Genomic DNA, 144,179 nt, shown 5'->3' with positions numbered 1-144,179 from the left:
AGAAATCAAGTCCAACGTCATATCCAAAGTACAAATGCAGTATGTACTCTGAAAGATCGTATTTAAGGGAAAAATTGCATATAAAACGTATAATATATGGAGATAACGCATACAACACATATAAGATATAGAGATAAAACATACGGATATAAAAATGAGTACGATTAGTGGCAAAGTGGATAAAATAGGATATAAAAGGATGACTTATAGAAATAGAAATGCACAATATATGTATACATTTTTTCCACTTTATTTTTTTCCTATTAATTAATTTATTTATTATTAATTATTTTTTTTATAATTCTCTTTTTTTTCATATCCCTTTTTTTCATTTTTTCTCGAAAACATTTGTAACAAAAATATATATAATAATAGAAAATACATAATTTTCTTTATAAGATCAGTAGAGTGTCCAGTCAGTGTGCAATACCCTTTTTGGCCTATGCTATATTGTTCTCTGTAATGAGTCGTAATCCACTATCTCATTGAGATAGCCATATTCAGAGTTCTGTAGTTTGTCATAGTGGGTCGTAGATAGCGCCGTGATGAAGTCCAGTATAAGGGGTATACTCAGGTCTTTCCTGATGTCAGCTCCACGTATAAATTTATGTGCCCTCACAAGAGACCTTAGGATCTTGTTATCTTTTGCATGTCGCTATGACTTGCGTATGCCCAGACCGTGGCTGCATATGTCATAATTGGTCGAAGTATAGATTTATATAGTATGACTTTATTCTCCAAGGAGAGACAAGCTTGAGGAAATGTCATTATGGAGAGCACGCTTAGGGCTTGGGTGGCGTTGTTCCTGATATAGTCAATCTGCGGACTAAAAGTCATTGGCCGGTCCAGAATACCGCCTAGGTATTTCACTTTTTTTTACAGGTTCCCCAGCCGCGCCACCAATGTAGATGGGAGTGTTTCCTGGGTCCGTTTTTCTCGTAAACCAAATAAATTGGCACTTGTTTTGGTTCGGTTCAATGGCGTTGATGCCACACCAATCCTCAATATCCTCTACGATTTCTTGAAGATTTTCACGGCATTTTTTAGCCTTTTTATGATTGGGAGTATGATGGCATCGTCCGCAAAATGTGCTATGATTCCTACCTGAGGATCAGGAATGTCATTAATATAAAGTATAAAGAGCTGCGTATATAGTTATATACGCAGATATAATAGATAAAATATAATAAATTAATTAAATTATAATTAGATATATTTAATAAAATAATTAATAATAATTAATTAAATTATAATTAGATATATTTAATAAAATAATTAATAATAATTAATTAAATTATAATTAGATATATTTAATAAAATAATTAATAATAATTAATTAAATTATAATTAGATATATTTAATAAAATAATTAATAATAATTAATTAATTATATAATAAAATAATTAGATAAAAATAAAATAATTAGATAAAAATAAATAATTAGATAAAAATAAAATATAAAGATAAAAATAAAATGTAAAGATAAAATATAATAAAAGATACGCAGATATAGAGATATAAATATAATGTTAGAAAATTCAGGGTTTTTTTTTCTATAAATTAATTACATTTATTATCCATTAACTGTGAATTCTGTTACTTATGCCCTTTTCGATTATGACTAATATTCAATTTTGGCTTTGTTTTTTTTTTTAACTAATTCAAAAATGAAACTAAAAAAACATTACTATTTTTTAACATCTTTTGAGATTTGGAAAAAAAAGTTTCATTGAATAGTTCTTCACTTATTGATTCCAGCTGCACCAATTATAAATTAATGTTTCTTTGACACTTTACTAAATTTTTTGCCGTTTTCCCAAAGTCATGTTCACGACAGTATCAAATCTAAGCATAACATGCTAATGACACGAAGTTCTGGACAAATGTGGATAAAATATTTCAAAACTGACATAAAAAATATAATTCTTTTCAGATGTTCATACTCTCATTAAATCGTACTTATATCCATAAGAGTATTGTAAATACTACAAAAATTTAAAAAATAAGTAAATAAACAAATGAACGTAATTTTCACTTTCGTTCAAGGGAAATTCATAGCTGTACAAAAACTATAATTAGGTATTATTTTAAATGCAATCAGGAAGCAGGAAAAGTACTTCTAAAAATTACAAACTAACATACTATATCATAAAATTTACTATTTTCCGTTTTCTTTTAACGTTTTGTAGTTTATTTTGAGAAAAACGTTCACATCACGCGACGTTTCCAAAACTTCCTTCTAATTTGAGATTGGACTGTAAATAATTATTTTTTAGTATCTTAAATCTTATCATTTTTACGATGTTTATGAACAGACGGAATAATTGGTTTTAGTTGTGAACATTTAAGGGTGAATACCGACTTATGATTATTTGACATTTTACCAGGACGATAACGTAATCTTATATAAAAGAAAAAAAGATTGCAAAATTGAACCAAAGTTTTAAAAAAGGCAATTACTAATTTTTTTTAATGAAATTGGTGATTATAGCGTCCCGTGATCTCGAAATTCTGAAATTCAATCTCTATTTAAACCTATATCTTGTGTTCTTATACGTTTTAAATTATTTGAAACGGTTTACTGTGTACGAGATACATAAAGGGATGTAAACTAATGTAAATTGATGATGCGACAGGCCCTTTCACACATATATGATAAATATTTAATTAATTTATTTTTTGTTTAATATGCAATCAATTACTACTTATAGCACGTATTTCTCTACAATATTCTGGACAAATGTGGATAAACATTGCAAAACTAACAAAAAACAATTCTTTTAGAAGCTTGGAGGGGACTTGCACAGATTTTTGGAAGCTCGGAGAAGATCCGTGTGGATTTTTCGGAAGATCGATAGAGACTCGTGTAGATTTTTAAAAGCTCGGAAGAGGCACAGGTTTATTGAAGCTCAGGGAAGAGCGCTAAAACTTTTAAAAGCTTAGAGAAAAAGCTACAATAAAACGTTTGGAAACCAATGCTTTCTAATGCTATAAATTACAGTATTCAAAAGGAATAAAATTTTTAAACTGCTTATCTTCTGTTCATTAAATTTCGTGAACAATAATATTTTTATTTTATTTAGGAAAGAAATGTAAAATCTTCATTAACTGAAATTTTTATGTTGCAAGGGGTTGTATAGTTATCAAAATAAAAATGTTGGCTTTTTATGCAGGCACCATGTTCTCAAGAACCCAATTACACAAAGTTGTTGCCCTGTCTCTCCTGATGCCAACAAAAAAATTCCACGTTTCCATTAGCAATATTTAATGAAATATTTGAATTCGAAAAAGGGAGGAAACTTAGGGAAAACAGCTCTTAATGCGGATAAAACATTTTATCCACACATTTAACCCTGTTTTTACAAACTTACCCGTGTTTTTCGAGTTCAAATATCTCAGTAAATATTTCACTTAGAAACGGGAAATGTTTTTTGTTAACATCAGGAGAGACAGGGCAATAAAATTCTAACTGGGTTTCGGAGTGCACGGGGACTGTATAAAACGTTAATTTTTATATTTCAATAATTATACAACCCTTTGAAACATGAATGACGTATTCGAGTACTACACGTTATTTGGATGCTTTTTCCTAATTGGAAGTATGCCTCTAGAATCAACGGTTCTCCAGTAAATACCATACGCCCTGTTAGCTATGCACCCTGTATATTATTTCCATGTAATATTATCACATTCGTGTATTTTGGTTTTATATCAAATCATTCTTTTGTAATAATTTTGTATGCAATATTCAAATATACACGTAGGGAATAATGATTTTTAGGATACAGGCGGTTGATCAAAAACATTTTTTTCCTTTTTTGATTTTGTGTCGGTCCCCTAAAAACTTTCGTGACCGAATCTGCATTGGAAAATGTGAGTTCAAATATTATGTTTACATGCTTGAAATTACAGAACAGTGTGTGACGCCATAACTCATCGGCCTATATTATCTGCCAGGTGATCAAAATTAAGTGGCTACTCAGTATATATGGTATAAGTAATTAATCGATATACGTATGTAAAAATAATGTACCACAATATCCCTCTAAATGTCTAAAAAAATCCTAAATTTTTATACGAACAGTAAATGATCATGGATGAAGTTCAATCATTAGCATGTGAAAAATTTTAAATTTACTCAATAAATTTACAACTTTAGCAATAAATTTTCCTATCTTCAATTACGTTCATTTAAGTTACAATTTATATTGACAGAGAAAGAGAGAGAGAGAGAGAGAGAGAGACCTCGTCAAAAATGTAATTCAGACTTCCTTTATTCAAAAGTAAAACATTTAAATTATTATGCTCAACATCCAAATATGTACGTCATTTCGAAAAAAAGGCATAGTAATCACGTGAATGATATGTACACTCAGTTCCAACTGTGTACAATAATTCCGCAATCATCATTTTTATGGCAAAGTATGTGTATTGTATGGCAAGCAAATAACGTATATTTATACAAAAATTGCCACTTTTCAAGACAAATAAATTCAATTGGTCGACGCGTTTCGGCTCTTCAATGGAGAGCCGTCATCAGGACCTCGTGGTCAGAATTCACATGAATGTGTCGTGGAGGGGTGATGTTTACGTCTGGTCGTCCGAAGAGTTCGCCTTTATTTGCTGCGTCCGAGTGGTCTTTGGATGCGAATTGGGGAGCCATCTGTTGCAAAGTGTACAGGCTTCATTAACCTCAGTCGTGACAAAACTTTCAACACTTTGCAACAGATAAGCTCCCCAATTCGCATCCAAAGACCACTCGGACTCAGCAAATACAAAGGCGAACTCTTCGGACGACCAGACGTAAACATCACCCCTCCACGACTCATTCGTGTGAATTCTGACCACGAGGTCCTGATGACGGCTCTCCATTGAAGAGCCGAAACGCGTCGACCATTCGACCAATTGAATTTATTTGTCTTAAAAACGTGGCACTTCTTGTACAAATTAAAACCAGGCAAAGTTTCTCATTTTTGTGATAAAATAACGTATATTGCAATCATCACGTACGGGAGAAACTGATGAGTGGTGGAATTCAAGTATTTCCGCACGATTTCTGCCATATACTCACCAACGTCAATCGGGAATCATGCATAATCACCGGTAAAAGTGATAAATGTAGGAAAATTTATCAAACTTACCGAGACGATTGGCGATTATGCATAATAACCAGTGATTATGGGTAGTCTCTCACCGATTTATCACATTTACCGTACCACATACACAGTACACGTAATGGATTAATTAAGTAAATGGATTCGTTAAATGGGTAAACAATATGCCGCCATGTCAGTTAAAGTCTGACAAAACAAGTACATGAACCTTTCAAATGAACGATAAATGTGAATAAAATAATCGTAAACATGAAAAAATCGTAAATTTTCTCAGACATGTTAATTTCTAAATTTTTGCGGTAAATATTCCTTTTGAAAAAGTCTCTTTTCAGAGAGCAAGAAGACCCACAACACGATATTGACATAACATGGAAATTCAAGCATTTCCATCTTTACTTCAGAAAATTAAAGACAGGTGGCAGAACAAACAGGAAATAAGCGCACATATACTCAGAACATACACGCTACATTATGGCATGTGCTGATTCGTTAGAAATTCCGTAGAGGAATGTGTACGGTTAAGTAAGTATTCCTACATTCAATTGCATATGCAGGGTGGGCAAAAAGTCCGTAAAAACTTCAAAAATGAATGAAAACTGCAAAAATAACCGAAATAAAAAACCGTTAGCAGGGTTAGCATCGCTAGGTCACGGAAATTTTGACAGGAAAAATAACAAAAACAGCCGATAGGTGGCACTGGTACGAGTGACTATACGCAACTATGACTCGGTGAAAATACGCAAATGAGACGGTTATAAGAACTTGCGCTCCTAATCCACAATCAATTCACCATTGTAAACTGTGTATGTGGACCTGCTGCACTCTGCCGTTGCTGGATTTGTGACTCGCCTGCGCAATGTGTTATCCCCTATGGTGGTGGTCATGTGGAACATATACTGCTGCAATAAACTATTTGGAAGCATTTTGTTCGTTATTTGCGTATCTTTTCTTTGACTTGTGTACGTCAGCGCCACCTATTGGCTGTTTTTGAGTTTTTTCCGGTCTTGAGAAAATTCCCGTGACCTAGCGATGCTAACTATGCAAACCGTTTTTCATGTCGGTTATCTTTCCAGTTTTTATGAGTTTTTAAAGTTCCTACAGACTTTTTGACCACCCTGTATATTCAAATCCCAATTTACATTGACAGACTCATCAAATACGATTCCGGCTTCCTCTATTTAAAAGAAAAAATTTCAATTATTATGCTTAACATCCGGCTACATTATTCCGCTGAAATGCATAGTAATCATGTTGATGATAGGTATACGTCAAGTTCCGATTCCGTTGAATATTCTCCAAGCATCATTTTTATGGCAAAATATGTGCAGTGCATTCATCATATACGAGAGAAATTGATATGTGGTTGGATTTACGTGACATTTGCGCCTGATTATTACCATATTTATCGTACTTATCAACTTCATTCGGGAATTATGCTTAATCACCGTTAAAAGTGACATAAATGTATGAAAATTTAATCAAACTCACTGAGACAATTAGAGATTATGTATAATAACTGGCGATTATGGGTATAGTCACCGATTTATTGCATTTATACCGTACCATATACAGTATATATATAACAGATTAATAAATGGCCATAAAATATGCCGACATGGGGTGTCAGTAAATGTGTGAAAAAAAACTATCAAACCATAAACTATTAACTATAAACTAAATTACTATAAATTTTCATAATAACGGTAAATGTGGTCATGAATAATATATTCATTGGCAAAAAAAAAAAAAATTGCAAATGTTCTCAAGAACATTTAATTTTAAAATTATTCCATTAAATATTCCCAATTACACTCATTCAAATTACAATTTCCATTCACAGAGAGACTTGTCAAATATAATTTTGCTTGATATAGTCAAATAGATATTTCTGCCATATTTATCCATACTTACCAACTTCATCCGGAAATTATACACAATCACCGGTAAGAGTGAGAAACATAGGAAAATTTATCAAACTTTTACCGAGGCGATTTCTGATTATGCATAAAAACCGATGATTATACATAATCACCGATTTACCACTTTTACCGTAGCGTACGCAGAATACGTAGTAAATAAATAAACGGGAAAAAAATGTGCCACCAAAAAAAAAATGTATATAAATTTTCATACGGACGGTAAATATGGTCATGAATAATATAATCATTAACATAAAAAAAAAACAATTCTGAATTTTAAAAAAAAGATCTCTCTCGAGAATATTAAATTTAAAAATTGGGGATATAAATACTCCTATAATCGAATTGCATAATCCAAATTACAATTGACTTTGACAGACTCATCATCAAATGTAATTCAAACTTCCTCTGTTCAAAAAGAGTTTCAGTTATATAACATTATGTCCTACATCCGGATACACATCATTCCGAAAAAATGCGTAACAATCACGTGAATGATATATGTATACGCTAAGTTCCGATTCTATTGAATAATTCCACAATCATCCTCACATTTAAAATGAAATGTGAAATAGTCCGTAGAACAAACCACGAAATAACTTCCGGTGGGAACTTTCTCGCAGACTTAAGAAGAGAAAACAATAATTATGCTTTTTCTTAGGTCATCGTGGGAGAAAAAAGGAAGTGGACAATCACGAGCCAGACCACTTCCATAACAAAGAATGGACACAACCATTTACAAACCCTTCCCCCAATTTCCAAAAAACAAAAGAACAACGAAAAGAGACGAAGTCAATTGAATCGAAAACGGAAGATCCGATGATAACAAAAAAAAGGACAAAGGGGGATTTTTCACCAGAGAAATTATCCGATGGTTGAACAAATGGGTGCTTCGTCCACTGGTCACGTGTCACACACGTCACAACTTGAGGTATAAAGGCCTTACTTGTAGACAGCAAACGAGTAAATATTACTGTTTGTTCATTGATGTAGAAAACAGAATTTTTTTTTTCTGGTGAGAGAGAGAATACAAAACACGCAATAAAGAGAAGAAGGAAACATGAAAACTTTCGGTTTTTTGGTGCCGGTCATTTTGGGTAAGTTCGTTTGGTATGAAAATTTTCTATCAGAGGCGTATGATAAAAATCAGGTATTTTTAAACATTCTCTATGGTCCAGAATGTATGTTACGCTATATGTGATAAATCGGTTATTATGCATACTTACCAATCGTCTTGGTAAGTTTGATAAAATTAATCACTTTTTTACCGGGACGAATGCGCATAATAACCAAGCGTCGTCGTTTGTAAATTTGATAAATAGTAGTTGCCTTTATCTGTGATTATGCACAATGCTATAATGCAATGTGGTTCTCAACCTTTGGGAGCCCGCGGCCCGGCTGGTTTCTTTTTTTTTGAGTGGAAGGTCCGGCCTTACATACCCCCCCCCTCCCATCTCATTAGTGGATTTTAATGAAGAAAAATGAAACAGCGAATTACTCACTGTCCGATTTGACTGATGTCAGGGCCCGGCGGTTGGGAAACACTGCTCTAGTATGTAACTGGTGATTCCATAAATATGAAAAAAATTCGAAATGAGCCTAGTGTGTGTGATGAATGTAGTCGGACTCCGATATATTGATACCACATTTTACGATCGTACCCCGATATATTGATACAAGATATGTATGAATTATCGTGTATATCATATAGTACGATTTATCATGTTTACTAACGATGCGGCGCTTAGGTATTAATCATAATCACCGGTTAAAGTGATAATTTATTTGGTACTGTATATTTCACCCTTAATTAACCATTTAAGCTAATTGAGAAATCCTCTCTAATTAATTAATTTTTTCTTTCCTGTGAATTTCTGCCAAAAATTTTTTTTTGTTCTAAGAATATCACAACATGCAACATTTTTCGATATACCGAAATCAGTCGAATGATACCTATAGGAGTCTAAATACGTACAGCATTGAAAAATATAAAAAAACCAAATTTTTTTTTACCAATACAAGATTTCTAAAAAGAGCAGTCGTTTGTGATAACTTTTCACATTTAACAACTCTTAATGGAGCCGTAGTCTGTGTTCACATATAGTTATCCGGAGTACTGAATAAGTAATCCCGAGTAATTTCATCATAAATGACATTTTCTGTAAGTCATATTATCAGTTCAAATTGATTCAAGGCTCGTCATTATGCCTGTTTTGAAGACGTCATTTGGGTGTCACTTCATGACTAGATTTTTGAACGTCACAAAATTATCTTATTGACTGGCTGACTGTTTCATCATCACCGAGTCAAACCGCTGAAGCTATAAATACGAAATTTGGTCGGTAGTTTCATTTTGTAATGTTAAGACTCGCTAAGAAGGGTTTCTCAAAATTCGACACCTAAAGGTGTCATAAGAGGGTTCAAAGGTAATGTGAGGTGATCAATCATCGCTGAGCCAAAACCACACTGAAGCTATAAATATGAAATTTGGTCAGTATTATACTTTATAATCTAGAGGACTCACTAAGACGGTATTTCTGGACATTCACCCCCTCCCCCCATGGGGGGGGCCACGAGGGGTTCAAATATTATATGGGGGAAATCATCGTCGAAAAATTTTCAGATTACCAAATCCACGCCAGCGAAGCCGCGGGTAACTGTTAGTTATCTATATTTCCGCACTATAAAATCAATGTTTCTCAACGTTTCTCATAAAGTACGCTTCAAGGCCCCCCCCCCCCACAGTAAAGTTCAATGCACCGCCAACCCTCCTGTAGCGAAGGCCGATTCCAACGCACTACCCCCCCCCCCACCCCAAAATCAAAAATGTATTGTTTTTTTTAAATTTGCATATCATAAAATAAAATTGAAGCAATAAATTACAATTTACCCTGCTCTAAACTCATGAAATTAATTTATATTTGGATATGGGGGGACATAAATAATATTAATTATGCGAGCAGTAGATTAAACAGATTGCGTGAACTTTTCATTGAAATGCGCGCACATAATCCGAAAAATCTCTCATTTTTTCATGGAAAATTCATTTAGTTAATTCATTTTTATTAAATTCATTTTAGTTTAATTTTCTTGACCACTCATTCCTCGAATTCGCCGCCCTGTGCTATAACACACTTGTCCCCCCCCCCCCCGCCGCCTGTAAATATGCCCATGTCTATCAAGACCAAGTACTTCTTTTGATCACTCACATGCTTGCACACTCTTTTGATCGCTCACGTGCTTGCGTACTCTTTTCGTCAATCGCATGCTTGCACACTCTTTTGGTAACTCCACCACTCACACACCCTTCAAGTCACTCTCATGTTGTGTCTCTTTTGGTCACCCACATGCTTGCACACGCTCTAGGTCACTCTTTCAGCCCCCGAGTGGCGCAGTGGTAAGATGCTCGTTAAGCAGGCTCCATTAAGCAGGTAACCATCAAGGTCCATGGTTTCGAATCTGGGTATAAAACGTCCGAAACAAATTCTTTTCCTACTGAACCAGGGGGGACCACTGGTGGATGGAACCTTCATTTACCCCAACTCCACTGGTTGGAAATTGCCGTATGGCGATATATGACCGGAGTTGGTGTGTGGTAAAGTAGGTCACTCTTCCAGCCGCTAATATGCTTACACACACTTTGCATAGTCATTTCAGTCACTCTCTTAGCCATTCACATGCTCGCACACACTCTAAGTAATTTCACTCTTTTTGTCATTCACAGGTTTAAACACTCTTTAGGTCACTCTTTTCCTCATTTACGTGCTTGCATATTCTTTTGTTTACTCACATGCTTGAAAACTCTCTAAGCCACTCCATGACCCATAGTCTCTCGCTCTCTGGGCAGAGGCGGATTCGTGTTTATAATATTTTGCCACCCTTCTCCCATTACAATACTAACTTTCTTAGCCACTCATTCCTAAAATTTTCCGCTCCTCCGAACTTGCTGCCATGGGCTATAAGCCCGCTAAAAGCCGCTCCTCCCATAAATACGCCACTAATTATCGATATACAATGGATACAAATAGGACTGCATCCATGTTTTTTGGGGGGATTACCACAGATAATTACATGATATTACGTCATGTGAGGGACAGATAATAACACTACATTTGGATTTATTCTAAAATTTTATCACGTGCATTGTTCAGATAATTCAATTTCACGCTCCAAGTATTCTAAAAATGATCCAGTTTTTTCTTTTTTATGGAACTTTTTTTCCGCTTCCTTCAAATATTTTGTATTTCCATCTCATTTTCTTCCCAATTTCCGTGTTCCGTACAGAGAGAGAGAGAGAGAGAGAGAGAGCAAGATGCAATTATGGGGAGACAAATCCTAAAATTTATGTCCTAACAAGGTCAAATGACCATTTTTTATCATCATAACCACCAGCGCATTTATCTATTTATATATGATCCTTTTCTCCTAATTTATCTATGATGTTTCCTTTCGAGCTGAAAAAACACATGACCGGCTATTTTTTTTTTTCCGGTGTCCATATTTCACTGGAGGTGTCACGAGGAACCGTTTTGTTCCGCTCTGAATGTAAATAAGCGAGTGTGATGGTGGTTCTCATCCGGGAAAACAATAATAACCGCATAATAGGTTATTTTTGTATGATTAGGTGGGGGGGGGGGGCTATTGTGAAAATATCCGATAAATTGTAGGGAAGTCCTTGTTATCGTGTGATTATTATTGCATTGTTGGTATCTGAAGCATTACGCCTGTAAAGAGCTTTTTAGTAAATTAATTGTTGGTTATGTATGTGTAATTGAACTGTTTGAATGTAATCGTTGTCTCAACTATTATTTCTTTTCCTTCTCTAGCTTCTTGTTCTCTCCTGGTTGAATGTGTATCTATGGAAAAGGGAAATGAAAATGTGAGTATTTTTTTTTTCCTAAAAAAAATTCATCATTCCTGTGTATTTAGCCTTTTCACGGGGTTAATAATTGGTTTTCTTGCAACATTTTTCGGGGTATCAGAAAAACCTCCTTCGCATATCTAGAGGTGCCCTATCTGGCTATTACCTCCTAAAGATGATCTGGAACGTATGTCAATGGGGGGATAAACATGCCTCCTCCTCCGTATTTCTAGTGGACAAACAAGCATTCTGGGGATACAGAAGCCTCGTACATATTGCAAGGGGTACGCACGCTTCTCTGGTGAATGAGCAAGCGTTCTAGGATAAGAAACTCTACCACACGAGGGTATGAAACACTCCTACTCCATTGCAGATTTCCGACGCATTTTTAAGCATTCTAGGAGGTTGAAAGCCTCCTACACCATTGCTAAGGGGTACGCACGACTTGTACGCATGTCTGCGGAAATCAAAAAGTCTTCTACACATTTCCAGTGGATAAGCAAGCATTCTAACATATGGGGGAGAGGGAGGGAGGGGTACGTGCTCTTACGCTTTTCTAGGATTCGGCAAATCCCCTACGCATTTCTAGTGGGCAGCCAAGCATCGTACGCATTTCTAGCGGGTAAGCAACCATTCTTTTCTAAAAATGTGGAGGCTTTCGACTTATTTCATGTGGGATGAGCACATTTCAATTGACATGCATGCTTGCCTTCTACCCAGGATTAGAGATAAACCAATCCTCGTATGTATTGCTAGGAATGAGAAAGCTTCCCGCGCATTTCAAAATGCACGCAAAATGTTCATCTTCCGTTTAGGACATATTTCTAGTTTTTTTCATGCTAAATTTTCTATCAGTTTTTAGGTCATAAAAATCTAACCCGAATAATGACGAATTATTTATAGCATTGTAATTTCTACGATTTTCCATCATTTCTATAAATTCTTTCTGTGCATCTCTATAGATACATAAAGGCTCCCAAATGGAATCAACGATCCAGTCTAACATAACAGACCCATCAACGTCAATCCAAAAAAGACAAGATGCAGGATTAGGTATTTTGAGCTATCTCGTAAACGCTAAGAAACAACAGCTTCTACAGCAGCTGCAGCAACATCAAAAACCAGAACCAGCTCGCCAAATCGATTTAGGCCAAATACTCAGCAGAGTCGTGCAGTCGCAGCAGCCTACAGCTGCCAAATCGCATCAACTACAGGCTCTGCCCCAGCAGCAACTCAAAACATATCAACTTCCTCAGCAGGTGCAAGCCCAAGCTCAACAACAGAAGCCCGTCTACCGCCAAATCGCCTTAGACGAGCAGCAGCTCAAACAGCTACAACAGCTTCTACTCCAACAACAGCAGCTGAAGCAAAGGATGCAACAACAGCGCCAGCAGAGACAGTACAGCCACCCGCAACAAGCCCAGTCCAGGACGCCCGAGTCGGTAAGTTATTCGGTCTCGGACAGCAATGGCGTATACCAGGACTACAACACGTACAACCAGGCTGCACCTGAAGTTTACGGTGGAGAAATCGGTTCTGGCAGTGGTGGAAGCTACATCGTACCCGTCGGCGGTGGTTACGCTGATCCCAAAGCAGCTTCGGCGGGTATAACAATCGGCATAGGCAAGCCTGGAGGAGCTGGTATAAGGACTGGCGGAATATTCCGGCTGATCCCCAAGATAGTAAAGGTTCTGAGCGGCGGGGGCAAAGTCGTGTTTGGTGCTGAACTTGGAAATAATTTCTACTTTGGTCCGGTAGGGGCCAAGAGAGCAATGTAATCAAAATTATTGTAGATGTTTGAGAGTTTCCTCGACGGCGACAACGATGGCTTATTGTGATGGCGAGAATAATTTGATTTAGTTGTCCGCCACTTTGTGCCAAGTCGAATGCAAAGAAGCACCACCTCTGTGAGACATTTTTTGAGATTCATTCCGACAGAATTCTGAAATCGTTCATTTTGAAGTTGTAATCATCCATGGAAAGTGAATGGTCATCCTAGACCGTAGATCTTACTGTAATTTGTTATTTTCCAACGGCGAAATTTTACACGTGACATGAAAATCAGCCAGTTTTGATCGCCAAAAGATAACTTTCTCACCGTTCATGTAAATCAGATTGATATACCATAAAATTGCTACCTCCCCACCCCCTCCAAAAGAATTGAAATTTTTCCCTCTATTCAAAATTTCTAGTGGCATTCTCTTGTGGATGTGATCATTTTGTATACAACTCCTTTTATTTTCATGTACTTGTATATATACATTGTAAATACCTCAAATAAAATATATTTTAATGTATCGTATTTGTTGGAATTCTTCATTTGAAATGACCTAATGCTGGCATTTATATAACATGATCGTGCACAAGTACATTCATTCTTTTTGCCAAATGACGAAATTAAAAATATTGTACGCATTTAGATGCACAGCAAATAACGCGTATACAAGCTGGCATGCAAAACTATTTCCATCCGTTCATTGACCATCCGATTAGGACTTGATTATTCTTTCCTCGAATTCGCCACCTTGTGCTATAACCCGCTTGGCTTCCCTCCACTCCTTCGAGTACATTTGTGTTTCTGAGTTCCTCTTTTGGTCACTCTCATGCCCACACACTGCTTAAGTCACTCACATGCCTTTTTAGTCATTCACATGCTTGCATATTATTTTGGTCACTCACATGTTTACACGCGCTATAGGTCAATCTATTGATTGCTCATTGACATGGTTCGTTGCCAGGTCACTGTTTTGGTAATTTACACCTTTACACATGCTCTAGGTCATTTTTTTGTCATTCATATGCTTGCACGCACTCTTGGTCACTTTTGGTGATTCACATGCTTGCACGCGCTCTAGGTCCCTCACTCTGTAGGTCATAATTTTGGTCATTCACGTTTTTGCACGCACTCTAATTCACTGTCTTGGCCGTTTTCAAGATTGCACACTCCCTAAATCACTTTTTTGTACATTGACATGCTTTCACACTGTCTAGGCCACTATTTTGGTCATTAACAAGCTTGCACACGCTCTATGTCAGTCACTGACCTGTTTCCTCGCTCTGTAGGTCATTCCTTTTGGTCATTCACATGCTTGCTCACGTTCCACATCACTCTTTCCTCACTCATGTGCTTGCAAACGTACTAGGTCACTCACTGACCTAGTCCCTTGCTGTCTCGGCAGAGACGGATTTATTTAGGGTTATACAAATTTCACCGCCCTTTTCCCATTCTTACTAATTTTCTCGGCCACTCATTCCTCAAATTTGCCGCCCCTCTTAACTTGCTGTAGCTTGCAAAGCGTGTAAAGGTCGTTTTCATTAGACGACGTTAGACGCCCTTCAGCGTCGGATTCAATATCGGCTGTTGCCTCTCGCATAGCTTGCAGTGGCGTATTTACGGGGAGGGGGCGCGGACGCTTAGTAGGATGAAAGTTCTGGCGTCCATTCATTCATTCAGCCCACTAAGCCTCTCCCCCTCGTAAATACGCCCCTGCAACCTATGCAAGCGGCAACAGCCGATATTGAATCCGACGCTGAAGGGCGTCTAAAGAAGGGCGTAAAAAGCGTCCTTGCAGACGAATATGTTAGTTAGACGATCTTAAAAAAAATTTGAAAAACTAAAATTAGAGAAAATTTATTAAGTCAATAACTTGATGAGACACCTGGCACATATTTCAGAGAAGGTATTATTGTTATACAAATACAACGCCCCGACAGGCAAATTGCCCAACGAGGTGGCTGACTTAAGACATCATGGATCACCGAGCCATTTTTTGGAGGCCCTACCTACTATTACTACTACACCACACATGCGCCCCGCCCACACCCCCCCCCAGGAACCCCCCAACGAATCAGTACATACGGGAATGTGCGTGGACGTGTAGTGAAACCTGACGTGAAGTTTTTTTTGTTTTTTTTTTGTATCTCTGTAATGCTTGTTATGTGTAGTGCTGCCATCTGCCACTAGTTTTTCTAACTATGAGTGAAGTGTTGTGATTGAATGATTTATTGTTGTAGGACTGTTGCTCTCTGTGGCGAGACTTTTTAACGGGGAGATCGGCTCGCATTTGCGCCTTGAATTTGGGAACCACAGAAACCCAACTTCAGCCGACCACCACTGTGGGGTTTGAACCCGGATCCTCGCATCGCGAGTCCGTCACTATAACCACTCGACCACCACAGCGGCATCGGTCGCTTTCCTTAGACGACGTTAGACGCCCTTCAGCGTCGGATTCAATATCGGCTGTTGCCTCTCGCATAGCTTGCAGTGGCGTATTTACGGGGGGGGGGGGGGCGGACGCTTAGTAGGATGAAAGTTCTGGCGTCCATTCATTCATTCAGCCCACTAAGCCTCTCCCCCTCGTAAATACGCCCCTGCAACCTATGCAAGCGGCAACAGCCGATATTGAATCCGACGCTGAAGGGCGTCTAAAAGCGACTTTTACACGCTACTGAATTCGCGACGAATGTTAGTTAGACGATCTTGAAAAAAATTTGAAAAACTAAAATTAGAGAAAATTTATTAAGTCAATAACTTGATGAGACACCTGGCACAGATTTCAGCGAAGGCATTATTGTTGTAAATAAGTAAATATTTAATCGATCACTACTTACCATCACAACCCATGAATGGCAATTATCAAATTTTGAGCTTACATGATCACGCGGGGAAGGAGGGAAGGAGACTCGTCTGCACAGAGAGACCCACCGAAAAAGAAGAAAAAAAAAACCGGAGCGATGTCACAGAAAAAAGTAAACAACCATGCTCTGTATGTGCAGATAACACAATACGCGTATATTCCCAATCTAAGCGGAGTCACTCAGCACCTCCTAGAGATAGAAGGCCTCCGCAGTCTGCTTGTGACGTCAGTAAGTAGTCCATTTTCCCTCAGAATATTCAGGGGGGAAAATTCCCTGCTCGTGCCAGTTATCATCGTTGTGAGGAAAAGAACTGATCGGGCTCAGAATTGGCGATTTCTATGCCCCACATCCAATCACTATGCGGTATTTGTGAGCCAATCAGGAAGATTCTACACCAAAATAAGAAGAAACGAAATTGGTTGCTGTATTACAAAATGTGGCAAACTTGCTAGGTAATCTGAATGACGTTTATGGCAAACAGTGCAGAGGCCTTCTATCTCTAGGAGGTGCTGAGTCGCCGCGATTCCTCGCTCGTCTGCTGATGTTGCTCTCTCAAGGATTGGATGTTTGCAGTGGATGACGTTCTCTTACTTTCTATGCAATGGGAATCAGTCTTGTGAATGCGAACAACTGCCCGCGGCTGGTTTATCGGTTCAAGTCGCTGCCAGTGAACGACTGGACTCAGAATACTTGAACCTTCTTCCTCCCCCCCCCCCCCCCGCTCCATGAGTCATAAAAAAAAAATAGGTCAAAATACGGATCACATGGTATATCATATGGTCCTTCATATATATACGCAGTATTAAGTTGTTACCTTGGGTCATCTATATACCTTCCACAAGTACCACAAATCCTTGGTCAAAGAAAATTTTGAAAAGGACTTATTCGGTTTCGAACTGATGAGACCTAGGACAGTGTTTCTCAGACATTTTTTTAGCCCATTGTTTCCCCCTTAGGACTATATTTTTTATTCTTGTGCACACCCCCTCCCCCCGTCTTATCCAAGCGTGTCGTCACGTTTGCGACCGAATCGAAAAACGTAGCGTTTGCGACCGAAACCACAGGGGGCAGCTAAGGGACGATGATGGGAATCTAGGTCCTCCCATCTCTTTCCGCTCTCAGGCATTTTCGTGTTGACCTTTGACCTATAGCCATCTGCATGTTTATTGCATGTCAAAATGGCCCTTAAAAAAGTATATTTTCTTTAAAAAACCTAATTAATTAATTGGGGTCTATATCCTTACTAGGACCATTGGAGTTAGGTGCACACGTATGTGTACCTCAAGTCTTCACTTGAAAAAGAATCATTACAAACCAATTAAAACAGAGAGAACTCTTAAAACTCTGGAGTGAAAAGGTCGAATTATTGGACTAATTAACCAGAAATAATATGAGTGATGTTCTACCCTGGTATATATACTCTAGATGGGTTTCAATGTTTCAGGGTCGGGTTTCGGCCAGTGGCAAAAAAGGGACAAAAATGACACGAATGAAAGTTAAATAATGGATGATATCTAAATGATCAAATATTGGTGTCATATTCTGGTTAGTTACGATTTCCATCATAGCTTTGGTTATCTAACCGCAAATATACTGTTGAGGAAGTAACTTGCAGGTGCTTTTCGAATGGGTTGATGGTATCATGTACATATATAGCAATTCTAACGTAGTACTTTTAAGAAACTTATTTTCCAGAACAGGAAAGTTAATTTAACATCTCAAGAAAAACTTTGTGTAATTGTGCCATATATTTATACTTATCTATACTTATATATTCTTACTTATCTGAAAATTTATGAGCCACTTAAACACTAAAACGGCGGAAGCGGTCGTTTTGACCGGAAAGCTATGCGACCATGTGAATACACTAAGATTGGTTATCTATTTGAGATTTTTGCATACCTAGAATACAAATGCTCTGTGTTCCTTGGTTGGACGAAGCTCTACCTATAACAACGGTAGCGGTGAAAATGACCGCTATAGAGATTGTGTACTAATATGATTACAAAAAAAAAAAATCTGAATTAAGCAGTCTTCATAAGCGAACATTGAAATAATACTGAAAGAATAGATGTTATATCATATAGCGTGTACATTTTTCCAGTGCCCATTTCGTACCATTCAAAGGTGCACTTTTGAAGAAGCTCATTGACGTACGCTATTTGATTCATTCAGCGTTTCTATGTTATACATAGAAAAGCTGTTTTACTGTTGACGTACAGCTTTTACGTCAACAGTAAAAGCTGTTGACGCTTTTACTACGGTAGTATATAGTAAAAGTTAATTAATGTACTAGAACTATTAAAGGGAAATATCAAAGCTACTTTAAATATTTCTCTAACATGCAGGATGTGCCGTAAAGTTCACTCAAGTTTTGTGGTTCAAAAATCCTCACTCCTAGCAAAGAGAAAATTTTCCAAAAAAACAATCCATTTTTTACGACTTATTCAAATTCAAATTTATTCACCTACGTCACAAACATGCATATTCATACAGAAAAAAAAAGGTAAATTAAACATTAAAATCACTAAATGCCCATAAAGACGAGTTATATGGTCACCCTGTTGATTTCGAGATACAATCGGAATATCGCCTATTATGGCGTCTTACCGTCTCATGGAGTTGGAACCAGCGTCTGGTTTTAAAATTCAATATTAAAAAAAAAATCCAACAGATTTAAACATTGAACAAAAGAAAGGTTTGAAAAACAAAAATTGCAGAGCATGTCATTCTTAAATTCTCTTCATGATTAAAATGTTCAGTTTTTGACCGACGAGAGCTACTGGAGTTACTGCCTCTCAGTTAGTTTTTAGGTCATCCAAATGGTTTGTTCGCATGACAGTATTCCATCAAAATTCAAAATAAATAACCGCTGTAACATCGGTAACTAAAAAAAAAAATGATTTTATTTATAAGCTGTTATATCTCGAAATTCCGGAATTTTTAGGGTTTCCGTGACGTTTGATTCCGCGGTACACCAGAAGCTCTAGCGGAGTTGGAAATTTATGCCGTAGAACAGGTGTTTCCAACGTAGAAGATTTCGCGGAAACCTTGATGGGTATGAGACTTTTGCGTGGAACCCTTGATGGCACTGTTTCGCAAAGTGTGCGTTGCGGCTCCTAGGGGCGTCGCCAAACTTTGTCAGAGGCATCACGGCAAGTTGGGGATATTGGTTTCTGTCCCTATTTATGCTTTGAAGTGGTTTCTCATATGGGAAAATATCTAACAAACTAGTCTCTGGAGCCCCTTCCTCTGCCGTCCCCCCCTAGTTGCGGCTCTGTCCATGCCTACCCTGGGATAGAGTTCAATAAGCTTTACTTTTGTGGGGGTTTTATGCATGGCTGTTTCAACATTAAGGGTGACCCATCATAGGTTCCCTAGGCATAGAGATGTTATGTAGCCCCATACTTAGCTGGAAGTAACAGCTTACATATTTTTACATAAAACTCGAAAATCTGCTCGGGTCGGGGGAGATACTATTGCCGTTTTCACTGTTATTTGGTCATCTGAATTCGTTAAAATATGGGCCACTTTTTTGTCATAGTGCAAATTAAAGAACAGCGTCTGTAACAAGAACTTTTTTTATTGGCAACCTCGCCGGGTTCCAAAATATTTTAGGGATCCATGACGTTTGATTTCGCGTAAACCCAAAAACTTTCTCATGAAACTCCAGAGTTCCGCGGAACACCAGTAGGAAATCTGTGCCACGATATTTTTTGGGGTGCAAAAACATATTTCAGGGATAAAATTACATTTATTAAAAGTACAGTTACTGCAGTTATCCGGATCGCTTCGACACCACTGAAACAAGTGACGGCAACGAAACAACTGACTGAACCGATATGTTCAGGCAATGAAACATTTTAATACAGTAGGCCTACGCAAGTACAAAATGTGAACAAAATTGTTTTAATAGTCATCAAGTTACATTACATGCTAAAGCAAAATTCGTTTTTCACTAAGAAATAACATTCATTTCGTGAATTATCCAATCATCCGGATGGGGACTGGTCCCAATTCATTCGGATAATTGAGTGCTACTGTATTGATATACTGCGATTTTCAACCATTGTTCCAGGGTATTTTCGAGTACTTCCACGATCCCTTGAGATCGGATAGGAACGCTTTGAGATACGACAGTTCTGATCTAATCCCCAAGGGTGCTGCGAATGCCATAAATTCACTAATCTCTACAGCCTGATGATAATTTGAAGAATTGTTCAAAGTGACGGATCTTTCTGATGAAGTCGGTTAATACTAGTACTTAACTGTACATACACCTCGTACACATTCCTCTGCCATTTATAACGAATCGGTACATGCTGGAACGCGAGGCCAGAGTGTAAAGGCTGAAACACACTGCACTGATGTGATGTGTTTTCACGTCGTATCAGAGACGTAAATTCTGATTCGTGGAAATTCTGTGACGTGTGAATTTTACGTCATATAATTTCAACGTCGCAGAATTTCCACGAATCAGAATTCACAACGTCTCTGACGAGACATGATAATCGCGTCACGTCAGTGTAGTGTGTTTCGGCCTTAAGTGTGGCCCCTGACGTATTTATGTTGTTAGAGTTGTGCCGAACTTTTCTACTGTCATACGTAAGCATTAATGGGAAATTAATATTTGTTCTCAAACATTTCAATTTTCTTCAAAAATTAATCATTGTAGCCTTAAACACAAGACGCATTCCTATTGATAAAAAAAAACCTCTCTGACGTGTCCAATAAAACCCATTACTTAAAAAATTTTATCACTTTCCTTTTCCCTGAGAAATGCAGTAAGAATTTCTGGATGAATTTTAGGTACATTCAAAAACACGAATAAATAAACTGTCCGGCTGCTGGTATATATCTAGTACATTCACCGACATAAAAATTATGATAGAAAATTCCCTGACTTACATCATGCGTATGAGTTCGACAGCATCTGTTTTAGTCGATAAGTATTGTTAATATTCAATAATTAATGTATATTTGACATCATTAATATTTCGGCGTGTGCATGATAATTTGTCTCCTTAAACTATTAACAGTCGATAAATTGTTGTCGGTTAGTATTCCGCGAACCAGTTATCGGTCTATCATCGTAACAGGAACACATCATCGGTACTTCTGAAATTTTAATTGTCATTAATTTTTTCTCTTCGTTTGTTTGCTCAATGATATTCCATATTTTTGTTGTGTGTAGACATCATTTTTCTTTCCTTTTCTTTCAGTCATCTTTTTTCTTTCAAATTCACTTATAAGACTTTTGAATTTTATTTCCACACTGCATTTCAAACATTTATTCAAGTTTCTTTAAATGTTTATATGAAAGAGACTGTAACAAGTATCACACTTCGTTTCAAGAATTTGTCAAACTAGTGTAACCTTTTCTCTTCACGTATACTTAACGTGTAAATTACATTTACGTTTTAATTTAGTGATAGGTGTGTTGTGTGTAATCTACCTAAGGTTTATCTGAAATTAATTCACTGTGGAATTAATTTCCCCCAATAAGACACAACAAACCCCGATTTAACGGACCCAACTTCGAATTGAATGGATTGTAACCGGATATAATGCAAAATAAACTTTTTAATTTTTTTACTATCTGATCGTAATAACGCAAAAATATTAATTAAGGAGATTCCACCAGAAATAAACAAAGAATTAATGATACAAAAGATTTATACATCAAAAATAGTCTAAATATTCTATTCCGTTACTATCAATGATATTTATGAAGTTAAAGTAAAACATTGCAACTATTTAGTCTCGGAAGAGAAATCGGATTTAACGAGAAACCATACGCTGCTAGTCCGTTAAACTAAGTGTGCAATCCCTTTCCTGAGATACTTTGACACTGTTGAGCGATGTAAATCACCCCTCTTGCTACATCTTCCTTCAACTTACCCTCCCTTTGATGATCTCTTTTGGCTTCGATTGCAAATACTACGGTTTTTGTTTCAGTCGCAAATGTCCCGGTCGCAAATAAGACGGCTTCTATCCAAGCCCCCCCCCCCCCCACCTTTATCCAGGAGCGAGATCCTTTCTACTAATTAAACACTGAATTCATTCAGCATTCTGTCTGCAGGTCATTTTCACAGAGAGAGAGAGAGATTACAAGCAGAAAAAAATTATATATATTTTTTTAGAATTTACTCTAAAAAGAATTATTATTATTTATTCAATATTGTTTCTTGTACGAATTTCAAACGTTTTACAATTTATAATTCAGATAATTCTAAAAAAAAAATCACATCTAGATTAAATGTATAAAAATAACCTTTTTATGTAATCGATCAATTTAATCGACAATAACTATCATCGAGGTGGAAAAAACACATGAAGAATATTCTTTCGGAATAAAAAGTGATAAGTAAGCAGAAATGTGGTTTCTATATCTACAGAGTTTGTGTTATCTATTTTGATATGATTTAACTAACTCGGTGTTATTTTAGTTTTCGAGATTTTTAAAGATGTCTAATAATATTATGAAATAAACGAAGTATAAGAAAATTATCACGCATCTTTTTTAAATAGGTTTTCCTCATTTAAAAAAAAATAGCAAGTATATTTTTTTCTTTAGTCATATCTTTTTATCAAACTTTTCTAAGTCAGCTGAAAATCAGCTTCAATAACAAGGCTCGATGAAAATAACTCGTTTTTTTCTCTCTTCAACTTAGGCAAGTTTAAAGTCATTCAATTTTAAAAACCAACTTATGTCTCACAGCAAAGAATTAATTGACATTGGAATAATGTGAGAAGGCTGAATTCTTTATGTTTCTACAATAGAAAACTACTACGTTATCACTCGATGAAGTAACGTACAGGGTGCCTCATAAATTTGTAAATAGACTTTCAAGTTCATAAAAATTAAAGAAATTGATATATTTGAATGCGTTTTGTGCAAAAAAAGTAGTCCCAAGAAAGGTTTTTTTTTTTTTTTGCACAGAACAGAAAAATAATTGAGTTCAAATTTTTGTCAATAGATGGCGCTGCAAGAAATCAAATCTCTGCGATTAGACCTTGACCATTCTTTAATCTATACTGCGTCCGAAACGTTCGTAAGGCTTCAACCAGTGATTCGTGGTTGAATCAAAACACCTTCACTAACAGTGCTTTATCCTCAATGTCAAAATCACAAACGAAAACCTTATGTAAGTGCCAGTAACAGGAAAGTTCAAAGATGAGCTTTTAATCGTACACCCTACATTTTACAGGAATCTGATCCACATATTCACAGTTGCGTAACTTGCTTTCATGCAACGCCCTCTATCAACAGAAATGTGAACTACTTTTTCTACAGTATGAAAAATAAAAATACTTCGTGTGGAAATAACTTTTCCAATCAAACTCACTCAAATATACCAATTTCTTATGAATTCAAATGACTATTTACCAATTTATGGGACAACCTGTGCATCAGATAGGTAATTATGGTTACGAATTGAAAGTTGAATTGAAAATTTTAAATTATTATAGAAAAGTCAGGACTGTGTGTGGTAAAATTACAAGAAAATACGGTTCGTATTGTTATTCTACTTATAATCATTTCACTCATAGTGTCCGTGAATTTGTTCGACTTTCTTCACCGTCCGCAATCGCAAAAAGGTTGCAGAACACTGAGCTAAACAATATTCGGAAATTTTTACATCGCATCCTGCACAATCAGCTTTGTCACAATCGCTGTCAAAAGGAGCTACGTAAAAGAAATGTCTATATTTCCTGCTTTTCATTATTCACACCCTGTTTATATTCTGATGTATCAGGAGAAGGACCCGTTTTTCCGAAATTCGAAACTATTATATAGTTCTTATTTCTCTTTGGTAACAGAATTTCACAATAGGAAGTATTTTGAAGGCATGAAAAGCATGCTCGATTAGGAAATTTCTAGAGCATCTATAGCGATTCACGTACGGTAGTAAAAAAATTACCTTGGGTATTATTTCGAATAAAGAAAAAACTCCGTCCCAGAAGTTCTTTTTTCCAATAAACTTTCTCAAATCAGAAAAAAAAAAATTTCCACCCGGTTTCATAGATTGTTGAGGAATGAAATCAATTTACTATACGGGAAATATTCATTGTTACCACCAGACAGAATCCATTTCATCATGAAAAAAAAAAAAAATTCGTAACAATCGTAAGGAAAAGAAGAGATAAATTGATTGTTTTAAACAAAAGATTGCTTTTTGTATAAAAGATTGCTTGTCTGATTGATAGAAGATAATGCCAAATTTGAAAACATCTTGTATGCAACACTGACGATGCATTTTATTGTCAAAGAGGATGATATACTGTATGTTTTTACTTTTGTATAATTTTTTTTACAAACATAACAAAAGCATTGTTTTGAGTCTTTTGAGTGTTTCATTATGCTGTTTATGAAATTTTTCAATTTCTCAATTACGGTTCTTCAAACTTATTGCTGTGACAGTTCTAAGTTTCGCTTCCAAAATCCGCAAGCGCCTTTCCAGAGCTCTAACAATGCATAATTATCTTCTTTTTCCCTCTGAGAAGAATATGACAATATATGCAAATATTGGCATCACTGTCGCGACCACATGATTCCGTATTTTTTACATATTTCCGACTGACCAGACCTTTTTTTTATAAAAATGTCCAGTTTTTCAAAAAGTTTACTTTTTTCTATTCTCTATTCAAAATAAAGGATGAAAGTTGATGATTTCCCTTATGAATTGTGTTTTTTATGGTAATTATGGTTACGAATTGAAAGTTGAATTGAAAATTTTAAATTATTATAGAAAAGTCAGGACTGTGCTAAAATTACAAGAAAATATGGTTCATATGGTCATTCTATTTATAATCATAATTTCCAAATACAATTTACAATCACGATTTTCATAGTACGATTCATAATCGAGTCATGCCAATACAATTTACATTCATAGTCATGGCAATTTAGTTTACAGTAAATACAATTTAGTAATTATAATCACAGTACAATTTATATTTACAATTATTCATAGTACAATTTGTAATCATAATTATTTATAGCACAATTCATAATCACAATTATTCATAGTGAAATTTACAATCATAATTTTAGTTTAATTCAATATAATTCCAATTTAATTTATAATAATTTTATTTTCCTTTATAATAATAATAATTTGATTTGTTATAAGTTAGTTCCGATATAAGATGCATTATAATTTCAATTGATTCATTAGAGGTGAATAAATGAATTCTTTAAATTGAAATTACAATGAATCAAACTCGAACTAACCTCTAATGAATCAATTTAAATTATAATGAATCTCGTAGTGGAACTAACTTATAACAAATCCAACTATTATTGCTATAAATGGAAATAAAATTATTATAAATTAAATTGGACTAATTATATTGAATGAAAGTAATTTTCAATTAAACTAAAAATTACTTTCAATTAAAGTAAAATTGTGTGACTATAAATTATACTATGAATATTTATGATTATAAATCGTACTATAATAATTATGAGTATAAATTGTAGTGATTGTAATGACTAAATTGTATTGACCATATTGATTGTAAATTGAATTGACTATATTGATTGTAAATTGAATTGACTATATTGATTGTAAATTGAATTGACTATATTGATTGTAAATTGAATTGACTATATTGATTGTAAATTGAATTGACTATATTGATTGCAAATTGAATTGACTATATTGATTGTAAATTGAATTGCCATAATTATGAATATAAATTATATTGTCATGACTACGATGAAAATTGTACTTGAAAATTGTGATTATAAATTATATTATGGTTATCATAATCATAACTAGCACAATTATGATTATAAATGAAGTGACCATGTGACCCGTATTTTCTTGTCATTTTGGTCGCCCTGACATTTATATGAAAATTTCCATTTCATTCCGTATTTTCAATAAGAAGCCTACTTGAGAATTTTTTGTCCTTTTACTGAAATCAAGGATTAAAAATGATTTTCCTGACTTACAAATTATATATTATGATAATCGGGACTATAAATATAATTATCTCACATCTCTAAATATTTATCTCACATATCTGCCATATTCAACGTTTTTTCCGTGTAATACGTTTTAGCCCCCAGTGATTTGCGGTAAAGCTTTATTTCTCGCCATCAGTGGGTTTTCCAGTGATTTCAGCGATAGCTACTAGCAACTTCACCCACTTTTAGCATCTTTTTTCTTTCTTTTTTTTTGGGGGGGGGGGGGGGCAATTGGTGATTTTCCGTATTTTCTGGTATTTGGGATCCAAACTTTTCGTATTTTTATCAGAAAATATGGTCAGCCTGTTCATAAAGATATCGACACAACACAATACGATAACTTTTTTTATACTCCCTCAGCTAATTGCGCAGGTGGCATTATGCAAATCAACAGAAGTAGCGGTTTAGTTCATAATGAATTTACAATATCAAACAATTTCGCCAATATCAACAAATTCGCCACTGGTTATTTATTATTCTTCCGTGATTTTAACGGTAATTGGCAGCTTCGCTTACCTTTCGACAATGATTGGGAATTTACCATATTTTTTTCGAAGATATACGGTCAGCTTATAATTATAAATGCAAATATTCATCTCATATCTCGAGAGAGTTCACCCGCGCGGTTCTGTTTATCTTTTTTCCCTAAAGTATATTTCAATGCACTGCGATTTGCACAGCAGCCATTTATTTCCAACCAATCAGCAATTTTTTACCCTCAATTGGTGAATCTTCCCACGTTTGGCAACATTTTTGGCGAGGATTAACGATGTCCAGTATTCAGATTTATATCAAGCGTGATCAACCTTTTAGAGAGTGCAGGCCACTTAAGTGATCTGTAAATGTGCCGCTGATCATTAACTGCTCTGGAGCTGTACCACGGGTCACTTAAGTGCTCTGGAATCGTGCCTTGGGTCAGTTTATTGATGTGTAACGGCAATTAAAGATTAAACTTAGGACAGTAATTAGCAAATTTGTCGCAAATGCATTTTTTTGCTACAATTGGTGAGATCCCGTATTTATGGGATCGCGATTTCCTACATTTTCCTTGATGAGGTATGGTGAACCTGGTATAGAATTTTTATTTGAATCCATATGGATATTACTAATATCAGTGTGTTACAACACTCAAATAATTTTTCATTCAGTTAGAATTGAATTATCAAGTTCTTTTGTGGACCAACTAGTTTGAGAAACGCTGATTTAGATTCTTCCTTTCCCGTAATAATCTCGATGAAATATGGTCATTGTCTCAATGCACGAATGAAAAAACTTGAATATTTTTCTTTTCAAAAATTTTGCAAAAAAAAATCCTTAAATATCCCAATTTAAGATATTATCGTCGAATAAAAATAGTTTTTCTCGTTATGCTCTTATTAAATCGTAAACATGGATGAGAACACACACAAAATTAACCGGAAACTTTTTTTTTTCTTTGACGAAATAATGAAATTTTTATTTTGTAAGATTTTGTGACGGATTGTCATACACTAAATGACATGTATTTGACATGCAGTGTTTTGGAGAAGGACCTCAGCTTCCTGTAAACAGCAAGTTGGGTCCCTGAAGGAAATCACGACCATTTCCTTTCGGATGGGCGGCCATAGGTATTATTACATTAGAGTTAATTGACCGCAAAAACACAAGACCGTATTATCACGCAAACGGTTATCTTTTTCAGAGCCATAACTTTTTTCTCATGAGGAAATCCTATTTAAAGGATGCGTGATAACCATTTTCCCCATTTCGCTCATTTCATAATATTTTTCATCCGAATTTATATCTACATGATAGTAGTGTATTATGGTTGATAACATGTTCTGTATGAACCCATTTCCGCTTTTATTCCGCAGAAATATTTTGTAATTTGATTTTCTTTTCCCCTTGATGGGGATCTTCAGGATTGATTTAACTGATAAATTTATTTGAAAATTATCTTTTTAGTTCTTTTGAGGGGAAATGACGCATTTATATTTAGAAGGAATTTTTGAAGTTTATACGGAATTTATGAACAAAAGAAAAAAGAAAAAACTCCAGTAATTATAAGATAGGATCATAATTAATTTTAATTTATAAAATTTTAAATTTCGGTCAGAAAATAATGTTTGGCATTAATGATTCACAGACAAAAAAGAATTTTATGGCATTTAAATATATAATACAATGCAATTCTGTTAAACCAAGGGTGCACAACCTCCAGCCAACGGGCTAAATGTGGTCCACCAAGGGGTTTCATCCGGCCAGTGAAAGTTCTTCCAATAGAAAAGTATCGATGCACACAACACGATAAATACCTAGACTGACTATATTTCTTTCACAAAAATACGGGATATCCTACCAAACAAAAAAAATTGTCAAATCCAAGTGAAGTTGCTCTTAACAGGCAGAAAAAGTTGCGAAAGGCAAGTAAAGTTACCATTTACAGCTTAAAATTTGCCAAAGGTTATTAAGATTTTTTTGGCTATTTTTATAGTCGAAAAAATCGTCTTGAACTGCCATCTGCAGCTGAAAAATTTGTCAAAGGGAAATAAAGTTAACAGTAAAAAAATTGTCAAAGGTGAGTAAAGTTGACGACTATCGCTAAAATTGCTGATCGCGGAGAAAATTGAAAGGATCACTGTAATATACAGGGTACGTGGTATTTTACTGGCGAACCGTTGATCCTAGAGGCATACTTCCAGTTAGAAAAAGTATCCAAATAACGTGTAGTACGTTATAAAATATGTGTCATTCATAATGTAAGAGGTTGTGTATGTATTAAAATGAAAATGTTAATTTTTTTTTATACGGACACCCTGTACTCGAGAACACAATTACAAAGTTGTTGTCCTGTCTCTCCTGATGCCAGCAAAAGAAAAAAGTTCTACGTTTCTAAGTGCAATATTCACTGAGATATTCGTATTCGAAAAATGGAGGAAAGTTGGGAAAAAAACAGCATTAAGTGCGGGTAAAACGGTTTAGCCGTAAATTCTGACAACGATGAGTAAAATTTCAAAAGCACGTTTTCAAGATAAAAATGAGGAGCAAAAAATGCGATGATGAAGATTCACATGAAAGCTATTCATGCAGAAATACTGCCGATGAAAAGAATGAATGTTAATAAAATATAGGGATTAATGAAGAAATTATGAAAATTTTAGGCCGATAATTATAGAAATGAAAGCGACATAGTAGTGGTAATATAGAAAAGCTAATTATGTGAAATAAGGGAAAGATAATTGTGAAAATGAACGAAAGGTAACCATGTAAAATGAAGAAAAACTAATTACGTGAACGAAAGAAAGATAAAGTAGTTATCCGGGATGAAAGAAATATAATTATATCTGAGATGAAGGAAAGCTAATTATAAAGATGAAGGAAAGCTAATTATGTGAAATGAAGGAAAATTAATCATGTGAAATGAAAGAAATGTAACTACAGATATGCTAGAAAGCTTACTATGAAATGAAGGAAAGCTAATTATGGAAATGAAGGGATGATATTTATGTGGAATGAATGGAAGCCAATTATAAAAATGAAGGGAAGTTTATTATTAAGATAAAACGAAAGCTAATTATGCGTAAGGAAAGAAAGCTACTTATAAAGATGAAGGAAAGCTAATTATGAAGTGAAGGGGGCCAATTTCGGAAATGAAGAAGCATTATAACTTGAATACAGGAAAGCTGAAGCGGGTTATAAAGAAAAATGAAATCTAATAAAAGAAATGAAGAAAACTATAATGATGGAAACAAAAATTGTAAGAGAAATAAAATAATAGAAATAAAGTGAAAATAATGAAACTGAGTAGATCGAATCTATTGAATATTGAATATTACCAACTAGGTAATGAAACGTTACAGCAATTGGATACACGCGTGGATTTAGGTATTGCAACGAGCCGCATTCTGGATTTCACTGATCATTATCATGGCATAGTCTGCAAAGCTAATAGAATTTCATATATGTTACGTACGGCATACCGTAAGTGTGATGCGCATACGTTGTCATATGCTTTCTGTGTGTACGTTCGCCCGACTCTGGAGTTCTGTTCGCAAGTATGGAGCCCTTACAAAATCAAGGACATGAAGCTCCTCGAAAAGCCACAGAGGTCGTTTACTAAACGAATACCTGGCATGAGCGGTCTATCTTATTGCCAGAGACTTCAATTTCTGGGTTTACACTCGCTGGAATGGCGTAGAATCGCTGCAGATCTGGAGATGTGCTACAAACTAGTCCACCAAATTGTTTATCGACCATCGAGAGAGCCTTTCTTTGAGATCATAGACAGGCGAGTTAACCTACGTAGGCATCGCTTCCAAATAAGAATACCAACGGCTAGAAGGGATTGCTTTTTCCACGGATATAGATGCCGTGTGGCAAGGATATGGAACAGTCTTACATCAGAACTTGTATGTGCCTCCTACGCAAGATTTGCTTCCGCTATTGGGGATTTCGACCTGACTCCGTATGCGAAGTGCTTCCCGCTCTGACTATTAATATATATATATTTTTTCTCTCTCTTCCAGTATAAGTGCATTTCATGCCTTCTGGGGTTATTGTAAATAAATAAATAAAATAAAATGAATGAGGGCTCTCTAATTATGCAAAGCCTATGCAACAATCGTCATAATGATATCGACACAACAATACAATACCTTGGATGATACATGAAAGACTTCTTTTAATTTTAGTCACTAGCCCTAATTTCGCGTGACGTAATGCAAATCAACAAAAATCTATCGTTTATTATGCATTTACACTAGCCGTGCCTTATTATGTACTTCCTTTAGTGCCAGCGATATTTTAGTGTCACCGATCTTTCAAATAAACAATAAGCATCGGCCTATAGAGTATAAGCATTTCTACGGTCGAATATGTTAACGGAATATGAAAACGGATAAGCTGCCACTAACAAGATCCAATTTTCACATGAAATCAGGAAGTCTGAATGCTTCGTTATTCGAGAGAGAGAGAGAGAGTATTGTTATCGATACAGACCGTGTTTTTCTCAAAGCGTGCAGCGTCTCGGCTCCTAGGACCATCACCAATTTTCGACAGGGGTTGTGTGGGTGGATGAGTGAAAACGTCACTGGTTGCTCCCAATAAATGCATATCACTGAATACAAACACGAGTACGAGAGCATTGGTAACTATTTGGAGGCGCTAAATATTTTTCATTGGCACAGAATGTTCATTGCTATGAGAAAAACCTTCATTAGAAGAGAAAAAAACACCTATTTTTTAGTCAAGATTTAAGAAAATTATTGTTCGTAAAATATTGTTTCCTCTTTATCGTAACATACATCTTTTGTCTTATGTTAAAATAATTACTCATCAAGATGTTATTGGAACAAGCATTTACATTTTGTTTTTTCCTCTCAAAATGTAATATACTAATTATCTTTTCGGAAATAAAAAACTTTGGACATTCGGAATTTTTTTTTTGTTTCTCTCGATCGAGATTTTTCTATTCAAATTATCATTTTCCCAATCAAATTTGTTACTTTTAATTATTTTTTTTTTGCCATTTGTGCATAAATGAAAATCAGGGAACCATTCCTAAAGTAATAATCAACGGGGTTATTAATCAATAAATGATTGGAAAACGTTCTTTATACATTACTGCATAGCACTTTTTTAAACTCTTGGCGTGTAAACGTACAACAATTAAAAGTGTCGCAATCGAACTACTGGAACTCCAAACTAGTAATTGTTGTAAATGTCACCTTTTTTAGGCTGAGGAGTCATTCAACTATTATGTCAGCATCGATGACAGGAGGGAGGTTTCTAATTTGATGACAAGGGGATGGGGGGGGGGATGAGTAATGCTTACGTCATCAATCACTCTTTATAAAAATATGAAATATGGCATCTTACTCGGTGTGCCAAAAACTTGAAAACCTTTCCCTAGTTTGTGGGCACCTGAACTAACATCTACCTATTGATAAGTCCTCTATAGATCCACTTTAGTGTTCCGCGAATCCTTCAAGTGATCTGGAAATGTGTTTGATCCGCTTAAGTGCTCTACAAATATGACGTCGGCCACTTGAGTGCTCTGGAACTGTGCCGCAAATTACTAAAATTAAGTGCCGTTGGGAATGTGCCGTTGGTAATTTGAGTAATGTAGAACCGCACTGGAGGGGGGGGGGGCAGCTTAAAAGCTCTAAAACTGTGCTACATGCCACTCAATGGATCTCTACGTGTGCCACGGATCACTTAAGTGTTTTGGAAGTGTCGCGGGTCACTCAAGGGATATGAAAATGTGTCACGAGTCACTTAAGAGATAGATCTATAGATGTACCACTTGGTTCATTTTCAGAAAATTAGGTTTTATGTAGAGGCAGGCCACATCGGATAACCCCCAGGGCCACATTTGGTCCTCGGGATAAAGGTCTACCATGTATGGCTTAAAGGGTGGGTAGCAATGAATTTCTTAAACAGAAATTTTGAGTCTTATAGGAGTGAAATATCGGAGGCTAAGTTTCCGCAAACATTCCTTCATGGTTTTGTATTTTTTCTGTCAGTGAATGCATTTAGTTAAAATTCAGAACAGCAATAATCTCAAGTTCTTAAACGCTTAAAATTTTCTAGACCCAGCAATCAATTTAGTCGAATAAGTACAAGACAAATTATGTTGATGGTTATCAGCTATCCCTGATAACCATCCGACATCATAATGATCCTGAATTTGCTTTCCTATAGACATTAATATCGTACCTTTGATGGAATTAAGCAAACCAAAACAGTATCTGCCCTTTACATCTTAATCCAAAAAAATATCTCCATACTTCCTGTTGATATTCAGAGTTGTGATTGCTTTTAATGGGGGGGAAACAATTTTTGGATTAACCGAAATGCGTGTCGGTGCCTATAAGTAAAGAGTTTGATCAATGTTTACCGAAAGTTTTCCTGGATTCCTGCAACTTCCGCAACGAAAAATACTAAATGATAGAAATCGATGGAATTAAAAAGGCCGGAGATGATATGAATGGACAAACAAAGCTGTCATTTAAACCAAAAAATTAATGGTCGCCTTTCGTGTCTGCATCACCATCATCATAAATGTGAGAGGCATTCATCCAAAAAATTGGATGTATAGTGTACACACCAGTGAATGCAGTTGTGGATCCATTCGACGCTGAGGCGTTGGAAGTGGGGGAACCTGTGGGTGCTCAACTTGGTCTTTATATAGGAGATATTGGTTTCTTAATCAATTCTGGGAAGAGCTGAGACCGGTGCTACGAAATACCGTGGGTGTGCGCGAGCACTCATTGCATCCCCGGCGCCGACGCCACTGATTCGACGGGTCAAGGAAAAAGACTCCCTATGAATTTTAAACTATTTTCCAAGTATTCTTGGCCATGTGAAATATAAGGTCCTATACTCGTATCACACTAGCGCCTTCAGGGTAAAACCCCCACATTTTATCAAGTCAAAGCTTGCATATAGTCTTCTTTTCAATCTGTAAGAGTAGTTTTCATCATTTCGAGTTCAAATACGACTTGGAAATGCGTGATAGGTTTGTGTTCCCCACTAGAAATGCGTAAAAGGCGTGCACATACCCAGAAATGCATATGAAGAGTGCATACTGTCGTATAAATGTGTATGAGGAGTGCATACTTTCTTATAAATGCTTATAAGGTGTGCATAACAATGAAAAATGAGTGGAAGACTTGCACATACCCAGAAATACGTATGAGGCGTGCATGACCATGAAAAATGCATACAAAGTGCACTAAAAATACACGGGATGCATTCAACTCCCAGAAATGCTTAGAAAAAGTGCCACAGAAATGCGTTATGAAGCATGCCTACCTTTCTTAGAAATGCGTATGAAGCATGCATATCTTTCTTAGAAATGCGTATTAAGCATGCATATCTTTCTTAGAAATGCGTATTAAGCATGCATATCTTTCTTAGAAATGCGTATTAAGCATGCATATCTTTCTTAGAAATGCGTATTAAGCATGCAGGCCTTCTAGAAATGCTGCACATGATGTGTTCAACTCTCAGAAATGCGAGGGAAACTTGTGTTCCCCTAGAAATGTGTACAAGGCATGCTACATGCCCAGAGATGTATGAGGATATATGAGGAGTGCATAATATCTTACAAATGCGTATGAGGAGTACATACCCCCACAGAATGCTTATGAGGTGAGGCGTGCACAACCATGAGAAATGTATGGAAGTATCAGGTGTGCATGACAATGAAAAATGCGTGCAAGGTGTGCTAGAAATGCGCAAGTCGCATTCAACTCAAAAAAATGCGTGCGAAGCTTGTGTTTTCTGTGGACATTGTTAAAAGGCATTCCACATGTCCAGAAATGCTTATGAAGCGCGCATACTTCCCTTAAGAATGCTTATGAGGAGTGCATAACTCTAAAAAATCCCTACAGGTTTTGCTAGAAATGAACAAGATACGTTAAACTCCCAGATATGCATGGAAAGCTTGCATATTTCCTTATACGTTATAATTACGCCGTAAGAAATGTTTTACACATTTTATTACTTTGTTCACTTTTTCTACCATTGCTTGCACCTGAATATCCCATCACGTACTTCGAGAGGGTTCGTGCACTGGAGGGTGAAAAACAATTGATCAAGAATGGTGCTTTGAATATCGAAAAATATCTCTTCGTACATACACATAGACTGGGAATTCAGCAGTTGTCGCTTTACGTTCAGTCAAGAGATGGATCATTGAGAACACGTACATACAGGGTGCCCCATAAATTCGTAAATAGTTCATAAAAACTGAAGGAATTGTATGCATTTCTTTCCAAAGCTAGAGCACCAAATGCGATTTGCGAAAAGTTATTCTCCTGAAGGGGGATTTTTCTTTTCAGGCACACAAAAAAAGAATTTAGTTCAAATTTTTGTCGATAGAGGATGCTGTAAGAAAGCAAATCACATAATTCCATAAAATACTTTTTCTCCAATCTTTTCTGTGTCCGAAACGTTCGCAAAGCTTCAGCAGGTGATTCGTGTATGAAGGATAACCCCTTCACCAATAGCGTTTTATCCACAAATGTCAACATCACAACGAAAACCCTCGTAATAGTAGTTGCAGGAAAATTCAGAAGAAAGCTGTTATAATCGCATACCCTGCATTTTATAGGACTCTGATTTTGCATATTTTCAGTCATTTTCTTTTATGCAGCACTCCCTATCAGCAAAAGTTAGAACTAATTTTTTCTGTACTAAAAAAAAAAGAAAATCTCCCTGTGTTAGAATAATTTTTTCACAAACCTCATTTAAATCTACCAATTGTTTAAATTTTTATGAATTTATGAAATACCCTGTACTTTTTTTTTATTTTTAAAGGATTTTTTGACGTATAAAATCTAAAATTTAAAAAAAGTAGTTGGTGATCTTTATAGGATATGTATTGGGTATGAAGTTCTGAATTATATTCGGATTTTCAAAAACAAGAAAATTTCAATTTCGTGCATATCTTACGTGTAAAATGTTATAATAGATTACTATGAATATTATTAGTATTACATATATTATGCTACAAAAAGTGTTAATGGAACATGATTGGAGGAAAACTTCCGATGAAATCAGTGAAGCTTCACTTTGAAACATTCGATGTAAAAAGAATTCACACAGTTTACTTTTTTTTGCTTGAGAGAATCGTCTAAGTGGAACTAACTCCGAATCTCAACCGGGAATCTTAGACACGATTTCAGGGTCTAGAGCAAAGGTGCTCAACCTTTCGGATAGTGCGGGCCACTTAATCGGTTTTGAAAAGCTTCGCGGGCCGATTGAATTATCCGAAAATGAGCATCATCAAGCCACTTGAGTCATTGGAAAGGTGTCGCGAGTCACTCAAGTGATCGGAAAATAAGTCGTGCGCTACTTAAGTGACCTGAAAAAAGTGTCGCTGGCTACTTTAGTCATCTAGAAAAAAGTAGCCGGCCATTTGAGTAATCTGGAAATGTTACTCAACTGGGGGGGGGGGGGGGGGAGAGAGAGAGAGATTACCACCTGAAACGTGTCAGATGATCTAAAAGTATGCTTGAGGGATGTAAGAGTGTGTCAAAGGCAAATGAAGTGATCTGGCAATGTGCCAAGAGCCATTAACAGGGCCGCAACTAAGGGGAGGGGCAGGCGGGTCTTGACCTCCGGGCGATAGACCTGGAGGGGCGCATATTTCATTCTTAAACCTCTCCTTCAATATTACAATGGGGCGTCAAAATACGCACTTGCTTCGGGTGACCAAACATCTAGTTGTTTTCTGGCCACTAAAGTAAGCAATAGAAATGCCGTGGACTATTCAGTTGAACTGTAAATGTATCGCTAGCCACTTAAGTGATCTGTAAGTGTGCCACTGGCCACTTGAGTGATTTGTAAATGTGCCAGCCAGTCACCTAAGTAATCTGCAAATGTGCCACGTGAGCTGGGTGTGTTAGGTGGGGGTCCCTCAAGTGGTTAGAAATGTGCTTGGGGTCGCTCAAGTGATATGGACATGCGCCTGGGGTCGCTTAAATGATTTGGATATGCAACGTTGCAGGATTAAATGATTTGGAAATGTACCGCGAGCCACTGCAGTGATTCGATAATCTATCGTGGGCCAGTTGAAAGATTTGGTTATTTGTCCTGTGGGCCACAATCAGATGACTCCTAGGGCCAAATTTGGCAGCTGTGCATGGGTTGAGGTATGTATGGTCTAGGGCCTCGCAAATCATATCACCTGATGGAATACCGACTTTCAAACATGGAATTTAAGGGGTCTCACGACTCTTTCAGTACGAAAAAAGGAGAAAAATGTTCCCTTACTTTGAGTGGTTTTCTTAAATAGTAAATATCACTCAATCAATTCAAAAACTTTATATGTTGTTAAGAACATTTCATATATTCATAAACATTTTTTATTTGTCACTCTTGTTTGTATACTTTTTTTAAAAAAAATTTAAATTAAACAAATATTCCAGATTTTTTAAACCGCAGTATCCCACCATCCGTAAGATTGTCAATGAAAAAAATCAGATAAATTAAATTTTGTGGCACGAAATTAAACTATGTGAATGCCCAAATCGAATAGACCTCTATTGTGGCAATTGACAAAAAGGAACTATTTAAAAAAAAATTTTAAACACAAATTTTCAAAATTTACTATTTTTTTGAAAATGTATAAATTTATAAAAATTGAAAAGATTGTCGGATATCTACAACTGAGGTCTATTCTACTAGTATATGTTATATAAACATTCTTGCAAAGTTTCAGCAAATTTAGTCCAATAGTTTTCCTTTTTTCTTACGGATAAACTCCAAAAACTACATTCTGAGTAAATCGCGTTCAAAGTTTTTTTAAAGTGTAATTTGCATACTTTTTGTTTTCACTCAATCAAAAGTGCCCCTTTTGATACACCAAACCTTCTTGGTCAAGGATATGTTTATTTGCTTCACTTTCATGCATTCGTCTTGCTCTCCTGGCCTCTAATGTGGTCAAGTCAGCACGTCTTTCAGCAACTCGCACACGCTGCTGATCTGCTTTCGTAGCTGCTGTATGAAAAAAACAACCAGGCTCCATTCCTAGTGCACTCAGAACCTTTGCCCTAGCAGTTGCTCCCTCATTAAAACTTATTACAGCTTCATTGACTGCAATTTCTGCTATTTTTCGCCCACATCCTGACACTTTAGGGCAAAATTTCCAAATTAAGTTGTTTAGCGACTCATTGTTGTTTTGAGTTTTAGCTCCTAAACATCTCTTTAGAAGCTCAGGCTCTGATAAATGTATAAAAACCTTTTTGATGTGTTTTGCAATCGCTGGAGGAATAGGGTTCCTATGATGATACTGATGTACTTGACCTTTGGGTGACTGTTTATATTTTTGGTACTTACACCAGGAGTCTGAACCTTGGGGACAAAAGAAGTGCATCGGTTCAGCATCAGTTGAACAAGTATGGCAGTAAATTGCCCAGACAGCTTTCCGCATATCTTCTAACGAGTCACTGTTATTTCTTATTGCATTTCCATAATAACATGATAACTTATCGATAAGTTTGTCAGTTAGACGTCCTTTTCCACTGAGCGGTTTCCCATCTTCAAGTTTCACTCCTTTCATTTCGGTTTTTAATTTGCGAAGTCTAGTCCCCATGCGCTTTTGAACATGTCCCACACATTCTATTTTGGCGATTGGCACATCTTTTCCATAGGGGTTACATCGACTCACTTCCAGAAATGTCTTTGCATCACCATCACCAATGTGGCGTTTAAAGGGCCATTTAAAAGGACCTTTAAATTTCTTTGTTTACAATTCTTTTTTCTTAAATAGCAGAAGAAAGAAATGGCCGATCGACAAGCGGTTTTTTGCATTCGATTCCTCATGAAATGAAGAATTTTTTAAAATTATTTTTGAAAAATCGATTTTTTGAAGCGTCAAAGAGTAGTGAGACCCCTTAAAGGTTTTCTTGAAATATTCCAAAAGATTCTTCACTTACAGCTGCTGGCATTCAATCTATGCGAAAGAAATCGCAAAATAATTGAATAAAAATCACGGAAAGCAAAATGTTGATAAACTACAGAAAACCAAAAAAAAAAAATTACATACAGTATTTTTAAAAAAAAAGAAACTAAAAATGAAATAAAATTAATACAAAGTTACAGATCGGAAAAAATAATAACACTAATTTTTTTAGAATGGAAAAAAATTCAGTAAAAAAACGAATAAAAATTTTAAAAATAAATGAAAATTTGAAAAATGGAAACTAAACAATAAAATTTGGGAAATTTAATAAATTGCAGTGAATAACCAGAAATAAAAACATTTAAAAATAAAAATGGAAGAAAATTTCAAAAAAAATAAATGAATAAATCAAAAAATAAATTTAAATTTAAAATAAATTAAAAAATAAATTTAAAATAAATTAAAAAATAAATTTAAAATAAATTAAAAAATAAATTTAAAATAAATTAAAAAATAAATTTAAAATAAATTAAAAAATAAATTTAAAATAAATTAAAAAATAAATTTAAAATAAATTAAAAAATAAATTTAAAATAAATTAAAAAGAATAAAAATATATATAAATGAAAAAGAATAAAAATATATATAAATGAAAAAGAATAAGAAGAGTATAAATAAAAATTGAATGGAAAAACAAAATAATAATAAAATAAAATAATAATAAATGAATAGTGATAATAAAATAAAATAATAGAAATGAAAATAGAAGTCGACAAAAACATTAAAGAGAATAGAAAAGAATAAAAATTTCTATTGTATTTTACGGATACAAATTTAAAAGAAAATGTGTACGAGTTCAAAAAGAACCAAAACAAACGGCAATTATAGAAAATAAAATTGTAGACCAAAAATATTCATTTTTTAACCTAAAAAATAATAATTAAAACGAGAAGAGTGACAAAGCAAACACAGGAAATGACAAGAAACTAGGAAATAAGAATAAAATTTTATTAAACACTAAATTTAATCAGGATAAGTATCATAAATTTAACCATTTATGTTGTATAACCAGTCGAACGATAATTTTTGAAATTCGCATTTTAAAAAAAAGAAGAAAATACATTTTCGTAATTCGGAGATTAAAATTAAGAACGTGAATTAAATCCTGAAAACTAATTTGGTTTAGCGAGTTAAAGTCTTTAGAATTAATTGAGAACGTTAAATTTCTATGAGGTAACTTTTATTTTATTCATCTCATTTGAATCATTTTAAATTCTAATCAATACACCGATTGGTTCCTTTGAACACAAAATATTTCTGCTCGTTAAAATCATTATTTTTAATTGTCGAATCAAAATTTTGCTTCAATTGAATTATTGGTTATTCGATCAAAAATCTGTTTGCTTCGTGATATTTTCATTCGTACCGTTTTTTTGAACTTTCTGACGTTTTCGCTAACGCTTCCGCGTATTGCGTGTGCATTACCATTTTTCACTCGTTGAAACACCCATTTCGACATAAGGTGACTATTTGTCGGAAATCATCATGCGCTGATTATCGTTCCCTCACGTGCCGCGGAATCAATTGTCAGTTGCGACGATATTGTTATTATCTTCAAAATTTATGGTTCTCGTTGAAAAAAATGTTGAGTATTCATTCAGTAACAGCAGTCGTGACGCAAAACTGAAATCTCATCATTCAGTAGCGCAATTAATGCTGTCCTTTTTTTTTTTTTCTTTTCTTTTGTACAACAACATGGTTGATAAATTGATTTAGAGAAAGTCATAATTCTTAATTCATTATGTTTCTTTTTTACGACTAAATTGAATTTCTAAATTGTTGAGGAAACATGTTCATTTAACCCTTCAAGCGGTTTTTTAAATTTCTCTGATCTGCATTATAACTACTACCACAGTGGAAATCAATGAACTTTCTGTAAAAAAACTGCAGCTGTTTGAAGAAGAATATTTTTTTCCGACATTATGCAGCAGGTATGTCATCCCCCCAACACAGAGAATAATAATTAAAAAGAAAGACTATCTCTTACTTTTTTAATAAATTTTACGATTGTACCCCGATATAACGAATTCCCCATCAACAACCTCAATTTCACCCACGACGCTTGATTATCATGCATAATCACCAGTAAAAGAGATAAATTTATGAAAGTTACCGAGACGATTGGCAATTATGCATGATAACTGATTCATCACACTTACCGTAACATACGGTCAAGTACATTCATAACATACGGTTTTCTAATCCCCGATTTTCGGCTCATTCATTTCCATATATATTTATATTTTTTACCTACCCCTTACTTACACACAACGCTTAAAACATATACTGTGGATATAACATACCTGAAACAGTCTCCCAACATAGCAAATAATTCGGATACAACATACTGCAAACAAGAATCGGAAAAAAATTAACCCGAAAACTGACTCATTTGTGCAACATGTATTGTATGCAAGTGATATCTTGATTTTTTTTTCCACAAAAAGCAGTGAGAATTTTTATAATAACAAAAAAGTTACTGTCGGAAGTATTACATTAATTGTAAGTAATTACATTGTCATTGTAATAGTCTACAGCTAGAAGGTGCCACTGTTAAAACAGTTAGTTAACGTCCTTAAATTAGTGAATGTTTATTTTTCTGTAACATCTGGATCACTTTGGTAGATGGCAGTGATAAGCGAATGTTGTGATCAGTAAAAGCAGAAATCCGCACTGTTTTCAGCATCAAAAATCTCTATCTATTAAAAGACTTTGCAAAATGATGTGGATTGATGACAAGCAAAATTCACGAACATTAGTTGCTTTTTCTTTATAATTATTGTATTAATGCTGAATCAAAATCATTAGCATAAATTCGAATAATATCAGTGAAATTAATTAAATCAAAAAGAAATGTATGTGCATATATGATCTTTAGATCCTGTGTGTACTTCACAGCTCCAATAAATTTACGAAATACACGTCGGTTATAACATGCAATTCTCAAATCAACAAGGACGTATGTTATAAGTGAAATAGACCCTGCATGTATTAATAGACCCCCAAAGTAGTTGCTTTGTAAAATAATTTCCATGGGTACAATATATTTTCTTATTCTCAGCTTCTCAAATTTAAAACTGGTAGACAATCTTATGTTATCAATTTAATGATAATATAGGATGATAGCCTACTAATTTTCTATTCCTAAATTCCGGGTGCTCAGAGAAAAAAAATATATACTCATATTGTAAGTTAAATTTGAAGCGGGAATTTTTTTCATTGTTCTTGAAAGAAAAAGAATAACAGCATATTTCCGATTGTGTCGCAATGTCGCCATTCAGCAACTGGGGCGAGAAATGAAAGGTTCCCTTCTTGTTCCAGAGAAGATCTTTTTTTTTATTATTCCCATAATGATGGATAATTTACGACGTGTGTGATTCCCATTGTTCGCCATTGATATCGGTTTTTCCGCGTTGTTGTGTTTTGTGTAGCATATTGTCGATTGTAACACTCCAGATGAGAGAACAAAGTGAAAGTGTAACGTGATACGGCACAGAATTTCAAAATGAACTTCTTTAACTAACCGCTCATTGTATGGTTTATTGTGACACTGGGCACCCTGTAAATTTTCTATGCTGCATGACATTAGTCTGTGAAAAGTGGTATATCTGTATCTCTGAATTATATCTCTGATCACATATCTATGTCTCTGAATTTAAGAAAACAAATAGGGAATCTTCAAACTTTAATGAACATGGAATAATTTTTCGTGATAATTTTTTGTATGTTAAAAATTTTACCTATATACACACATTCTTAGAATGTAGAATAATCCACAGCGGAATAATCTTAGCGATTATTTCGGCAGAACATTATAAAACTTCCTCATCCCTTTCAAACCCTGTACAGCACATTCAAGTGATATGGAATAGTCGGGTAATATGAAATATACCAGGTGTTCCAATGCCTTCAGGTATGGCTTCCAAGTGGAAAACACTGATAAACAATTCCAAAATGTCCCTATGATGCTATAGAGCAGGGGTCTTCAACCTTTCTCGAGTCGCGAGCACTGCCTATACCTGTTATCAAACAAATAGCACTTCTTACGACAGTTTGACATATTAATGCCCGATATACGCATAATTGAGATTCTTGAATGCAATTTTTATAGGGTGTTTAAATGAAACTTGATCAAGTGCTCGTGAACACGAAATCGGACATGAGCATTGAGCACTCTTGGTGCCTCAAGGAGCGCACCACTGTGCTCGCGAGTAACAATTTGAAGATTTCGACGTCGTTTGATTGTCACTATCATCACGGCTGCTGTAGGAGGATATTAATTTTTTCCACTTTCAGAAATTCACTTGAGCAAGTTTTCAAAAGTGTTTATGCCTGTCAAAAGTGTTGTGTCCAATAATTTTGAATGGTTACAGCCAGGAGGTGCCTCTTTGTGCTCATAATTACCGAGTTCTTATCGACAAATAAAAATATCTTTGCTTCCCATTTGTACTAGCATCAATTCTGTATACTCTGTATCAGTTTTTGTGCAGCTGTTCTCATGGCCCCGAAGCATTGCACCTAAGTGTTATTTAGCCATATTTTGTCTCGTATCTTGTATCGTGTTGAGGAAGTGCTTGACTGCGTGGGGGGGGGGGGGTCCTCGTCCGACCAGGCTACACAATCAATAGTAGACTCTACTATACTAGTGTTTGGCCAGGTCACCGACGGGACTTTTTCCCTACACAACCACGTCCTTCGGGACACTGTGCTAAAATCACTTTGGTGACAGAGCTAGGTGATGTTAGGTTTACCCTACCTGTATACTGTTCCTGAAAATTTCCATGTTAATAAGAATTGTCTAGATCAATATATCTAGTGACTTTACGAAGACTACTAACTTTAACTCATATATAATTAATCATAAAACTAGCCTATTGGTAAATATACTTAAGCACCTACAGGATTTTTGATCTCGGATACCATAAGCGTAGATAATTAGATAAGCATAAGATAATTAAGTGATTTCCAAGATAAAATCTTTAAATTTTGATTCAGCCTTCGTCTCCGATTACCATGTATTATACTTCATCATCGTTAGTATATTAGTGCAAGTGCAAGTTATAATTTCCACCCCGGAAAAGGAAAATGTCACGTGATTGGTACTTGCCAATGATCAGTCTGGAAAGTCGGTCGAACAGACGTAATAACGCATGAAGCGTAACCACTATTATAGTACTACACACACATTCGACGGAGAAACGCAACGGGTCAGTTTCACACACAAACATACTGCCTTACAGACCTACTTTCTCCGCCGGGTATAATAGTAATAAATCCGATTCATAAATCCATCGCCTCTGGGATTTTTTCTTAAAACCGATCCGGAGATCACGATTCAAGGATGCCGATCACCATGATCTTCCTGTGTTTTGGTGAGAATTTTCCCTTTTGCTATTTCTTCTGAAGGCGTCACTAACCTCTTACTTCAACATTAATATAATTTTAAAAAATAATTTCGAATATGTTCATAAAATATTTTATGTATGTAATTGATTTATAAAAGGCTACTGCAACTGCCTTCAAAGGATTTATTTCGCCAAAATTTTTGAAATTCGTTTCATTTCGTTCATTTGAAAGTGTAGTTATTTCTAGAACCCAAAACTTTCACTTTTGTCTGCATGAGAACTAGAAGCGAAGTTGTTTTCAATTAAGTGAAATGAGTTTAATGATCTTAGTTTTAAGAATGCAATCTTTGGATGCGTTTTCTGAACGTTTGTGTTTTTTATACTTCACAAAGAACTTGATTTCTTAGGATTTTGTTTTTCAAATTCAAATAAGTTATTATTATTATCATTACTTAAATACATCAATATAAGAAAAGAGAGAAAAACTTTACCAAGGGGTCTCGAGAAAGATGACCCATTCTTATAAATGCTAGTTAAATTAGTATGGACAAAAAAATAATGAAAAGGGAAAAACATTAAAATATATAATACTGAATAAATATGAAATTTATGGCAACGGGAATGAATTCTGGTAACAAACTCACATATTGCTCAAATAAAATTTTAAACATTTAGTATGTTAGAAAACAAAAAGCAAGTAAATAAATTCAACTATTACGTTATAAAAAACAAAAACAAAACAGAGAAACGTTATAACAAATTTTCTTAACCATCAATGTTGATAATTTATTGTGAGCGATTTGTGGTGGTAATACATTGTAGAATTTTGAGATAAGTGAAGTGTTTTTTTTAATAAGTGGTCTGTAAACTAACAGTACTATAAATACACTAATTAATTAATTCGTTAAACACATTAGTTGGTGTTTCTCAAAATATCTCTATGAAACTTACGAACTTTAAACAGCTCTGGCTGTGCAATGAACTAATAACTAAACAATAAAACAATACGTTCGAAACTTTTTGATTTGCATGATTTTAAATTGATAAGGATACAATATCAAATATTTAAATTTTTTCACGTACATAACCATATCTCAAAAAGTTTATATAATATTCTAAAACTTTGAGTCCATTGCACAGAGTAATGTCAAATCAATAACGCGTGTGAAGGCCATGTTGATGCAAGCAGTAGTTTTTAGTATACAGTGTGTAGTAAAAGTACTGAAAATATGCTAATTTTACAAGTTTTGATATGTTTATGGGAAAAAAAATTACTTTCAAAGTGCCGGCTTGTCCCTTCTAGGTACTTTAAAAAAAGAGAGCCATTTTGGATAAAACGCATGTGGTTTCGGTTTGGATATAGTACAAAATGTTATTTCATGAATATTTTGACAAAAAAAAAATTATGTTGCCAATTTTATATGTAATATAATACCACTAATAGCCAACAAAATAACCACTAATTGCTGAAATTCGTCATAGATTTTTGGTCCATAAATGCCAAATGTTTTTAACGAAATAAATAACACAAATGAAGTATTCACTAAATTTTAAATATTCAACCTCTACTCTTACTACAAACCAAAAATCATCCAGCCATATATGGCTGGTAGTGATGAATTTTTTATGGTGGTTGGTAGATATATCGCATGAACAAAATCGGAGAAAACCCAGTGGAATTATGACAAAAAAAAGCACGAAGGAGATTCAAACTGTATATTATACTGCAAATTCAGACGAATAAACGAGCTTAGCACTGCCTTACTCGACAAATCAAAGTTAACGATCCATGCTGATGCCAATTGGAAAAAAATAAATTGTTCCGCTAAATTACCGTTTCGTATTTATATTATCAACCAGAGTTGCCAGACGTCTCGTATATGCACAGTTGTCCCTTTGCCCCCCCCCCCCCATTTCAAAGAAATGTTCCTGTGTCTTGAATAAGTACATAAAATTAATACGGCGAGACAGTATGGGCAATGGAGTTATAACAAAGGAGCCCAAAGGAAAGTGAACGTTAAATAGTTTGAATGCTAAAATTTTGACATTGTTTGTATGTACTATCAGCTCATATTAAATAGAATTTCACAAATTTAAGCTGTAATTTTGTTCAAATTCCGTTAATTCCTAAAGACAGAGTAAAACAGTTCAGGAATTTTCCGCCAGGTAGCATTCTGGTTACTGTTACCGTGAAGCGCATGTCCAATTTAATACATCTAAGCACTCTCTTCATTGTTCTCTTCATCCATTCAATAGTTATGACCACTTGAAAATCTTGCATAATGACACATGCGCAGTCTCTTGCAATCATTTTCAACCTCTAAGAATCATTTTGGGATGCCCGGGAGCAAAAAGGATGAATATTTTGGAGAAACAGGAAACATTGGAAATTCCGCATAGTCTCTTCAATAACTCCTGAAATATGGCAGATATAATTGTGAAAGTAACGTTTTTGCACAGCGCATATACGAGCACTCATCTAATGGTAAGAAATGTTAGAACGCCACCTGGTGGAAAATTTAAGAATTTTTTTGTGTCATCTTGAAATCTAATTAGGATAGACAAAAAAAATTCAGCACTAAGTCATATACGTGATTGTCAATGATGTTGACGAAAACCTTGAAAAAATTAGTGTACCTAAGTCAGGTGCGATCATTGCTCGGTATTTTGTTGCTTATTCGTGAGCCTCGTAAACCTTTGTAAGTTGTTGTACAAGTGCAGTTGCAGTATCGTGTGTGCGCTGTACTTTTCCCAAATCAAGTAGAGCCGTAACTGTGATTTTGGGTGGTGTTGGGGGGTGGGGGGATTTCGATTTTTCTGTCCTTATCACCGTAAAACTCAACGATTTTATACTGCTGCTTTTGTTCCTTTTTAAAATTTACCGACCCTTAAAGTTTTCCTCCCAGGGCAATTGCCCCTTTCCCCCCCCCCCCCAATTCCAGCCCTGCTTCATGTCAAGGGCTTTGGAGACGAAATGAAGCTGCCCATGGGCTAAATGATATTTTTGATCAATATATCTATTGAAGAACTCCAAAATGCTTGCAGGAAGTGGTTGGGAAAAAATGCAAAAGTAGTGCATTGATGCTGGTAGGGTGAAAAACGTGAAATTTCTCTCAATACAAATACACAGAAATTACAAAAATAAAAAAATAAATTTCATGTAGAGTCTGTGTTCGGAGAAGCACCAACAAGTGTTTTACATAAAAAAGAATCATTTCGTATTTGCCTCGTGCTTGATTCGAACATATTAAATTTACAAATAAGTTCTGCCCCCATTCAAGCACCAATATCTTTACGGAGCACCAAGAAATCCTTGGTGGAGCACAGTGTAGGAACCACTGCCTCATACAGCCAGGACTCGGTATAACGTCACCTTGGATACCGAACAAACGTGACTTCATAAGCAGGATGATTGATGAATGACGAGTAAAATCAACCTACTATTTATGCTGGCAGGAACGACATTCAAAAACTGACGTTAAAAGAAGTTGATAGTATATCTAGGTCTTACTGTATTGTAAGTTGTACAAGAGGATTTAGTTATTTTAGTTGCGCCATCTTTTTCAGACACAGGCCAGCTGATATACTAATTAAATGTCCCGACTCATCTACGTGATTATGAGAGAAAATTGAGGTGTTTCTTTAACACCAACATAAATTGTGATAATTTTCATTATCATCGGGGCAGATGACAGCACTACACATAACAAGCATTACACAGAAACAAAAAAAAACTTTACGTCAGGTTGCACTACACGTACACGCACATTCCCGCATGTACCGATTCGTTGGGGGGGGTTCCGGGGGGAGGGTGTAGCAGTAGTAGGTAGGGGCTCGGGGATCCACGATGTTCTTAAGTCAGCCACCTCGTTGGGCAATTTGCCTGTTGTGGCGTTGTATTTGTATTTGTATTTGTATTTGTATTTTTTGTTTGTTTTCAGTTATGTTTGCTGGGAAATCCATTGTTGATGCGAATACCATCCCCCTCGATGACCGACAGGTAATTCAAGTTTTTTTTTCCCCCCAACAGCTTTTTTCAACACACTTTTGAGTAACAATCTTTTTTAATATTTTTCTGAAAATAACAGTTTTTTCAAACACTCTTTTTAAGTAATAATATATTTTCGAACACCCTTTTAACCCTTTGAAGGGCGCGACATCGAAATATGAAAAATATAAAAAAATAACTTGATGTACCGATGCATATGGGTGTACATATTACGTTTTTCAAAAAAATTGAAAAAAAAAAATTGCTTTTTCATTTATATATGAGGTGGAATACCGTTTGTCCCACCGCGCACTTAGCGCTTATCAGTGCGGTTGAAAATGCTTGGCAGGGAAAGCATTACTAAGGCACATTTACAATAGTGCTTATTTCATTTTATTAGCCAGGAAAAGATTAGAATAGTTAAAGGATGTCATAATATGGAGAAATACTTCTAAATTGTATTTTAAATGTTGATGGAAGGCATAAAGTCTCAAATAATGATGTGTTAAGTATAAAATTCTATAGCAATCTCTCTGACAAATGACTCAATAAGGGTCGCACTTTATAGTTTGTCAAAAAGTTGGGGTCACCTTTCTTTAGCTGAACCGAATTATCGTTCAGGTGTAGGTGGACCAACATCCAGGTGAATCTTTTCACTGGAATTAGTTTGCTTATGAAACTATCAGCCAGAATTGGATTTGTTGACCAGTAGTCTCTGCAGATAGGGAGTTTTTTTACGCCCATTGCTAAATTTATAGCTAAAAAGCATAGAAACTCGTCTTTAGAACTGGATCAAACTTCTTTCCTTCCTGGGTTGCATAAAGATTTGTTTGGGAAACGATATGCTCAACCAGGGCTGATGTAAACAAACACAAAAAAATCGCAATAGGAGATTGTTCTTCCAGGTCCAAAATCTCATCACTTGGCCCAGTCCTTTCTCCGAATTCTGGAACAGTGTTGTGTCGTGGGGTTTTACTCAAGTTATTATATCTATTGTTGATGATCCTGGAGTCGATGTTTCATCAACAATAGATTCTTCTATGATAGTTCAATTCTTCATCCCCGATACGCGAAATTCTTCCCATTCTTGCACTTCATCATCATCAAGTTCAATTGAGGATTCTGGATCCGATAGTATTTCTTCAATCAAAGCAAGAGCTTCAGCAGCTGTTAGTCCTTTTCGAGGCATTTTGAATTTTCTTCTACTTTATAGAGGGGACCGTGTCGCAGGTTATTCAAGTGACACAGGTTATTAAAAATGTGCTGCTTGGTTCGGTTTTACAAAATTTGGTTTGAGGTCGCGTACCACATCAAATGCCTACGAGGGCCACATTTGGCCCTCGTATGGGTTGAGCATTAGTTGAGCTTATGTGATGTAAAAATTACTAAGAATATATATTTCTTTTATCTCCAGGACCTCTCACCCCAAGATGCCGCTGATATATTGTCTCAATTCATATCCCGGTCGGACATGCTACTGGCGCCTCAAACGGAGCGACCGATCATCTCACCACCACCAACCGCTGGCAATGACTTGAAGACACTCAACGACGAATTCTCCTCGTTCTTGAAAGCACTATCGGCAAGTAACAACGTGGATCCTGAACCACGTGACGTCGTCTACCCACAGGTTCAACAGCAGCAACGGAAAATAACGGATCTAACGCGGTCGGAATATGCCAAGGAGGATCGACAAGGATATTACAGCGACCCATATTACGGAAAAGACATAGGCTACCAAAAACAAATTTACGAGAATCAGATGCCTCAACAAGTCCCTGTGAAAACCGTCGGGATCAGAATCAGTCCCTTGAACATCCTCCGCTCATTACTGAACCTGTTACCAAAACCGATATTCAATCTGAACGGTAAGCTCTTCCTTGGTCTCGAACTCGGGAAGAATGTAGGTCTGGCAACAGGAACAGGACAGAAAGGGAATTCGCAAGGGAATGGAGCAAGATTCTTTGTGAAGTACTAAAAGGTTTTCAACACAGATTTCTGGCAAATATTTATCCGATAGCGTTACAGGTTCCAGTGTCAAAGCCAGTGATGTAGGGGGTTGGCGAAATGAGTCATCCATTTGTTATTCAAAAAACCTCTAGAGTAACTGTGGAATTACCATTGCAGGCTATGCCGAGATGAAATTAACCCATTTACCAGAGGCGCCGACAGGATAAAACTATTGGGGGGGGGACGAACTTTCACGAGTGTACCCCATATTACGAATTCCCATTCAACAAATTCTTCATTTAACAGATTCACGCAAAGGCAATATTCGCAAAAAAAAAAGTCGTTAAATCGGGAAATTCGTTAAATGGAAGTTCGAGATACCGCGGTCCGCCTATATTTATTAAACATACCACCGAGACTCATTCGGAAATTTCACCAATTACACCAAGCTGTTATACATAATCACCGGTAAAAAGCAATGAATTTCAAGTCATGTTTACCAAGGACGATTGGGTATGATGCATAATCGCTTCAAACTTACGATATGATTGGCGATTACGCATAATAACCGATTTAATACATTCACCGTGACATTCATACCATAATTCCATGACTGCTCCGGTAGTTAGACTACCGAAGAATTATTTAGAAAATCACCCGACGAATTATTTCGAGGGAGTTTTTTACTGTAACTTGAAGGGGGAAAAAAATACAGGGATTCATAACACACAGAGAATGGACGAATTCTCGATCATGTGATATTTGTTCGAAGATATATTTGTATATTGTGTAAATAAAATTACTTCTAATTTTGTGAATAAAAATAAGCCTTTTATAGTGTCTTTCAGTAGTTTCTGTTTCATTTTTAAAGTGTGTTGCGCTGCGTGATGCAAGAGGTGACTCGAGCTCACCTGCCGCCCCTGAACACGACCCTGCAGGCTTGCTCTCAAAATTTTTAACCCGATCTCATTTTTCTGAGACCCCTCGGGCCGTGCCGAGTGCGCACGTACATTAAGATGGGCCTGGACAAGTGAGAGTTTTTTCAACATCATTTTTTGGCAAGGTATGCTTCAAAAGAGTGACAGCACTGGTGTCTTGTGAATTTTTACTCTTAAAAAATTTCAAAAATGTATGTGTTTAAACATAAGTCGAGGCTGCCGCCTCTTACAATCCGCCGCCCGGGTTCCCCACACCCTTGGACATATCCCTCATCGGAGGGGACCCTAAAATTATGTGGTCCTCGCCAATTTCTCGAATTTCCGCGTAGAAAAATGAGGCATTAGACTAAGCGGCAATTGTTATTTATCATAGCACCTGATCCCATTATCTTTCTATGCACCAGAGAAGGTTCTCCGGGCGTAGTTGAGGGAACTGAAGTTCAGACAGAACTGGAAGTGGTTCATTAAAGAATCAGGCAATATCTTCCTTCTTCAATTCAGAAACAAACAAAATGGGTGAAACAGCACTCAATGCTTTAATAATTAGCAAATACCTATCGGTGTAAAGAAGCGGAGAGGTGCGGTTCTGTTTTGATTGGAAAACAATTATTGCCGGTGTAGTGGCGCTATCTCTTGTAAACATATGTAAAGAACATAAGCCAAAGATGCGTCCTCACATCCAAATTTAGAATTTTTGGTAACCCTAACTAAACCCTTTCTCTCGCATATTGAGTACGTGAATAATAAATACATAACATATCGTTGCACATTGGAACCCCTGTTGTCATCTATGAACTACAAAAAATACTAACCATCAGCCTGTTTTAAAAATCCTGCTGAGCTGAATAAAAGGTTTCATTTCGATGGTGCAAAGAATCCTTTTCATTTTTCAGATGGTGGGCGCATTCGCTTTAATTTCACCTGCACGGACCCGTTGTTTCCCTGCGCACAGAATTTCGATATCTACGCGGAATGAAAAAATGTCGTGCTATACCTTTTTAGAATATGGGGAATTTTTTTCTGCGTAGCAAAAAAACTGTGTACACCAGAAGTGTCGGTAGTGTTTAGAACTTGTGGGTGCTCGTCTTGTTCTTTACATAGGAAATTTCCATTTCTGGATCAATTCAGGGTGTGCTCAGATCAGGAGGGTACGCTGGATCGACCTATGGAGAAGGATAATGCAGAATAAATAAACTTTGCGATTTTTGACTATCTGATCGTGATAACGCAAAAACTAGTAATTTAGGAAATAATGAGCAAAAAATTCACGATACAAAAGATCTATACATCAAAAATAGTGTAAATATTCTATTCCGTTACTATCGATGATATTGATTTTTTTTACAGTAAAACATTGCAGCTATTTAGTCTCAGAAGGAAAATCGGCATTAACGAGAAACCATACGCTGCTAGTCCGTTAAATTGAGTGTGTAATCCTTTCCCTGAGATACTTTTGACAAGTTGAGTGCTGTAAATCATCCCTCTTGCCACATCTTCCTTCAACTTACCCTCCCTTTGATGCCCCCGTGGCTTCGGTCGCAAACACTACGGTTTTTGTTTCAGTCGCAAATGTCCCGGTAGCAAATAAGACGGCTTCCTCGAGAAGAAATCTGTACTTGTGCAGAACCTATTTTTGGTGTCTCCTGCCCACGTTTATTTATTTTTTTTTTTTTTGTGTCGACAAAGCTTCTCACTTTTTCTACTCGAATTATTTCGCATTCCTCTTAGAACAGTACCCAAGTGCGGATCCAGACGGGGAGCGATCGCCCCTCCCAAGAGTCGAATAACATGGGAGAAATTTGTCTGTCCCGTGAAATACGGATGATCCAATGCACCTACACAGGAAGTCGCTTCTCCGACACCTGGCCATCGCCCTGGATCCGCCTGCCTTCACTCCATTCGAAGCTGAAGATTTCTGCCACGGCTTCATTAACAGCTAAAGATACCTGACTTCGTTCCATTCGCCGCTGAAGACCTCTGCCTTGGCTTTACTCGCAGCTAAAGATGCCTGTACCTCCGCTCCATTCGGAGCTGAATATTTCTGCCTCCACTCATTTCGCAGTTTAAGATGTCTGAGACAGCTCTGGGAAAGAAGCTGAGCTATCTCAGCTTCTTTCCCAGCTGAATATTTCTGCCTCTGCTCCATTCGCAGCTGAAGATATTCACCTCTGCTCCATTCGCAGCTGAAGATATTCACCTCTGCTCCATTCGCAGCTGAAGATATTCACCTCTGCTCCATTCGCAGCTGAAGATATTCACCTCTGCTCCATTCGCAGCTGAAGATTTTGCCGTTGCTCAGGAACGGATCCAGGGGTGGGGGCGATAGGTAAGAACCGAATAATATTGGAAAATTTTCCTGGGGTGATCCAACGAACTTACACAATTCGCTTCTCCCGACACCTCGACCTGGATCCCCACCTTGCGGTGCCCCCATAAAGTCGCGCAGGTCGCACGGCCAAAAAACCGTCCCTAGTTAAGAACACCGATTATGGTTTCTTTTCTGAATTGTTTCCAACTCTGCCAAAATGCTTGCTTGACACGGCTAACTAAACCTATAGTCGTGGCCCCGGGTTACGATGGTCTTAAGTGTGTAATGTGTACAAATGGGTAGGAGCAGAAAAGAGAGAGGAATCTTCTGCCCGTGTGGGATCTATTTTTAGTGCCCCCGATGACGTTTCTCAGCTCAACAAATTTTTTTTACCTTCCAAGGCGGATTTGGCACCCTATCCTAGAGAAGTGCCCCATGTGGCTGCACAGGTCGCATTTCCTCTGTGGGGGCTAAAAGGCTTCAGCCTAGTTTCATATAATTTTTGTTTTTTTTCATACTATAAATTCTCTATCGAGGGAACAGTGAAAAATCTGGCCTTTAGGGCCCAAAAAAAGATCCCAGCCTAGCTACCACTGCTGCAGGACGTGAGTGCAATAAATGCATCCAGTCTTTCCTATAGATATTGAATCTAGGAAGTAATGAGTGCCGTATCTACCGAGTGACTCGAAACGTCACGCCGTCCGCCAATAGCAGTTCTTTTTTGCCTTGTAGCATTTGCCGCAAATTCACAATGGCACAACAATTTTAAGCGAATTAAAATTAATTTAATACTCTTGAATACTTTAAGATATTCATTTTTAAAAATATTGTTGGTGCTGCTATCTTTTTTTCAAAATCAGAAGTGTGGTGATGATGAAGCTCAGGTGTAAAAAACTAAATTCTTCACTCAGCTTTGCTCCTTATAAATGAAGCTTATAAACTGACCTGAAAGACCAAACTTCCAGTTCAGTAATTTTTTCAAGACCCAAGAAGACCTTTGTCCAAAACAAAGGACCTCTACACAAGCAGACAACAGGTAAGATCGTAAAAAGTGAATTTTTCCACACTCCACTTTATAGTAATGTCCTGCCATCTAACGTCATATTTAAAAGTGACTCATGTGGTGATGAGGAAGGTAAAAGTAAAAAAACTATATTCTTTATTCCGCTCAGTTCCTTATAAACAAAGCTCATAAACTGAACTGGAAATTCAAACTGAAATTTCGGTTATTTTATTTGAGCATAAGGAGACATCCAAAACAAAGAACCTCTTAATGAGCAGACGACAGACAAGAAGTCGGTTTGTTCGGTTCCCTGCTAGCCAAGCTCACAAACAGAACTGGAAGTTTAAACTGAAAGTTCGGTTATTTTATTCGAGTATAAGGAGACGTCCAGAACAAAGAACCTTCTAATGAGCAGACGACAGACAAGAAATCGGTTCCCTGCAAGGTAAGCTCACAAACAGAACTGGAAGTTGGAACTGCCAGTTCAGTAATTTTTCAGGACGCAAGGAGACACCCAAAACAAGTAACCTGGAGGGAAGCAGACGACAGAGATTCTGAGGTTTGCATCGAGCTTATATTACTGGAGGGAGCATCCAACCGTCGCGACTGCAGCGACATCAAATGCGAGGCGTGACTCGGTGAAAACAAAGTTCCCGCCTGGCAATTTGCCCATAGAAATGTACAGTCAAAGCCTCCTAGAAGTACCTAGGAGGCTTTGGTACAGTTCGGTCTCTAAATATTAGGTTTTAAAGATGAAAAAAAAGAGAACTCACACATCTAAAGGTGAAAAAAGATTAAAAATTATTTCTTTCATTAATACTGGATTTTCCTTCATTATTCCTTGAATTTTCTTTCATTAATTCAGGAATTATTTCCTTTATTAATTATTATTTCTTTCATTACTTCTGGAATAATAGCTTTCATCAATTCTGGATTTGTTTCTTTCATTAATGCTGAAATTATTTCTTTCATTGATGCTGAAATTATTTCTTTCATTGATTCTGAAATTATATCTCATTGATTCTGAAATTATATCTCATTAATTCTGGAATTGTCTCTTTCATTAATTTTGGAATATATCTTTTTCATTAATTTTGGAATATCTCTTTTTTAATGATTTTGGAGTTATCTCTTTCCTTTATTCTGGAATTATCTTTCATTAATTTCTTATTATCTCTTTCATTAATGCTGAAATTATCTCTTTCATTAATGCTGAAATTATCTCTTTCATTAATGCTGAAATTATCTCTTTCATTCATTTTGGAATTATCACTGATTAATTTTGGAAATATCACTTTTATCAATGCTAAAATTATCTCTTACATTAATTCTGGAATATTTTCTTTCATTAATTCTGGAATTATCTCATCGATGCTGAAATTATTTGTTTCATTTATTGTTTTAAATTCCTGTGGATGCCATAAGAAAATAACGGGGGATTGTGTTTGTTTTCAAAGAGTCACATGATCCTCCGACGAAAGATGTTGGGGGACTCCGACTGCTGACGTCATGCTCTCTCCAGGGGCCGTTCAAATATTACGTCATCATCGATGGGGGGAGGGGGGGGGTTTCCGATTTGCTGACTTTTGATGACGTGGGGTGGGTTGGATAATGCTTACGTCATCAACCACCCTTTATGAAAATATGAAATATTTTTAATGGCATCTTACTCACCGTGCCAAAAACTAGAAAAACCTTTCGATAGTTTGCAGGCACTGGAAGTGCCCACATTGGCAAGTGCCATACACAGAGCGACTTTAATGATCTCTAAATGTTTCACGGATTCAAGTGATCTGGAAATGTGCCCGGGCCACTTAAGTGCTCTGGAAATGTGTCCGGGCCGCTTAAGTGCTTTGGAACTGTGCCACGCATCACTTAAATAATCTGAGAATGTGCCGCGGGTAATTTGAGTGATGAAGAACCACACTGGGGGGAGTCATTTAAGTGCTCTAAAACTACGCCACGTCACTCAAGGATCTCTAAATGTGTTACGGATCGCTTAAGTGTTCTGGAACCGTGTCCCGGGTCATTTAAGTGATCTGAAAATCTGGAAATGTGCCACGGGCCGCTTAAATGTTCTGGAATTGTACCACGGGACACGTAAGCGATCTGTAAATGTGCCGCTTAGTTCATTTTTATAAAATTAAGTTTGAGGAGGGCAGGTCGCATCAGATAACCCTCAGGGCCATGTTTGGTCCGCGGGCCAAAGGACCTTTATGTGATTTATCATTATATGGCGTAGAGCACCCTCTAAGAAGGTCGCAATGAATTTACTAAAGGGGCCGTTCAAATATTACGTAAGAAATTTTTAGCCATTTTTGACCCCCCTTCCCCCATTGTCAGCAAAATTTCGTCATCAGCTCTGCCCCTCTGAACCCTAACTCATATTTTCATAAAGGGTGGTTGATGACGTAAGCATTATCCAAACCCCCCTCCCCATCAAAAGTCAGCAAATCGGAAACCCCCTCCCCCCCATCAATGATCACGTAATACGTGAATGACCCCAAAGATAAATTTTGAGTTCATATCCCTTAAACAACATTGAAATGAACAGAAATTGATTATAATAACATATAAAGGTATTTTCCTCCAAAATTTCAATTTAAAAAAAATATTTTTTTTTGCATTAAAGAAATAAATTCTTGATCGTGGGAGGGGGCACGAGCCCCCCCCCCCTATGCCCCCACCCCCCGTGTACGTCTCTGATTCCACCAATATGCGTTAGGATTCAGAGGGGCAGTACTGGTAACGAAATTTTGCTGACAAGTGGGGGGGAAGGGGTCAGCGTTGTGCTTGATTTTGCTGACAAGGGGGGGAGGGGGGTCGAAAATGGCTAAAAATTTGCTTACGTAAAACTTGAACGGCCCCTCCAGTAATATAAGCTCGATGGAGGCTTGATTTATATACTGTTGGTGCTGCCATCTAATCTCGAAATTTCAGGCAACTCATGCGATGATTTCTTTGTTATTTTTTGGCATAAAATTTTTTTATGAGACGAAAATTTCGGTAACAAAATTCGTACAAGTGAAAATACGAATTATGTGGTCTTCAGATAGGGTTACTAGATTCAAAACTGCAAAAGGAGGACGTCTTGTGCGAACCTTATGCAGTGCCGTCTTAACGCATGCCTTCCCCCACCCCGGGCCGTGCCCGAAGGGCCTGAAGAGAAGAGGTGCCTCAGAAAAACGAGACGTAGTTGAATTTTGCAGGTAGGACCTCCAAATAATCCCTTGGCTCCGGGCCCATGATGCTCCTAAGACGATCCTGTCTGTCAGCCCCACCCTTGTGGGGGGTCATGGAATTCCTGTACGTGATTCCTTTACCTCTATTAATTTACATTAATTATTACAAAAACAGCAATAAAAAATCGAAAAATGATCAAAGTTATCGAATTGCAACGTATATTTGATAAAAGAGATGATGAAGCGCTTTAAAAGTATGACAAAAATGTATGTCTGTTCAATATGGTTCGAGCCACGATGAAGTGTCAGCAGGTGGACCCCACGCTAATTATTATTAATAATTTATGCATTTTGTAAAATGAATTTGAATGTCATTCCCTCTCAATGGGTAGTGTTTGATTACGATCCATACCATCAACGCGTTCCTGAAATAATGCGGAATGCGAGATTCACGGAATGTCAAGATTTACGTTCGTAACTCGAAAAGTTTGTAAGTCTGGGAGCAATTACATAAAACTTTTTTAAAGGGGGACCGCAAATTTTTTTTTTTTGCATTGAGCATCTCTATTCTAGAATAGGGACCCCCCCCCCCCCTCTGGATCCGATAGGTGGGGTTCGTGAAAAAAAAAACCTGTCATTGGGGCTCACCAATGTTCCGGACCTCATCACGTCATATTTTCTTAATCAATGCCAATTTCAATCTTGCTCCTCATTTTACAGTTCCTACAGTTATTTCTTGTTTCCCCCCCCCCCCCCCTATTTACAAACATTATTAGGAATCTTAAAATTTTATTCGTTTCATATATCTATACTATTTGCTAGATGGCAGCACAAAATGAGTTTTTTTTCTTGATATTCAAGTGGTGAAAAGACCACGGCTCTACTGAGTATGTAAATCGTAGAAGTTGTTCAGATTGTAAATAAACAACATTACACGGGCGCGTATAGCAAATTTCTCTTAGATATCTATACAATATAGCTATCGGCATAGCAAAGATACAATCAGCTATGCTGGTATTCCTCGGGAAAGCATTTCGTTCCCGTTTGATGTTGTCTCAGTATAAAAGATGCGTCGTTTGTTGCAGAGCGATTCCTCGGCGAGTATTATCTTTATAAATATCAAATGAACTTTCTAAATATTCGATCACAACTGCAGTAAAACCTGTCAAAGTTGGACACCTGCGGTTCCGTTAAAATCTGTCCAAGCTATAGGGGTGTCCAAGATGTAGAGCTCCTCAGTATTGTGAGCATTCTGTGTTATATAGGATTATGGTTGGTCCCGTTCAAAACTCTCCAGTATGTAGGTGTCCAAACTGACAGGTTTTGCTGTATTTGAATATTTGACATGTAAATCCCGACCCCATTTGCGGACACACAAATTTAGCATTCGTCGTTTCCGGAACGTTTTTAAATTGTGTGTTTTTAATCGGAAGCAGTTTATAAGCATAGCGTGAGGCGGATATATGGTTTTGCCGCCCCTCGCCCATTCTGGTCTAACACACATGCTTTCTTGGTCAACTTACTCCTTAGGTCATTCCTTTGATCATTGTCGCTTTGATGTATACTAATCCATTGACAATGACCAAACAGGCCCCCCCCCCTCAAAATCCTTTCCAAATAATGCATGCATACAAGTTAATTTTTCTAAATGTTATAATAGAATATTTCTCATTGTGTGCGTTTTAATTGTACATCTGTTTGGTACACAGAAATAAGCACACAGAATCAAAAGCTCCATCTGTAGATGTAGAAGGTCAAGACAGCGGCACAGATAAGCCAGTCCAGTATTCTAAGAGTGATGCCGCAAAGTGGCAAGCCAAGTACACCAGAAGAGGGGAGGAGCATTTCAAGAGACCTAGAATAGAAGCCGTTTCTGCCATCGTCAGCGTTTGTGTCTTCATGATATATTTCTGTATCTTGAGAGAGGAGAATGATCTGGATGAATGGTTAGGCAATGTACTTAATGCAGAACCTATGACTATCGAAGAAGCGGTGCTGCGCTCGAAGATTGCTCAAGACGCAAGCCAGGGTAAGGATGTGACAGAGAAAAGGTTGTTACTTCAAAAAATGGTCGAGAAAAGAACCAAAGGAGCTCTGCACATATAAAGCATTTTTGTGTGTTTCTGTAGCAAAAAAGTGTGTGATATGCAGCAGTGTGTTTCACTGTTGCTGAAGTGATTAGACTATTGATAAATTATAACTGCTTAGGTACCTCAAAGTTGCAAGGTTCTATAATGTGTTGGTTAATCAATTAACATATGTTTGCTTTGAACGTAATGTGTATTCCTTTGTTTTGAAGTATACATGGGCAGAGATATGGGGGGTCTTCCCTCAATATCAACATGTACAGGTGATCTATACGTACATATGCATTGACATCATCGTGCCATCTCCCCCAGACCTCCACCCATGAGTGTTTCATTTCCCACTATTAGGCAATTTTTCTGAGATTCCTGTTATAAATAGTGGTTTTGTCCACCTTAGGCGACAATTGGAAGTTGCATTTGTTTTTACATATTTGAGATCCTAAATTGCTGCATGTTTCTCTGGGAAATATGGTCAGCCTAGTAGTAATGCAATTTGGTGTCGAATATTGCAGCTTTTGCTGCCATCTATCCAGAAATTTTAAAACTTGTTTTTATGAATCACAAACGGGAAAGATAGGACCCATGCTGTTATTTTTTTAGTAAAGCGAACAAAAAAATTACAAGCTCTTGATAATTTCCTGCCCTCAACGAGTGGCGTGGTAAGATGCTTGTCTACCACTATGAAGGTTTCTGTCACGGTCCAGGAAGTAAAACCCGAGGGAAGATATAGATAAGCTGCAAATCGTGTAACCCAGCTACATTGGAAGGTGGAACTGGTGGGTGGATGACTTGAGGTTATAGTATCCTTATCGCTCTTTGTAAGACATCTATGCTAAGCTAGTCAAGGTGAATTCTTCTGAGGGAAGACTTCTCATGGGTCAAGGTAAGATGATATTATAGCACCACAGAGAGCGAAGGGAAAGTTACAGGCCAAGCGTTCCTCATCGAGTCAGCTACCTCATTGTGCCTCCTGGTCAAATCCATAAATTTTTCATATGTCCACAAACATGGAGGCCCATGCGTCTAATTTGCAGACGTGGAATATTCCTGACAGTATTGCTGATGCAGGCTACCATTAATGTCAAACTCTCCTTAAAAAGAGTCAATTAAAAAAATACCAATAGTTATCCAGATAATGGTTATGTACAAAAATAATTTATAAACATCCAATATATATACATTAGGCTGAGATTGAACTACAAGTTTTAGAAAAGTTCTTTTATAAAACTTGAAACCAATGAGAATTGGTTGCATTCAAGCGAATGTAACTAATAGGCTTGTTGGTTGTTTTTTTCAAGTTTTGTAAAAGATCTTTTGCAAAACTCTTAAGAAAACAACCAATATGCCATTTGTTTGAATGTAACTGATACAATTATTGAATACAGTTTTATACACAAGAGCTTTTATAAATCTTTTATAGTGTAATCCCAGCCTAACTAGTTTCTCCATGAAGCTGTACAGCTTTCACCTATGAAATTCAATAATGTGAAAAATATTTCTTTCGGGAAGGAATTGCCATCTAGTTTTTAACTAATGATACTAGATGGGATTTTTTTTTATATAAATATTAAATGACAGCAGCAGTTTCTTAACCAATTAATTTTTTTTTTTTTGATAATGCTTTACAATCTAGCATCGAAGCCACTGTGGTCATAGCGAGGTACAGTCACACCGTGAGGACCCAGGTTCAATCTCCACAATGAGTCCCAACTTTGTGGCATGAATTCGAGGATCTCTCCGATCTCATCTCCCCATTACGAAGTCTTGTCACAGAGAGCAATAGGCCTGCAACGGTACAACTATTCAATCATTACACTTCACTCATAGTTACAAAATTGATGGCAGCACTACGCATAACACAGAAACAAATTTCATTCAGGTTCACAACACATACCAATTTGTTAGAAGTTCCGCAGAGGAACACCTGTGGTTTGGTGTATATAGTAGGCATCTAGTACCAAAGGTCCTAATGTTTGGACATTAAATTTATTTCTAAGAACTGATGAAAAAGAAATCGGTGCAAGCAAACCAAACATCTTAGATCCTATAATGGGAGGCCTCTTACGCTTCCTTGGTGCAAATACATGAAAGGTAAAATGTAACATGAAGCAATGTTTTTATAATTTCTTTAACTGTGACACTCGTGCCTATGATAATGATGGAAAATAAAGACCCAGGTTGTCACACTGTATAACAAGCACATTATCCATTTTTTTCAATTGTATTATATTAAAAGACCTTGTTCAATTGTATTATATTAAAGACCTCTTCAATTTTGAACACTAATGTTCAAAAACCGATGCAAGCTTTTTACGACACATTTGAAGAAAATACAGTATACAAGGCGAGAATTTTTAAATACTTTTTAGTTTGCGATACATGCTGCTCTTTGAAAATAAAAACTGAATTGATAATGGTCACTAATGATAGCGAAACCTGCATGAAACAGTACATTAAGGGATTGATTTTGCACCTTTGAAAAACAGAACATTTCAAAGCATTAAAAATCATTGAACACAGACCCAACTTTAGATTACGTTTAATATTAAGACGAGCTCTCATCTCATTGAATTCCTAATGGTAGCTGTTCTAAACATTAAATCAATGTATGTCACGTCATAGTAGGCGTGTGTAAATTATAGTGTATATGATTCTCATTATTTAATCCTAGGGTCTCAGCGACGTGGAGATATAGGCAGTTACCATGGTTTTTTTTAAGTTCTATCTCTTTTAAACAGACTATATTCATTATTTCCAATGTGATGAAAGTAATTAGCTATCACACTACTTTTTCGAGAACAAGTTTTTAAAGTTTGATATTTTTGCCACCATTTTATTTTTTTATGGCCTCTGTTAGCTGAATGTATATTTGCAAGGGTGGGAAGTGACTAAGTCCATTTCGGAGCAGCAAAATTCAGGATTCGGAGCAGTTTTGGAGCAGCAAAATATGGGATTCGGAGCAGATATTTATGAATTGGAGCAGTGAAATTAACAAGAATATTTTCTGATATTGTTTCAAGAATTCATGTGCCCCAAATCTAGTTTCCTGTAATCTCATAATCATACAGGAGCAGCAGGTAATAATGTAGCCATTCGGATGCAATCTGCTAGTCCATTTTATCTTGGTACCATCACAATAAATTTCTTTTCAAAGTCACCTGTGAATGAAATCAATTCTTTGAGAGTATCAGTTGCCAAAAAGGATTTAATTTTTAAAACTAAAATTTCAAACTATGAATGTAATTAGACGAATTTCCAATGCATTGCATATGGGGCCGTTCCAGTATTACGTAAATTTTTTGCCATTTTTAACCCCTCTCCTCAGCAAAATTTTCATCACTGCCCCATACCTCCTAACGCATATTGGTGGGATCAGAATAGGGGCTCATGCACCTCCTTCAGACGAAATATATTTTTAATTAAAATTTCAAAAGGAAATACCTTTGTGTGTTATTATAATCGATTTCTGCTATTTGAAAGGTAAGAACTCAAAATGTTTCTTTAAAAAATAAATTTTTTAAAGAAACACCACCCACCCTTGACCCGTAGACTAAATATGACCCTGAAGGTTATCTGAGATGTGGCTTTCCCAAAACCTAATTTTTTTTAAATGAACTTTATAGCACATTTTTACAAGCGTTTAAATGACCAGTGCCACAAGTCCAGAGCATTTAAGTGGCCTGTGGCATATTTTGACATCACTGCAGTAACCCATAACAGTTACAGAACACTTAAACAATCCGTGAAACATTGAGTTCCAGAGCACTTTAAGAATCCTTGAGAGATCATTTAAGTGGCTCTGTTGGGGACTTCAGAATGTTAGTTCAGGTGCCCAATAACTATCAAAAAGGTTTTTCCCGTACCGAATAAGATGTCATTTAGAATATTTCATAAAGGGTGGTTGATGGCATAAGCAGCATCCAAACCCTCTCCCCTTGTCATTAAGTCAGAAACCCCTCCCCCATCGATGCTGAAAGAACACTTGAATGATCCCTATAGTAAATAACAGGGTTGGTAAAAAGTTTTTAAAAACAATCTGAATTATATATTTCACATTTTAATTAACTTTTGCAATTTAATTTTATAGCTAACTCAAGAAATTTTGTGGGAATTAATATTTTATTAACCCAATTATAGTTTTCTCTCAATACATTTAATTAAAATACTATTTTACAAAAACTAGGCAAATAGTGTTTAACAAAGCATAATGGAATTTAATTAATAGTTTACAATATACAGGTTGATAACTAAAGTTTTGATTTCAAAACACTAAAATAAGAACCACTGGTCAGACTTGAAAATTTACATGAATGTTCTTGAGGTAATGAAATTTTATGAATGGCAAAAAATATTTAAAAATGTAAAATAGACGATTTACTCATCGCACAGTGGTTTTCAACCACTAGTGATACTGGGAGCCACAGAAGAAAATGGAGCCATGACAGGTGATTTGGAGGGCTGAGAAGAAAAATTAAAGTGTGAAGAAATAAAGCCTTTATACTAGTGACTATAAATTACAGAATCAAACAAAACCACAGCCGTCCTCACCGCCTGCAGCAGGTTCGCTAGGATGGGGTTTTTCACAGGCCCCTTGTCTCTTAAATTTATATGTGAAAACCATATCAGCCCCCTCTTGTGAGGTATGTCATATTTTGTATAGTACAATAAATTTTAACAATAAGCAGGAAATATGTAGGCTGTTTATTTCCAGCTAAGTATAGGACTACCATAGCATCACTTTGCCTAAGGGACCCATGATGTTGAGACGGCCTTGAATAGAACTCTGCCTAGCGGAGAGCTCAATAAATTCTAGGCCAGTGGTCTGGAGACCAATCTTATTTGCAAAATTCGTTCAGTATGAATTCACTGAAAAAAAAAATCAATTCAATACATATAAAGGATCTTGCTTTTAGATGAGGGTAAAAGACGGAGCCACAAGGAAAAATATGGTTCAAAGGGGGCCACGGGCAAAAAAAAGGTTAAGAAACACTGATCTAGCATATAGAAAATTTCCTTGCAGAATGGATGTAGTCAGCCAAGGCAAAACAATGTAATTAGCATACGATTTCATAATTCATAGAAACAATATGTAAAGTCATTTAAAAACTTGCGCAAAAAAAGTTAAATATGTTCATGTTCTGGCTACGAGGTGGAAGTGTAAAAATACTTGTTCAACTACGGATCAGAGTATGTTATGGTAATGATGTGTGCTTTCAATTCAAAGTTTACAATCCGAACTGCTCCACATAACATTTTTGGGTATTCCCAGAGCCAAAAATTATAACGGCTATAATAATGTTCGCTAGCTAGATGGTGTCATGTTATTGTCAAAATGGTTCTTCAGCAGCAGCTTTGCTGGTGTTGCAATGAGTGTCTTGATAAAAGTTATACTATCCACCAGGGCTGGACAAATCTGAAAAATTTAACACCAGCCAAATTTGTCAAGAGCAAAGAATGTTTTTACCCCAAGAAAAAGTCCAGAGTAATGTTTTACTTTTCCGGGACATCATGACCCATTCTCATGTGTTGGAATACTCTTTACAAAAAAAATTTACATTTCATTCTATAGCAATGATGCATATAATTTTAAGTGCCAAAATCAATTTTCTAGCCACCCCGGCATCTGGGATTTGTCTAGCCCTTCTATTCACACACTATGCCATTAGAAGTGCCAAAATAGATTAAATGTACAGGTAGATACTGTACTTCGTCAGCAGTATAAAGTATTTTTCCTTTCGCCAAAGAAAATTCCATTGCTTCATGTGATAGAACCATGGAAATTTAAGCCATTCTGACCAGTTCTTGTTTTAGAACTGGAGATTTATAATCACCCTGTATGTAACTGATTTTCATAAATCACTATTGTACATCCTAATCAAATGGTGACCCAGTCTATATTCCAAGGAATTTCTAACTGAATTATTTGAACAGGGTATTTCACAAACTGGTCAATTTCATGCTTTTACTACTGTACAGTAAAACCTTGCTCTTAACTGGGGACAATGTAAAAATTCAATATTAAGACCTGGTGGCAATATACAGTACACGATATACTGCTTCCTATAAAAAAAAATGTAATCACTAGTACACTGGTCTTTAGGAGCAGCTGATGTCTTTGCATTGTAAGACCACTTGCCCTTAACACGAGTGAAAGAAAAAGCCTGGCAATAATACACCTAGTAGATAATACACCATTACCACATGTGATGCAATCCTCAATCATGATTTTGATAAGATTCAGAATGTAGCGGCAAGTTAGAAAACACAAGATTGACAAATTTTAATACAGTATATATAATTTCTAGCAACTAAGATATTTAATATGGGAAAACTTTTATTCAGGCCACTTTTACGAGATTTTTAAAAACCACATATATCAATCTTACACCATCAGAATAGAAATGAGAATTTATTTTGCTTAAGAGTCGCTGCTTTGCTTCAGTCTTATTAAAAAAACAAGAGGCAATCTTATAATACACATGTTAGTATTATTGAAATCCTATAAAATTGATTAAGACAGCTTAAAGAAATAATCTTTTAAATACAGAGTAAAATACCATATATATCAGTTTGCTTTAGAATTCAAGGGTTATTATTCCAGTAAATGAAAGTTTTATAATTCTACTTACATTGTCACATGAAAAATATATCGCCTCTTAACTCTTATAATCCTACATTTGTATTTCTTTTAAAATCTGGTCTTATCACCATGGTCAATTTATTACCAAAAAGAGTTGGGTATTAGAGTACAACTTTCCGCACAAGTTTTTAAGTGCATATCCAATGTTGTACAAGGTTTTTCGACATTTTGAACTGGAAATAAAATTCCAGTTCAAAAGTTTGTAATCGGGCAGTCTTGCAACATGGTTTTGAGAATTGAAAAGTCTTCACTAGAAATCACAAGCAAGAATAGAATGTCTAGTAAAATGCTCAATACCTTGTTTTTAATGAAATACATAACAAAATTTATATAGAAAATACAAGATGTTCTGTAGAATTACTCATTTTCCTGTAGCTTGTAGAAAAACCTTAAAACTATTTTAATTTTATTTTTAAAGTGACAAATAAAAACAAAGATTTTTTTCCACTCACTTTATTTCAACCACATAAAATATTAAGTGTATGTCATTGTTCATTAATACCAATACACCAGGAGAGAAAGGTGTTGTTCACCAAGAGGGAAAACATAACTTTGAAAGAAAAACAAAAAATTAAAAGATTAAAACAATACAAAATATTTACAGATGAGACGATTGACATAATGCAAGTGACATGTGCGTTTGTCTTAAGCCCTCTCGCCTCTAATGCGTCTAGCCAGCTGGATGTCCTTCGGCATGATGGTCACTCGCTTGGCATGGATAGCACACAAGTTGGTGTCTTCAAACAAGCCCACCAAGTATGCCTCGCTTGCTTCCTAAAACCATCAATATACTTGTAAATTTCAGAATTAAAGTGCAAAGATTATCTGGTCTGTTCAGACAGATTTACATGTTTTTTGCACATTAGAAATTTGTAGTACATGCATTAGTCAATAATGGTCAACCCCAATCAACCTTTTATAATGGTTTGTCACTTTTAATCCTCTCAGTAATTAAAGAAAACTGAGACAGCACCAGGTATAGACAACTAAATATATAAAGTTAAAATATTAAAAACAGTTGCCTGAACAATAGTTATAAGAAAAATTACCATCAAGCAAAAAGACTTAAAAAGTATAAGATATTTTTAGTTTAAAGTGTGAAATTTTTAGAAAACATGTTAAATATTTCGCCCACACAATTGTTCGAGCTTGGGAACTTGAAGGGTTATCAGGATAAAATATCCCAATATGTATGGCTCATATAATATTTCAAGTAACACTAATAATTTTATAACTAACCTAGGATTTAACAATCATTTGATTATTTTTGTCGCACCACTGTCATTTTCTGCACGCGAGGATTAATTTTTTTAGACTGGGACCTATAATTTCTTGCCGATTCTGAACGGCAGCCTTGTTTTTATAATCAGAGGCTAGTGCACCAATTTCTCAATGGGGAATCTCTGCTGTATAATATTTCTGCGGTCATGCCGCTGTTTCTGTTGCACCCGTGTCAGGAAAGTTTTCTGACAAGGATCGAACCAGTATCAAACTGACACCTCTAAACATCCTTTGGTACTTTAGGAGAGTATCTTATCGACCTGGGTTATAGTGCCTAATTTAACAATCTGACTTAGTTATTTATATACAAACCTGACACCTGAGCCTAAATAATAGATGAATCAGATGTTATATGTGAAATGATCTAATCATTTCTATTAATCTAAAAACTAGATTCAAATTAATTTTAATTACAGACCCGTCAACTTTTAAAAAAAGAAATCCTGCAATTTTCTTATAAAAATCTGATAAGTATTTTTGCATGCCATATATTTTCCATTTTATTACCATAAGAACCTATACTCTATGGGTTCTTATCATGGCAATAAAATAAACGTGTCAACTATCAGAAAAAAAATTTTCTAAAGGAGGTACCCAATTAAAGAAAATTATCAATATTTCCTGGGTAACCTAAACAGAATATCTATTAATAAATAACATTCAAGATTATAATCTTAAATATACAGACTTAAAAATATCTGATTGTATATTTTCTTTTGGAACAGAAAAACTTTAAAATATACGGCTGTAGATAAAAAAAGCTTGGTATCACATATCATGTGATGCATGATCAATGAATAATCAATATGTTTGCTACGTGGTTGTTGATAGAATGCAATAATTACATAAGGATGATGACAAACACTATTATTGCCGATAAATGTTAAATAAGTATTTTTCAGGAAACGGGTAGGTTTTGCGAAATAGGACCCTATAGGTGTTAGGTCGTAATCGTTGATGTCATGACAACTCAGGGAAAATTAAAAATTCATTCAAAACTAATTGTTAAAATCCAAAGGAATTTTTAATAATCCGAAGAGCCAGAAGAAAAAAAAATTGAGTTAATATAGGTGTGATTATATAAACATTGATTTAAATGTATATATTTTTTAAATCAAGAACAATTTAAAAATATACCTGCAATGCTCCGATGGCAGCGCTCTGGAAACGCAGGTCAGTTTTGAAATCCTGGGCGATCTCTCTAACGAGACGTTGAAATGGGAGCTTACGGATCAACAACTCAGTAGATTTCTGATAACGCCTGATTTCTCGAAGAGCCACAGTACCTGGCCTATAACGATGAGGCTTTTTCACTCCACCAGTTGAAGGCGCACTCTTACGAGCAGCCTTGGTTGCAAGTTGTTTTCTCGGCGCTTTACCACCAGTAGACTTTCGAGCAGTTTGCTTGGTACGAGCCATCTTTCACACTAAAGCTATAATGAATTAAAAACATTTCTTATAGATATTATCAACAGGCATAAGAATTTTAATTTAAGAACGGAACAGCTTCAGTTTATGGGACAGGTTGGCGATTATCTGCGACTTTTTTTCTGTGCCAAACATATCTGACGAACCGATCAAAAAGGCAGTCACATTACGAACGCCGAAAAAAAAATCGTCAGAAGGCAAAAAATGGATAAAAATAAGTCAATCAGGATTTAAATAGAACCTATTGTTTAAATGAAATTCCGTTTAAATAAAGCGATCAGGGTATAAATTACGGGCACAGTTTAAATAATGGAAAAAAATATACCCTGACCAGACAATTAAAATGTAATCCAAACACTCTGAACAAACACAAATGAAAAAATAACTGTACGGCTGTTTGAAAATACACGCTACAACTAACGCCACTAGCAGAATTTTTCAGAACAGGTTTTAAATAGCATAAAACATTCTGGAACAACCCAGCAGAACAACAATGAACCAGAGCGCGCCAATGACTGAGACTTGATCATCGGAAAAAAGTCAATTTTACGTGTCCTTTATATCGAAGCTGTTCCCTGGGAAAACTCTGGATTAACATTTTCCCATTAACTTTCCAACTGATGCAAGTGGTGCTAGTTTGAATATTTTCCGTAATCACAAGGTTTTCAAATTGGTTTTCTATCAAGCATACCAAAATATTAACCTTGACCTTTCGTTTTCCACGCTTTATTTGAAAATTACATTTAATTCCTTTGCTCCATTTTAACAAAGCTATGCGCTCATCTCCAAGTTATAACTTTTTTCACTTTTATCGTGCTTGTGTAGCCATGATAAAAAATATAGAGATTGATCAAAAAGTCTGGGTTCAGTAGAAACAGCTTTTTCACCCCCCCCCCCACCCCTCCCCTAAGTTATACTTAAAAAATCTGCTGTTTTACTCTTGGAGAGTTTTCCCGTCACGCATTCAAACATTTTTCGGAACAGCTTTGGTATAAGGGACACGCCAAATTGGCGACTTTTTCCGTCCATAAGTTGCCACACTCTGGTTCGGTGTTGTTCTGCTGGGTTGTCGCTGTTCTGAAAAATTCTGCCAGGCGGCGTTGGTTGTTATAGCGCGTCTTTTCAAATAGCCGTTCAGCAATTTTTTCGTTTGTGCTTGTTCCGAGTGTTTGGATTACATTTTCGTCGCTGCTCAGGTTTTATTCTCTTTTTTTTTCGTTTATTTAAACAGTGCCTGTATTTTATTTAAACCCTGATCGATTTATTAAACAACGGTCCCGGCTTTATTTAAACCCAGATCAATTTATTATTTAAACAACAGTCCGGGCTTCATTTAAACAATGCCTGGGTTTTATTTAAACCCTGATCGATTTATTATTTAAACAACGGTCCGGGCTTTATTTCAAACAATGGCCAGGTTTTATTTAAACCCTGATTGATTTATTTTTATCCACAGTTTTATCTTTTAAACAATCCAGAGCTTATTTTTGTCTATACCATTTGTTTTTATTGTTTTCTATGCTGGAGATTTTTTTTTCTGGCGCACGTAGTGTCTAGCAGCTTTTTCTCGGACCGTCGGACATATTTGGCGTCGGAAAAAAAAAGTCACCAAAAATCGCCAACCTGTCCCTTATACCAAAGCTGTTCCCATTTTTCTTGCTAATGAAAGGAAAAACTGCCAATACAACGCCATTACACTATAAGTCAGGGGTTCTAAACTGTACACCTTGAGAAAGATATTTTGAAGCAGCCTCAAAACAGCTACGAGGAACTTGCAGATAAGCAATGAATAGGAAACTATGGCGCAGCAGGTGAAAAGAGTTCAAGAACCTGTTATAAACTGGTCCAAAAAATATTGCAACCCAAAAGCGAAAGGAAATAGCCAATAGAAAAACACCAAAAATCATAGAACAAGGATAATAGCTGTTCTTTTGCCCAATACAGTTTTGAGGTCTAATTTCTAGGTCGGGCAAAATAAGACCAACCCTGTCAACAGTCTGCATTTGATCACTCATAGTGAAACTATACAACACAGACTTCGGTTTGCTAATGGAGCACTTTTACAAATAGGAAATTCTTTATAAATGGCATAATGCAGTGATTATTTTTTTGCCGAGAAAACCGCGACAAATCCTCACTATAACTCGCATATCAAACGCGTCATAACGGCCGATTCAAATGATTTTATGAGAACTTTAGAAATAACTAGAGCCCTAGGCAAGCTACAAAAAAAGTAAAAACGTTCCAAACGCTCTCAAAAAACGCGCTAAAGCGCCACAACGATGAAATTTAATCTCCATCCATTATATAATAATTAACCCTAACATTGGTTTACATCTCGCGGGAGTTGAGCAATTGACTCAATGCAAATACCATTAATAATTATATTACTACCCAATTATAGTTCATTAGTAAAATCAATACCAAAACGATATAAATTAGAACGCGTTCGAACGAAAACGCGCAATTAACGATGACTAAATTGGGTAGCGTCACTTCCAGGGTGTGTGTGGAAACGTGGAAAGCTACTCGAAAATTTAAAGTTTAACCATTTTATTATAATTAATTAAACAATTGTGTTAATATAATTTTACAAAGTATAATATTATAATTGATAATAAACCACAACTCACATTCGAAATTAATCGACGAATAACAAAAATGTCTTCAAAATAGAGGAGACAGGAAAAATTCTTGCCAACAACGACCACACGCAAATAACAAGTAACAACGGTAACGCGCGAAAGTTCCGTTGCCAGATTTTTATAGATTCTGAAATCGATTTCGCTGCAGGCTAATTACCATAATTGTCGCCCACGATGAAGATGACTAAAGGTCCCGTAATTTTCAAATTTTTATCTCATTGTTAATTCGTTACAATAGATTTTTTAATTCGATAAAATAATCTTTGATTTGGGTGCGAATGCTGTTATCGGTTTTAGTTCACATTCAGTGATGTTTCGTTGACTTCCGTCTTTTTGTGACTGTTGTCTTTTAGTCATTTTTTGGCACTAGGAACGAGATCAACAGTTTAGATCCAAATCCAAAGAGGTAGACAGGTAAGCGTCAGCTGGAATTCGAACACAGATTTTCAAAACTGAAGGCCGGTAGTACAATGTTCAGCGGACAGTCTCGGACTTCCCTGCTTTTGCGCCCTAAATGTCCCGAGTGAAGGAAAACCAATTATGGTCAATAACTGAAGCATTCGAAAACGCTTTTTTTTCCGTACAATGTTTTTCTATATGCAATGTTTTGTATTTAAATTAAAATAGCGTGTTTAATTTCGAGAGAAAAAATGTGATCAATTATCGCATAATACAATAATAATTATACTGGGCTTTTGGCCAATTATCGCATACATTTTATAGTAAACATAAATTTTGTTGATCAACTTTTTCTACGTGACTCCGGCCGTGTTGACAAAAATTTCGAAAATTGACTTTTGTTGATATTTTCTTAATTTCCTGCTGTTGTTTCGATCGTCAACCAATAAATATATTGAGGTTTTTCAAGGGCATTAAACTTCCGAAAGTACTTCTAGTTTCTCTTCTTCCAATTTTGATTGACAACTGATGAAAAACTGATTTTTTTTTTGTTAATGCCGCTGTGGTGGTCGAGTGGTTATAGTGCCGGACTGTGATGCGAGGATCCGGGTTCGAACCCCACAGTGGTGGTCGGCTGAAGTTGGTTTTCTGTGGTTCCCAACTTCAAGGCGCAAATGCGAGCCGATCTCCCCGTTAAAAAGTCTCGCCACAGAGAGCAACAGTCCTACAACGGTAAATCATTCAACCATAACACTTCACTCATAGTTTGTAAAACTGGGGGCAGATGACAGCACTACACATAACAAACATTACACAGAAACACACTTTACGTCAGGTTGCACTACACGTACACGCACATTCCCGCATGTACCGATTCGTTGGGGGGGGGGGTTCCGCGGGGGGGGGTGCATGTGTGGTGTAGTAGTAGTAGGTAGGGGCTCGGGGATCCATGATGTTCTTAAGTCAGCCACCTCGTTGGGCAATGTGCCTGTTGTGGCGTTGTATTTGTAATTGGTTTTGAAACTTGTTGATATTATTTTGTGTTCACCATTATAATCATGATTATATATACATGTTTTGTATAAATTTGTGATTTAATTTCAGGGGTAGAAATTGTAAAAAAAGAACATTGTTATACGTAATTGTTTCCATGCACTATCAATGTTCTTGTTATTTTGATTTGTATATTAATATTATTGTTTTTTATATTCGCATAGTATATTAATGTTTAGGAGGGGCAAATTTTCCATAAACCATCTATATCTGAGGCTTTAAATATTGTATTTATGGTTAATAATTAGTGTATCCATGTACCAGGCGCAGATTCTGGGGGTGGAAAGGTGATGGGGATGATCACTCTTCCCAAGAGCTGAAAAGTATGGGAAAAAGTTGGTGTGTCCCGTAAAATACAGGGCAATCCAAGGAACCTACACAATAAATCTCTCCTCCTATTTCCCTGGATCTGTGCCTGCCTTATACCAGCAGTGTAATTTTTTGGCCAGATTATTATTTAATTAAGAATCAACGAAGCACAAATTCAGATATAACAGATGTACAGACACTGTAACTGAAAGAAAATGTGGGCAACTGCTCCCATGTGGCAAAATTTAGGGGCAGGACAGTTTTAAATGGGAACAAAGAACACATTGTAAAGTTATAGAATTTTAAAGTGGCGGGAGACAGCAAAATCATGTTTTCCCAGATGACAAAATACCTAGTTACAGCCCTGCTTCAGGTGATTGACCCTGTAGATTTGCTATCATTGTAAACATCTTAAAGTTACCAAATCTTGATAAAATTGCTGGGAAAAAATCGAATGAGCAGGAAATATCGAGCTGCTGCAAGAAAGTTGCAATGAATTAGAATGTATTCCTAAATTTTTGTACAGCATGAAAATTGAAATTAGCTTTTTCGAAAATAAATGAGACATTTTTATAGAAAGTCAGGATGGCAAAAATTGCGGGAATGTTGTGTAAAATGCAGATCATGCAATCACCGTATATATATATATAGAAAATATACCATTTTCTGGCTGGGCCATCTTAAGAGCATCATGGGGACCCCTGGACAAATTGATTTTTCTGAGGCCTTACCTGGCAAATTCTGATAAAATGTAACTGCTCCTCATTTTTCTAAGGCCTCGGGCTGTGCCCAGGTTTGCCCATGCGTTAAGACGACACTGGTTTCTGGCGTGCAGACTGAAAAGGTTATGCACTCCTGGTTTTAGTCCTTTAAATATGTAAATAGTCGGGATTTTTTTTCATGCAAAGTTATTATTTTTTGTTCTGTATAGCAAAATACAATTTTCTGTATAGCTATTGGGAAAATTATAATTTGTGCAGTGGCCATACAGAAAATTGCTCTGTTATATAGAGCCCGGCTTATATGCAAATGTACAAATGCATATGCATTTACATATTTTAGTCTTTTTTAGCATTAATGCATATAATCAAAGAATTTTCAGAATAAGTGCATATTTTTGAAAGGTCATTTAAACTCAATCATTTTTTTATTATAATTTTTCAAATTAATTTTGCTCATAATATTTTCATAACATTGGTTTTTTTTTTCCCCAGAGGTGGAAATTAATAGAGATGTTTGTGATATAGTATTTTCCAAATATCAACCGTTTTATTGTAATGCTATTTCTAGAGATATGTCAAATGTGTTAAATTTTTGTAGAAAAAGTGTCGAAATTCTTCTGTTACTGGTATTTCGTTACTGAGCAGCTACAACAAACTAGCAATCGAAAATGCTTAAACAAAAGATAATATGAAAAAGTTATTTGCCCATATGGAGTATATATATATGGAGATATTGTTCTGAAAATAAATATGCACTAACAAAGAAAAAATATGCATTTTAAAAACATACCTTTTTTTCACGAGGTGATTTTTTAGTGCATATTTGCTCCTTTTAGGCATATATTTTGGAATTTGTAACTTTTTCGGGATTTGTTAGTGCATATTTCAAGGGTTTTTATGCATATTTTGGCATTTTTAAGCGCATATTTGTATATTTTACCACTGTTTTAGTGTATGTAACTTGGGCTCTAATTATTATTGTCATCAATTACCTAACTTGTGAAATCAATGCAAACATCATACAAAATTTTGTTAATTTTTTTATTCATATATTTGTAGTGGGACCTCTCACCTGGACAAAAGCAACAGAACTTAATGTCATAACTAACAAGTTGCTGATAGAATGTGCTTTGAAAACGTACTGTGACACAGAAGAAGCCAAAAGAATCGTCAGAGAGGAAGGCCTAAATTTTTCAATCATTAGAGTCCTAAATTTGGAGTCCAAAAGTAACTTCCTTTTTTTTTTTAATTTTGTATCCTGGTAATTTCTTTCAAGATTGCCTGGTAAAAATTTTTGTAATCATTACGGTGTAAGTCCTCCTATTTTATTAACTCTTTTTTACATAGATATTGAACTTACATACACTTTTTCCCCTATTCATCTTTAGATTTATTGAAGATCATAAACGTAGAGCAATTCAGAAACTTGAAGAAACTCTATCTGAGCAATAACTTCATCGAGAAGATTGAAAAACTTGGAGAGTTGACCAACCTTGTGTGTTTGGGTATGTGCTATGAATTTAGCTTAGAAGAATGATGCATAGTTAGGGAAAAATTTGTGACATCACAATTCCCTGTCAATATACAGTCGTCCCTCAGTATTCGCGGGCGTTACGTTCTGGGAGTGACAGCCCGCAAATACGAAAAATCTACAAATAACCCAAATCATAAACTTTTTTTTAGGCATTTCATTTATATCTTTGTATGCCAGAAGTAGAGGGAGGCATCTAGTCATTCTTCAGTGATTTTTTTTTTCAAACACCATAACGTCTGGTAGCCATTTAATATAATTGAGTGATGGCAGTTGTGCAGTATGGAAGTTACGTGCCCCAGGTGCTGGACTAGAGGAGGATGTGAATTTCATGCTTCAACTTCTCTTTCAACATTACAAATGGGCGCCAAAATGTGTGCTTGCCCTTGCTGATCAATCATGTAGTTGCTGCCCTGTACACAATGCAATCTTTTAGAAACATATTCAGAAGTCCCAAAGCAGAATATTTTGCATTGTTCTGCAATGAGCCCTCCGCTGACAGGAAATGTTCTGCGGTAAAGTTTCCTATAATATCATTTTCAACATTTTCCTTAAAATTGTTATGCAACACTAGTTGTTCTGCAATGTACATTGCAGTTCTTGATATATTCTGCTTTGGGGTTCAGAAGCACTAGAAAACTTTCAAGAGTGGGTTTATAAAATGCTCGTTTAATCACAAATAAATTATATTTTGTTCCAATATGAGAATTATATCACTGCAACAGTGTCTCCAAAAAACAGGAAGAGGTCGCGAATACGGAAATTGTGAATACGAAGACAGACTGTGTACTGTCAAACTCTTTTTTGACTGAAGTTGGTTTTCTTACTTTGAGGCTCAAAATGTTAGTCAATCTCCTTTGTAAAAATCTGCCCACATCGAATGACAGACTTTATCATTTTCAATTGCACGCATCAAAATATCCCTTCATTGCCTGTTTCGTCTCTACTAGATAGATGGCAGTACCTTAACACATACATGCTCTAAATTTTCAGTTGGGATCTACCATAACTGATTCTACCATAAACACCTCTTCAGAAGTGAATTGCCTCTGTGGGAATAGCCAACCAGCTTCGTGTGGTTTGAGGAGAAAAGAGTTAAGCTTTGTTTTAACAACCTTGGTTGTTACAAGACCTTAACAACAACATAACATTAATAAGCACTTGTCTGTGCCAATCCTTGTAGATAATACTGTTCACTTGCATTCATTGACCAAATACAATCTCCCATTTTAAAAAGTCTCTCCACAGAGAGCAGTCAGATCTTTAACATGATACTTGACATAACATGAAAATCAAATATTTACCATCTTCACTTCAAAATGTGAAAGACAGATGCAGTGCCGTCTTAATGCATGGGCCCATCTGGACATGCCCAGTGTGGGAGTGGAGGGGCATATAAAAATGAGATTTTGTTAAAATTTTTGAGAATAAGCATGCAAACTGGTAGCAAGGTATTTAGCCTATAGCCAGGTAGAAGCTTAAGAAAAAATAAATTCGCCCATTATGCTCTTAAGATGGCCCACAGACAGATGGTAGCACCAACATGAAACAAACACAACTGTGACAACATAAATATGTTAGGGCCACGTGTACCCACACGAAACATTTAACTGCATGTGTGGTTAAGTAGTAATATTAGAATATTGGCAGAATCTCTTGAAGCTGTATGATTTCTAATATGTTCTCTCCATTCTGCTATTATCGATAGCAAGTTATAAAGTGGGCACAATAATCCATGTCAGCAAAATACTTGCCTATAGGGTATCAAAGGATGTTTAGAGGTGTTGCGAGTTCGATGCCTGATTTGTGTCCTTGTCAGAATCTTTCCTGATGCAGGCGGTATGACAGAAACTTCAATAACATGACCACAGAAAACGATTGCTACCGAGTCCCATTCATGGAGTTAGCGCAAGAACCTCTTGGTGAGCATAAGAAAAACAAAATGTCAAGCTCTGTCATTCGGAATCAGCAATAAATTGTAGGTCCCAGTCTAATTAGTCCTCATGTGCAAAAAATGAAAGTGATGCAACAAAAATGATCAAATGATCACCTCTCAATGAGTATCAAAAAACAAGCCTGCCATTCGGAATCTGCAATAAATTGTAGGTCCCGGTCTAATTAGCCCTAGTGTGCAGAAAATGACCGTGGTGCGACCAAAATGATCAAATGATCAAGTTATGAGTATCATTCAAGGGATTGGAATCCTTAACTCTGTTCAATACATAACCGAACCATGAAAAATAAGCGATGCATCACAGATAATACTCATCCTCATTGCCTTCAGACTTTTCCAAAGGTCCAAACAAATGAAAGCTATGTGGTCACATTTGAAAGGTAAGGAGTGGATGATACAGAAACATCCATAGGTGAATGCAGAGAGCCATCACCTCATTTAAAAAAAATTGTGTTATGGGCACAGACCAGAGGGCAAACATTTACCCCCCCCCCCCCATTTACTACTCGCACCCTCAGCAGTGATTCCCCCATTCATTCGTGGAGCCTGTATGACTTTACAAAGACCTCCCAACCTTCACATGCTAATGGGAGATCTTAATATAAACATTCATTTGTGCTACATTTGTGTCAAGTATTGTTAGAATATGTGCATGATATTGCATGAAATTTATGTTTTTCCACCTTATGTCTGTCCTCAGATTTGTCTTTCAATAAAATCGAAACGATATGTGGTCTTGAGAACCTACGAAACCTAACAGATCTCAGTTTGGGTAACAACAAGATCAAGAAAGTTGAGAACTTGGAACTCTTGGAAAAGCTTGAGCTTCTCTCTTTGAAAGATAATCAGATCAGCGATTATGTGGATGTAAGTATGAATTATGTAAGGGTTATTCTCACGACATGGACAAAAAATGGAGGAAAAAATTAACAAAAATAAATGTCATCCAAAAAATTCAAAAAAAATTCTTAGTGACATTTCTTTACCTGCTAATGAATTAAATATACTCAGTAGTAAAGTTTGCTCAAAATTAATGGTGGAAAAATAAAATAAAATGTTACAGGTAGGCAAATCTGACATGGCATTTTGCCTATTTATGCACTAATTTATTATTTATGCTTGGCACACGCGCAACATATTTCACCTATTTTGGTTGCTCACTTTTAACTTGGACAGGCACAGATGCTCTGGACAGTTTTTTTTTTTTTTTTGTCAATCACATTTTTATTCCTTTTTTATTTGTGTTTTTCATACCATTTTACTTCAATTTTATGGGGACAACAGATTTATAATTTGTCTTTGTTTTGCTACAGCACAAGAAGTAATTTCGAAGCAAAGTTTTCAGATGAAACATTACTGCAGCTTGATGTTGCAACCAAGAAACCAGGATTTTTTTTATTCCCCCCAAACTTGTGATCAAACCTTCCTTATGGTTATCTAATGCCAGGAGAAAGACATTGTTACGTGTTTTGCAACACTGATAAAAAACTATGCATGTTGAAAACGTGCTGTTCACAATTAATGAATGTCTCTGAACTGAAACATGTGGTAATTTAATAAATAATAATTAATTGCATTATTAACTATTTATTAATTTAATAAATAATAATAATAATTAATTGCAAATAATTTTCAATTATGTGGTTCTCACAAAAAAAGTAGCCGGGAAAATGACATTTAATAAATGCACGCAGCTCTTTTTTCCCAAATAAATCTAATTTGTGAATTAATTTGCAATTCTAATTAATTTAAAAGTAAGTTCAAGTGATGGCTACATTCTTAACCTTCTCAATACAAAATTTGTTAGGTGGCTACTGATGTTGTAGGACTTGAACCAATGTTTTCCAAATGTCACAAATGGGCTGCAAAAAAAAAGCTGGGAAAAATTTTCATTTTCTATAAAATATTGATAAAAATATTTAAAATTATGTAAAGAATAAAATATGAAAGTCATAAAAAATATATATTATTGAAAATGTGGAGATATTTTTTAATGTAGAAATTTATCGTTTTAAAATTTTAAAAATGGGCTTGGACAGCCAGGGGAAGAACCTCAAGGAATTAAAATTTGTTCAAACAAATTTTAAAAAATATATTTTTGATGATAAATAAATTATAAATACTACTGTTACTTGTCAGAAACAAGAATATCAATAAAAGGTGACCAAAAAAAAATGTTTCGTGCTAAATATATTTAATTTAAAACTGTTGGGGGCACGATTCAAGCCAATTTTGTGAGAATCGCCCATGAATGAATTTTTATCATAAATACCAATCAAAATTTCCGTGGCATCTTTTGTAAGATGTTAACTCTATATCAAGTGATTGAGTGAAGTAAGTTTATTGATTTTCATGAGAATCTCATTTTGCTAAATCACATTTGCAATGAGTCATGCTGTTAAAATTCTGAAAGTAGGTTGTTGCCTAATTGGCAATTTCTGATTGCGCCAAGGTTCTGGCTTCTTGGTGACTCACTTTTTTTTGTGCCAAAGATCTTCAGAACTGTAGAAATTTAATAGGGCTGCCAAAAAAAAATTGCACAGCATTAAAATATTCACAAAATAAAAATAAAAATGTGATACCAAAAATCAATCAATGCCAACCAAATTCTTTGTATATATTGGTATTTAAAAAAATTTTAGCAGCACATTTTGGGCAAGAAACTGGACTTTCTCCTTCTGCTGGTATGACACCAATTTCTGTTAAAACTAAAGAATTTTTCCATCAGATCGGAGGCCATTGAATTTTCCAAAAATGGAAAAATTAGGGAGCCAAGGATGCATATTTAAGTAATGAGAAAAATAACGAGGACTAGGATACTGATGATAAAAAAGATGTGAAAATGGTGCTAAAAAGATAAGGTTGGCACATTAGTTTGAGAAACATTCCAGTCGCCAGTGGAAAATTTTGAAGGAGTCAAAGCGCCAAGGTGAACTATCTTCAACAAAAAAAACCCTGCCAATTTGGCTGCAACCTCGCTTATAAAATCATAGCCTGTAACGTCCTATGTATGTTTTTTCAATGACTGATTTCGATATGTATTATTGTTGTCTCGTCTCATTATTCTTGTTGCTGATTGTCATTGCGTGAAATGTTCCATTCATCCAGTAAAGATCAAACAGACCCTATCTTCTTCGGAAAAAACTAAAGTCAAACTTAACCGAGTCTTATTTATTCTTTAGGTCAAATATTTCTTCTCATTCCGAAGGCTCAGATCAGTGTGTTTCAAAGGGAATCCAATTCAGAAAGATGAGAACTATCAGTATAAGATCATAGCTTTCATCCCGAGCCTTCTCTATTTGGATTTCCAGCTGATTTCACAAGAAACGGTTTGTAAAAAACAAATAATGGCTAGTAAAGTTACGGGCACTACTATAACATTTCAAAATTAGGTATTGTTATCACATATGTACTTCTACTAGCATGAATATTAAATTTGTATACATTTTATTAATTTTTTTTTTTCAAAATGGTTTACATTCAGAGGAAGGAAGCTACAAGGATATGTGGGAAGGAACTGAAAAAGCTAATCCATGAAGACCAGGCACAAAAAGAGAAAGAAAGCGTTAGAGCTGAACAAGAGCGAATGCAGATGTTATACAAGGTCTCTGCTTTGAAATAACATTCAATAACAGACCCTTCTCTTTCGTAAAAAAATTGAATGCAGCAAAAAATCATGCATAAAGATATCCCTTATAATGATAATTGCGATATTACTCCTGAAAATGTACATATTGAGATGTATATGTTACAGTAAATGCGTGATAAATCTGTAATTATGTGTAATCGCCGATTATTATGTATAATCATCAATTTTCCCTGGTGAGTTGGATAAATTTCAGTGCCTTTGTTTCTATTGGTGACTGTGCACCATTCCCACATGGAGTTTGTACGTTTGATAATTGTAGACGAAAATATGGAAATATTTCAATTTAACCACTTAACAGTTTTGCCAATATGTAATCCATGCACTACTCATATTTTGCCATAAAAACTAAGTTAAAATAAGTTTGAAAAAGATAGAAAAATATCAATTTTTTACCGGCCTTGTTAATGCTGGCTTTCTTCATATTTATCAATGATTTATTCAAATTTATCAATGTGTAATATTGCTGATCAAATTTATCATCGGGGACTGAGATTCATGCATAATGTCTGGAAAATTTAAATTACTGATTAAAGATTTATCATATTTACCAATACGAGATGGGATTATGCATTATCACTGGTAAATGTGATAAATTTACAATATTTAGTGATTACGCATATTCACCATATTTTGATATTGCAAATACAAGGCCACAACAAGTAAAATGTCCAACAAGATGGCAGAGAAGATGCCAATAACAAATACATATGTTATATATTTCTAAAATACACGCACACAGCAACTCAATTAAAAATGTAATTATAAAAACTAAAAACCATATATACAAATGATAAAATATTATACAAAAAAAAAAGTTGTAGCTTTTCTGTGAGTGCATCTGAACCCTGCCCCCCCCCCCTCCAGCACTTTCCACCTCTGACTTCACGATTTACCAACCCACCACGACATTACTCTATATCCTCTTATCTCCCCTTTTTTATTATATTACCCTATAGTCCCGATGCCCTTTTCATATTAATACATTTCATCTGTGTGTAAACAATAGCTCATCATGACACTTTACATATATTATATATTCATAACACTATTATTGCATATATTTATATTCATAACTCTTTACGTTTCTCCAGTTGCTAGAGTATCATTATATGTGTTTCACTGAATTCAAATGATCATTTAAATCTTCAAACGTATGCTGTCATTAAATTTTGTCTGTTTTAGAAATTTTTAGACCATCTCATAAGTTTTAAACATTTTTTGCGAGCTTTTTAGCAAAATAAAAAACATGCCAGAAGCTGAAACACACACCAACCAAAAACGCCTGGAACTTAGGGGTATGACCTAATAAAGATTTTTAAACTATATATATATATAGTTATATATAGTTTAATTAAACTATATAATTATTAAACTATATAGTTTAATTAGCTATATAGTTTAATAAACTATATATATATAGTTTAATAAAGCATATATATATATATATATATATATATATAATATGTGCAATACTTTCTGAAGAAAATGTGAATATGTGATGGAAATGAAGTATTTCCATGATATACTGGATCAGTGGTGATTGAACTACTCATGATTTTATGCTTTGACATTCTGATGCAAAGTTAGCAATTCATGGTATTAGTCTAAAAAATTGATTTCAAACCACATTCGGACAAAAACACAGATGTAATGCATTCCCACCTGAGCAGTGTTATAGCCAACATAATGATACTGTGGAACTTCCTATCTGTGATCCCGGCATGTCCTAACGCTCTGGGAAAAATGCTTATATCTCATTTGGGACAGTTGGTTTCATTTGTTCTATCCATAACAGACACTTTCAGTTCGCCAACACTTTTGCAGAATAGGGTTTTAATTATTGTTTAACTTCCTCTTAATGGACACTTTCAGTCAGTGGTAGTCTACAAACCTGTAGGTGTCCAATATCAAGAGGTTCCACTGTATAAATATTTATCACAAACTCCTGCTGAATCAAATTTTCTGGTGGTAATTTGAATTGGTATAGCAAAAATTATTTTCCATGTTGTACAAAAGAGAAATTCTGCTATGAACCATAAAAATGACACATATTCGGTATCATGTGTCAACAAACAAAATTGTTTTATATCTTGTCTCTTATAGGATGCATCTCTGGAGGGCATGGGGGAGTATGAGTTCTTGGATCGAATCCTAAATTCCCATAAACTGGGTCACAGACTTTTCACGTATCCAGCTCTTTCAGACATGTTCAATGAATATCCTTTGATGTATATATTTTCAATTTATGTACTCATAATTATTTACATATGTAGTTTTTGTTTTCAATGTATCTGGATAATTCTCACGAAATTGGCTTAAATTGTGTCTACAGCTGTTTACATTAAATATATTTGACACAGAACTTTTTTTTTCATCACTTTCTATTTATATTCCAGTTTCTAAAAAGTCGCCACTCTGTTTTTAATTTTTTCATCAATAGATTTTTCAAATTTTCTTGAAGTAATTCTCATTTCTTAAGAAAACATCCTTCTTTTGGCTGTTCCCAGTGCATTTTTCAAATTTTAAAATGATAATTTTCTATCTTAGAGCAAAAACATATTGCACTTTTTAGGATCAGTTTACTTTCATATTTTTTCCTTTTCATAAGTTTAAATAGTTTTTATCAATATTTTATAGCCAAATGAAAAATTTTCCCAGCTTTTTTTTTTCATTTGTGACATTTGGAAAACATTGGTTCAAGTCCTACAGTTGCCACCTATCAAATTGTGTGTTGAGAAGGTGAAGAATAATGTAGCCATCACTTGAACCTCATTTAAATCAATTGGAATTAATTATTAATTCCAAAAATTATATTTATTGAGAAAAAAGAGGCGAGTGTTTTTATTAAATGTCCTTCTGGTTTTTTTTTTCAAGAAATATGTATTTGAAAATTCTTTTCACTTTACCAAGTGTTTCAGTTCCGAGACATCTATTACTTCTGAAAAGCACATATTTTCAGCATGCTTAATTTTTGACCAGTGTTGCAAAACGTAAAAATGTCTTTCTCAGCATTAGGTTACCAGAAGAGAGGTTTTTATCATAAGCTGTCTCTAAGAGGGAAAAAATCCAAATTTCTTGGTTGCAACATTAAGCTGCAGTAATGTTTCATCTAAAGACTTTCTTTTCAGAATGCAACTTGTGCTGCAGCAAAACAGACAAATTATTAATCTGTTGTCCCCGATAAAATTGACGAGAAAAAAAGGCAAGAAACACAAATGCAATTGATAAAAAAATTATTCAGAGTATCAGTGCTTGTCCAAGTTGAAAATAAAATACCAAAATATATGGAACATGCCTCACGAGTATCAAGCATAAATATCAAGTTAAGTGCTAAAGCAGGCAAAATGCCTTTTCGGATTTGCCATGGTTAAATTTAAATTAAGTTTTTTCATCATGCATTTTTAACAGACTTCATTGTTGACTATATCTCATTTATTAGCAGGTAAAGAAGTGTCCCTAAGAATATTTTTTGGATGACTTTTTTTTAATTATTTTTTTCACATTTTTGTCCCATTTCGTGAGAATGACCCATTTGCCATGTCCCTGCTAACCATATCAAGTGCTTTTTGCACGTTCAAAGTTACCTTATTTATGATATCTATAATATATTTTTTGTAAGAACCGGACATATCCCATTTTATATCTCAGAAAGGAAAAAAAAGCATTGTTAGGGAATATGGTTTGACCTGCTCATAATGAACAGAAGATATAATAAAGTTTTTCCATCGGGGGGGGGGGGGCATCTTAAATTTTATATTACAGATGAGAAAAAATAATTTTTAACCTGATTTTTTAAGTCTTCCCGTTCTTTTAAGTTTTTCCTCTCCCCCGAACTTTATGGGGGGAAGATTATGTATGCTTTCAACAAATATACCTAAAAATGGTGCTAAAAAATAGGAATAGAAATGTCCAGGGCATTGATTTTTTTGAGAGGAATGTGTGTCAATTTTTTTATTTTTTAACAAGAATACATGTCAGTGCTTATGTCTTCAGCTATCGGATTGGACTTACGAACGTCCTGGAAAAGTCTACTTGAAGTTCCAGTGTGAACAAAGAACTATTTGGGGGGGGGGGGGGGGGTCACTGTTTACACCGTCTCTTGGTCCATATCAGTTTTCCTCTCTTGTTTTGTACTACCTGAGCACCACAAGCCTGAATTTTAGGGCTGTAAATCAATTAATCAGTTATTATAATATTACTAAAATATAATCCTATATTTTAATATAATCAATTATATAACTATCGTAATTAGTCACAGAATGGATTGTCACTTCACATGCTTTATACATAGACTGAAAATTTTAGTTGATTTATTTCTAGAAATAAAACTACCTCCCAATAATGGCCACCTCCTGATACTGGCCATTGTTGGGAGATTTTACTGTATTAATTTACATTATTTATCTCAAATTTTCCTTCCATCCTCATAATCATAAAATTTTGCAAAATCCCAAGATGGGGTTATTTTATTGTTTTGTCTGCAGCAGTTTTTTTTCTGGTAGTTTCTATACTAAAAACTACTCTTGTAATGATAATGAGAATAATTTATCGAAAAAAACTGAATTAAATTTATTAGACCAGTAACAATTAAAATTACAATTATAGCAGACAAATACAATTACAATTATAGCGACAAACTATCCAAGTTTGTCGTCATACAAATGAGACCAAAACTAAAAAAAAAAATAATGTTCAATTTTATAACAGCACTGTAAGGTTCTAAAATATTGGTTAATTCTAAGTTATCAATGACTGGAAATTCAAGCCCAGTAGTGGGAATGCATGAAAAAATTGGAGTGGTCTCTGTCACACATCTCTCTCAGAGCCTACCGAGACTTGGGAGACTAAAATGAATATCACTCAGTAGCCCTAGTGACAATGTAATTTGATTCCATGATTTTTGAGAGTAACTGTGTAAATAGGTGTAGGGGCCAAGAATATATTTTTGCCAAAGAGCGCTATCATACTGTTAGGACGTTAATGCACACTCTCTTCTATCCTATAGCTGGGCTTCTGAGCCTAATCATCAAAATTTTCAAGCCAGTACAAATATACCAAAGTTAGCGTATAACAAATATTTCCACAGCTTCCTTAGACTTTGCTATATCTTGAATTCGTCTGCCTGTTAGATCACATGTAAAGTTTCACTATTGCATGATCAAATGGTCTTCATTTGTTGTTACTGATTATCAGGCTCTCGTCCTTAACACATTTTGAAGTTTTGTGCTACATTCAATTCTACATGTATCGAATGGTTACAACAGGGTATGAAGACATACGAGATGAAAACGCAGGAAGTGAGTGACTTTTCGTCATGCTCTGAAAGACTCATTGTTGAAGAGCTATCCTCAGCAAGAAAGCATTTAAATGATTTCCAAGAATTGAAGCGAAATGTGAGTGTCTATTGATTTTTTTTTTTTTTCATTTGAGAGCATAATGTCTTCAGTGAATAATTTTTTCGTAGATAGTTCTCCATAAAACATAGATGGTCTCTCGCTGTGTATATGAAAAACTTTCTGAACACTATCATCTCAGTCCAAAAACTAACAAAATGGGAAAAAACGTGCAGGTGTACAAATTCAAATTAATGACCTCCTCTGTTTCCAGTATTGGCATGACCCTCATTGGTAGGGACTCGTTTTGCAATAGATCAAGCCATATTTGGTCTATTCACTCAAATGCAAGATGACCCTTCAGCCTGAAAGACTGAATGACAGCCATAAAAACCTGAAGGAATGCTTGTCAGACGTAAATAATTACTACCAACATCCAGAGGCGTCCAAAGTGTTTCTAAGGGGTCATTTTCAAGTTCGATGTGGGGGGTTTCCAATTTGCTGACTTTTGATGACGGGGGGGGGGGTTAAGATGATGCTTACGTCATCAACCGCCCTTTATAAAAGTATATAATATTCATATTATGGCATCTTACTCATTGCAGCAGAAATGAGAAAAAACCTTTCACTAGTTTGTGAGTATAACTGAACTAACATTCTCCTTATTAATATGTCCCCTACAGAGTCACTTTAGTGATTTCTAAATATTTCGCGGATCCAAGTGATCTGGAAATGTGCCATGCATCATTCAAATGATCTGTAATTATGCTGCAGATTACATAAGTAATCTGGGAATGTGTCACATCTTTTTTCAATAAGCAGACATTTTTTCAATTTAGTGCAGGTGATAGTGCTTCCTCATCCCAACTCCAGGAACAATAAACCAAGGAAGAAAAATATTACATATCTTTTTCTATTATTTATACTGTAAGCATATTCCATTTCAAAGGGAAGGGGGAAAGAGGGTTATATTTCTAACACGTCTTTTCCCTTCTATTATCAAAATATGAACAAAAGCTGACTCCGTCCACTGGCAGTCAATATGACCGGTTAGGGGATGGAAAGCATATTCTTAGAAAAAGCACAATTAAAAAGCATCTAGGCTCATAATTGCTGAAACACAATAAAGCATCCAGTTAGGTTAGATATATCAAAATTTCCAAAATACAAAGCATCAAGTTAGGCAAAATATCTCATAATGGCTGCTGATGAGATTAATGGCCTAGAACCATGGCATGGCTATATTCAGACACGCATCGGTAAAAAACTAGAGAAAGTAATATGTATAGGCCATCTATATACATTATTTTAAAAATTTCTTCTTTAAAAAAAGTTGAAATCATCAGAAGATGATTGAGCAGGACACTATGCTCATCATCTATAGGTGATCAGAACACTTTAAGGGTTAAGGAAACCCTAAATATGACCCTGCTCATATTTAGGGGGACTAATATAACTCAACTAATATAACACTTAATATATAACCCGATATCTGCCACTGTGATAGCATTTTCAGCTTTGGCAAGAGTCGAGCTTATACACGAATATATGTGGTATAAACGTCCGAGAAGGCATCAAAATATATTTTTTCTATTGTTATGTGTAACTAATCCAATACAGCTGCTATATATATATATAGCCATATATATCACACATTGACTATAAAAAAAATGGATTTGGCACCTACCGTACCGTCTTACATCAACACATCGAACATTGGTCAGGGATCTCCAGCCACTTTACAAATTGGCTGGCCAAAGCCTGGATCATTTCTACAAATTAGATTGCCAAGACTCCCTGCCATTTTGCAAACTGGCCGCACTTTGGGATTTGGCAGTCGAAAAGTACATTATATGTGACGGGAAAAAAATCACTAAACAGGAGTATAGAAAGTACAAGGAGGGAAAGAAAACTTTCTTTTACAGGGTTACAATGAAACTTTGCAATGATGAGAAAAGAGGTAAAAAGACCAGGGAGAGCTGAATTTAATTTCTTCTCTTTGTTTTGGGTCAAGATATCTGGTCCCTGATCATTAAAGGGTTCATTGATTAAATTTTTTTAATATCACAGATTCTCTTGCAAATGGGTCTGCTAAACCAGAGTAGCGTCGAAGACAAAGAAGTAGTGGAAAATATAAATGAACTTGCTTCGTATCTGAATCAAGAAACAAAGGAATTCTGGCATCTCATGATGTCTTTGGAGATGGAGCTGTCAGCCAAGATACATGTGAGTTTCCAGTATTGTAGCAAAATAGTTTTAGCACATGGCATGATTGCTTACAATTTGTTTTGTAGATCAATGATGAAAGTAGATGCTATCTGGAGTGAACGACTTTTGGATGAGATAAGAAATCATACATTAGCTTTTTATAGAGAGACTTTTAAAGCAAAAATGGAAAATTGTAAAACAGAATCGCTCCATAAATTTTGTTTCATTTTAGAAAATACAAAATGTTTTCCAAGCCTACCTGACAGAGCTGACAGAAAATTTCCAACCCAAAGTTACAGACTTCTATACAAGGCTTCAAACAAGCTATGGTAATTTCATGGAACGCATCACAAATTTTTTTGCTGAATGGTACAAAAAGTCAAGCGACGAAAAGCAGCAGGCAATCAGGATAGTGGAAAGCAACTATGGAGATTTAGACCCTGATATGATAGAGGTAATGCAACAGATGTATTAGAATATAAGTGTAATAGAAAATTTAAGTTGATAAATTAAATGGCCATTAATTTGAAGTATTATCTGTACCAGTGATTCTTGACCTGGGACCCATATGCCACCCGCCCCGCCCCCTGCAGTCCTGAGATTATTTAAGGAGACTACAATTAAAAATCAAGGGGGGGGGGTGCCACAGAGAGCAGTGAAAAATCATATCCAATGTGAAGAAATAAGGCCTGGAATATACATGCTCAGACCTGCCAACTCTCCGGATTTAATCGGTAGACTCCAGATTTTTCATCTTTCCTCCCACTCTCCGGATTTTGGCAGAGAATTAGATTTTACGCGAGCTTTCACGTTGTCGTTAAGGAAAACACCCATAGAGGACAGCCGTGGTCATTTCCATCGAGCAACTGGGTGAACAAGTCTTGGTGACCGCATTTAACACTAGAACCGCGGAGTGGGTCAATTTGACCCAAATCAAACTTCGTTTTCATTTATCTCTAAAACTTACAGGTAGATGTTAAACAAATTTCGTGACTTTTCATGATATGATAATTAATTCACGAAAATTTTATTATCTTCCCATTCCATGTTCCAGAGCTATAAGCACTTATACCTAGAACCGCGGTTTGGGTCATTTTGACCCAATGTACTATTCTATAGGAAAAAAGGGTGTATAATTTTCTTGGAAGTGGTTACCATTTATAAAAAGTATTTGTAAACAAAGATAGTGAAGAATAAAGGTCTTTCAAGGTCAAAGCCAATTCATTGTCAGAGCAGATTATTATTTTGTTTTCAATGGAGGAATGGCACACACACACAAGTAGAGATAAATATTTTTTTTCCTTTGTAAACTTGAATACCTGGAATTTTGACGGTACTCAATAAAGATTTTGGGAATGTAAAAGTTTAACTCTAGAAAAAATGTGTAGTTTCTGTAGACAAACGATGTCAGAAAAAGAATAAAATTCTGGCCTGCACCAAGTAGGTTTTGAATGGATTTCCAAATCTTGGGAAGTATCAGCGTCCAACGAATCTCTCTCTTTCAGAGCACATAGTGATGCAACTGATCAAGTCATTTGAGAACAAGGGCAGAAATTCCTCAACCGACACTTTTTTTCACTACACTGAAGCTGGCTCAAATGCTAAAAGCCAAAAAATACGAGCTTAGTAGAGACGGTGAGACAAAATCGAAGAGCAATATTATCTGATGCAATAAAGTTAGTGAAACTACAGTTGTGTAGAACAATGATGCCACAATTACAATTTATCAAGGAAAGAATGATATAAGTTTTTCATTACTCGGCACGCTTCATCTGGCAGTCTATATTAGCAGTAGTAGCCCCAAAATGCTTCCAAACACACAGAAACTATTTCACACTACAATTCAGCAAAGTGTAACGATCATAGTTGTAGCGATCAAATGCCCAGAAAATATTCGGTGAAGGTGGCATCACAGACATTTTCTACAACATCCTGGACCTCACTATAAAAATATTCCTGTATTTTGTACTGAGCAGTACAGAAGGCCAGAATTAGTTTTTGGAAAGCAGTTTCTCTAAAATCTTATTGAAGAACTGCGTGCAAAAGGAAACGTTCGTGCGCTCTTGATCATGTAACTATTCGTGAGCGATCAAAATAATAATAGTAATAAATAAAAATAAACAATCTGATTTGTCAGGTGACATAAAAATGTGGAAACAAAACTGTTAATTTTTGCATGGGATGTGCAACTTCAACATGCGATGAATGTGCAAGAATAATAATAAAAAAAAATTGCTCAACTGCTTATCATAAATTCCACGTATCAGTAAGAAATCAATACTTATTTGACAGAATCATATTTATAGACTTTCTCATATGCAATTTCACACTCTTATTTTACATCTTTGTCCTATTATAAGATTACTGAAAAATGTTTTTGGACCGAATATAGTAAATAATGTATACTAAATCTTATTTTTACTGAATTACATAATTTTTTAGCTAATTTTGAAGCCCATTATATATTCAAATATAATTTTCCATTATGAATATGCAATTAAACAACATTGAATAAGAGTAAGCAAAAACCCAGGAACCAAAAATAAATTCCTGTTTCTTCGCTATGAAATACCATTTTTTCACAGTTTGGGTCAATTTGACCCAGTCCGCGGTTCTAGGTATACCGAAAGTGCCGCGGTTCTAGTGTTAAGCAACTGGTAAAGATGTGACTTTGTTTACGTAGCATTTATCGGCAATCATTTATCAGGGGTATGACCCTGTATAATCGTTATTGTATTTCATTAACAGCCGCTTGGTAAACACAAGTTTTTTTGCCAGCAGCTTTGTATTTTGAAGTTTTTTAAATTGTTTCCTCCGGTTAAATGTCTTCAGAAAGAAAATATAAAGCTTTAAGCTATATAAAGCTTTTAAGAGTTCATATATCCAAGATTATCAATCACTGATAGCATCCACGAAAGGAAACATTTATGTTTTATGAACACTATGTAGATGTGATTTCTCTATTCTGCATGAAAAGACTGACATGGAATTATATTCTGCTCGGGAGGAGGGCAATGCAGAACCTTCCTTGGAGGGGGGGGGGGAGAGTGTGTTAACATGTGAGTGGTCAAAACAGTGACTTAGAGTATGGGGGGGGGGGGGGTCAGGTCAGTGAGTGAGCAAAAGAAAACCAAGAAAGTGTGCAAGCGAGTCAATGATAAAAAGAGTTACTTAGAGAGTAAGTTAACGTGGGAGTGACCATGACCAGAAGAGTTATCTTCTAGAGAATGTGTGTAAGCATGAAAGTGACAAAAAGAGTGACCTAGAGCACGAGGGAACCAGGTCTGTGATCAAGCAAAAACAAAAAACCAAGAAAATATGCTAGCATATCAATGACTAAAAGAGAGACCTAGAATCTGAGCAAGCATGTGAATGACCAAGGGTGGTATTCACCAACATGTTTTAAACTATAGTCACAATTTTTTGATAAGAGATCGACACGGATTGGTTAAATTCAGGTTTTTAACCAATCTATGTTGATCTCTTATCCAAACATTGTGACTACAGTTTAAACCATCTCAGTGAATATGGCCCCAAAAGACCTAGAGTGTAACATGGTTATCAAAGTTACTAAAAGAGTTACCTGGAGAATGTGTGTAAGCATGGTAGTGCAAAAAGAGTGATTCAGAGCACAAGAGACAAGGTCAGTGAGCGCCTGAGTGGTGCAGTGGTAAGATGTTCGTCTTCTACCATGAAGACTGTCAAGGTCCATGGGTTTGAATCCTGGAAAGATCAGAAAAGTTCTTTACCTACCGAGCCTGGGGCAACCACTAATAGATGGCACACACCATCACTTCCCACCCAACTCCACTGGTTGGAAATTGCTATATGTCAATGCATGACCAGAGTTGGTGTGTGGTAAAGTAAGGTCAGCAAGCAAAAGGAAAACCAAGAAAGTGTGCAAGCATGTGATTGACAGATAGATGGACCCAGAGAGTGTGAGCAAGAGTGACTGAGAAAGTGTACAAGCACGTGAGTGACAAAAAGAGTGGCTAAGAGACATGTATTTACAGGGGCAGGGCCAAGTGGGTTATCTAGCAATACCTCGTATAAAAACATAGGAGGTAATTGGCTATGACCCAGGGCGGCAAATTTGAGGAATAAGTGGTCGAGAAACTTGAACTATAAAGGGAAAAGGGCAGTAAAATTTGCCTAGACACGGTGAGGCAGCCCTGCATTAACCTCCCACAAGAGGGAAGCTCACTGAACTCTTATGAGTGAAAAAAGGTCAAGAAACTCTGGTCTGTACTTGTTACAATGAAATATTTATTATGAGATGCAGACAATTCAACTTTCAAGCTTTGCCATCAAGTTTTTCAGCAACATTAATTCTTATGAGTCGCAATGTTTTTCGCTCCAATTAAACAAAGCAATTTGAAAAACACTAAAAAGATGTATTTTTGCTTATTGCATTTTCCTTGCTTTTATTACCTATTTTTATCTTCTTTTTTTTTTTTTTTTTTTTTTTTTTGAGTCATTATTTTATCATGTACAAGATAATTTTGGGCTGCAATAATTTCTTCACTTTGAGGTTTGTTCAAAAAATATCCTGCCATAATTTCATGCATAAATCAATGAAGCTAGAGCCGTGGTTTGATACACATATGTAAGAGATTCTAATGCATATGACAGAATTTTTTCCTGCCTACAGAACCTGGCAGACTGCCTATGAGTGGGTGCCGTCGGATTTTTGTTTTTGACAATATGGCAGAAAAACTTTAACGCTTGCTACTGCATTATATTTTGTGTAAAGCTTGATGATTCCCAATAGAAGTAGTACTACGAAGAGGTTCTGCATCACCTTTGTGATGAAGAACCTGGACCTGTGAGCAGCAGACAAATGGCAGTTCCATGATAATGCAATGCCCTTTCTTCACATTTGATACTTCCTGACGGACTAACATATCTGTGCTTTGTAAGGCTCTCTACTCCTGACATGGCTCCACATGACTTTTGGTTCTTCCTCAAGATGAAAATGACCTGATATCAGTCCAGGGAAGACGGATCATCTGAGAATCATCTTAAAAGGTGTGTTCCGATACTGCTTGCAACAGTGGCAGAAGCATTGGAAAATGTGTGTAGCACCCAAGGAGATTACTTTAAAGAAGATGAAGATAAAATTGTTGTATCTGAATGCATTTTTTATGAAGATAGGTCAGATACTTTTTGAACCAACCTCGTATTAACTAAAAATTATCTGGTTTATGGAAATTTTACCTCTGACATGTTTTGTCCCCAGTACATTTCGTCTGACCTGACTGAGCAACCAAGTAAGTGGCTGAATGACCATAAGACTGACCAAGTGGGTGACTGTATGGTAGCCTATTTGAAGTGTGAGTGACTATATGAGTGAACGACCAGGTGAGTGTGTGACTGCATGAGTTAATGGTGTATGAGACACAAAGAGTGACCAGTTGAAGGGGTGAAAGATTGTATGCGTGGATAAGTGAGTGGGTGCGTGACCATGAGTGACCAATTGAAGGGGTGAGTGGGTCATGACCATATAAGAAATCAAGTGATTGTGGTGACTCATACGGTCACACACCCGATCAGGACAGGCGAAATGCCATGGCAAAGTGTACCAGAGACAAAATGTACTGGCAAAATTTCCAAATCCCACAATACCTCAGAGTTCTGGGCAAACAAGGGTTAGATAATCGTGGTTTTGCTGTAATCAACTTTTACCTTTTCCCATATTTTCTTCGTTTCACACTTCCAAATCAACCCACTTAACAAGGTTTGCGACTAATGAAATTTAAATGTGCATACAGTGTGTTAATTTTATTTTCTTTCATCAATATTACTTCCATTAGTTGTTGGACAATGATGAAGATATAGATAGAATCCTCAAGGAATGTACCACGGTGCATAGGTCAATAATACAAGAAAAGTACACATCTCTCCAAGACCATCTAAAGTCATGGCTGGTTCAAACTGTGAGTAAGTATCAAGAAGAGGAACTGGAAAGGCACAGGCAACGAATAATCGAAATAATGCTTTATTACAGGTCTGCTGAAAAAGAGCTGGAAGAGATGTGTCAGTACTGTTATGTTCTAAAATTCATGTAATGTATGGTTCAGGAAAGAAAAGTTTATACGTATTCAGATGTATAATTTTAAATTTCTTATCGTGTAAATAATATTTTTCACATACAATCAATATTTTTTATGCATATGAATAAACCTAATTAGTTTGAAATGATGTATCTCCTTATTAAATGAAGTTGTACAAAGTACCCTCAGTACATGCAGTCAAACTTGGTTATAATGGCATCGAAGAATCCACGAAATTTTATTACAACCGTGGTTGATGTATTTAAAACATTTTTTGACAAAAAATATATAATCAGAGGCAATCAAATGCTGTGCATGAAGTTTTAATTTCCTAATGTGATTAGGGTGGCCATATTTAATCATGAAAAATATAAGACACGGATAATACTATGGAACATTACTGATTTTCTCCAAACATGTTGGCAAAAACAACATGTTGCTTATAAACAACCTTTGGCGAGAAATAGTGATACAGCAAGTCTGCTAAAATGAATTCCATGGGGGGAGAAAAATGAACGTTAAAAATATGGGAGGTGAATATTTATAGTCATATTCATTATAACGCAATTTATAAATTATACAAATTACCCACATCTCTGATTCCAGTAAAGATTAGGGATTAAAGCAAGCTTCGATGACAAATTAAACGTTTTTATAAGAAAAAGTTGGGAAGGACAAAATATGGAAAAGTATTGTACAGTGGTCATGCCAATGAGCAAGTCAGAGCATCAAACATGTAACAGTAAGTGTCAACCCAGCTTTAGATACCTACATAGATGGTAGATGTCTAACTATTTTTAAAGTCAAAAACTAATTTTCTAATTAAACCAAACTAACATAAAAGACTTATCCACTAATGAAATAAACAACTGCAAAGATGTTAAATGTTAGCAAAGACAACACAAAGCATACTACATATTAACATCACCAATATTAATTGCCAACACTGTATTTTTAATAATCAATTATTCACAGTACAAAAGAACATCAAACATCAATAGTATTTATCAACATGAACCATCCCCCCCCCCTATTATTATACACTCATAATAAATAAACACATTTGAAAGGGGGGGGAAGGTTACAAACGTTTTTGTCTCAACAAACGATAATTCTAATTCAGTGGCTCTCAAGTGTTTGACACCTATAGCTTATATTGACTTAGTTTTATCACATACTAGTACTTATGGTAATAATGCACAAGTCAGATAAACACAGGTGAACATCAATATGGCTCGGCATGACACCTTTTAAGAAATCGGTGGCATCCCAATGAACCAAGACATACACATTGAGAACCACTGGTCTAATTACTTGACATTGATCTCTCGATAAGAGACGTGATAACAATTAGGGTATTATTTATGTGGGTATAACATAGCATTATAATAAAACATCAGTTTTACATTAAAGGTTTGAACTATTGAAATTTTTGAAGGCAATCAGTGTCAGTCAAAAAATATTAAAAACAAGATAAAAGGGAATATTCTTATTCTGTGGTCAGTGTAAGTGGGGCTATCTGCTGTTGTAATATAAAGATAGCGACTTGAATGCTTTGGCAACTGAAAATTTTAACAATGAAGAGGCGGCCCTTGCAATACGCAAGTCATTTTCAGAAAACTGACTTACACTGATTGGCTTCTGCACTCTTCATTTAATATTAAATTTTTAGTGAAAAGCAATTAAAAAGACACAAATATATACTGAGTATTCAGATTATTTGTACACAAGAATTTGTATAATATGATAACTCAGGTATAATCAAAGCTTGACAAATCCCAAGTCCTCATGACGTTTGAAATTTTCTAAGAATTACAAAGTAAATAGTCTGAAAGCAAAACAAAATTTTTGGAATTTTTGTCAGCAGGGAAAGAAGCCACAAAATAAAAGAAAGTTTTTTTTTTTTTTTTTAAAAAGAGAACTTTTTCATATATTTTTCTTGGTAAAAATTATTCCTAGCTCCTAAGAAATTTGGTGGTGCCTAAATTTTTATTTTCTCAAATTTGTCATGCCCTGGCTATGATACCGTAGAACTAGGTTTATTCAAACTTGGTTAATTCAAATTTTGTATAATTCAAACTTTTACAAACTCCCCTTGAGTTTTCTAATTTAATGTTAAAATTTCTTGTTTAATTCAATCTTTTTTTAAGTTTTTTGGATAATTTGAAGTTGGAGGGGAAAAGTCATGATTTTTATATGAGAAAATTTTGTTTGGAAAAATTCTACAAGCCAGACTGCTTTTCTTGATCGAGTTGTTAAACAATAATTTTTAAAGACTAATAAAAGTTCGACAATTCTGATTTTTTTTTTTTTTTTTTTACTAACTTAACGCAAATTTTAACATTATTCAGCTGGAGTGCATAGAGACTGTGTGTACCACTTAATACTGATTTTATGCTTTTCAACATATATCAAGGTGTAACATTCAACATCTAAATCTTTATGTCATCATTAAAGGTATAGAAACATAAAGTATCAGGAAGTGCAAATTGTAATGCATATTTTCTTGATAGCATAAGAATGATAAGGAAAATTTGGGAAAAAGTTTCATAACGAATGATCATGAACTGTTTCCGTAAATCAGACTTCGAACATGGTCAAGAAATACTGCAATGATACTGATTCCAGAACAGTGGAATAATGTAGCAGCTCAGATCAATTATAATTATAAACAATTAAAATTTGAGGGTCATTTTTTTGACCATGGTCACCAAGTGTGTCATTTTTCCAATGACACACTTTGGACTTCAAATTAACCAAGCTTGAGTGTAATAATAAATTTTGACTAAATATATACTATTCGAACCACCATTAAAACAAATAAAAATAGACAAGTTCCTAACATACTTAAATAAAATAAATAAAATGAGTTATTTCCAGCAGCTTATTTTTTCCTTCATGCAAGCAGGAAAAAAAAATCATTTTTTTTCTACAATAATGTGACAAACAACCCCTTTCATTCCTTAAGATTTCATTATTGATGGATAAAATTTTCGCATGTGGACTATGCTGCTTGCAGATATTTTTTATCTCAAAATAACAAAATTTGGGGAAGCCAAGTAAGTTTTGAACTCTGATTTATGTAAAAAGCATCAATATTAGTATCAATATAATGAATATTTAAAAAGTAAATATGATAAAACAATGACACTGCTCGAGATCTATATATATCAAATTATACTTTTTTTTTTCAATTCATTTGTCATCATTCACTGATACGACTGATTATACAATTTTGTTTTCTATCAAAATGCATCAAAATATGATTTCGTTGTAAAAAACTTGTAATTTTTTCACAATTTGCAAAATGATTGATGATATTCATGAAAAGTGAGACCTGTTCAAAGCTCTTGAAGTCTTCCTCGTCATAATTTGATTAAGAAAACAGAAAGAACAAAGTCATTTTTAATGACATCAAGGTTAACCAATGTTTCAAAAAAAAATTTACTGGGAAAAAAAGGCATTCTATAACCTAATCTGGTATAAATGATATAAATTTAATCAATGACAGAATAAGTGTAATCCAAAGAATCAATTATTTTAGTTGCTTGTTGATTATTTGAGCATTCATGATGATTCACCTAAATATATGAGTATATGTGAGTAATACATGATAATATATTCATTCTTATTGATCTCATAATATACTTTTCAAATTCATTAATAAATAAATAAATATATATATATATATAAAAGACTTGCTAATAAAAAAAAACCGGCTTTTCAAAAGTCTTGACCAACACAAATTTTCTATGAATACCTCGACTTATGAGTATTGAAGAAAAGTATTTGATAAAAATGCTTCAACCTATATAGAGCAAAAATTCCACTCTGTGAGCTTGGAAAAATGTACAAGAAAAATCTCATTTAACAAACAAAAGCTTGAGTGCTTTGAGCTACAACAAGTCAACAGCAATTGGATTCATAACTCGATTGGGTTCATAAGGTTTTTGTAGCTGTTGCCAATTGGAAGAGAAATTTTAATTTTAAAAAAAGGTGTTCATTGAGGTAAAGAAATGTGAACTCATAGTGAAGACAGCCTTAAAAGAGGGGTGGTCATTAAGAGGGGTTTTACTATACTATGTGCTGTACCTATATGAGTATTCATATTTTAAGGATCATATTTAAAAACTTGCTTAAAAATAAAATAAATTTTCAGGAATGGATTACTCATAACTTGAGGTACCATTGTATAACAAATCATTGTTTTAATGCCCTATAAGAAAGGGGTTCTCAAACTTTTCCAACCTGCAGTGCCCCTTTACCTAATCAATGCGTATCCGTGGTTCCCCAGAGCACACAGTTTAACAATCTCTTCGAAAAACCTTTGTTAGTGTCTCCGCTCCACGGTGCTCCTAACAAAGGTTGGCTGTGTACCAGGGCTCACAATTTGAGAACCCATCCTAAGTATTTGGTGGAAAAAAAAACCCAATTATTTATAACTGGCAAACAAAATTGTTGATGTATCTTTTTTAAATTTTCATTTTGCATACTTTCAAATGATGATTTTGTCTGATTTCTAGACACTACTCACAACATTTAAACAAGTTTTCTATACCAGAGTCAAATTTTAAAGCCAAATTCCTATAACAAATACAGTACTCTTTATAACCTGGTGGTGCAGTAGTCCAGCCTGCCAGCAATGGTGATGTTTTAATACAAGTTCCTTTTCAAGCATGGAAGAGGAAAATTGTTTGTGCATATAGGTTTATAATATTTGAATAGGTTATTTTTTCAACTACCTTCCAGTAATCCTGGTGCAGTGATAAGATGCTCGTCCACCACCATAAAGGTTACCATTAGGTCCACAGGTTTGATCCCGAGCATTGGTAACGAGAATTTCTTTACCTGTGTTCAACCTGAGGCAACTGTCAGATAGAGCATTATCAACATGCTCTCGTGATAATCCCTTCTGTGCTCAAGACGAGAATAGAAGTATAATATGACTTCCTTTGGAAAAAGATTTCCGATCCAACTCGATCAATAGTAAACTGCTGTATGGTGATGTCATTGGAGTTGGTGTTAGTAAAAAAAAGAAATCAATCCAGCACAACCTTGGTCAGACATGTGTCCGATTAGTGAGTCTACTGTACTTGTAGTAACAAATGATACACCTACCAGCATTCCAAATTCAAAAAGTAGATGGCAGCAGCATGTAACTGAATCCTACTACTGAGCAAATAAATTAATTTTGATTATGCTTATCGTCAATTCTCAACCTTTGACTCGTGGAACCTTTACAGTATATAAATTCAATGGCAGAGCCCTGTAGTTGTCTTTTTTCATTTATTTATCGCATTCACTGATTCATTTTATTTTCTTTAAGTGGCTGTTGAGCTCTGGGAATGCATCACAGAGCTCTAACAGAAATTGATTATAACATATAAAGGTATTTTCTTCCAATATTTTGCATCAAAAATAAATTTTGATTGGTGGGGGGGGGGGTTAGGTATAGGCAGATCATGCACCCATACATCTCTGATCTGAATATGTGTTAGGAGGTGGGGGCAGAGCTAGTGAAATTTTGCTGATGGGGGGGGGGGGGGGCAAAAATGGCTAAAACTCTGCTGACATGATACTTGAATGGCCCCCACGTATGTATGCACTCAGGTGGTTAGGTACACACATTCCAGACTCAGCCACAAAGCTGGCATGGAAGAGATCTTGCAATGGGATAAGTCCGGTGGCAGAGTTCTGGCGTTCATTCATTCATGTTTCCCAGCTGTGATACACAGAACTATTTTCATTTACTAACATTATATGAATGAAACATTTTGTGATGTGAAATTGTAAAAAATTCCATTTTTATGATATACAAATTATTAAGAAAAAGCAACACATTTTGGATTTTATAGGACTGTGATACCGATATTGATTTTCTGTAGCTACAGGGGGGTCTGCTGTGCATTGAACTTCACTACAAAAGGTCTGCGACATCAAAAGGTTGGGGGGAAACACTAAACTATATGATTATGATAGATTTGAAAAATATATATATACATTCATATTTTTATGTCTATACTACCTACTCATTGCAGTTCAGTTACAGTAGACTCTTGATAATCTGGCACATATCAGACCAGAGTATGCTGCATTACCGAAATCACCGGATTACTGGAAGTTAATTGAGAAAGCCCATTTAAATAATATAAACTTTCACGCAGAGACATCTTTTCCTCTTTAATGCTTGAAGATAACCCCACCTAAAAATGCTGGATTACTGGACAGGCCGGACTAGAGCACAGCCGGATTATCAAGAATCTACTATATAAGCAAAAAACTATTCATATATGTTGAAAATCTCATAAAAGAATTCAGTGAAAAAAACTAATAAGAATTTGGATGTCTTTTTCAATAATATTAAAGTTCAAATAATTAATATAATTTCTGTTATACTCTTAGAGTCTAACCAGCAGGTAAAAAGTTCTTAAATAATAATTTATAAACCATGAATCTTTAAGACATCACAAAATTATATTCCCCCCCAAAAATTACTTCGTTAAGTTACTGCTCTCCACAAAGTCTTCATCACACTACATAACTAAAAAAATTTCATAGTTTCTCCTCTTAATTGAACGCAGAAGCATTATGAAATTAATATGCATGACTCACACATATATGTAAAAAAACTGTGCTATACTCGTATATACATTCAAACAGTTTTCAGAATAGAACTTTGAATTATTGACAGTTTGAGTCATAGAAAATATATTACACACAAGATTACATCAAGATATAAAAAAATTGAGTTTGACTGTATTAAAAAAAACTGACCTCATATCTTTTACGTCAATTTAAAAATAATAATTTACATAGATTAAAGAAATATCAAACCACATCAACAAATAGCATGCATCAAGCACATGAAACCAACAGGTTAGAATAAAGCAACACCCATGAAAAATTCTTCACACCAATGACACATGCAACGGAATGAGAGAAAAAACAAAACTCCCTCAATGGCAAAAAAAAACAATGGAAAATATATTTATATCACAAAATCCACACCTCCAACTTAATGACAGACTAAAGATGCGTATTCACATGTGATTGAAGTGGCAACCATTTACAATATCATGCATTTTTTTTTCTTTTTTTTTTTTGCACTTTGTGCAATGATGAAATGTGCGATAGAAAAAAAAGGAATCAGCGGAACTCGTAAATCTGTATGCTGTGTTCTGGAACATGCATCAAAGTCAGAGATTGATACCTGAAAGAAAGACAAAAACAGACATGATAGTGACTAAAATTTTTCAGTTATAAAAAGAAAACCTGAGACAGAAACTGTATTTTGCCCCCAGGAAAAAACCACCATATTTTCCTTTGTATAATTTGTGTATTGTACATTAAAAGAATATTGGAATTTGTTAATGGGGATTATACATCACTGCATTATATCTGATGATTTTTCCCCGTGAGGTTGAAACAAATATTTTCACAATTATTTTTGAAAAATAATTTTTTAAGCACGTAGATGTGAATAAAAAAAATCAGCATATTTTATAAAAAATGGGGGACAAACAACCGCTTCTATTCCTTAAGATTTCATTATTAATGAATGGAATTTTCTCATCTGGATTGTATGCCTCTGCAGACTATGCTAGGATACTCTTTCTCAAAATAGCAAAATTTGCATCTGTGAATGATATGTAAGAAAATGCAGTAAGTATGCTTTGTTATTGAATTTGAAAACTTCAGTCCTATGTACATAGTATCACAACTATCAATCAGAAATTAGTTTGGTAACTATATTTGGCAGCAAAAAATTCTAATTGATTAGTTGATGAATAAAATTTAGTTGATTGTTTCACCTTGTAAAGGTGTAACACTTTTGTGTACTACACGAAAAATAGCTTAACTGTAACTTTATTAACATTTTTGGAGGGTAGATATACACCCATGTTATTTACAAATATGTAGCAAAACATCCAAATTATTAATCCTTTACGAAAAACCAGAAACTGATGAGGAATTTGAAAATATACTGAAGTTGATTTTGAGTGAAATATAAAAATTGTACCAGTTTACAATTTTGTCAAAAAATATTGTTGTAGAGGGATTTATCTTGGTATCGAGAGAAGTTTACATTAGGATATTGGCAATTCCAAACAAGATTTTGCAAAATATCATTGTATCATTAAACATTGTTGTGGTAAGATTTCACTGTAAAATGCAAAGACACATCAAGTGGTATCTCACCTACAGAAAATTAAGTTTTTTGTTTTTGTGACAAACAATACGCAGCCCCAAAATATCAGATTCTTTCACGGAAAACCATTGTTCTTATTAACCTATCATCTCAAATCAAATTGCACAACAAATAACATCCGATTTTTTTTTCAAGGATTAAATATGAAACAAATGATGGGTTTACCATTCAGAACTTCGATGATAATAATATCCTTCAATTGTTGCTGTTGACTTTTGAAAACAAATATAGTAAAACCCAGCAAAGGATGCCCCACTGATGTCCTTTATCGTGTGATCTGGAACTAAGAAATGCTCCTGGAAGAATGAAATAAAATGTAAATACAATAAAGGTTGGAAAAAAGAAGGAATATAAAATAAGGAAAGCAAACAGTAATAAATAATATGCATACAGCAAAAATCCTCCTATATAACGATAATTAAAAAATCAAAGACATTAATTTATAGAGGGAATATTATCCCATGTATAATGATAAATCCTTCATAACCATATGTTTCCCGATCGCCTGAGTATCATTATATACAAGTTTCACTATAATAAATAAAGTTCAGGCTCTGAATAGGGGAAAGGAATTAAAATAATATGAAGGGAAAATGAGAAACCTATGTAGTGGAATAATATCTTTGGTTGGTCCAGAAATTTGCTTTTGGAGTTACAGAAAATTTGAGCTGTAGAACTTTAATCTCCAAATAATATATTAACCCCTTTACTTACAGGCTTTTGACAATAAATATGGACAATGTGCAATTGAACCAGCACAGATAAATCTCAAAAACTTGTTATTGTTAACACATGAGGAAATGTAGGGAAAAAAGATGATCACATTTTCTATTTTTTCTCCCTCTCCCAGGCACATTGTCCCTATGTGTAACACTATATATTTTTAAATTGTCAAACCATAAGTAAAAGATGCTGAGGTAAAGGAAAATTTAAAAAAATCCTTTTACAGGGTTACCAACGAAGAGTCCTGAAAGAAAGGAGATCACCAGAGTATTTCTTCTATTTACACAGGGCTGAGATATCTCGTCCTTGTACATTGAGAGGTTTAAGGAGAAGATTTAAATTACTTTAAGGCAACAAAACTTTCAGTTATGGAAGTCAGACTGTGTACTAGAACCTTTTTAATACGAAACCGAAGAGACAAATATCCGATTCATGTTGTCCAATAACCTTTAAAATGATTTAGATTGACAGGATAAAATACACGTTTTATGTTACGCTCTTTCAAGTTAACACAGCTCAAAAACATTTAGAAATTTCTTTTCTTGACATATTTTTAAAAATACTTGTACAGCAATGTCTCGACTAACGAAGATAATTCATTCTGGAATAACATTCATTAGTTGAAACACAATTTCCCATAGGCTTTTATGGAAAATTATTTAATTCGTTCTAAGTATGGCTCAAAATTTGAAGATAAGTTTTATAAAACACCAAGAAACGCTGTAAAAAAGACAAAAACTGGCAAAGGCTGAATGAAACAGCTTCACGATTGGATAAAGGAAAATTTAAAGAAAAATGAGAGATACTAGAGAACTTTTTATTTTACAAGACGTACACAACCCAGGGTTGCCTCACAATTCAAAACTCAATTCGTCTAGATTGCCAGATAGATCAGGGCTTCACAAATCAGAAAAAAAAATTAGGCATCAGAAATACTTTTTTAAGAGCCAAAAAAATTTCCAGAAAAGATAAAAAATTTCATTTTTTTAACCTTCCCAGGACATAGTGACCCCCTTCCACACAAGTGCATATGCTGAATTCCATGTCATCAGACTCCAGTTCAGTAACCACACATAGGTCATTTCAGGTGCCAATAGCAATTTTTTAGTTGTCATGGGGCCCTGAAATCAGAATTTATCATGCTGTTTTATATGGTGAATACTGTCCCATAACTGAATGATTTCATGATTCAATATTGGTTTGGCAACAGATCAAAGTTGAATCACCAGGCAACACTACATTATGAATAGAGCCCAGAAGTTCAGGAAAAATGCCGAAAATGTTTTTTTTCTGTCTATTCTTGAACCTTTTTTTTGTAAAAATGTCTTTTTTAAATTTTTCCTGTCATAAATGCCTATTTTACCACTGTTTTCAGTTTCTCTACCATTTTTAGTGCCTAAACTTCTGGGTTGTAATAAATATCTATTACAAATGTTATGAACAGGGGCCTCAGTAAAATATGTTCAGCTCATTTTTTCTACACAAGCATCAATTCATAAACTGTTAAAAACAAAATCTGAAATAATCTACAAGCACACCAACAAAGATAAATCTGAAACTTTGCACCATTGAACTTTATCATTGATCAGATTTCAACATTAAGATAAGGCATAGATTATCGACATGTTAATGCAGTTATACTGCCCGATAAATGATAAAAATCTGAATCGGGTGAAATAAGGACCAAAGATCATGGTGATAAGCCGAATAAGAAATAAATAGCAATTAATGAAAAAAATTTATCAAAATAATTACTCCCATAAAAGAAACCACACTCACTTTCCATCGCATGAAAACATAATCTGTGTTCTTCAGTTCATCATAATCAAAGCTATCAGAGTTGAAATTCTTTGCGTACTGGTAAAAAGAATGGAACTTATTCTGAAACAGACAAGGAAATCCGCTTTTAATCATCAGCCATAAACTCACATACACATTCGTAAAATTTATTTTTAGAGAAAAAAAATATACATAAAGCTAAAGCTAGTTAGGAAAAAACTTTATATACGGAAATGAAATCTTTTCTCTTTCATGTTTGACATAATCAATTCGCTGTTTTGATGGTTAAAACAAAATTAGTTTGGTATGAAATATTTTGTCATTTCTCAGGCTTCATCTTGACAAGGTTTGGCTGTATTTTACAAGCTTGTGAAATAATTTTTTTATATTCAACACTGCCAAAATATTTGAAATATCATTGTATTTTTTGATGAAACCACCACTTTCAGGTTAACCCTCACTGGGCACAATCAAAAACTATTTGTGACATGCCTGACAGACACATTATGTTCAACTGAGGGCAAAATTAAGTTAACATCATCCTCAGTCAAGTCATCACTCAGCTGATTAAATCTAGCACTTATCAGATAAATCTAATCATATTTTCTTAACGCCTTTTTCTTTTTGTGACATTTTTTTCCATGACTACAACGCTATAACTATTCTTGGTATCTATGCCCTGGCTTAACATGGCTCACAGTGCTATTTGCTGATTGATAACTTTCGTCACACCACCATTATTTTCAGATATCTCAGTGTCACTTGAATTCCACAGGTGGAAATGTGTGTGGAAAATTCACGACAACAATACACCACCAAAAAAGGCACCAGAAAGAAATTCACTGACAAGCACTTTATCGTCAGTGTGACAGGGAGTGAGCAAATGAGTAGATGAATAAGCAAGCAGTTCAGTGAGTGAGTGGGAAAGTTAGTGACTGTGCATGATAATAAATGAATAAGCAGATGAGTGAGTGAATGAGCAAGTAAATGAAAAAGTCAAAAACAAGTAATGAAAGAGTGAGTAAGCAGCAGGTGTACAAGTGAATGAGTCACTCATAGTTACTCTCAGTCACTCATATGGTCACTCACTCATTCATTAGCTCATCATTTTATTTGGTTAATCCCTCATGCATTTGCTAATTTGCTCAATAACTTGGTCACTCTATTGCTCACACATTCACTCACTTTCCCAATCACTCTGTCACTCAATCACAGGTAACAAACTGTTGTCTGTGATTTTTCTGTTTGTGAATTGCATGGTGGTGAATTCTTGGCAGGGAATTTTCCGTTAATCAGTAAAAGTGTACCTCTGTATTAGAAAAGCATGTGAAAATATCATAGAGCATTTTCACGCCCTTCGCCACAGAAGGAAGATGTCTTATCCATCCGAACTGTGCTCTGCAGCTGCTTGCTCCTGTGGACAGGGTCCAGCTCTAATTGCTACTACTTGTTGAACAAATTAGTGAGGTCTTCGGACAGGTATTCTCTCTGGGCATCCGTCTGAGAGACCTGCCGGAAAGAGGACCAAACTTGTTCTTTTAGAGGAAGTGAAAGCTCTGCTCATTGCGTTCTTCATGGTTGGATACGCATGTGTGAAAGAAATCAAAGGACCAATTGGTACTAAAAATTCATATTTTGGACAATTAAATTTTTAGAGATAATTTTTAATTAAGCTGAAATCTGTGAATAGCGATTTGATTATCAAAAAGTAAAAATGCGTAAAAAAAATGATTGTTTAAAAGAATTAATCTTACCCAATGTTTTTTGTCTACTTCTTCATCTGCATCCCATTTCCTCGTCAAGAATGGATATTTCTTACTTATGATCTCACCATCGAAGAAAGTTGTCAGAGTTGGATATTCTTCTGTTAATCCCTTGATTTTCAAGTAACCGCACAAGTACGAGTTCTCCTCATCAACATGCTATAAATATGAAAGATTAAAAAACATGTAATTATATTAACCTCATCGAAGGCTGTACTTAGAAATTAATTTCAGAAAGGGGACAATTGGCATTTTGAGGGGGACCAAAGTGATAGAATAGAATTAACATTTTATTCCCTGTATTACTACGTTCATTTATTCCGGAAGAATGAATATAGATAGAACCTGTTTATTTGGTGTTCCCTGTGCAATTATGAACTTTTCCCATTGTTCATACAGAGATGTAAATATGGATTGCAAGTCTTTTTTTTTGTCACACCCTCCGGTGCCTTCGTTGCTGCTAGTTGCAATTCTTCAGAACCTGAGAATCATTACCCCTTTAGCAAATTCTTTATTTGAGGGAAAAGGGAGTGGGCAAGATCATGGGAATAAGCTCCTTTTAGAAGTATCAAAATATGATGTTTTGACAGGTAAGCTGACACAAAGGAGAGACCCGTGGGTCCTTAAATGTCTGTATGATTCGGTGAGATGCAAGCAACTAGGTCTTTGGAAGGCCAAATCGTGGGTGCTCCATCACGACAATGCATCGACCAGCAGAAAGAAGGCAAGTTTGTTGCCCGAAACGTGCCGGTAAAAAGGTCTCAAACACAGACTAGCACAAAGAATTTAGTTGATGTTGATTTGATTTTTGGTGTTACCTTTCTGTATTTTGGGTTATTGTGTTGTGGCAGCAATAGCTCAGGTTGATAAGATACTCGCCTAATGTACCAAAGGATGTTTAGAGGTGTCACGACTCCAATACCCAATTCATTTTTGTCAGGAACTTTCCTGACACTGGAGTGCAACAGATACAGCAACACGACCACAAAAAAAGGCTGCTACCTAAGGGAGTCCCACACCGAAAGGTTAGAGCACCAACCTCTCGCAAGTATAAAAAAGATGCGGTTCAGAATCAGCAATAATTTGTAGGCATCTGTCTAATTGGCCCTCATGTTTAGAAAATGACTGTGGTGTGACAAAAATGATCAAATAATTATGTTTATTTTATGGGTATTTGAGTGTCCTGCAATTTCTATGACTTTGACACTTTGAAGATGTGGAAAATTCTCAATATATGGTATGCTGCTTCTTAGCAACTATTTTTTAATCACCACACCCATTTTGTCACTATTTCGAAGGTTACCGGCATAATGATAGGAATACGCAATAATAGAGAGATAGATGGCTTTTTCTCAGCCTAAGATATCAAGGAAACATTTATTTTCTGGATATTATGCTGAGGTGAACTCAGAAAAAAAAAGTCATCTTGTCTCCACCGGGACTCAAACCCAGACCATCTTGCATACCAGGCAAGCATGCTACCATCTACATCACTGGAGACCTGCCTTTCTTATTTCATGCACTGTGGCGTAAGGCATGGAAGTAGACACATTAGTAGCCTCTCTTAACTTCAGGAATTGGCCCCCAGGTGGGACGGTTTAGAGAGATAGATGGCTTTTTGATTGGCAGGTTTTTTCCACCACTAATAATTTACCTTGGTGCTTTGAAAATTTCTCCTTGGCAAATGGAATGTTTCTCAAACCAACTTCCTCTTCTTTAGTGCTATTTTTAATTATGTTTTGCCAGCAGCATCTTAGCTCTCTTGTGTTATTTTGCTCATTACTTCAATATGCATCCTCGGCTTGTAAATTTTTCCATTTTGACATGGGTGAATAATCTGCAATCTGATGAAATATGCTTCAGTTTTCAACAGAAGTCGGTCTAATACCAGCAGAAGAAAGCCTAGTTTCTTGCCCAAAGTGTACCGCTAAAATTATTTCAAACACCAATCCGTACAAAAAATTTAAAATGTGGGCTAGCATTGATTGATTTTTTTGGTATTACATTTCGGTATTTTGGGTAATTATGTTTATTTTGTGGGTATTTAAATGGTCAATTTTTTTTTTTGGCAGCCATATTCAACTTCTATGACTTCAGCACTTTGGAGATGTGGAAAATTCCCAATATATGGTATACCCTCCTGCTTAGCAACTATTTTTTATCGCCAAAGAACAATAAGAACACACAATATTGTTTAAAAAGTAGATCCATCCATCATTCAGAGAGGATGGATCCTGGTCCACCACCAGGAGGCCAGAACCTTGGTTCAATGGCAAATTGCCAATTTGTGGAAACCTTGCTTGTGGAATCTTAGCTATGCAAGGATTACAGATCGGAAGATAGGGAAAAAAATATCTATGCTTTATTGGCGCAAGGGAGGATAGCATTAGCGACATATCACTATTTTTGTGTAGTTGGGGACAAAGGCGGACATCTTCAGCAGTGAATTATGCCAAGACAGATATCTTGATTCCAAAGGTTAACATCTTCAGCTACAAATAGAGTGGAGGCAGGCATCTTTAACTATGACTGAAGCAAACACAAATATCTTCAACTGCAAATGATGCTGAAGTAGGCATCCTCAGGTACGAATGGAGTGGCGGCGGGCATCTCCAGCTGCGAATAGATATAGGTCTAGTACGTTTTTGTGTGGATGCATCAGATATACCCGTACTTTATAGGACACACGAATTTCCCCTATATGGCCCATGAGAGGGGCGACAGCCCCCCCCCCCCACCTTCCCCGGATCAACACTTGTCCCGGGGGTTAAAACAAAAATGTTTTACAGGTAGTAAATAGTGTGAAATCAAGTCTTGCACTAAAGAAAAAAAAATAGTCGCCAAACAGCAACATACAGGGCATTGGCTATCAACCGATTGTATGTAAACAAATTTAAATAAAAAAAATCTACATGTATATTACCTGTAACACCACTTCAACGTCATAGCAATTGCCTTTGCTTTTTTGATGACCCTGGAATTTGGAGCCATTATATAACAGTGACCTTGTTACTCCCGGTTGGCATGAATTGGCTGGAGGAGGAGGTACAATATCCGCCCTCACTGGCATCATAAAAAAAACCGCCAAATTCTTCCGACTTGAAATCAAAACAAACTATTTCCCTCGATCGCTCGAACTTCGAGAATTCCAATATTTTCAAGTTGCCAGTTACAGCTCTGGGATCATCAGATGAGGAGGTTCCTGATACAGTTGTGAATAGTCTAGCCATATGACCCGCGTTACTTATGTCCAGTGTTTCCAGCAAAACCTCCTTGAGTTTCTATCCTTCACTGAAATCGAAGATAAAAATTATTTATATGACGTACAGAAAAATTGTGACCATCAATGGAAACATTTATCACAATATTTATCATTATAAACGTTTTTCCGTAGAATTCATGGATTGAAATGAACAAAATACTGCAGCTATTGCTGCCATCTATCTAGGAATCTAAGAACTTCATTTATGAATCGCAAACTGGAAAATAGGATTTAGTGCTTCCATCTCACATGTAGAAAGCACACAAGAAACTGCCAATTAGTACCATTTCTGCACCATAGATGACAGCAAATTCAGTATGTGAGATATTGTTATGGTCAAAACCGTCCGTATATTCATATATCACCGAACATGGCGGTCCACATGGAGATTATAATTATTCTTTCCTCCATGGCCTCTCTTAAATTTCGAATTAATTTTAAATGCCACATAATGTTGCAGATAGTTAGACTATATTACCAAGAATATATCATTTGAAAATTTTTTGTATCTAATGCAATTTAGCGGGGGGGAAAAAACGATTTTCTCCAAGCACTATATCTATATATAAGAATGGATAATATTTTGGTTTCTTCTCTATTTGCATGAGTAGTTCATCTTTGGAATCGTATTATACTCAACTATAGATAGGCCAGTATACACAGCATCATGTGGCCCCCGCAAAGTGGTTCTGAGGTCAGGGCCTGACTTTGATATGGGACCCCCGGGAAAAGAAAAATTTTTTGGGACCCCTGCAATTAAGGTCTAATACGTTTCGTTGGTCAATGAATAAATGCTGTTCGCATTTTGGGGCCCAAAAAATCATGGGGTCCCATGGCCCCCACAAGGTTGGGGCTGGCAGGGCTGCAGCTTTGGTTTGGGCTCCGGGACAATTCTCATTGTTTTTTTGTTTTTTCACGCTATAAATTAACTCTTAAGAGGGGCCCGTGAAAAGTCTGGTCTGGGGCCCCACCAAAGGTCCCAGCCTAAGGGCCCCGCTCCAGGATGTGGGAGACCATGGGGCTCCCCACATTGGAAGAATTAATGAAGGAAAATTCAAGATAATAATGAAGGAAAATTCAAGATAATAATGAAGGAAAATTCAAGATAATAATGAAGGAAAATTCAAGATAATAATGAAGGAAAATTCAAGATAATAATGAAGGAAAATTCAAGATAATAATGAAGGAAAATTCAAGATAATAATGAAGGAAAATTCAAGATAATAATGAAGGAAAATTCAAGATAATAATGAAGGAAAATTCAAGATAATAATGAAGGAAAATTCAAGATAATAATGAAGGAAAATTCAAGATAATAATGAAGGAAAATTCAAGATAATAATGAAGGAAAATTCAAGATAATAATGAAGGAAAATTCAAGATAATAATGAAGGAAAATTCAAGATAATAATGGAGGACAATTCCAGAATTAATGGAGGACAATTCCAGAATTAATGGAGGAAAATTCAAGATAATAATAAAGGAAAATTCAAGATAATAATGAAGGAAAATTCAAGATAATAATGAAGGAAAATTCAAGATAATAATGAAGGATAATTCAAGATAATAATGAAGGAAAATTCAAGATAATAATGAAGGAAAATTCAAGATAATAATGAAGGAAAATTCCAGAATTAATGGAGGAAAATTCAAGATAATAATGAAGGAAAATTCAAGATAATAATGAAGGAAAATTCAAGATAATAATGAAGGAAAATTCAAGATAATAATGAAGGAAAATTCAAGATAATAATGAAGGAAAATTCAAGATAATAATGAAGGAAAATTCAAGATAATAATGAAGGATAATTCAAGATAATAATAAAGGAAAATTCAAGATAATAATGAAGGAAAATTCCAGAATTAATGGAGGAAAATTCCAGAATATTAATAAATAAAAATTCCAGAATATTAATAAATAAAAATTCCAGAATATTAATAAATAAAAATTCCAGAATATTAATAAATAAAAATTCCAGAATATTAATAAATAAAAATTCCAGAATATTAATAAATAAAAATTCCAGAATATTAATAAATAAAAATTCCACAGAATTAATGAATAAAAATTCCACAGAATTAATGAATAAAAATTTCAGAATTAATGAATAAAAATTTCAGAATAAAGGAAAATCCAGAATTAATGAAAGAAATTATTCGAGTATTTAATGGAAGAAATAATTTTAAATGATTTAATAGTTAATAAATAATCTTTTTTCACCTTTAGATGAGTTCTCTTTTTTTTTTATCTTTAAAACCCAATATTTAGAGACCGAACAGTACATTCCTATAGGCAAATTGCCAGGCGGGAACTTTGTTTTCACCGAGTCACGCCTCGCATTTGATGTCGCTGCCGCCGCGACGGTTGGATGCTCCCTCCAGTAATATAAGCTCGATGCAAGCCTGGAATCTCTGTCGTCTGCTTCTCTCCAGATTACTTGTTTTGGATGCCTCCTTGCGTCCTGAAAAATTACTGAACTGGCAGTTCAAACTTCCAGTTCTGTTTGTGAGCTTACCTTGCAGGGAACCGACTTCTTGTCTGTCGTCTGCTCATTAGAAGGTTCTTTGTTTTGGACGTCTCCTTATGCTCGAATAAAATAACCGAACTTTCAGTATAAACTTCCAGTTCTGTTTGTGAGCTTGGCTAGCAGGGAACGGAACAAACCGACTTGTTGTCTGTCTGCTGCTCATTAAGAGGTTCTTTGTTTTGGATGTCTCCTTATGCTCAAATAAAATAACCGAACTTTCAGTTTGAATTTCCAGCTCAGTTTATAAGCTTTGTTTATAAGGAACTGAGTGGAATAAAGAATATAGTTTTTTTACTTTTAACTTCCTCATCACCACATGAGTCACTTTTAAATTTGAGATTAGATGGCAGCACATTACTATAAAGTGGAGTGTGGAAAAATTCACTTCTTACGATCTTACCTGTCGTCTGCTTGTGTGGAGGTCCTTTGTTTTGGACAAAGGTCTCCTTGGGTCTTGAAAAAATTACTGAACTGGAAGTTTGATCTTTCAGGTCAGTTTATAAGCTTCATTTATAAGGAGCAAAGCTGAGTGAAGAATTTAGTTTTTTACACCTGAGCTTCGTCATCACCACACTTCTTATTTTGAAAAAAGATAGCAGCACCAACAATATTTTTAAAAATGAATATCTTAAAGTATTCTAGAATATTAAATTAATTTTAATTCGCTTAAAATTGTTGTGCCATTGTGAATTCGCGGCAAATGCTACAAGGCAAAAAGAACTGCTATTGGCGGACGGCGTGACGTTTCGAGTCACCCGGTATATACGGGACTCATTACTTCCTACAAGTAGATTCAATATCTACAGGACGTACTGGCCTAGTGGGAAGACTGGATGCATTTATCACTCACGTCCTGCAGCAGGGGTAGCTAGGCTGGGATCTTTGTTTGGGCCTTAAAGGCCAGATTTTTCACTGTTCCCTCGATAAAGAATTTATACTATGAAAAAAAAAAATTATAAGAAACAAAATCTATTGAAAGAGGTAATTTCAGCATTAATGAAGTGATAATTCCAAAATAATTGAAAGCGATAACTCCAGAATTATTGGGAGAGCATTTGAAAATAAATGAAAGATAATTCAATTAAGGAAAGCAATAACTCCAGCATTAATGAAAGATAATTTCAGATTTATGAAAGCGGTAAATCCAGAATTAAAGTATAAGAGATAATTCAAAAATTAATGAGAAAAAAATTCTAGAATTAATGAATGAAATAATTTCAGCATTGATGAAAGAAATAATTTCAACATTGATGAAAGAAATAATTTCAGCATTGATGAAAGAAATAATTTCAGCATTGATGAACCCCCTGATTCCAAAATTAATAACAGATAATTAAAAACAAAACTAATAACAGAATTAATGAGATATATTTTCAGAATCAATGAAAGAAATAATTTCAGCATTAATGAAAGTGATAATTCCAAAATCAATGAAAGAGATAATTCCAAAATCAATGAAAGAGATAATTCCAAAATCAATGAAAGAGATAATTCCAAAATCAATGAAAGAGATAATTCCAAAATCAATGAAAGAGATAATTGCAAAGCTAATGAAAGATAATTCCAGAATTAATGAGATATAATTTCAGAATTAATGATATATAATTTCAGAATTAATGATATATAATTTCAGAATTAATGATATATAATTTCAGAATTAATGATATATAATTTCAGAATTAATGATATATAATTTCAGAATTAATGATATATAATTTCAGAATTAATGAAAGAAATAATTCCAGCATTAATAACAGAAATAATTCCAGCATTAATAACAGAAATAATTTCAGCATTAATGAAAGAAATCATTTAAGCATTAAGGAAAGAAACAAATCCAGAATTAATGAAGGAAAATTCAAGAACTGAGGAAAGAAATTTTTCAGCATTAACAAAAGAAATTATTCTCCATTAATGAAAGAAATTATTCTCCATTAATGAAAGAAATTATTCCACATTAATGAAAGAAATTAGTCCCCATTAATGAAAGAAATGATTCCAGTATTAATGAATAATTTAATCTTTTTTTTTTTCATCTTTAGATGAGTTCCCAATCCTTTTGTTTAATCTTTAAAACGCAATATTTAGAGATCGAACTGTACATTTCTATGGACAAACGAGCTTTGTTTTCACCGAGTCACGTGATTTCCTTGCATTAGATGTAGCCGCCGTCGCGGCGGCTGGATGCTCCCTCCAGTAATATAAGCTCGATGAATGCTACTGATGTAAATCATGGAGGAAAGAATAAAAGTTACTCCATGGATGTAAATATGGTTGGTCTTCATTGTAGTTTCTCCGGAAAGCTGTACGGCTTTGACCCTTACAATTTTTTATAGTGCGTAAACTAAACATTTCTTTGACGAAGGATATTTACTACCATCTAATTTTCAAAGATTATACTAGATGTATGTTTTATTTATTTTTATGAATATCAGATGGCAGCAGTTGGTCCATAATCAGTTTGAACATTTTCAATGAATGATGATGTTTCTCAATCTGTTAATAGATGGCAGCATATTTGTTTCGAATGCTCAAAAAAAAGGGGAAATTTCGTTCGGACGGAGGGTGCTCAAAGAGTTGATGTGGTCCGAAATCGACCCTGAAAAATCCCGTGAGCTTGAGTGGTTTTTTTTTATAAGTTGTTTACAATAGCGTAGAAATTTTTGTGTTTTGTTTCTTCAACATTATATGAAATTCAGATGTTGCAAATGTTTACGTAAACAGATTTGAACACGTGGCTGTTTTAAAGTAGACAAGGTTGTTGTTTGAACCCTGAAAAGTTTTCAAATAAACATTTATCACTCTTTTAATACATACCTTTTAAATGTCTCTGATTAATTGCGAATAACTGTGACTTCATTTGATCTATTTTTAACTAATATCTACTCGGAACTAGCGTTGCCGATTACCATATCCATCCATGGCTTCCGGTGGTGGAGCAGCGGCTGCTGCTACTGTTGCACTGCTAACTAATTTGCGACCGAACCCTTTGAATACACCTATAGGGAAAAAAATAGGTATTCACAAAATTTATATTTGTTCACTTTTTTTTTTTTGTATAGTGTATATTTGTAGTGAGGTTTCTCACCGGTAAAAATACTCTTAACGATTGCACCATTACCTAGAAAGATCTGTGTGAAGTCAGTCCTGTAACTAGGCTACTACACCAAACACCAACTCTGGCCATATCGCTATAATGAAATTTATTGCCATTAATGAGATGGGTCGGAAATGTAGGTGCTGTCTATTGGTGGTTGGGGAAGGCCGGGCCACCTCCGGCTTTTGAAAATAATACATTGAGTACATGTTCTTTGTCCCCCCAGAAAAAGTTGAAATGACGTCCCTGAATATGGCATGCGTCATTTAGTAGTAGCTCAAGAATCTCTGGCTGTTAGTGGGTTGGAATGACCTATCTCAAAAGCCTTTGCGACGCCATAGGTTAAAAAACCCTTGACCTAGAAAGATCTGTAAAAGTTCCCCTTTTTATGCTTGTGTCAAACAGTGAACTTAATATAAGGTGCTCTTTCACAAAAGATGATACATAGGAATATTGATTGACCAACACTAGTTAGGTGGCTAGCATGCCACTGGAGGTATATTTACAGGGAGACTTGATAGACTATATCCCAGGAAAAAAAATTTGAAGGATGAGTGCTCAAGAAAATTAGCAGAATGGGAGAAAGGCGAGACCATGGAGTGACCATAAATCAGCATCTGCCTAGAAACTAAAGGGACCAAATGAGTTACCTGAGTACAGGGCTGCAACTAGAAATAAAAATTTACATAGTTATTGGGGCAGGTACATATTTTTACACCCCTCTCCCCGTAATTTTGAAAGCATAAATAGTTATCTTGGCTCCCTTTCTTGTACAGTACTCAGGGCATAAGACCCCCCCCCCCCCGCCCTTCCTTAGTTGTAACCCTGTCTAGAGACTAAGGAACAAGGTCAGTGAGTAATAAAAAGAGTTACCTAGAGAGTGTGCAAGCATATGTGTGACATAGAGAGAAAGTGAAGTACAAGGTTACTGAACTACCAAACGAGTGATCTAGAGAGCGAGGAATTAAAAGCGTGATCTCTAGTGAGTGTGTAGACATTGGAGAATTCCTAGACTCTAACTTAGTAATTACATACTAAAAATTTTAGGCTCCATAACACCTACTTCACCACCCACCAACTCTGGCCTATACCCTATATTGCAATTAACTGAAATTTATGAGTTGGGTTGGAAATGAAGGCTCCATCTATCAGTGGCCGCCTCAAAGCTCGTTAGGAAAATACCTGACCTATATTTTTTACCCAGCTCAAACCTCGGACCTGACAGCTACCCTTCACCGCAGTACATGAAGCACCTTACCACCACGTTACTTGGACGCCACCATAACAACCTGGCATCTACGATTCTCAAAGCCCTGTATTCTGTGATAAAAAGTATTGATTCTCTCTCTTGGATATTATCGAGTTTATTCCTTTGAAATGCTAATGTATAATTTTTCTTTCCTTTTGTTATCTCATGTGACTGTTTCTATGTAGTTTATAGAGTGGTTTTTGTTCATGAACAGTTAATATTTTAAATAATATGTAAAAGCTCAATAGAATTTGGTGTACTCGTATTATAATTTCTTTATACTTTGAATTGTGTATTTGATTTCTGCTTTTTTATTCAATAACAGAGCAAGCCACAGATGCGGCTCTAACTGCAGAAAACTGGGCATTGAACATGGAAATATGTGATATGATTAACAATCATGAAGAAGCGTATGTATATCTTTTCCTTTTTTTCATGCTGAGTTACCTTTACTAACCATTTGTTAAGCATTTTGGAAACTTTCACTTCAGTGACAGCATTAGGTTAAATAGTTACCAGTTGGCAAAAGGTGGCCTAGTCTTTTTCCAAACTATGCCACAATCAAGATTTTCAATGTGCTTTTGCCAGTCAATGAATTTGAACATGTAGACCGTATAGCCAGTTTTTACGGAATATGCACATTCTCTCTCCCTCCCAGTACCTCCTAGAGATAGAAGGCCTCTGCACTCTGCTCATGATGTCAGCAAATAGTCCATTTTCCCTCAGAATATTCAGGGGAAAAAATTCCTTGCTTGTGCCAGTATCATCATCGCTTCTCTGCCTTTTGTCTAAGATCAAAGTGTAGTATCATCATTGTGCGGAAAAGAAATGATCGGGCTCAGAATTGGCGATTTCTGCGCCCCACATCCAATCACTATGTGGTATTTGTGAGTCAACAGGAAGATTCTTTGCCAAAATAAGAAGAAACAAAATAGGATGCTGTGGTTCAAAATGTGGCGAACTTGCTAGGTAGTTTTAATGACGTTACAGATGAATTTGGAAACCCGTGCATAGGCCCTCTATCTTTAGGAGGTGCTGATTCTTCTCCCCATTCTTGCAAAGTATTGTTCAGCTGTCCTTTTATTGTCATAAAAATGTTCAGTTTGTCACGATTTTGAGTTCTAAATGGTTTTTATTTTTGAGGCATTTATTCAGTTATCGCGATGCAAATTGTGCATGTATGTACTACGTATATTGGTAGAAGTTCATTTTGCCTACGCTATGTTAGGCATAGGCACTCAGTGTGTTTGGGCAATCCCTGTCCTCCCAGAGTTTCTGAACTATGCCCAAAGATAGAAAAACCAAACACAAATGCATCGAATTGAAAGTTGTCACAGAGTTGTTATTTTAAGAGTTATTTTAATACTAAAATATAGGTTTGACAGCCTACAAGACCATCATTCATGAGAAAAGGATTGTTTAAAAGTTATAGAGAATTTCTTTGATTGAAAATGGAATGTAATTTCCTTAATTTTTGAAAAGTGTTCACGTATTACTCCTAATACCATGGCTTGCCATTTTGGGTATGCATGCCACGGGTTGGCCATCCCTGGTCTATGTCATGGTATTGAATAAATATGAAAGAACTATGATTTCATCACAAATTAAATCCTACACACAATAGTCACTAAATTAAATTCCATTATCAATGAATTACCACCAAATTAAATCACATAATTAAATCAGGAATTTGTGCCACAGAACTTAATTAGTACAGTAGAATATGTGTCAGAGTACTTGAGAAACAAATGCTATATTTTATTGTTTATAAGTCGTGAATGACCTAGTATCTAGCCTAAAAAAATAGTATCTGGCTCAGGTTTCTGCTAATATCCGAGTAGCTTAACATTTTTATTAATGTTATTCAAGGGAATTCTGGGGGATATTTATTTTTTTTTGCCCAAAATGGTCCTCTATTGAAAAAATCTAATCAACCCTGCAGGCTACTAAGCTATTTCATAGAGTGGTTATATGGTAATCATGTGGTTCAAAGGCTACATCATAGCTACCTTGTCTCTTGAATTTCTATTCTGTATCCCGCTCTCCCAAAAAATTCTTATGTCTCCCGAATTTCGACAGTGATTGGGAAAAATCCCTTCTTTTGAGGAAACAAATTATTCCTTTAGAATTTACCCCTCTAAAAGAAGACTGTTGCTTTCATTTTAAATCCCCGAAATGACGCACAAGTGTAATGTAAATCGTCACGATTGCATCAAATACCAAAAAAACATTTTATTTTCGGTTGGAAGGACAAAATTTACTAAACAGCTAGCATCAATTCAGGTTTGTGATATCCAAAATTAGCGAGATGACTAGTATTTGCTTTGACCATATGTCCTGTTTGGATCTGATGGAAATTTTTTTGTTGGCGTGATTTGATTGGAAAGTATTAATGATAGATAATTCAACCTACTAGTTGGCGATAATTGTCGATTTGACGCTGTTCTGTGATGTCTTTAAACAATGTCCCGTTTTTGCAAAAGGGAAAAATCCCTATAATTTTACTTTCATTAATGAAAAATCCCTAGATATTAATATATTTTACAGAATTCCGATCTGCATAAAAACCTCCCCAATTCTGATTCTCCAAAGTTAGCAGCTATGCTATTGTTCCGGATAATGTCTCAAGTCCTTGAAAGTAGCAGAGGATAAGCAACTTGAAGGACGTCACAGATTTATTCACAGAAAACAGCTATTTACAGTTATTCACAAGCAGCTGTCTTGATGTTGCATGTTAACAGAGAGTGAATAAAGTTCTCGCATTGAGGATAAAGTCCAACTGACGACCTGTGATCACAACATCACTTTTTATAGGCACGGTTCAAGCTTTGAGAAAAAGACGATTCCAGAAAACTCTATTTCACAGTTTCTAAATTGGCGGTGCCACCAGGTGGGCAGAAAATCAACATTCCAGAAGAATCTGAAACTTTCACGCCATGCCTTCGCATTTCTCATTTGGCAACAGGACATCGCCTCGAAGTTTGTAAATTCTGGGGGGTTCTCAACAAAATGCACTACCGATTATTTACTGATAAAATAATTTTCATAACAATTATATTGATCACTATTAAGCTATATGATCAAATAATTTTCAAAATGGCTTCTTCCCCCCCACCACCACCATGCATTAAAAATTTCTTAAGGGGCTATTCAAGTATTACGTCAGCATCGATGGGGGAGAGGGGTTTCCGATCTGCTGACTTTTGATGACAAGGGAGAAGGGGGTTTGGATAATGCTTTCGTCAGTCATCAACCACCCTTTATGAAAATGTGAAATATTTTTAATGGCATCTTACTCGGTGCTCCAAAAATGAAAAAAACCTTTCGATAGTTTGTGGGCACTTGAAGTAACATCCCCCCCCCCCCCATTGATAAGTGCCCTACAGAACCACTTTAGTGATCTCTAAATGTTTTGCGGATCCAAGTGATCTGGAAATGTGTCCAGGCCGCTTAAGGGCTCTGGAACTGTGCCACACATCACTCAAGTGATCCTTAATTATATGCTGTGGATCACTTAAATGATCTGAGAATGTGCCGTGGGTAACTTGAGTAATGTAAAACTGCACTGGAGGCCACGTAAGTGCTCTAAAACTATGTCTCTCAAGGGATCTCTAAATGTGTCACAGATTGTTTAAGTGTTCTGGAACTGTGTCACGGGTTACTTAAGTGATCTTTCAATGTGAAAGTGATCTTTGAGGCCTACTTCAGTGATCTGAAAATCTGCCAAGGGCCGCTTAAATGCTCTGGAATTGTACCACGGGACACTTAAGTGATCTGTTACTGCGCTGCTTAGTTCATTTTTTCAAAATAAGGTTTGAGGAGGTCAGGCCGCATCAGATAATGCCCAGGGTCATTTTTGGGCCAAGGGCCTTTATGTGATTTATCATTATATGGCATAGAAGGTGGGTCGCAATGAATTTATTAAAGATAACTTTTGAGTTCATAGCCTTCAAATAACATTGAAATTAACTGAAATTGATTATAATAACATATAAAGGTATTTTCTTCCAAAATTGCAATTAAAAAAAAATATTTTTTGCATTAAAAAATGATCCCACCAATATGCATTAGGATTCAGAGGAGCAGAGCCAATGACAAAATTTTGCTGACGGGGGAGGGGGGGGGGGTTCAAAAATGGCTAAACATTTGCTTACTTAATACTTGAACCTTGAACGACCCCTAAGTGAACAAAGAGGGATACAATCAAATTTGAATATCTCTAACGTGCCTCTAAGTGTGCCTGACACTTCATGTCACTTTAAGTTATCAGAAATTTGCATTATAGAAGCCTGACTGTATTTTGTATAGGCTATGTGAAATTCAGTCAAAGTGAAATGTTACAGGTCCTGCAATACATAAATTATGTATTTCAATGGAAGTTGGCTTAATGCATGATCATAGTTTTTAATGTTATTAACCATGAAGGATTTTTTTCATTGTAGATGTAAGGATGCTGTCAAAGCAATCCGCAAACGTCTGCAGCAAAATATGGGAAAGAATTACACTGTTGTTTTGTACACCTTAACTGTAAGTTTGAATTCAAGTCTTTTTTTTTTAATTGGAGTTTTAATAACTCATTCAAAGGGTTTGTAACTTGTTTTATGGATGGTTGATGAATGTTAATTATGTGACTTTTAACATTTTGCAGGTTCTAGAAACATGTGCAAAAAATTGTGGTAGACGATTTCGTTTGCTTATAAGCCAGAAAGATTTCATCATGGATTTAGTGAAGTTGATTGGACCAAAAAATGACCCTCCTCTAGCCATACAAGATAGAGTGCTTGGTTTAGTACAGGTAAAGCCCTATAATTTTCATTCACTATGCATTTTATACCTAGGTGTACTGTGCATATCCCAGGAAAATTCTGTCCATGGGAAGGGGGAGATATATGATGAGGTCTGTTACTAAGATTTTCGAAAATATGTAGTAAATATGTCAGCTGTTACTTCCAGATAAGTACAGAGCTTCCAGAAGATCTCTTTTCCCATTATGTTTAGAAGGCCCTGGATAGACCTAGGATCAAGAGGGAAGCTCACTGCCCAATGGTCAGGATGTCTACCTTATTTTTAAAAAAAAACTTTTTCTTCACTATAAATATTCTAAAAAATGAAATCAATATTAAAAAAAGAATCTCCCTCATGAGGGTGTAGATAGAAATTTTAAACAAATGGATTAAAATTAAGCCAAGTGATAGCCATGGAATGTGATTAAGGGAGCCACAGAACCTTTGAAATTACTGAGATGTAAAACATTCAAGTGAAATATAGCTGAAAAAAGTGTTATCGCTCCTGGATGTTGGGAGCCCAAGGTAAGATGGGGCCATGGGCAAAGAAAAGTTAAGATACACTGTTACATATGATCTATTTATTTAGAATTGTATAGAGCATTTTAATAGAGAACTTGTGATGTTCAATGTATTATGTATTTACGCTTTATTAAAATCCATCATGCTTCTCGGTTGACATAAAATTTGGTTAACGTGAAAAATTTCAGCAGGACGTAGCATTTCACATTAACGAGGTTCAAATGTATTATTTAAATGGTCTTTTTCTAAAAACTTCCTGTAATCCAGTGATTTCGGTAATCTGGTGCACCCTGATCTTATATGTGTCGCATTATAGAGTGTCTACTGTATTGATAAAATGCTTGAGATCTTAAATTCTTTGTGGATTGAATAAATTTTTTTGATTTTGTTATCTTGGTATCAAAAAATTCATTTCTTTTTGAAATAGAGCTGGGCAGATGCCTTCCAATCTGTTCCTGATATGCAAGGTGTTGTGCAAGCTTATCAAGATTTGAAGCAGAAGGGAATTGAATTTCCTATGACAGACCTTGACTCCATGGCTCCAATTATTACTCCTCAAAGGGTAATCCATCTTAATCATACTGTTCTATTTATTATGGATGTATATGAACGGGTGGAGAAAAAAAATTAAACTAAAAATGTGTGTTAAATTGAAAAATAATGATTGTGTACCACGATTTCCTGAAGATAAGCTGATGTAGCAAATAAATATATGTCACACTCTTCATGTTGGGTGTCAAACCAAATTCCAAAGTAAAATACTTGTTAGCTTTCAATGAAATGCATCCAGCAGTGTGTTAAACCTTCGCTGTGGTGGTCGAGTGGTCATAGTGATGGGTTCGTATTGCTAGGACCCAGTTCAAATTTCACCGGCACCACATTGGTGGTCAGCTGAAGTTGGTTTTTTGTGGTTCCCAACTTCAAGGTGCAAATATGAGCCAATCTCCCTGTTAAAAAGTCTCATCACAAAATACATGGCAGATAGAAGCGCTGTAACAAGCATTACAAAGAAACAAACTTCACGTTAGGTTCACAGCACATACATACATGCATGCACATTCCAACATGTACTCATTCATTAGAAATTCCACAGAGGAATATGGACAAGGTGCGTATGTGGTGTAGTATAGTAGTCGTGTTTTAAACTAACATTCAGCATACAAGTAATGTTGGTTCCAAGTGTTTCTTTTTTAAGAATTTAACTTTTTATTCTGATTTGACATAAATTATGCATCATTTATTTATTCATATTTCAGACACTTCGTCATTCTCAAAAACTAAAATTATGATTCGCGAAGATAAAATTATACATACTAAACATCTTAAGCTTTGATTTTTCATGTGATAATTCATATTTTGAATCTAGCAACCAATCAATAAAATTTCTTTCTTCAGATATAATTTCACTTGTTAGAATGTGCTTTATTACTATGAGTTAGATAAAATATGCTCACTGGCTTCTTGTTCTTCATGCTTCCAGAGTGTTACTTCATCACCATCTGTGCCTAAGCCTTCTGATAATCCACCTGAGGTAGAGTATTATGAATTAATACATTCCCCCTATTTGTTTTTCCTTCCCCCGTTAAGTAAAGGTAACATGTTTATCATGGCCCATAATTTCCTTTGTTTAATCTGAACATGACATTTCTGAGTATAAGTTATCTGTATATATGTAAACTTCTGGTTGTCACTAGCAAAATCTTTGAAGTGAAAGAGTTATTTTTTTTCGCATTTATTATAAAAAAATGTTGGGTACCTACACGCACCATCTGGCATCTTTGAAAAATTATTTATCTGTGGATTATTAAAAAAAAACTATAGTCGAACCCAGATTTATCTCAACCATTTTGCAGAATTTTAGTGCTAAAACGAGTTTGCCATTATATTGAATCATGTTTTAGCAAGTGTGAAGCCTAAAAATGAAATATTTGTTCACTGAAAATTTCATTACTGGCATGACATTAGGGGGGGGCCCTATAACAAGGTCTGACTGTATTTATTACACCTACCTCAGAAAATAATCTGTAAACAATATGCAGCAGTCTAATCCAGACTCCTCAGATTATTTAACCTCTCAACGACCTATACAAAACATCACACCTCCTTAATAACCCTCTTATTTTGGCATTGACAAGCCTAAATGCATCGTAAATTTTCCCCTAAGAACATATTTTCTATTCCCCCCAACTTGTGAGATCAATTGTCAGTGGGCAAAAAGTCGGCTTTTATACAAATACAAGGCCATGACAGGCAAAATGTCCAACAAGTTGGCTGAAAAAAAGATGCCCTATAACAAATATGGATGGTATATATTTAAAAAAATACAGCAACCCAATTACAAATGCAATCATAAAAACTAAAAAAACTATATATGCATGATAAAATATTATACAATAACCATAAAAATATTTATGGTTGTCTTATTCTAAGTATGGATAGCTTCTCGATTTACTCTAGCATGTTATCGTATTTCTTTTTAAACGGGAACGTTTTGTTCAAATTTTGATTATTGAAGTAGACAGAGACAGTGTTTGAAATATATCTTTTCCCCTTTCTGTTTGAAGCGGTATAGGAGCGCGTGTGTGTGTGTGTGCACAGTATATATGATAGAAAAGGGCTGCAGTATTTCTCTTCCTTAGTTTATTGTTCTCGGGAGGAAGTACTGTCACTTGCACGAAATTGAAAGTCTTCTTGTTGAAAAAAGATGTGGCACTTTACAGAGGGCTTGGTTATTTCCACAGTACTAATTATAATGCAGATCAGTGAAATTTTTAAAACCACAGAAAGGGTTAAAGGTATAATCCACTGTATCAAAAGCAGATATGAAAATATTAGCCTACCAATTTGCATACTTTATTCTAAAAAAAGAAACCCCACAGTAAAATTAGATACCATTATCATGGGGTTTCAATGCTCTTGAGCTCACTAGGCTGTGCCTGTTTGTTAAGACAGCACTGTAAACCAGAGATTATACGCAAGAAATTATGTTTTGTGTGGAATATGCTTTTGAATATATTTTGTCATTTATAATTTCATTAAGAGTCATGTTTTGTCAGTTTCAAGCCAGGCAAATGTGACTAATATAGGAAAGTTTGATACACTTTGTTTCTTCCTTTACTATAATTTGAAAGAATGGTTGATTTGGTACATAAAAAAACTTTGATACTAATATTCTAACTGACTTTTAGATGTTAAATTTTTTGTAACTTATTTTCTTTTAGTTTGTAACAATTTAATAGATTTCTCTCCTTCAATATTTGTATTTTATGGTGTTAGTTGTGAAACTTGTAACTCTGCTCTTGTTTGTGCGCTGATAGCAAGCTGTAATTGCTGCAGCTGAAGGTGTAACCAGTCAATCATCTACTGCATCGAGTCTTACCGCAGAGCAGCTCACGAAGCTGAGAAGTGAGCTCGATATTGTTCAGTGTAACATGAAGGTCTTTGGAGAAATGCTCACTGAGCTGACACCTGGACAAGAACATCCAGAGGACCTGCAACTTTTACAGGTTTGTTAGTGTTAAAGTAACCCCCACACATTAAAAAACTGTAAAAGCTGTTTGAGATGATTTTTATTAATTGTGCATGGTTATAGAAATTTTACAGCATTGGTTAAAGCGCAGTGTTTTTCAATTAGCACTTACTTGCGGACCAATAGCCTCCTGCACTATTCCGTAACCATTCATTTTATCATCATTCTAATTTCTACTTTGTTCTCAACCACATCCCACAAACTTCTTAATAACCCACGTAGACTCTTTTTTTTTTTAAAACCACATTGGTATAATCACATCACCATATACCCTGTAAATATCCACACTGAAAAATAGTAAGAACGAAAATTGTATGAAATCTCTAATATCTTACCCCCAAACAGATGTTTTTAGTATTTTGAGCAGAAAGAAGCATTATATATGAACTCGTGTAAAATTATCTATAGCAGGGGTGCACAACTTTTTCAGTCCACCGGCCAGATATGTGGTATTTCTGCTGCTCCCAAGCCAGAAACTTGTTTATGGTGGTGGGTGCATATGACACAGTGACTGTATAACTCGTATTTTACAGGGCATTCGTGTAATTTATGTCATCTTAACTTTCTTCTAAAATGTTGTGTTCCCTCCCCCCCATATTTCCAACAAGGCCCACTTGAGTTTTTAAACTCTGAAATGAAGATTATTTTTTTGCTTTGTAAATTGTATTATATTGACTCTTTGACTGACTCATGACTCTTTTGTAATTAATTATAGTCGTATAAATATATCCATCTCACATATTTGTCAAACATGTTTTTTTATATTTTTTATGAGTAACATTCTTACCTATTGCGACTTGCAGTAGCCCTCTACTTCCTGCCATTGGCAATTTTTTGACAATTTTAGTGACAGGTAGCAATTTTATTTGCCTTTCACTTTTTTTTTTATGTAATTGGCAACTTTACTTAGCTTTGGGATTTTTTTTAGCTATAATTGCTAACTTTACTTGCATTTGATAATTTTTTTATGATAATTGGTGATATCCCATGTGGATGCAGATTTTCCATATTTTTGTGAAAAAAATATGGTCAGCCTAGGCATTTTTTTTATCGTGTTGTGTGTATTGATACCAGAACACCTTTCATGGAATGGATAGGGCTCATTTAGAGGCCCAAGGTTGTGTACCCCTGATTTCTATAGTAATAAGTGTCTTGCACTGAAGGGTGTAAAATGCCATCATGTTCATTGTGGTTTACAAAATAGGAACAAATGAATTAGTGTGAATAAGATCTATTTCTCATGCATGATTCTCAGTAGTTTTTCCTCATTCTTCTAGGAACTTCAAAAAACGTTAGCCGCTATGCAGAGCAGAATAATGGAACTTATTGACTATGTTGGGGTTGAAGAAGTGACAAGTAAGTCTGCTGAATTGAGAAAAATAATGAGAAAACATTGAAAAAGAATGCATTTTAATAGTACAGTAAAAGTCTGTGAAAACAAGTATGGCTTATGAAACAAAAATCTTCCTATAACGAGTGATTGTCAAGAAATTAGTTTTAAAGATACAAAAAACGTTTGGTTAAGAGATACAATTATGTCACTATAACATCAAAAGATATTCTCGGAAAAGGTCAAATTTACTCTCTTATCATTGCATGTGCTCCTCGTAAACATTAACAGACAGAGCCGCTGTTCATGCACTAATATCAGAATGAAATGATTTAAAAGACTATTATAATGCAAATATAATTCAAATTTGCTTATAACAAGTCTATTATAAGGACAATTTTCCCCATGATTGTGAGCTCTCATTAATACAGACTGTTACTGTACTTACATCTGTTTGCATAATGGTTTGAAGTATGGTGGTCCAGTTTATAGAGCCTAAATCAAGGAATGGTATTCATTGGTTTTGAAACCATTTCATAATATCCTTATGATGTCTATTCTAAATTAACGTTGGAGATGATTAATGAGAAACACTGTAGAAGACTCTACTTCTACCTGTGTTGGAATGGTGCCTTGTACAAGATGTGGCACACCATCCAAATATTCTACCATAGACCATGTGCTTGTGAAGAAGAAAAAAATTCTAATCACAATCACCATTTGTGATGCTAAATATTTGTAAATTGCCATGTGCAGCATGAAACCCCAGGTTTCTTGTCAAATGCTCATATAGAAAGGAACTAGACACTTTATACGATTAGGCTTATTACTAGGCTTTATACGATTACTCTATTATACAGGGGTCTGAATTCAGTGTTTATCTAATTAACTGTTTGTTGCTGAGGTATAATTCCAATTTAAAAAATGCTCAAAATATATCTTCAAGAATAACTCTGCACCAGTTTCAACAGTGAAAACACAGTGTCAGAAAATAAAAAAAATTATATGGTCCCTTTTTTGTTCTCTAGCTTTCAATTAGAAAGCAGTTGCACTCTCTCTCCTCGGGCCAAAAAAAAAAAAATTCACATTTCTAAATACAGTGTTTATTGACATATTTGGATTCAAAAAATCGGAGGGAGGTTAGGAAAGAATAGCATAAACGAGGGAAAGGAGCGTTGTCTTCTTGTTTGTGCTCTTTTTTTCTTAATGTTTCTGATTTTGAATTCAAATATTTCGGTGAATATTGCACTTGCTTATTTTTAAAATTTTCTTAGATTTCTATGTGTATTGATTTACAGGTGAATTATTGCATATCAACGACGAGATGAACAACATGTTCTTGAGGTATGAGCGGTATGAAAAGAAACAGAAAAATGTTCAGCACACTTCAGAAGTGAAGCAGCCTTTCCCCGTATTACCCAAGGAGGTAATTTATCTATTTCATACAGTATATGAAACAAAGCTTTCCTGAATATTATCCTGTTTGTTCTACAAGCGAGATGACCAGGATATCTTGTAATATCTTTATTTCTGTCTGGAACTTTCAAGTTGACTTTTTTTTTTAATTAGATTCATTCTCCACCCCCTACGTTGCCTCCAAAAACTGCTGCTGCAGCCATCGCTGCAACACCAGAAGAGCCTTTAATTGATTTTGGAGACTCTACCGAGCTGGTTTCTGGAATAAATGCAGAAATGAAAGAAATGAGTATGTTTGCATTGAATATATTTAAGTCCAGTGTAAAAAATAATATATTATCAGATGCATCCTATTAAAAATGTCACAAAATGATGTGAAAGGGAAAAATAAGATTTATGTAAGTAGTGTAATTTTACATGAGCGGCCTATGACCTCAAACCTAATTTTCTGAAAATGAATCAAGTGGCACACTTCTAGATCACTTAAGTGATTCACAGTGCAGTTCCACCACATCATTTGAGTGTTCCCACGACATATTCCCAAATCACTTAGGTGACCTGCAGCACAGATCCAGAGCCCTTAAGTGGCACATGGAACATTTTCAGATGATTTAATGGTCCTGCAGCATATTTATAGATCACTTGAATGGCCGGTGGTGCTGTTTCAGATCACTTAAGCATACCATGGCACATTTCCACATTTTTTAAGTGACTCATGGCATGCTTATAAAGATCACTTGAGTGACACATGCCACATTTACAAATCACTTGAGTTAACTGCCTAACAGTTCCAAAGCACTTTAGTGTCCTGCAGCATAGTATCAGATCACTCCAGCAGCCTGCTGCACATTTACAAATCATTCCAGCGGGCCTGCTGCACATTTACAGATCACTTAAAAGACCTGTGGCACATTTACAGATCACTTGAAAGACCTGTGGCACATTTACAAATCACTTATGTAACCTACTGCGTGCTATTCCAGATCACTTGATTAAGTGGTTCCCGACATGTTTTGAAAACAATGAAGTGACCCGCGCTCTCCTAAAGGTTGAACACCCCTTGTCTTAAGATATGATTGATCATTTGAATACAAAAATTTCAAGAGACATTAAATTTCAAAACAAAATACAAAGACATTTTAACAAAATACAAAGGTCATTTAATCGTTTGAATACAAAAATTGTGATGAAAAACTTTGATGATGCTCATGTCATTAGCCATGCGAAACTACGTCTTGCATGAAGTTCATTGCGCTGTTTTCTTCTTGTATGTTGTTTTGTGATATTTTTAATATGATGCAAAGCAATTTCAATTAAAGTGAAATAGCAAATTAAATTGAGTAATGAAGTTTTTATAACTAAGTTAATGTTGTATTAATGACTACACACACATTGTTGTTTTTTTATTCTTCATTTGTTATTTCTTTCACTTGTCCAAGAACTAGGGAGCGGAGACAAACTTGAAGCAAGCAGTGCTGGTGTTGTTGATGAATTTGACATGTTTGCTCAATCAAGAAACATTTCGTATGAATTGAATAAAACCAGGTGAATTTGAACGTATAGAACTATTGCTGTTGTTTTTTTTTCTGACCACAGGTCTGGGTTTGAATTTCAGTTCAGGCATGGATGTCTACTGACTAACAAATTCCTTGGACAGATCTTAAAGATCTCTTGGGAATATGTGCTGATCACACACACACACTTATATGCAATGGCATATTTACAGGGCTATATAAGGCGGCAAGTTCAGATTAGGGGCAAATTTGAGGAATGGGTGGCCAAGGAAATTAGTAGAATGGGAGAAGGGTAGCGAAATTTGTATAACCCTGAATAAATCTGCCTCTGCCTATCACTTGAGCAGCCCGTGGTGCATTTAATGCATGGCTATGCAATGTAAGTGCACCCAGTCTTTTGTGGATATAAATAAATAAATTTACAGATAATTAACTGGCACGTAACACATTTTCAAACCAGTGAAGTAGTTCACACTCACCAAAAGATTAAACACCCTTGTTTTACAGAGTCATTTATCACTCTGTTAGATTGATGTCAGAGCCCGGTCGTTGGAGAAACTCTAACCTAAAGAGTGTGTAAGCATGGCAGTGACATAGAGAACAAGGGATCAGACTACTAGGTGACCAAGAAAGTGTGCAAGCATGTGAGCAACCAAATGAGTGACTTAAGAGACAAAGTCATATTTATGGGAGCAGGGGTCTAAGTGGGCTATAGGCCAGGGTGGCGAATTAGAGGAATGAGTGATCAAGAAAATTAAACTAGAAGAAGAAAAAGTTCAAGTTCAGATTAGCAAATTTTGTGTAATCCGCTGGTAGTGAAACCATAAATTCACCTTTTTTCTTTTATGTTTTTTCTTTCCCCTTCTTCCTTTTTCTAACATGTGGTTGGGTTAAGACAAGGTTAACAGATTTATCTTTGATTCATCAAATAGGGATAATTTAAATCTGTTGCCTAAAGCTTCTATGTGAAGTGGTTAAGGAATGAAACAGTTTGTATTGAGTGAATGCAGTCTCAGAGATGAACCTTTTTTTCCCCATTTTCGTTTATGAAAAGAGAATAAAAATGTGTAAGCATAATAATAATTGTTCTGATTCTATTTGCATCTTTTTAAACAGCAGAAAAATAGTTAAAAATAACAATGAAAGTGTAAATATTGCTCATACTTGGAGAATTTGATGAATCTTGCCATAAAAATTGAAAAAAAAATTAAATTACTTTTTGTCAATTTTTGGCATTGCTTGTGCATCCTAAAGAGAATCTTACGTAATCAATTTAAACAATCAATACTGCCTTAGTCTCCAAAATGTTTTTTACTGGTTCCATGTCTGTATGAAAACAAGTTATTCCACCTTGCACACAATTTCCTATGCATATCTCACTTTTGTAAATTTTTCACATTTTTTGGTCATCTTTCCTTGAGATAATTGGTGTAAAAAGTATATATTTTCTGGTTTGCTTGTGCATTCTTGATCATTCTTTTTCCTTTGTGTAATAGAGGAAGTTCATACGCTGACAACACAAATCTGGATCATTTGAATGAAAGTTTGGCATCTTATGCTCAAGTGAAAGGGCAATCAAATATGGTTTGTGTACATTGTTGTTTTTTAAGATATCCGACCACCTTTCTTGTCACTTTTCTTTAAAATGGTTCTGGAGTGAACTTTAAATACATTTTTTGATAGAAAGTGTCTCGAAATGGTGAAAACAGTGACAAATTTTGGTCTATCTATATTTTCTATGAAAAAATTGTTTTTATGTCAAATTTTAGGCAAAATTCATGTGATATTCGAAACACGATTGCAAAAAATTTTATTAATGAAATGCTTTGTGATTTTCACAGTGCATTTAGCTAGTAATGTTGCAGGTTATGAACCAAAATTTAAAGGATTGCATGATATGTTCATAAGTTACTCCAAAATATGTTTAAGTACGTGTGAATTTTTTGAAATTCCATCCTATATTTTGTCTATAAAACACTGTAATTCAAAAAATATATGTGATAGACCTTAGATTTTGGTTCACAACCTCAGCAATATATAGCAAAATATCACATTAAAATTTCGTAAGGATGCAATGCATCAATTTTTACAAATCATGTCACAAAGTCAAGTAAAATGTAAAAAATAGCATTCTTCGTAAAACACGTTTAAAGTCTTTATTCACATATTACTTTTATGTAAAAACGCAACACTAAAGTGAATGTAACTTTGATTCGAAGCATCATATACACAAAACAAGGCCTGTTTTGGAACCACAAAAAATAGGGCTTTTATAAAAAATAAAAATCCATATTTTCTTCCAAAATGACATTTTCAACGTAGTCGGATACCTTAATGATTTTATTTATTTATTTTTATCATTAATTTTCAAAGAAAATATTCAGTAAGATGATGGTATACAGTAAAGCAGAGCTTGACAAATGACATAAAACTCTAGGGACCAGAAAAATTTTCTAGGAGTGATTTTGTTTTTCCCTGTGAAAAACAAAATTGTTTAAACTTCTCCAAGAAATATTGACCCTCTTTGACGTAGGTAGATATGCTGATAAAATTTCAAAAATTTTTTGCTGATTTCAGGCTCCAATTTAGTAACCATACATAGAAAGTTTTAGGCGAAAATAAAAACTTTTTAGTCATTATGATGGCTTCTGTGGCAGTCGAGTGGTCGCAGTGACGGACTCACATTGTGAGGACTTGGGTTTGAACCCCACTGTTGCCGCAGTAGTGGTTGGCTGAAGTTGGTTTTGTGTGACTTCCAACTTTGAGTCACAAATGTGAGCTGACCTCTCCATTAAAATGTCTTGTCATATAGAGCAACATGCCTACAACAGTACAATTATTCAATCATTACACTTCACTCATAGTTAGAAAAATTGATGGCGGATTTCAGCATTACACATAACAAGCATTACACAGAAACAAACTTCATGTTAGATTCACAACACGTATTTACACACATTCCAGCATGTACCAATTTGTTATAAATTCTGTAATGGAATGTGTACAAGGTGCATGTACAGTTAAGTCGTAGTAGTATTATGACAACCTGGTCCCTGTGATTTGTCAAGCCCTGCAGTAAGGCAGTGTTTTTCAGTTCATTATGACTTGTAGAAGCAAAATCAAACTTCACTTACCTTTCCAGAATTTTTCAGTCAAGTGTTTTTTCTTGTTTTTTTTCTCCCCATTCTTTGCTTTTAATGTTCCAATAGAATGACTATCAGATTGCCCTTAACATTCGCAATTGTATTTTTAAACGAAATTGTTGCTAATTTCAAACACTTGTATAACAAACAAATGTAGCATATGTGTAAATGTATTAAGAACTATATTTTCCTTTCTCTTACAGAAAGAGGATGAGGCTCAGAACTTATCGAGGTGGCTCGATGGAAAGGTATGCTCACTTTTAATACTATATGATATGTCTTGTTGAACTCATGATGTTTTACCTCAGTTGGATCGTAGAAGTTACATGCTAAATGTAACAGAACTGCATGAATCCGAAGAACTACTGGAAATTTATCATTTTAATTCGTATTAGCTGTTAGTCGGATGGGCATTGTGAGGACCCAAGTTTAAACCACATTGATGGCATGGTGGTGGTGGACTGAAGTTTGTTTTCTGTGGTTTTCTAACTTCAAAGCAAGAATGTGAGCTGATCTCTCATTTAAGTCTCTACACAGAAAGCAATCAAGTCTACATTAAAAAATATAAATTAATATATAATACAACAAGCAGAACTTGACCTGCCGAATTGTCTGCTTCTGAATTCAGAAGACAGGTGGTAGCAATACTTGAACACAAAAAAACCATTCTTAAAAAAAACTTCATGTTAGGTTTATAACACATGCACACACATTCCAACATGTGTGTGCATGTGTTGTGCATTCCATTACTGATTCATTGGAAATTCCATAGAATATGAGTTACTTACCCTGGCCTGGCGAATGGACGAGATGCATAAGTTGTTTAGTAGTAGTAGCCTAGGTTAATTACAGTAGCCCAAGGCATTTGCCCACAAAAGGATATTCAGAGTTTTTGTGCGTCTGAACCCCTATACAGTACATGCCATAATTTTTCCTGACATGGAGGTTCTACTAATTACTCATAGAAGAGATGGTCACACAGCACATCATTCTAGCCTAGAAAATCCTGGAGACATGATAAAGGGTCATTTGTAATTTGCTATATGTAGACCTTATGTTATAGTTAACAATCTTATTAACTTTTATGTGCTTGAAAAAAATAACGGTGGAAAAAAAAAAACTGCATTGCTAATTTTCTTTTTATAAATTTTGTTAGACTTCATGTGAACGAGTCAGACAGTTCAGATCATAAGGAGTTCTTAAATAAATCATGAATATATTTCAAGTCATTAGTTGCCAGCTGAATAAATTTTATTTTCATTCATTATATTCCATATTTTACCATCAAAATTATTTCATAAATTAAATGTCTTTTTTCAGCCAATTGCAAGTGGCAATGATGATTTCGTACTCAATCCTGGTATGCTATTTTCAAATAACTTTTTTTTTTCCAAGTTAAAAACAATTTTTTTAAATGAAATTTTGTTACTGCATTCCCCTCATTAACCTGCATACTGTAAAAATCAGAGTAACACCAGTTTTTTGAATGTTGTAGTCTGATCGACTCCTGGCATGCCGAGAAAAGCGAGAATCAATAAGGATCACCAAATAAATTCAAAAGACATATCAACTTCTACTAAATACTGAGTACATACATCAGCCAATTGAGAATGAATAAATAGTTTTCACGCAAGCGAACATGTTTTGCTTGTAAATTTACTAATTATCATGGAAACTGGAGATTATGAAAATTATTGCTTTAATTTAACAATATTCTACCTGATATGAAGTACAGATGCTGCATTTCGTACATTTTTCTGCATGTTTAGAAAAAGACTGAAAAAATATGCTGCTAATTTTTTTACTACAACATCATGTTTTGTAGTGTGATGAATGACAAAAATACTTCCATTACAATTCACCTCATCTGATCCACGTGGGAGAATATGCTTAGTATCCAACATTTTAAATAAACCAAGATTTGTGATAGCAAAAGGAAACATAAAACTAAGTTTAATAAGAATCATAGTTGAACATAGTTCACAAAACAGAAAGGGTCCTAAAATGTAGAAGACAACATTCAAATCAACCAAATCAATCAATTCTTAGAGGCCAGATATTTAACCCTCTAGCTGTGGGCAATGTGCGTATCGCATTTCGTGTATTATATAATTTTGCAGGGTTTGCTGTTATCGTGTTCTGTATACATAGCGTATTAAAAAATAATTAAAAACCACCTTTGGCTAGAGGGTTAAGAATTATCCGGAATGTGACTCAAATTTTCTGGCATGTTAGAAAATACGGGTGTTCTATACTGATCTTCCTCGCTGTTTGCCGGCTAATGCAGGGAAATATCATCATTTTCTCAGATATTGCATAATGGACCTCTAGTCACCATCCCAAAAGCGGAATATGCCAAAATCTGTGACGTACATCATAGAAAAATCACTGCTACAGCAGAACAATCTGCAAGAATTTTAAGAAGAGTGTAGAAAACACTATTTTGGGGATTTTTACCATAGAAAATTTCCTGTCAGCTGAGGGCTCGTTGCAGAACAATGCAAAACATTCTGCTTTGGGGGGGTCACTGTGATAGGTTCATTCCAAGTTCCATGGAACCCACCATCACATCCACATAAAATAATTACAGCATCAATAGGCTTGAACTTCAAAGTGAGGAAACAAATGCACCAGTTTATATCAAAAGTTATCAAAAACCAGTTATCAAAAGCAGGTGAAATAGATGACTGTCTAATATCATGTAATCATGTAGCATCACCTTTCACAGGGCCATGGTGTGCCTTCTCGTGGACCCCAGGGCAAACGTTTCCTTGGGGGGCCCCTGTTGAAAGGATTGCTATTATTGTGCAAATTAAGTGTAAACTTATGGGACCCCCCCCCCCCCCATTCGGCTAAGGCTCTGACCTTTTGGACTGATGGTGGCAGCAATTCGTCTGAGCATGGGCTTGATAAGGCAAGACTAACATGTCATACTGTGGGATATTGATTCACACAGTAGCATCTTAACATGTAGGACCGCATGGAAGCCCAAGGCTCCAAGTCAAAAGGGAGCACATGTGTATTATTTAATAATTTTATTTGTTCCAATATTATTTTTTCATTGAGTATGAATTTTTATTGATTCTGAAATTATTCATTGAATATGAATTTTCATTTATATTGTAATTTTTCCATCAAATATTAATTTCTGGTACTTATGTATTATCAGAAACTTGCTTGGTGAGAAAATATTAACAGATGGCAGTTTGGCAACGGTTTATCACCATGGTGATAATTCTTGCATATAATTGCCAAATATGGCATCTTTCATATCTCACGCTGTTTATTCATTTTTTAGTTTAAAATTCATTATTTTAATGTTTATTTGATAGGTTATTTTGACATTTTCTGAAACCATTCAGAAAAATGTCAAAATAACCTAACAAATAAAAAGTCATCTCGACAAAGGATAAATAATAAGATATCTAGGGTTGTCACACGTATTCCCAATCTCTTGTAGCCAATCGATATATCTCCAAACATGGTAATCACAAGGTTTATGGAACCTTGCCTGTGGAATGATGCCTTTTTTTTTGGCAAAAAATCATGCTGTTTGGCTCAGGCTTCCGTTAATACGTAAGTACCCCCCAAATTTAGTGCCAACTCCGCTTTATGCCAAAATTTTTCAGTGAACAAATCCACCGTATATAGGGATTACACACCTTAATTTGTGATTTGATATAACACTAAACTCATTATATAGCACCACAAATCCGCAATATAAATGGTGCCATTACATCGTGGTTTGACTCATCGTGGTTCAGTGATTCACGTAATGAAAATTTCTTAACTCTTTTATGTTATTTTGATGTTATCACACATGTGTGTTGTTGGAATGATTGTGAGTTGACATCTAAGTTTCTGATAAAAATTGCAGAATTCGACAGATTCCTCTCCGAGAGAGCAACTGCTGCCGAAAGATTACCTGATGCAGCTCGCAAGCCCGGTGACATGCCAACAGCAGCAACAACTGTTCCCCACAGCTCCCCGAGCAGACGTCAAGGTGATAAAGACAGTGCCGAAAGCTCACTTTTCCCCCTTTAAGGAAAGGGAATAATGATGAGTAATGATACGATGTACAAAATGTAGTTCATAGATGAAATAATTTCCTATGGGGATACTTATCGAATTAATTATTTTGATAATTCCGAGTTATTTGTATCATACCCGTGATTTATATGTTTATATATACATATTGCATTTTTCTAAGCATTAGAATGTAGGTAAAGTGCTTTTCCACCGTGATTATCTTTTGAAACGGTAAAAAAAATTTATATCTACTTTATGAATATGAAAAAGTGTGATATATTTTAAATTTTCTAATCATTCTGCATGTACTTGTCCCTAGTCATTCTATAGATAGATTACACTATGCATTGCTCTTATTATTCAGGATTTGAATTCTCTGAAACTGTTTCACCAGACTAGGATATATGAAGTAAATTCAAAGTGACAATGGCTATACAATGTTTCTTTAGGGACATTATGCCGTGGATCAGAAGTTAGAATATTACACAGGAAAGCTTCAAATTAGCTGACACCTAACTGCGGCAATCTCAACATAAATTCCCCCTCCCCCCTCCTTTTCAAGTTATGTAAAAATTACCTTCAAGTAGTAAAATGCGAAATGGAATAATTGTCAACAAGGGTTCAAAAGAAAAAATGAATAAAAAAAATGAATATATATAAAGTTTTTCTTCGTTAATTATGGGGAGGGGAACCCTTGACCCACCTCTTAAGTCATATATGCTCAATTTATGTGGTCTGCAGGCCATATGTGGCCCACAATCTCAAACCTAATTTTGGAAAAATGAACTAAGTGTCACATTCACTGATAACTTGGGTATCCCGCAACACAGCTCCAGAGCATTCATGCAGCCCATGACACATTTACAAATTGCATATGACCAATTACACATTTAGAAATCACTTGCTACACGATTCCAGAGCACTTGAGTGACCTGTGGTACAGTTCCACATCACTCAAGTGACTTGCAGCATACTTAGAGATCACTTAAATGATGTGGCACAGTTTCAGAGCACTTAAGCAGCTCATGGCACAGTCCGGCATCACTCACTCAAGTTACCCATGGCATGGGTAAATTTAATTAAGCCACTTAAATCATGTGGTTCCACATGATTTAAGTGGCCTGCGACATGCTTTAAAACACAATGAAGTGGCATGCCCTCTCCTAAAGGTTGAACACACTTACCTTCAGCCTAGCACTGCTGCATGTGAGGGAAGAAATCAGTTAAATGCCACTATACAGATTTTGATTATAAATTATCTATTGATTAGATATTCAATCTAATGGCTAGTTTTTTCTTGTTTACTGGTCCATTACTGATGATTGATAGTCTCATACCAACAAAAAAGAGTTTACTTTTATTTCCGAAGAGTCCTTTAGATGTAATGCATGGGGATATATACAGGGTGCTTAGCAAACGGGGGTATGACATTTTATTGGCGAACTGTTGATTCTAGAGGTATACTTCCAATTAGAAAAAATTTCAAAATAACATGTAGCGCTTTACATCATCAGACATGTCCTTCATGTTTCAAGGAGTTGTATAGTTATTAAAAAAAACTATTAGTAGCCTTAAATGTCCCCATGTGCCCCAAAACTCACTGAATAAGTTTTTGCCCCGTCTCCTGATGCCAACAAAAAAAAAGTTCAATTTTTTCCAGCTTCTAAGTGTAATATTCACTGAGATACTCAAATTCGAGAAAAGTTTGGGAAAAAACAGCGTTTAATGTGGAAAAACCATTTTACCTGTATTTAATGCTGTCTCTCCCCACCCCCTCAAATTTCCCCCGTTTTTTGAATATCTCAATAAATATTGCACTCAGAAAAAGGATTTTTTTGCTGGCATCTGGAGAGGCAGGGCAACAACTTATTAAGTGGGTTTTGGGACATGGGGATTATATAAAAAAAATTTTAAATTTTCAATAACTATACAACCCCTTGAAACACAAATGATATATCTGAGTACTATATGTTATTAGGAAACTTTTTCTAATTGGAAGTATACGTCTAGGATCAACAGTTCGCCAGTAAAATGTCATACGCTTGCTATGCACCCTGTATGTATAACTTATACAATCACTGTACAATGCTGCATTATGCCAGTACTGTACGTCGGGACTTGGAAAAATCTCAAGCACCAGATCACCATGCGACGAGAACAATTTGCACTGTGCCTTTTACCTTATATTTAATTTTTTTGTATTTGCATGTATAACACTTTGAGTCTGAACACAATACAAAATTTTCACAAAATTAAGTCAGAATATCTGTTAATACAGAAAGGGTTCTTACAATCCAGGGTGATGTGTCGGGACGGGCAAACAATTGTGCATATTTTTAGGATCGTCTTGTATTTTATGAGAAAGGAGGATCCAAATGGGAGTGATCACTCCCATCTGGGTCTTGCAAAGTCTCATACAAGTAAAATAAAACATTATTCTGAACCAATTTTTTTGGAAAATTTAAGTTTGCCTGTCAACTATGAATTTGGCAGGTGCTTAAATGTTTTCTTGATTTGTCAAACCTTTCTTGTATGTAACAGCCCATTGTCAATAATCTTGTTTGTTCTTTCTATAAAAACAATTTCCAAAACAGGGCAAACAACCGTAAAACTTACTAAAATCCAAAACATAAAATAAAGAAACAGCATTTCACAAACCTCCAATTCACGAAACAAAATATTTTTGTAGACTAGTCCTCCAATCCTTAGCACCCGAGTGGAGCAGTGGTAAGATGCCCGCCTTTCACTATGAAGGTTAGCGCCCAGGTCTGCGGGTTCGAATCCAGGCAAGAAGATCAGAAAAATGCTTTGCCAAGCAAGCCTGGGACGACTACCGATAGATGGTGCCTTCATTTCCCTCCCAACCCCACTGTTTGGAAATTGCTGTATGGCGATATATGACCCGAGTTGGTGTGCGATATAGTCCTCTAGTCCCAAACAATATACCGTATACCATTTCTTTGAACGTTTTTTTTTTCCATTTACTAACTTTTAAAATTTGAGAACTAATTGTTGAATTACATCCAAACTAGATTCTAAAATCGAGCGTCAAACATGCAAGATGTGTAGAGACCACCCCTATTCATATTACTATTTGATTCAGTGTAACTTTTGATGATGTAGACGAATTGTCTTGTGATCTAACCTTAGAACCGTGGTATAATTCCACAAAAGAAACGTCGTATAGCATTGATACAGATTTTCTTATTGAAGGGTTTTTTTATGTTGGTGTTGCCTAGCTCTGCAATTTTATTCATACTTTTTTCTGCTCACTGTTTATTATTATTTTATGATTGGGTATAATCCAGAAGTTTTACTGCTATTCGATAGTTTTTTTGTTAAGACATATTAGACAATCTAAGAAAAGATCAGTTTTATTGGAATTCGTTTGATCATTTTGTCACACCATGGTCATTTTCTGCACATGAGGGATAATTAGACCGGGACCTGTAATTCATTGCCAATTTCAAATGGCATCATTTAAGATTTTGACTTTTTTACCCGAGAGGTTGGTGCTCTAAGTGCTCTAACCCGTTGGACTGCCTGCAGTATAACAATCTTTTTCTATGGCTATGTTGCCATTGTTTCTGTTGCACCTCCATGTCAGAAAAGTTACTGACATGGAATTTGTTCTACGATAGATTATTATTGTATGTGCATGTCGAGAAAAAAATTGCATATTGCCTATTTATGTTAATTTGTGCCATAGCCGATAACCATTGACGAATATGTTGAGGATATCCAGGTGAGGCTTATGAATTTCCCATTTGTTTATTTGTTAACTGAAAAAATTACTAGTGGCTCTTGAAATGGAAAAATTTCAAACGATTTATGGTTCTTGTGGAACACAGTTTGATAGATACCCTCAGTTAAAAATTTACATTATTGTGCCCTTAATTTGAATATGCCATAAGTGCTGTTCTTGTGATGCTGTATGTTCGCAGTTTTTCGCTCATTGACTCAAAAAAAGACATAATCTGAAAATAGATAGTTGACTCAGGGCAGCTGATCCTCCAGAACATTCTTGCATAGAGTTTTGCATTCTCAAAATGATTTAGCCAATTGTCGGATGAATAATCATATCGCTGCCCAATTCTATGGCCTTTATGGACTTCTTAACATCTCTCAGGCTTTTTAATTATCTTCGAAGAAAGAAATATACTGTATATGCTCGCACATGTAAGCCGACCCCCCCCCCCCCACCTCTTACTTGAGAACCATTAGCTGGCATGTGGTGGGGGATGGGAGCATTGTCCTGCTTATGCTGAAGAAGACCAAAATAGAAAAAACTATTAGAATCAATGTAAAAGCAAACTCCCAAAAAATTAGACACATTTTAGAAGGAAAATGTATATTCCTAAGATATAAAAGTTTTATGCAGTGAAAAAGTAATTGAAACACCTTCAGAAACTTCACTAAGCAATATCGTTTCTTTTTCTATCGTATCAATAGCTACAGGGTGGGAAAGAAGCATGGGATGTACAGTTATTCAGTTTGTTGGCTGGATATGTGAGATGGCTATCAGTCGTAGCACACAAACAGGCATACTTATGGTGAGTTGTATGGGCTGGATACTCTCTTGTTTTGGGAACACCTTCCACGCAGGGCTGTCTTAATGCATGGGCTCTCCTGGATGCCTCTTGGTGAATAGTGGGGGTGGGCCTAGCATAATAACCACCATCAATTGTAAGGATGTCAGTGCATTGCTTGCCTACATGATATTAACACAATATGAAAAATTCAAGCATTCACCATCTTCGCTTCAAAATATGCAAGACAGTTGCCAGCAACATATGAAACAAGTACAACTCTGAAAGCATCAATACATTAGGGCCATGCTTGAACTTATACACACAGCACATTCTGGCATGTACCAATTAGAAATTCCGCAGAAGAATATAAACGAGGTGCATGTATGGTTAGTAAAAGTAGCACATTGCTTGCCCTGATTGCATTTTTCGTAGGCCAGGTGGAATCCTCTTTGTGGTGGAAATTAATGAACCCTGCTATGGGAGCAGGGTGTTCATAAAATTCAGGTTGCATTTTTTCCTCAGAGAAACTGTGACCAACCCCCCCCCCCCCCCCCAATACAGGAACGAAAAACTCGGCTAACACATGTGAGTATACAGTATATATATAGAAATTCCATACCATCCTTTTTCACACCCCGATTTTCCAGGTGCATCAAGTAAGAAGCACTTTCTTATGTTGGACTTATACTGTATTTTAAGATTCAAATTTATGTATTCTCTGACCACTAATTTCCAGATAAAAACATATTAGTCGAACACTAGAGTGTTTCAAAATTTCATAGCCTTCGACCTCAACATAATTTTATAAAAAGTGAATTAAGTGTCACATTTCCAAATCATTCAAGAGACCTCCCCGGTACATTTACATAACCATCACTTAATAAAGTGGAACACGGCACGTTTTTAAATCAGTAAAGTGGCCCACATTCTCCGTAAAGGTTAAACCACCCTTAATTTAAACAGAATTCAAAGTAGTACAGTTTTTTACTGTGCTGAAATATACTGCGGAACCTGATACAATGTGGGAAACAGTGTCCCCCCCCCCCCGTGTAGCAAATTCATTTTTTCCCCTCCCCAGCGACACCCACACTGTACCAGAATCCATGTCAAATGCATTCCAATATTGCTTTCGAAAGTTTTTGCCAAAAGGAAATACAATTTTATTGTACTTGGTTATAACTATTTTCGTGCTTGAAATAAATTTATGAAAATGTATTTCAAAGAACATCTAAGTGACAAAGGACGATTTTTTGAAATTGTACATTATCGATTATTTGACACTTGTGATGTATCAAATTTTTCTTTAAAAATATATTACTATACTGTATAATGTTCGTTCATTCTAATCTTGTGTGCTCCCCCCCTATCCTAAATAGGAGGCTCACAGGGCTTTAGCCTAGGTGACTCTGGGAAAAGAATATTTTGCACAAAATGTTAGTGACCATATGTCCTGCTTTTAAAGGAACTTTCCTATATTTCAGTCCAGGATCATTTTACTGCTCTTAATTATACCAGATATACACGTGGGAGGTACCGGGTGTCCCATCAAGGCTGCCCAAACTCTGCACAGCCAGATTCCTTGCTTGTAATACATAAAAAATGTCCAAAGAACTGTACGACTCATAATTTTCGAGAAAAATGTGAAAGAAAAGTATGTCATATCCGGTGCAAGAAAAAAAAACTTTATTGGAAACATGAATATCGCATAGGTATTTGCATATGTTTACATAGGAAGATGTTCAAAATGTCCACCACACATATTGAGCATGCATGCACACGCCGTGGAATAAAGTCTAGCTATC

General features: G+C 35.3%; 7 protein-coding genes across 8 annotated transcripts; 5 read left to right on the top strand and 2 right to left on the bottom strand.

Moving 5' to 3' along the window:
* Positions 1-7,995: 7,995 nt before the first annotated feature.
* Positions 7,996-14,195, top strand: LOC149078181 (uncharacterized). The gene is made up of 3 exons (XM_089241452.1): positions 7,996-8,130; positions 11,860-11,912; positions 12,857-14,195. The coding sequence occupies exons 1-3, from the start codon at positions 8,094-8,096 to the stop codon at positions 13,670-13,672; spliced, it is 906 nt and encodes a 301-aa protein (XP_089097578.1). The 5' UTR covers positions 7,996-8,093; the 3' UTR covers positions 13,673-14,195.
* Positions 14,196-44,203: 30,008 nt separating this feature from the next.
* LOC149078180 (uncharacterized) lies at positions 44,204-50,969 on the top strand. Its single transcript, XM_089241451.1, has 3 exons — positions 44,204-44,334; positions 48,249-48,307; positions 49,710-50,969. Exons 1-3 carry the CDS (start codon positions 44,304-44,306, stop codon positions 50,271-50,273), a joined length of 654 nt encoding a protein of 217 aa, XP_089097577.1. The 5' UTR covers positions 44,204-44,303; the 3' UTR covers positions 50,274-50,969.
* Positions 50,970-59,377: 8,408 nt separating this feature from the next.
* On the top strand, positions 59,378-62,920 carry LOC149078179 (uncharacterized; the record flags this gene model as incomplete). Its single annotated transcript, XM_089242108.1, has 1 exon — positions 59,378-62,920. A coding segment is annotated over one exon (405 nt), but the record flags the coding sequence as incomplete, so codon positions are not given.
* A 3,765-nt stretch (positions 62,921-66,685) lies between these two features.
* On the bottom strand, positions 66,686-71,856 carry LOC149078178 (histone H3.3A). Its single transcript, XM_089241773.1, has 3 exons — positions 71,746-71,856; positions 68,822-69,117; positions 66,686-67,177 (listed from the first exon to the last, which is right to left on the bottom strand). The coding sequence occupies exons 2-3, from the start codon at positions 69,101-69,103 to the stop codon at positions 67,049-67,051; spliced, it is 411 nt and encodes a 136-aa protein (XP_089097899.1). The 5' UTR covers positions 69,104-69,117; positions 71,746-71,856; the 3' UTR covers positions 66,686-67,048.
* Positions 71,857-72,526: 670 nt separating this feature from the next.
* Positions 72,527-95,615, top strand: LOC149078177 (dynein regulatory complex subunit 3-like). Its single transcript, XM_089241771.1, has 11 exons — positions 72,527-72,888; positions 75,300-75,467; positions 75,629-75,745; positions 78,426-78,592; positions 80,908-81,054; positions 81,210-81,329; positions 83,478-83,590; positions 86,593-86,767; positions 88,778-88,933; positions 89,148-89,369; positions 94,729-95,615. The coding sequence occupies exons 1-11, from the start codon at positions 72,831-72,833 to the stop codon at positions 94,981-94,983; spliced, it is 1,698 nt and encodes a 565-aa protein (XP_089097897.1). The 5' UTR covers positions 72,527-72,830; the 3' UTR covers positions 94,984-95,615.
* A 286-nt stretch (positions 95,616-95,901) lies between these two features.
* LOC149078176 (glucose-induced degradation protein 4 homolog) lies at positions 95,902-110,619 on the bottom strand. Its single transcript, XM_089241772.1, has 5 exons — positions 110,366-110,619; positions 107,434-107,601; positions 105,680-105,781; positions 103,343-103,473; positions 95,902-102,178 (listed from the first exon to the last, which is right to left on the bottom strand). The coding sequence occupies exons 1-5, from the start codon at positions 110,513-110,515 to the stop codon at positions 102,115-102,117; spliced, it is 615 nt and encodes a 204-aa protein (XP_089097898.1). The 5' UTR covers positions 110,516-110,619; the 3' UTR covers positions 95,902-102,114.
* A 5,134-nt stretch (positions 110,620-115,753) lies between these two features.
* Positions 115,754-143,711, top strand: LOC149078175 (TOM1-like protein 2). 2 transcript variants are annotated; one of them, XM_089241770.1, is made up of 16 exons: positions 115,754-115,843; positions 116,129-116,249; positions 117,904-117,988; positions 122,021-122,105; positions 122,227-122,373; positions 123,312-123,446; positions 124,365-124,415; positions 126,202-126,390; positions 127,691-127,769; positions 129,042-129,169; positions 129,313-129,448; positions 130,599-130,704; positions 132,170-132,257; positions 134,020-134,064; positions 135,137-135,176; positions 137,694-138,468. In XM_089241770.1, the coding sequence occupies exons 2-16, from the start codon at positions 116,153-116,155 to the stop codon at positions 137,858-137,860; spliced, it is 1,578 nt and encodes a 525-aa protein (XP_089097896.1). In that variant the 5' UTR covers positions 115,754-115,843; positions 116,129-116,152; the 3' UTR covers positions 137,861-138,468. The 2 variants fall into 2 exon arrangements, with proteins under 2 accessions (XP_089097896.1, XP_089097895.1); XM_089241769.1 differs by having other exon boundaries at positions 115,828-115,989; positions 137,694-143,711.
* The last annotated feature ends 468 nt before the right edge of the window (positions 143,712-144,179 follow it).

Source organism: Pholcus phalangioides, unplaced genomic scaffold (assembly GCF_987345545.1).
Source record: "Pholcus phalangioides strain wild (caught in Gottingen) unplaced genomic scaffold, Ppha-v1.0 ptg000014l_1, whole genome shotgun sequence".
NCBI classification, from domain to species: domain Eukaryota; kingdom Metazoa; phylum Arthropoda; class Arachnida; order Araneae; family Pholcidae; genus Pholcus; species Pholcus phalangioides.
This window is presented reverse-complemented; position numbering and strand designations above follow the sequence as displayed.

Coding starts and splice junctions, on each gene's coding strand:
- LOC149078181 (XM_089241452.1), top strand. CDS start 8,094: ATGAAAACTTTCGGTTTTTTGGTGCCGGTCATTTTGG. Junction 8,131..11,859: donor TTTGGTGCCGGTCATTTTGG/GTAAGTTCGTTT, acceptor TTCCTTCTCTAG/CTTCTTGTTCTCTCCTGGTT. Junction 11,913..12,856: donor TGGAAAAGGGAAATGAAAAT/GTGAGTATTTTT, acceptor GCATCTCTATAG/ATACATAAAGGCTCCCAAAT.
- LOC149078180 (XM_089241451.1), top strand. CDS start 44,304: ATGCCGATCACCATGATCTTCCTGTGTTTTG. Junction 44,335..48,248: donor CATGATCTTCCTGTGTTTTG/GTGAGAATTTTC, acceptor GTTTGTTTTCAG/TTATGTTTGCTGGGAAATCC. Junction 48,308..49,709: donor TCCCCCTCGATGACCGACAG/GTAATTCAAGTT, acceptor TTTTATCTCCAG/GACCTCTCACCCCAAGATGC.
- LOC149078178 (XM_089241773.1), bottom strand. CDS start 69,103: ATGGCTCGTACCAAGCAAACTGCTCGAAAGTCTACTGGTGGTAAAGCG. Junction 67,178..68,821: donor CTGCCATCGGAGCATTGCAG/GTATATTTTTAA, acceptor TGATGGTTTTAG/GAAGCAAGCGAGGCATACTT.
- LOC149078177 (XM_089241771.1), top strand. CDS start 72,831: ATGCGAGCCGATCTCCCCGTTAAAAAGTCTCGCCACAGAGAGCAACAG. Junction 75,468..75,628: donor CCTAAATTTGGAGTCCAAAA/GTAACTTCCTTT, acceptor ATTCATCTTTAG/ATTTATTGAAGATCATAAAC. Junction 83,591..86,592: donor CTTTCAGACATGTTCAATGA/ATATCCTTTGAT, acceptor ACACATTTTGAA/GTTTTGTGCTACATTCAATT.
- LOC149078176 (XM_089241772.1), bottom strand. CDS start 110,515: ATGATGCCAGTGAGGGCGGATATTGTACCTCCTCCTCCAGCCAATTCA. Junction 107,602..110,365: donor ACGTTGAAGTGGTGTTACAG/GTAATATACATG, acceptor TCATATTTATAG/CATGTTGATGAGGAGAACTC. Junction 105,782..107,433: donor AAGTAGACAAAAAACATTGG/GTAAGATTAATT, acceptor TGTCTGTTTCAG/AATAAGTTCCATTCTTTTTA.
- LOC149078175 (XM_089241769.1), top strand. CDS start 116,153: ATGGCTTCCGGTGGTGGAGCAGCGGCTGCTGCTACTGTTGCACTGCTA. Junction 129,449..130,598: donor TGCAGAAATGAAAGAAATGA/GTATGTTTGCAT, acceptor CACTTGTCCAAG/AACTAGGGAGCGGAGACAAA. Junction 132,258..134,019: donor TGAAAGGGCAATCAAATATG/GTTTGTGTACAT, acceptor TTTCTCTTACAG/AAAGAGGATGAGGCTCAGAA.